General features: G+C 42.9%; 3 protein-coding genes across 6 annotated transcripts; 1 reads left to right on the top strand and 2 right to left on the bottom strand.

Annotated features, from left to right (window-relative positions):
• Nucleotides 1–29,589: 29,589 nt before the first annotated feature.
• Nucleotides 29,590–49,999, bottom strand: FAS (Fas cell surface death receptor). The gene is made up of 9 exons (XM_054983320.1): nt 49,855–49,999; nt 47,368–47,542; nt 46,449–46,583; nt 39,109–39,220; nt 36,309–36,373; nt 34,390–34,464; nt 33,054–33,112; nt 32,229–32,253; nt 29,590–30,896 (listed from the first exon to the last, which is right to left on the bottom strand). Exons 1-9 carry the CDS (start codon nt 49,897–49,899, stop codon nt 30,559–30,561), a joined length of 1,029 nt encoding a protein of 342 aa, XP_054839295.1. The 5' UTR covers nt 49,900–49,999; the 3' UTR covers nt 29,590–30,558.
• Nucleotides 50,000–61,753: 11,754 nt separating this feature from the next.
• ACTA2 (actin alpha 2, smooth muscle) lies at nt 61,754–76,689 on the top strand. Its single transcript, XM_054983450.1, has 9 exons — nt 61,754–61,815; nt 66,584–66,754; nt 67,913–68,041; nt 69,028–69,138; nt 70,658–70,742; nt 70,831–70,992; nt 73,114–73,305; nt 75,240–75,421; nt 76,318–76,689. The coding sequence occupies exons 2-9, from the start codon at nt 66,626–66,628 to the stop codon at nt 76,459–76,461; spliced, it is 1,134 nt and encodes a 377-aa protein (XP_054839425.1). The 5' UTR covers nt 61,754–61,815; nt 66,584–66,625; the 3' UTR covers nt 76,462–76,689.
• Nucleotides 76,690–77,917: 1,228 nt separating this feature from the next.
• Nucleotides 77,918–120,861, bottom strand: STAMBPL1 (STAM binding protein like 1). 4 transcript variants are annotated; one of them, XM_054983447.1, is made up of 12 exons: nt 120,605–120,861; nt 97,986–98,144; nt 95,500–95,580; nt 94,036–94,253; nt 92,358–92,433; nt 90,418–90,513; nt 86,042–86,384; nt 85,615–85,739; nt 84,392–84,529; nt 82,083–82,195; nt 79,830–79,929; nt 77,918–78,872 (listed from the first exon to the last, which is right to left on the bottom strand). In XM_054983447.1, exons 3-12 carry the CDS (start codon nt 95,527–95,529, stop codon nt 78,816–78,818), a joined length of 1,296 nt encoding a protein of 431 aa, XP_054839422.1. In that variant the 5' UTR covers nt 95,530–95,580; nt 97,986–98,144; nt 120,605–120,861; the 3' UTR covers nt 77,918–78,815. The 4 variants fall into 4 exon arrangements, with proteins under 4 accessions (XP_054839422.1, XP_054839423.1, XP_054839421.1 ...); XM_054983448.1 differs by lacking the exon at nt 97,986–98,144 and having other exon boundaries at nt 85,657–85,739; XM_054983446.1 differs by lacking the exon at nt 97,986–98,144.
• Between the last annotated feature and the right edge of the window lie 1,035 nt (nt 120,862–121,896).

A 121,896-nucleotide genomic window follows, 5' to 3' on the forward strand; every position in this document is an offset into this window, starting at 1 on the left:
ACCTTGCCTCCCAGATGCCCATAACCCAGCCTGGAATGGGCACCTATCCCCCAAGCATGACATAGACTCTGCCCCCCTTTATCTGGCTGGTGTGTGTGTGGGGGAAAGGCATGGGGAATGGGCAGGGCCGGTGCCAGGGTTTCTGGCGCCTGAGGCAAGATAACTACTTGCGCCCCCCCCACTAACCAATTATAAAAAACAGAAGAAATGTAGGAAAAATGAAAATTGCAAAACTTAAAACTTTTTACATTTTTAATTTAATTTTTTCTTAATTTAAATTTAAATTTTTAAATAAGTGTGAGAATAAATAACAATAAATCTTTTGTTTTTCTTTCTGAAACAGGAAACAGATAACAAATCACAAATAACTTTGAATGAACCTGTGAACTGTGATGTCAAAATTATGTCTCTTGCATGTTTTCATTTCAGGCACGTCAAAATCTTACTTTGCGTGCCTTTTCTCTTGCAAGGTTTTCACAGGGCATGCAAGGTTCTCTCTTCCTCATTTTACATTTTTATCCTCCCAACAACAACCCTGTGAGGAAGGTGAGGCCAAGTGAGAAAGGTTGAATATGAACTGACAGTAGTCTGTCCAAACTTTGATCTCCTGGACAGTGGCAGGAGTTTGCAGAAGCATAAATGGCACAAGGAACAGAATGGTTTGGCAGAGACAGCACTAATTTATACTCTGCTACTGCCTCCTGGCTGTTGGCAACCAAAGCTTTAGGAAAGTCCAGGTTTTAAAAGGTCTGCCTGTCTCTCCTTTGAGCAAACTGGGGGAGCAGCATCTTGTCACCTACCATGTCTTAAACACCATAAATAAAGAAGGTTGTCCAAACACAACACAGACATGGAAACCCTGTATTAAACATGCACACCCCTTCCAATTGCATGCCTTTTTTTCCTGGCGGATGAAAATGGGGATGTCAGGAGATTAGGAGGAGGAGGATGTCAGCAACCTGTGTGTGCATTCTCATAAAACTATTTTTGGAAATTTACTTTGCCTGGATTCTTCTTTTGCTGTGAATTACCAAGAGAGCTTCTATCCAGGTTGACATTAAGGTGTCATTCTAAGGTGAAATTTTGTTTTTTAGCACATTCATCCTTTTGTACAGCAGGAATGCAAGGGAAAATATGAAGGATGGAAATCCCATACATCTTGCATTGTTCCACCTGTACACTGAATGTGAATGGGAGTTTCCAGAAATGCTTTACAAGCTGTTCATTACATCAGGAGCAGAATCATTCTGCTAGTTCAACCCTGGGCTGCAACACAGACAGATAATAAACTTTCCAAATATGTGCACACTGTGCTGTGCCTGATCCCCTGCCAGGCCCCACAATGCAGGCAGGTCCCGTCTCTTGCAGAAATTGCAGACTTTCCCTGCCCAACCTCTGTGCTTCGTGCTGCTAATCAGCCCAAGAGGCCAGCACGCGCTTCTGCTTGGAGGGGGGGCAGGGCTGCGCCTGCGCCCCAGAGCTTCTGCCAGCCTGTGCGCGCACCAGGACGCACACAATGAGAGCGGGGCAGGGCGGAGCGGGGCTCCGGTGTGTACACAAACACCACATGGAGAGCCAGGGAGGGGATTGGCTGCCAGCCGGGGAGAACTGAGAGGCACAAGCAAACGGCATGAAGCGTCGCTGGCTGCTGCTCTAGTGCTGGGTCAGGCTGAGGTGTTGTTGGAGGCGGGGCTGGGGCCAGGCAACGGCGCCTCCTTCGGAAAGAAGCGCTCGCGGCCATCGCCTACCCCGCCTCTATTATAACGCCGGCAGTGGGAATGGGTCAGGGAGGTAAAATACCTCCTGGGCAAGCCCACAGTGGGCACACTACCGGCGGAATGTGACAATGTTACTTTCAGGAGTGATGTCATTGTGCTGGTCATGGAAATGCTCCCATGCTTCACTTGGGGTCCATTTGGGCCCCAAATAGGATCCAAACAGCCCCACACAAAGCACAGGAGCATTCCCACTGCCAGCATGATGACATCACTCTCAGAACTGATGTCATTGCATTGGTGTCAGAAGTGCACATGCATGAACTTTTTCAAAACAGTGAGTACCAGGTGCCCCCCTCCCGACGACCTGGTGACCCTACTCAAGATGCTGGTGTGAGGGAAGAGGGGAAGACCTTTATTTATTGGCTTCATTTATACCCAACCTTTCTCCCCACTGGGGACCCAAAACAACTTACATCATTTCCTCTCCTCCATTTTATCCTCCCAACAAATTTGGAGGTGGATTAGGCTAAGAGATTGTGAATGGCCCAAAGCCAGACAGTAAATTTCCATGGCAAAGCAAGAATTCAAACTTGGGTCTCCCAGATCCTAGCCTGACACTCTAATCATCATCATTCTAAGACATAAAAGGCAAACTGTGTTCCCAATATATTGTCGAGGGCTTTCACGGCTAGAGAGCGATGGTTGTTGTGGGTTTTCCGGGCTGTATAGCCGTGGTCTTGGCATTGTAGTTCCTGACGTTTCGCCAGCAGCTGTGGCTGGCATCTTCAGAGGTGTAGCACCAAAAGACAGAGATCTCTCGGTGTCACAGTGTGTTCCCAATAACTCACTTCTTCTCCCCGTGCATATGCAGTACGTGAGGATAAGAAGAGAGTTGGGGCAAAATGGATTGCCTCCCCGCCTCCTCCTCGTGGCTTCTAGAGGACCAGGAAGCCCCAGCCCAGCAACAGGAAGCCCTGGCACTGTGCTGCTGGGCCTACCTGCTGCCTCGGGACTTCTGGAGGCCTGGGAAGGATCAGTGCAGCAGCAGGAAGACATCATGCCGCAGCCCTGGGCTGTCCCGCTGCCTCAGGGCGCAGGGTGGCAGTGCGGCCCAGCCCAGTGGCCTGCTGCGGCATGGGGCAGCCCAGCCCAGCAACTCTCTGTAGCGCGGGGCTGCCCAGGCCACTGCAGCGCAGGGCTGCTCAGCCTGTTGGAGCATGGGGCTGACCAGTCTAGCAGTCCACTGTGGCGTGGGGCTGCCTGGCTTGCTGTGATGCCAGGCTGCCTGGCCTAGCAGGTTGCTGCAGCGTGGGGCTACCCAGGCTGCTGCAGTGTGGCCCTGCTTGGGCCGCTGCAGCATAGGGCTGTCTGGCTTGCTGTGGCACAGGGCTGCCTGGCCCATTGTGGTCTGCTGCAGAGCAGGGCAGCTTGGCCCGGCACCCACTGCTAGAGCCCGTTACATTATCTCACAATGGGCTCTGGTGCTAGTACACAATAATGGCTCTAAGGCTACGTAGTTTTCTTTCCCCACCCCCACCAGGGGAGTTCTGGTTAAAGACAAGGATTTTGAGCCTCTACAAGAATTCCCAACTGATAATCTGTAAATTATGTTTTAGCCTTCTTTTAGAAGGGATTGTATTGGGTAATGCCATTTCCATAAGGTCTCGTCCACTTCCTGCCTTACATAAGCAGTGATTCATCATTCAGCTGGGCTTTGTTTCTTTTCCCTCAGGAGTAAGAGAGTTAGTGCTGCTGTACTACATTGATTTTGTGTTAGAATTGTTTAAGGAGAACTAGAGAATGTTTATTATTTGCAAAGACAGCTGAGTGGGTTCCTTTTCACGAGAAATTCACAGTAATGGGTGGTACATAACAGTAAAATGCAAAGCTTAACTTTTGCATGGGAACAGAGCTTCTGATTATGGAAAGAAAATGCATAAACATTTGCCTTCATAAAAGGAGTTCATGAATATGTGTTAGTAAAGATTTTGGGTAGAAGGAAAAGAAAGAACAACAAAAAAAAGAAGTTACTTATCTATTACATTGCACCATTCACTCTAATACATGTCTTAGTATTCTGCTAATCAGCTCTCTATTTGTAAATTTTTCCATTTATCTTCTATAATGTCCATAAAGGACCACATCTTGGTTGAAAATTAAATTTCTCCAAACTTATCTTGCATGCATTTGTAAAAAGGCTCCCAAATGTCGTTATAGGTTGTAATGTCCGATTCTTTCAATAAACTTGACAATTTGTCCATTTCAGCCATCTCAAGTATTTTTTTCGACCAGGTTTTCTTGTGTTGGGATAGTTGTCATCTTCCAAAGTCTCGCATATGCAATCCTAGCTGTTGTAATTATATTCAACATCAAATGCTTTTGCTCTTTTTTGACCGGGACCGATATGTGGTTTAATTAAAAAAGTTCTGGTTTCAAAGGTAGTGGAGTCATGAGTATCTGTTGTAACATTGTATGCACCATCTTCCAGAACTCCACTGCTTTTTTGCATGTCCACCACATATGGTATTCATGGCACAATTTCTGACATCACCCTATCATGATGATTCCATTTTCGTGGCGCAATGATGTCAGAAATCACACCATGAAGACTCCCTCATTCGGTGAGTTTTGCATGATGTTAAGGAATGTGAAAACAGCTAGTGGCAGATGGATAATTTTTATTTTTCCTGCCTCTAAGTGATGTAATCCAAAGAGTTTCCAATTAAAACCTGTAGGATACAAGAAATGAGCACTAAAAACTCCTTAGGATCAAGTTGGTGTTGAAGCCTGTGAAATGTCCTTAACTTGTTCAATTTGCTACTTTGATTGGAGAAAATATTTTTTTCCCTACGTCAGTGTCTATTCGTCCCATGAGCATTTCAGATAAAGGACTATCATTTGTGGTTTTATTTTGTTTGGACTACTTGCTGTTTTCTGCTTGCTTCTCTAAGTCAGTATACTTATTCTGAACTTTTTTATTCCAATTTTATTCCAACTCTGTCCCTTGAGATGTTGAGGGAATGTTAATAAACACTTAAAAGCACCACAAAAACACAGGATAAAAATACCTCAATTTAAAAATAAATGCATTTACTTCACTCTTGCTTAACATCAATATCTAGAAGCCAGCCCATTTAAGAAAGTTAAACAGTGCTTTCAAGAACTCAGCTCAGATTATAGAATACTTCAAGTTTTGTATAGTTGTGAAGTAGCCATATCAGGACTTTTTAAAAAAAATGTAGTTCAATATTAGAATATTGATGGCACAGGGGAGAGATGGTTGGTTTTGGTTTTTTTTAATTCAAGGTTACTCAATGGATCAATTTATATGTCTGTATTCTTCACGGTTTGTTGGAAATTGTGGTTTGTAGATGGTGGAAGGCATTGCTTTGCCTAGGCAACTATACAATGCATTGTGGCACATCATGTCATGATGCCTGAATAGCTGCTCACCTGGGCTAATATTATTTATCATTTACTTGCCAAAAGCATAGACTTCCTAATGGAGGAGTAGGAGTCAGAGGCAGCAGTTCCAGCATGGTGCCAGTGTCACCCATGTTGTGAGATGATTGGAAGTTACCAACAGAGAAAAAGGTATCTGTCATTGTGCCTCTTGCTTGGATTTCCTCCTAGTCCTCCTTCCTAAGAGGAAGAGCAGAGCCCAGTTTTAGCCAGTGGCTTTCCAGCAAGAATAGAGCCACAGAGAAGGGGTAGACTAGAGCAAAAGCCATCCCAATCAGTTGTTGTGCTTCAGGAAGGAATCCCATTCAGACAGTTTCCTGTAACAGCACCAATCACGGCTCCAGACTGGTGGCTTAGTGTGACGTTACGGAGATGCAAAAGCAACATATGAACTGAAAATACATCCTATTTTAAGTCGCAAATAGCTAAATATTTTCATTGTGTGAGTGATCAGCTTGGAAAATAAATGAACATCACAAGCAAGAACGAACCTCACAAGCAAGAGCAACTCACATCAGGAGCGCTTGAGTCTCGTGCCATCAGTATGATTTACGGTTTTGGCAGACCATACCAGAATCTTGAATTGTGCCGGGAAAATAAGGGGAAGCCTGCAAAGATTCTGGAACACTGTTGTAATGTGTTTTTGGAGAATCAAACCAATAAGACATACAACTACATTCTGCACCAATTGAACCTTTCAGCTATCATCAAGGCACTGCTTATTAGAATGCATTGGTTTTCATAAGCATATTAATTATAGTTGTCAGGTCTTGATTATGTCACAGTCTCCTTTAATAGGAATGTGTAATTCTAGTCCCCCCCCCACCCCGTCATGTCCTTATCAGGGGAGTCTGAATACATTACTTGGTATGGTTCCCCCAATTCCACACTACCATCCCCAGAGTCATAAACTATGGCTAATTATGCATCTATTCTGCTTTCCATGTCAGTGCAGTCTGTTTATCAGAAAGCAGGAGTGGGCAGAATGGATAGGAGTTACATTTGGCAGTTTCATGTACAAATAATCACTCAACCAAGAAACTCATTGTGTGGTCTGAGGCAAATGACGCTATCAACTGAATCTACATTGCAGGGTTGTTGTGAGAATAAGGTGGTGGTGCATAGTTGTCTGCATGCTACCCTCAGTCGGTTGAGAAAAGAGTGAGATAAATATGTGATGTGATTTTTCACTCATTGATTTTAACCCTTGTTTTAACTGACTAGACTTAAAGTTATATAGACTAAAGAATAGACTGAAATAATTATCATCATTTACAGTATTGGATTCTTTCTAATTTGCACATACCGTTGTTCATTCTTTGTATGTTTATCACCACTTATGAATTTGATGCTTCCCAGCAGTCTTACACACATTCTCCAAAATGTTCTAGATAACCAGAATGTGATCGATTCTTTAGAAGTGTTTGTTATTCCTCATCTGGTAATAATTTGGGAAAATTCTTTAAAGCACCATCTCAAAGTACAGTTCTGTCCTTGATAAAGAAAGTCTGTAGCAAGGCAAGTACAGTTTTGTTATATTACTGTTGACAACATTTATACACAGTGTGGGTACACGTGCCCCAGTCTAGCTGACTTATCTGGAATGCGACAGATACAGCCATTTTTCTATCTGAACCACTGATAACTAGAAACGTTAGCAGACTGTTACCCTACTGGCTGGATGTTGAAGACTCTTAACCATTTATTTCAAACCGCTCCAGAATCACTGCTCCAGAGGTGCCTGGTAGAAAGTGCGACTTTTTAGGATGAAGAAGTCTGTTTCCTCTTGCTTAGGAGATCATGCATGGGATGAGCCATGTCTTTGTGAGTAAAATTGCCTCAGCGCATAAATGTAATGCTTTTGCTAAGTGCTGATTCTTACCTGAACAATTTGGGACCAAGGTACCTGATGGATCATCTCCTCTTGTACTGATCAGTTTGTCTCCCCTCACAAACCCTGCTTTCTGTGTCCAGCCTGCAGATGTGAGGCATGTGGCAACTAGAGATAGGGCATTTTTTGTGGTGGTACCTTACCTTTGGAACCCCTTGAGGCTCGCCTAGCACATACTTGTCACCTTTTAGGCCAAACATTTCTTTTTACCCCAGCTTTTATCTTCCCACCCGTTTTATGATCTGCATCTATTCAGAGATTTGGTTTATAGATAGTTTTATGCCATTTTTATGTCCTTGGGCTTGTTTTAATGTATTTATTTATTAATGTATTTATATACATTAAACACTTGGTGTTTATATACATTAAAACACTTTGTGTTTATATTGATAATTTGTAATTTTAATAGTAAACCGCCTGGAGAGGCAGCATAAAAATCTCCTAATAAATGTATAATAAACAATTTCAGTGGTCAGTATATAAATTCAGAAACCAGTCGTCAAACCTAGGAGTTACCCAAATACTTTGTTCATGCAGCATCTAGCTTTTCCATGTCTCCTACAGACTCTTGTGCATGGACAAACATTTCACTCTGGCTTAACATTATTTATTCATTTACTTTATCACTTCATTTATACCCTATTTTTCTCTCCCAGTGGGAAGGAACCCAAAATGGCCTCTAACATTCTCCCCTCCTCACATTTTATCCTCTTGTATGATATTGGCCCAAGGTATCCTAACAAGCTTCTGTGCAGGATTCATACCAAGGTCCCCCAGATCTTAATCCAACAGTAACCACTATGCTACCCTGGCTACACACCACTATACACACATGCTGACCTCTTTTTATCATTTTTTCTACAAGTGACTGAGAGAGAGCTGCAACAAGCAAATTGGTCATTCATGGCTGTGGAGTTTTGCTTCCTTTATGTGACCTGTATATTTCTTCCTCACTGATTTCCTTAGTGTTCCCCAAAGGTTTTCACTGTCACCAAAGACTTTCATCTTTGTTCTTTGTCAGTTTGACTTATTGTGTAGGAATTCTAGCTACAGACAGTAGTAGTTCACTTGTCACACAGGCTGATTTCATTCACAGAGTAAAACACACAGACGACTTCTCTCAGCACTTGACTCACAGAATAACTCTAATCTACGCAGCCTAGACAGAGCCTTCTGCACAGACTCACTGACTGATTGACTGAACTCTTTCTCTCTCTGATCCACTCCTTAAACTTCAGTTCACTTCGTCCCCCACGGTACAGCTACTATTCAATCAAAGCATGTTAAACTCACCCATCCAGCCTCCCTCCTTTTTTTAGAGACCAGCAGAAACAAAAAATACAAACTATTTACATGGCAAAATCTTACAACGGCCATCAAGTCTTTGTTCTTCTTTGAAATTCTCACCAAGTTCAGTCTGCATTTCTTATGAAGTATCAACTAAAGTCATGCCAAATGGAAAATATGAAATAAAATCTTCTGGCTCATCTCTAGACAAGCCAAAGAGAAGGTGTCTGACTTCATCTCCACTGTAACAGCAATGCACATATTTCTATTAGAAGTTTATAAGTTCTGCTGAGGAATCATATTTGGAAATCCAGGGTATATCAAGGGGTCAGCTTGTTTTTTCACTCCTACTCTTATTTGGAGACTCAAAGAACAAAACGTACAATGGAAGAGAGTAGAAAAGAGCTATTGCAGCAGAGTGAAAAAGATTGTGCCATGAGTTAATAAAGCTTTCATATGCAGAGGAGGACAACCCTCCCTTGACTTCTGAAAGCAGAGAACTGACTAATTCTCTAAACACCTGGACTAAGTTTATTTATTTATTCTGTGTTTTCACCAACTCCTGGAGTATCATCCTGCCTGGTATTATTTCCTGCATTTTCTTTTTTGTCTAGCCATAAACATTTTCCCAGAGGTATTAATACATCATTTTGTTTTGTCTGCCACATTTTCCCTCCACCCTTCCTCCAGTGAGTTCAGGTCAAGAGACAAAAACTGGGCCAGTGTGTTCCTCAGCGAGCTTCATGGAAGCTTTGGGGCTTGAACCCAAATCTCCCAGACCCTAGCCTGTCACGCTAAACCACTATTCCACACTGAGGCTGTCTCCATATAGGGAACATCCAGATGACGTGATCAGGTCCATCGTGGGCACAACTCCTGGGTTCTGTTTTTTTCCCATTTACCTGCAAAAGGAAAACTTAGGGAAGATTGTCCATCTGGATGCTGGATGCGGGCCACCACTACGCTTCACCTTCAAAGTGAGAAAACTAAAATTTACATTCCCTAATCTTTTCAATTATTTAAAGTTTTTTTTAAAAAACTGAGCTGCAATACAAGGAAAAATTAGAAAGTTCTTCAAAGGGCTTTAAGAGGGGCAAAGTGTACAAGAGTGGCAGGAGGACTGGGGAGACAGCGACAGAGCAAGCAATGCAAGAACAGGGTGCACGGACCCCGTTCCTGCTTGTTCCTTCCCTACCGTGACAGACACACGTTTTCGCCTCTCTGTCAGGAAGCAGCTTGGTTCTAGATAGAGTGCTTGATTATTGTTCAAGATAAAACAGTTTTAAGCCATGTTAATTAAACCACCTCAGAGGCTCAATTCAAGTTAAGGACTGCTATATCCCCCACACCACGTTGTCCTGTTCCTATTTCCGTAATGTTGAAAATCTGGGTCAATGTCCATCTGATATAAATTTGTTACTTAATGTCTATCTCCCTGACAATAGTGATTTTTCAGATCATAACTATTATTCCATTACCACATTCATCTTCATTGTTGCAAGTCTTCCCAGTCAAGGTTTTAGATTTTGGTAACATTCTAAACCTCTTGTTATTTTTACCCCTTGGGTCCCTTCAGGGATCTTTGTGGTTCTTCCACCTGTTCGCCAGGGAAACCTTCACCAGTTTAAAGTTGCTTTTTTTCAGAGCATTTTCCTGTATGGGATCTATTTCCTGGAATGAGTAGTGAATCCAGGATGAGTGGATAAGATGAAATCCCAACCAGATGGCCTCTGGGAAGATCATCACATCTCTCCATCCTCCTTTTACAAATTAAGCCAGGGTGCTCAAACCTTCTTGAACCTGCAGGCAGAATAGTTTTGGCATTTGGAGAACAGGTAGTGGGTGCTACAACAAAACGGCCGCTGAGGGGCCAATCATAAGACGTTTGAAGATTCTGCAAAATGTGAGGGGGTCCCAAGCAAAGCATCTTCCTATGTGGAAGGCAGTTGTTTCTGAATGGGTACTCCTGACACACACCAAGGTGATGCCTCCTGGGATCTTCTGAAGCATCTCTTACTCCAGGGAAGTCAAGAAAAGCCATGGCTGGCTCTTTGCTTTGGGGGAGAAGTGGGTGCCAGGAAACACATCATCATATGCCATGGTACCCACAGGCACCATGTTGGAGACTGTTGAAGTAAGCACTGATGTGAAACCCAAATACCATTTAGACTTGGCTTCTTCAGGAAGCTGATGTGCTGCTACACCATCGTAGCTAATAGATGGCTCAGTCTGAAGCTGTCCAAAACTCGACAGACAGCCTTAGGCAAGCCACTCTTGCAATATAGGGGTAATACTGACCTACTTTACAGAGGGGCTCTAAGCACTGTAGCAAGATAACATATGAAGAGCCCTGCTGGGTCAGAATACAGGCCCATCTAGTGTGACATTCTGTTTCACACAGTGGTTCGCCCAAGGCATCCAGAAATCCAGAGGCAGGGCAAAGGCTTTGCTATATACTGAAGCTGTGTGAAGGGGATGTGAAATGCCAGAAGGAAAACTTTAGCCCATTATAACCTCCTCAAGTCCAAGCCCAGCTCTGGAAGGCAGCTCCAGCCCATTTCCATTCCTGGCTGCCCTCTGGTTGCAATCCCACACAATTTTAGACTGGAGAGGTGAACTTGAGGAGAGGTGAAGATGAAGCTAACAAACCTTCTGAGGAATGATCTCCACTGGCTCTTTCTTTTAAAACTATCCTTCCTGGTACAGGGAAGAAAATTCATTTTTGATATAGACTTACCGGAGGGGGGGGGGGAGGCTGCCAATGGAAGATGTGATTGTCATGAAGAGCTCCTGCACTTCAGAATTTTTCCCTGCATCACTGTTGTGACAGGCTGGCATACCTCATCCCCAGTCCATCTATTCATAAGTAATTGCCATGCAGATCTTTGCACCTTTGCTAGACATGCAAGAACAGTGCAGAAACAGAGTAGGGCAAGTAAGTCAAATGAGAAGAATTGGTGCCTCCTTGAGAAAACCCAGCTAGTCCAAATAAAACCCAAGATTTCCTGGGGGAAAAAATCTTTTCATCCCATTACCATGAAAACATTATATGGTAAATTAAGTAAAATCACGCAATGAAACAATTGCTGACATTTCTATCTTCTGGCTTTTTTTTAATTTCTAAATTCCAGTTACGTCGGGAAAGACCATGATTCATTCTTGACTTTAGCCAATACGTCTCCAAAGCTTGCCAGCTAGTCTGTGCATATTCACGCATGGGAACAGTCCCTTTTTGAAAGAAAAAAAAACCAAATTTCTTTGTTGCCTGGTAAAACAGGCAATTCTTATCTCCTAAACTTTTCTATGTTTTGTTGAGTCTCTGGACAACCAGTAAAATCTTTCTCAAACATCCTATGGTATTGAATGATGATACTGAATATCCCAAGGGAATGGATTCCATCCCAGAAACATGTTTTTCTGGAAAGGTATTTTGTTATCAGTGCGGATATGTACAGTAAAGCAGTTTCTTTTTGTGGCCTTACAGTAAGTCTGAGGCATTCAGAACTTTGTTCACAGCGATGCTGTTTCCTGACCTTTAACCAAATGTCCTAGCACCATTGTTTATGTGTAGTGCAATAAAGGGAATTGCAGTGATTATTTCCCCCCATAGTTCTTCAACAGTGACACTAATAGGAAATTTCTACCAGGAACAATGGTGTACCCTTGATTGCATTAAACTGATACAGGTAAAAGCCCTTTCAAATAAATTGAATTGATAATCACACATCTGTTCCACTAATATTTTTTATTGTTTTTATTTATCTGAGATTTCGATTATCAAGATTAAGATAACAAACGTTTTTACAAATATATTAAATACAATAAATGACTATTTCTGAATGCTTAAATCAGGGTAGACTAACTTAACACAGCCCATCTAAGGTAAGCTATATTTCTATAACAAAGCCATTGAAACTCTACTGTGCATTTATTAGTACATTTAAATTGTTCCATCTAGATATTATCTTAAAATATTTTCTAGCTTCTGTATTTTTCCAGTCTATAAAAGCAGATAATTATATTAAGAGGGTTGCTTTCAAGATCAAAATAAGACAAAAAAGCTTTGCTGCATGAAAAACCAATTTCTAAAAGCTCGTTATCAGTATATCTTATGTTGATTTTTAATAATAATATCGATACATTATAAACCATTTGGGTTGTTGCCATAAATTGCATAAAAGTAAAGCTGAAGCGACTTCCCTCCCTTAACCATACCCCCTCCTAACTCCCCCTCCCACTCCTACAACCAGTCCCCAACAACAAACACAACAAAACCTCTAATACCTCCTTACTGAGAGTCTCTCTACACAAGACATCTGGCACGTGTTCCTCAAGTGTTGGGCGATACAATGTTTCCTGGGAACTGTAGTTTTAAGAGAGTCACTTGGGATTGCTGTGGAGATGAAGGTTGATAATACTAGCAAAATTAGAAGCATTTTTCTTGTGTAGTTTATGGGCACAAACCTTTAGATCCCCCCCCTCTGGGTGGAATCTGCCAGGTCTTAAAATAAAAGTTTTCAAAGACAGAACAGGGCAAGATAGCTGTGGGGGGAGAGGAACTTTGCAATTCCACCCAGAGTGCAGGGTAGTGGTGGGGAGAACCAGAAATATTAGAAAGTAAAATGAAAAGCTGCACTCAAAGCAATTGGGAGAAACAAAACTGTAAATGGATTAGCAATATAACTATTTCAAGCTACAGAAACTGGGTCCATCAAAATCTTGACAAGATTCTGTCAGCAAAAATGGAAACCAAAAAATGGCCCACAGGCTGGAAATGCTCAGTTTACATTCCAATTCCAAGAAAAGGGCATGCCAAAGAGTGCAGCAACCATCAGACTATTGAGTTAATTTCCTATGCAAGCAAAGTGATGCTAAACATTCTACAGCAAAGACTCTTACCAAATATGGAATGAGAAATGCCAGATGTTCAAGCTGGATTCGTAAAAGAAAGAGGCATTAGAGATCATATTGCAAATTTATGATGGCTAATGGAATTTCAGAAGAAAATCAGCCTGTGTTTTATAAATTACAACAAAGCTTTTGACAGTGTGGCTCAAAAAAGCTATGGATAGTGTTAAAAAAATTGGGAGTGCCACAACATCTGATTGTTCTGATGCTCAACCTGTACTCTGGACAAGAGGCTACTGTCAGGAGAGAATATGAGGAAATAGAATGGTTTCCAATTGACAAGGGTATCAGACAAGTCTGCATATTATCTCCCTACCTGTTGAACTTCCATGCAAAGCATATCATAAGGAAAACTGGATTAGATTTACAAGAAGTTGGAGTGAAAACAATTGCTGCAATCGCTTGAGAACATGAGAAGAGCCCTTGTGATTGGACCACATATGGTCCATTTAATCCAGCTTCTCTCATGCTTTCCACAGTTTCTAATCAGATGCCCTTGGAAATTCCACAAAAAGTAAGAGCAATTCTAGAATAATTTATTCAGAGGGTGGAGAAATAGATATTCAGGGAACACAGATTGGACTGCAGGTGCTAATCCATGGCTATGCGGCTTGGGTTGTGTGTGTGTGTTGTGGTTCAGGTATCTGGCATGTTGGCTAGAAACTATAGATCTAGAAGTCTTGGGCTCAGATCTTGCCTCTACCATGAACCCTCTCGTTGACGTTAGGCAGGTGACTCTTGCTCAGCTGTTAAATTGGTTTCCTTCTCTTCTGACAATCAAATCTCCTCCCCTCCACCTTTTAAAGGTGATAGGTTGTAGCTGGGGAAGCAAACTCTTCCTCTGTCCATCATGGTCAGTCCTAATCATTAGACTGGGTGTTTAGTAAAAAAAAAATGCAGGGGAACAAAGGAGCAACATCTCAAAGCATGGAAGCAAAGCTTCAAGCCTTCAGTTATAGTCTTAAAATGGCATACAGGATATGATATAAACTGGATTGGAACTAGACTTTTCAAAATGCTGAAAGAATTGATGGTCATTTTTCAATTTTAATAATCTTCTTTGGGCAGTTTCTTTACACTCTGCCAATTAGTTGAGCAAGCTGTGAAGAACTGGTATGTGGTCAACTTAAACTGGAACACAGCCTGGAATTGTGTTCGAGGCTTTTAAAAAACAACAACAACAACATTTTGCTCTTGCATCATCCCTCATCATCTAACAAAGCAGGCTTTACTCCATGAAAGCTTATGCTAAAATAAAATTTTGCTTGTCTTTACTCTTTAGTGTGTTACAAGATTCTTGTTTATTTTTGCTACAATGGACTAAAATGGCTACTCCTCTGGATTAACTGATTGATTGGAAGCTCAGTAGGAAATCCAAGGTGCTGGTTCATGTGTATAGAGTTAGCACCCACATAGAAAATCCATACATTTCCCACTTCCCACATTTCCACACTGCCTTAAAATAGCGGCAGGCTCCTGGAACACTGGCGGCTTCTTCGTGTGATATGAGCTGAAAAAACACCCGGCATCCGTTTTAAAGAAAACATCGTGCGAAGAAGCCACCAGCGTTTCAGGAGCCTGCCGCTTTTTAAAGGTAGTATGGAAACGGTCAATATGGTGGTCATGTATGGCCAGTGCATTGCACGGTCTAAGTGCTCCCTATATGCATTCCCACTTTGTGGGAATATTATATCTGCATAGTCCTTGCATTATGAAAATAATCCATGACTTAATATGGAATTGTTTTTAAAAGCTGTTACAGTTCTCAACAGGAGAGTTTGTCAGGGTCCCTGAAGGAAGAAAAGTCAAACCAAATTTGTGTTTTATGCTGGAAGGTAAGGCCCCTAGCAATCAACAAAGGACTCATTGTCCGGTAATTGGCCACTAACCCAGGGGATAAACACCCAGCAGGAGACCACAGTCAACCATGCAGATCACAAAAAAGGGAACTTGTTGAATGAATAATCCCTGCCAGACATCAATGGTAGACATTCAAGAATGAAGCAACATAGTTGAGCTAGACAGGGGAGAGGAAGGAAACAGCTGACATGGGGGAAAGCAAGGATCACCATTGTATTTTTATTTACTTCTTTCTCCTCCTTTGGAGATCCAAATCAGCGCACATCATTCTATTGTATATATTATCCTCACAACAACCCTGTAAGGTAGGTTAGGCTGAAAGAGAGACTGATGGCCCAAAGTGACCCAGAAAACTTCTGTGGTAGAGTGGGGATTCAAACTCAGATCCTAGTCCAACACTCTAACCACTACCTCACAATACAAGACCAGTGAAGTTGGAGCAATTCAGGGGAGAACTTACAATCAGTGACAATTTAACAGTTTACTTTACTGTGCAATCAAGATAAGGGTAAAAGAGAACAAGCCATTATTCTCTGTTTTGTGGAGGGCTCTACTGTCATTGCAGTTTTAAAAACAACACCTGAAGTGCCGTGCCAAGCAGAATCACACCCTTCTGAGTCAATTGAGGTAACTGGGCTTCGAAGGGTACAATGGCTTAGGATGGCGCATCTGGTTTCCATGCTGCAGCGGCCAATGGATTATTTAAATGAGCTCATTAAAAAAATGTAGTTAGTAGGCTGAAGTGATACTTTAGGAGCGCTCCAGCGAGGCTTGCAGAGCAAAGTATGACCTCATCAAAAAGAGTCCAGTAGCACCTTTAAGACTAACCAATTTTATTGTAGCATAAGCTTTCGAGAATCAAGTTCTCTTCGTCAGATGCCTGATACAGAGACTGGTCAAATACAGAAGAGGAGGAGAGAGAAGAGGCAATTAGGGGGAGGAAGGGGGAGGGAGCAATCAAAACATTCCTTTGCTATTATATGTAAACATCTCCTTTTAGTGTGTGTATCAGTTGGCTTCAAAGGAGTTTGCCCTGTTAGTTTGTAGCAGCCAAACAGCTAGACCATCCAATTCCAGTACAGTATGGGCCTTCGATAACCACAGCTTTCCCTACCAGATGCATCTGACAAAGAGATCTGTGGTTCCCGAAAGCCCACGCCAGGTGCCACTGAGCTCTCCCAGGCCCCACCTCTGTAAAGGAAATCTGTTACCTGTGGTAATGTGATAACCATTCATATACTAGCAAAGGAATGTTTTGATTGCACCCTCCCCCTTCCTCCCCCTAATTGCCTCTTCTCTCTCCTCCTCTTCTGTATTTGGCCAGTCTCTGTATCAGGCATCTGAGGAAGAGAACTTGATTCTCGAAAGCTCATGCTATAATAAAATTGGTTAGTCTTAAAGGTGCTACTGGACTCTTTTTGATTTTGCTACCACAGACTAACACGGCTAACTCCTCTGCAAGTATGACCTCATGTAATTGCAGCTAAGCATATGGACGTTCTGGAAGGATGGCTAGAAAGAATACTGCCCCTCCCCAGTCCATTACTTCACTATGATTTAATTTGGTGTGAATGGGGAGGGGCACGATGACCACCAGACTGCCAAGACTTACACCACCAAGTCTCCTCTGAAGACTAATAGGGAGGTCGACGGGATAAATGTTGCTGCTCTCGCTGCTAGAAGCAACACAAGGCAAATCCCTACACGGAGTTGTTATCTTCACACCAACTAACTAAGGCATAGTAAGGCAAAAATAATGGATAAATGCTGTTGGTGCTAATTTTTTTTAAAAAAAAGATGAACTGAGGAAAGCAGAATTATGAGACTGAACACATGCAAATACCCACCTACAGAGAAATAATGAGTCAAGACACAAATGGTATGGTATAACAATAAGACCAAAACTTTATTACATTTAAATAGCCTGCAATGTGTGGGGGACTTTTTGATTAACCAGATGAACTCTGCCACCCACAGTGTAGTATAATCAATGTATGAGAGTAATAGTTCCCAAACTGTTTGGAAAATTTCCAGACTCAGGGATCTTATTAAAATCTCTTCATTGCCAGCACTGAATGGTAGCACAGCAGGGATGCATATCTTGGAAGTACCACGCACTGGTGTGTTATCATGGCATTGTCAAAGACATGGCAGCCTGACATTGGCCATGGTGGTTGCCTACTAAGAAATCTTCCCAGAGAGAAATGTGAAAATGATTTTCTGAAGGTAGAAGCTTTGAAAACCATTGGACTGTGAGATTCCTCGGGTATTGTATTCAAGTCGAGGAGCAAATCCCATCAAAATGCACAAAATACTGAAGAATGTTGAAGAAAGGTAAGGGGTGGTGAAACAACAGACATGTATTTTAAGTAAATGTTACTCAGTCATGTAGAATATTGGAAGGCAGCCAGATGACTGGGTTTAATCATAAACAATTTGATGCCAGTGTGACAGTATTATTTATGAGCCCAGCAACCACTTCCCACAAGTGCCTTCAAGATGTTGTGCCTTCAAGATGTTCTTCTGTCTGACAACAAAATAGAAACTTGAGAACTGCACGTATCCTGTGGTCAAGGAGAACAGCTTAATCCAATTTAAGAAGAACTATTGGCACCTTATGTTTTCTATTTGTGGCCTCCCCAGTCCCCACTACCACACTGAATATGACCACCACACCACTAAAACCTCACATCTATATAAATTAAAATGGCTACTTAAGGGCAATGCAGTTTGCAAACAGTGGATATTAAGTAAGAAACTTCTAAATAGCATGTTATTATTATTATAACATCTATCTGTTTGTTCATCCCTCCATCCATCAATCCCCCCTCCTTCATCGCAGTTGCAATAGAACTTATGAAGCAATCCTAAACAGGTCTACTCAGAATTCTACTCATGTCTGTTCAACAGGGCTTGTGCTCAGGAAAGTGTTCTTATAATTTCACTGAGAAAACTTAATAAAACCAAACAGAAACACGCTGGAGAGAAAAGTCAGCATTTGTCTTTCTAATCCAATGTCTAATGCTGAACCTGGGCCCCGTGTGGATTGATAGTTCTAGAGAAGGGGGCCTGGAACAGAGGGAAGACAAATCCAGGGGACCCCCCGCCCCAGTTTGCATAAAAATCACAAACACATTTTTAAAGGGGGGGCTTGTTACCCCCCCCCCCCGAACTGGAGATGCACTGGCTTGTATACATTCAATGAGAAATAATAAGCATTTGTCTTTCTAATCCAATGTCTAATGCTGAACCTGGGCCCCGTGTGGATTGATAGTTCTAGAGAAGGGGGCCTGGAACAGAGGGAAGACAAATCCAGGGGACCCCCCGCCCCAGTTTGCATAAAAATCACAAACACATTTTTAAGGGGGGGGCTTGTTACCCCCCCCCCGAACTGGAGATGCACTGGCTTGTATACATTCAATGAGAAATAATAAGAACCTCAGTGCATATAATCTTGTGAGTTTAGGTAGCCTGATGCATGATTGTAGGATATTTGAAGACTAGATGCAATGCCCATTGTGTAAAAAAAATTACAACGGGCTCTAGAAAACTGATTTGGTGAACTCCCTCCTGGCAGTAAGTGGAAGTGGGTACTTTGCAGTGGCCTGGAGGCCAGAGCAGGAGGGCACTGGAGGGAGGTGAGGGGAGGAGTGCTTAGGCTGTCGATTCAGTGGGTCCCCTCCCAGTGGCAAGCGGGCGCTTCACAGTGGCCACAAGGGCAGAGTCATTGGCAATGCACCTGTGTGAGTATAAAAAAGTGAGTTGTCACCAATATGGCTTGCCTTTTATATAATAGGATGTGTTATAATAAGGTAATATTATTTAAGCACATCCGGCAATGCAGCAGAATGAGGTGGCAGAATTCCAAAGTTGCAGGATGGACTGTATCACTTCAAGTGGGGAGAATCACATTTTTACTAAACTAAAAAAACAGCTCTCCAGGGAGAAATTTGAGCCCATCATATGCTGTCCTGGTTACCCTTTGTCAAGATATTATTCATGTGGGAGAACTGTGAAATTGATACAGTCTTTTCTTCCATTGAGAGTCACCAGTAGACATGGGCACGAATGGGAAAAAAATTCCAAACACCTTTTCGTTGTTTGTTGCCATCCACAAACAATGAACAACGAACAGAACAGAACATGTCCCCTTAACGAACATGTTCGGCGTTCGTGTTCATGGCCCTTTAAAGGTCCCTTTAAACGATCAGCTGGCAGGTGGCAGGGGGGAATTCCCCCTTGCTGCCTGCCAGCTGATTGTTTAAAGGTCCCTTTCCTGCCATGTGCAAGGGGCAGGGCCCTTTAAACACCCCACAACCCCCAGCCCCCCCAGCGCCGCTGGGCTGCTGCTTCTGGGGGCGAGAGGGATGGAGAGATTCTCTTCATCCCTCTGACAGCGGGCAGAGTTGGTGCTGCCATGGGGGAGCTTCTTCCTGCTGTCAGAGGGACAAGGAGAGACTCCCCTGGTCCTTCTGACAGTGGGCAGAGCCAGCGCCACCGCAGGGCTGCTTCTGCCCGCTGTCAGAGGGACGAGGAGAGACTCCCCTGGTCCCTTTGACAGCGGGCAGAGCCACCACCGCTGTGGGGCCACTTCTGCCTGCTGTCAGAGGGACGAGGAGAGACTCCCCTGGTCCCTCTGACAGTGGGCAGAGCCGCTGCTGCTGTGGGGCTGCTTCTGCCCGCTGTCAGAGGGACGAGGAGAGACTCCCCTGGTCCCCCTGACAGCGGGCAGAGCCGGTGCTGCTGCGGGGCCACTTCTGCCCACTGTAAGAGAGACAAAGAGAATCTCCTCATCCCTCTGACAGCAGACAGAGCTGGCACTGCGGGGCTGCTCCTTCCTGGTGCCAGTGCTCTTGCACCAGGAGAGCCAGCGCTGCCCCCTTTGCTGTAATTTTCTCTTCACAGTGGCAAAAACTGTACTGCCTGTTGGAAGCTACTTTGAGGGGTTACAAAACTGACCTTCCCAGTGTCCAATACCCACCAAATTTGCAGGGGACATAGTCCTCACTGTCCTCTGAAGACCCCCCCCCCAGTTTCAGAGAGACTGCAGCCCGGGAAAGGTATGATCCATGGGTCCCCCCCTTTGCTGTTTATTTCTCTTCTGAGTGGCAAAAACTGGACTGTCTGCTGGAAGCTGAAGGGTTAAAGCCAGAAGGAAAGCCAGGAGTTCAGACAGAGTTCAGTCCTTGCCATTGCCAGGGGAATTGATTGAAGGCACCTGAGTGTCTAGCTTCCCGAACAGGGGCAACGGAGGAGGATTGCGACGACCACCTGTTCATTTGGAATGGGGACTCATGAACGGCCCATTCGCGAACACAGAAACAGGCTGTTCATGGGGGTTTTTTGTTCGTATTGCTGTTCGTGCCCATGTCTAGTCACAGGCTGTGAAACTGGCACGAGTTGCAGGGCAAGCACAAGGGGGGCACTTGTCTGATCTGTGACATCATATGTAAAGTTACCCTAGAGAGAGAGAGCTGTAAGTTGATTCTGAGGAGATACTGGAAGAGTAATCAGCACCAGTGTTTGATATTACCTTCCCTTTCTCCCCATTTTAATTAGCAGACTTCTACATGTACATAACCTTATGTTCTTAATATATTGGGCAGCCACCATTTTACAAGGGGCGTTGAAACTGGCTGGCAGATATCAAGATGGGCTTAACCTATTTGGTAGGGAGCTGCTTGCTGAAAGTTACTTTTGTGGCTTGGTTAAAACAGATGGTGTTTATTTTAACAATGCTTTGTTTATGAACCCAGGATTTGTTTAGTAGATGATTACTCAAATGGTTTACCAGGAGAAATGCCTATTTCATTGCCTTTGCTCTGTGGCTGGGGAGAGCAGTGCCAAGTGACAAGCCAGGATGTTTGCAGAGAGGAGATGTTAGTTTTTCAATGCTGGGTTCTAAATGCAAAAATCCTTAGCAGGGTAACTGTATGAAATTGATTTTTTTTAAAGTTATGCACCATGAGAGGTATTAATCACAGAGCTAGCCAGCTAAAAGCCAAAGTATGCAATTTGAGTTTAATTTTCTTTGTTTTTTCCTATCCATCAAGAACAGGCCCACTTCTTTTCAGTTTTTCTCCAAGTCTTCTATGCCTTCCTCCCAACAAATTTCTGAAAAACATTCAGCTTCATTTTTGCAATATTTTGAAAAGGTTCTTTGATGTAAAGTTTCTACTTCCTTTTCTTCATGTTATGTTTTGGTTTCATTTCCTTACTCCTTCCTTTTCTAGTTTTTAAAGAATCCCAAAACCTAGGGATCCCCTTACCCTCCCAGTGGGATGGGGGGACCTGACACTTAGCTTTTTGCTGCCACCATGAAAATCCTCACATGTGTGCCCTCATGCTGGCATGATGATGTCACTCTCTGGAAGTGATGTCAATGCACAGGCATGAGGGTGCTCCCAGGCTTTGCAGTGGGCCAATTTGGGCCCCAAATGAGCCCAATTGAGCCTGTTTGAGGCCCAAATTGGCCCACTGCAAAGTGCAGGAGTGCTCTTGGAGCAGCACGATTACATCACTCTTGGGAAAAGATGTTGTTGTGCTACCCTGGAAGCATGCCTGGGAGATCCATTCCTGCACCTCCTCCCTACTGGCCAGGTAAGTGGTGGCAGAGGGTAAAAGCGGAGGATCCCCTGCCCTCACCAATGGGATCCCTACTGAAACCTTATATTGACCTCATTTTCTGTATTAATCTGAACCTGAATATGAAATGGCTGTTGACTTGGGGGCTATTAGACCTGGTCTAAAAACCAGTGTTTCCCAACCTATGGGTCAGAACCAAGAAATGGGTCAAAAAGCCTCTGAAAGTGGGTCACAGCGGCCAGCCCTCCTTATGGCCACCTCTGTTCTTTGCACTGCTCTCTTTCTCTCCTCTTCCTCCTTGCCATACTTTTCACATTTTTCACCTCACCCTCCCTTTGCAACAATAATGTGGCAGGTAGGGGGAGCCATCCAGCATCTAATAACTTTACAGTTATTTTCCTATAGAGAATAATATTTCTGTGGGAAAATCATTGTGTGAAGTGGCTCCTATAAAAACCAACTTTGGTGCTTAATTTGAGGCAAGACTTTGGCCTGCATTTTGGAAACTAAAACCTGATCCTGGAAACAATATCTTCCATGTCACACATTAGTTGGTATTTTTTTCTTCACTACATATGCATGTTGATTAATAAAGAATCAAGTAAAATGTCTCCTGATGGTTACTTATGTTTCTTAGAATCTTAAAGGGGATTAGAGGGAGTAATGGAGAAGAAGAGGGTGGTCAAAAACTGGAGTGTAGCCCTTGTATGCTAAGGCTGTATACTTTGAAATGCCACTTGCCTGGAGTTCATAGTAGGATGTGATGTTGTTGGTTTCTCAGAAATATATGATTGGCTACCATAGATAAGGGAATGCTGGACTAAATGGGTGCCACGGTCATACTTTGCCTAGGGTGCCAGAAAACTATGAGCTAAGCCCAGATGGGTCACTGTACCAAATACATTTGGACATGTGGGTCACCATATCCAAAATGCTGAGAATCTGTGGTTTAAACTATGCTCTTACCATTGGGAGATCTCTGTTTTCTCATGACATATTTGTTTGTAAGAGCTGCTATGTGCATTTGGCTTGTTTTTAATGTGCCCCCTTGAAAATCCACCTCAAGAATTACATGCCAATTTCATATGGTCTTTTTAGCCCATGGCAATTAAACTGTTAACATTGTGTTCTTAGGAATTAAGGTTTTTAGTGTCTGCTGCCCATAGAGTTCTGATTCTACACCATCTGAAAGAATGGTGACTATCCAGCTGTCTTGTGTTCCTATGGTTTTTCTTTGAAGTACTGTCTCTGAATATACAACTTCCTTTAGGAAACCAGTATAGGCTTATGGGATCTGAAAGCTTGGGGGGAAACATCACAATGGCAATTAAAAAATACATTATACAATGTATATTATCACTTGAAACAATCAACATTTTTGTTGTGGTGTTGTGGTTAGTGTTGTACTAGGATCTGGGAGACCCAGGCTTGAATCCCCACTCTGCCACGGAAGCTTGCTGGGTGACCTTGGGCCAGACTCTCAGCCTAACCTACCTCATAGGGTTGTAGGGAGGATAAAATTGCATCACCAAGTTAAGTTGTATCGTCAAGCTTTATTGAATTCTGTGTTCCAGTGCTCATCCTGAGAATTCAATGGATTTCTGGCCACTTGCTCTATCTTTGGAGGAAATTCTAAGTGCATACAGAACTTCTCCTGATAGTGTCCTACCCATGTTCTTTAAATGTAGGCCCATGTAGTCTTTTTTTTTAAAAAAATGGTTTTCATCTGTATCTTCTCAGCACTGCAAATACATGCAGTATGTTAGCTTAGTGGGAAATGGAGGTTATTTACAGTGAATAGCTGCAAAAAAACAGCTTAGAAAAGCCTCCTGATGGGATTTAAAGTGAGCATCAAGTAGCCTTTGGTCGTAAGAGTTGACTGTGGTGAAGATTTATGGGTTGGACCCCATGGATTTGTTCCACTAATAGTAGCATCTTCCTCTGGCACCAGATGCCTTCCCCCAATGCAAAAGGTTCTTTTAAAGCAGAGTCTCTTGCTTTGCATGCACCGTGTGCAGAAGCAAGATGCTACTGTTAGTGAACAAAGCCATAGGATCCTACATCTTTGCTCTTTGATGCCCATCTTATGGTGTATTTTACCATTATGCCAGCTGTCTTGAGTCAATTCCTAGATTTCAGGCCTGATTTAAACATGACATGTCAGGAACTAAAACTTTAGAATATATTTTGTAGACAGTCATTATTACCGTGCAAATAATGTACGCCTCTGAGCTAGATATTAAGTTAAGTAGTATTGGCCACTTCAAATCTTTTAACTTTCACAAAGAGAGATTTCCTTATGGGAAAAAGCAGGGGAAGTGCATGTGAATTATCACAATTCTTATCACATGCTATGGGGAAATTGTGGCTTCCTAGTATACACATGTAAAAAACAGGGATATGTGCAATCATGGCAAGTGGCTTTCATGCGGTTTTCATGCCCCCCCCCCTCCACAAATGTATTTTCTGTGCAGGAAATGCATAACATGTAAAGTAAGGGATACATCAGAGCGGCACATTTCTTTCAGGGAAAGAATGACTCATTTCTGAAACTTTTTTTTTTTAAAAAGATGTTCTTAATAGCAGTGTTTGTTTGGGAAATTCCATTCTGTCTAAAGATAACTCCACAAAAGTCTTCCTTTCAAATCCATTTCATTTCAAACTGAGGATAGAATCTGATAAAACTCCGAGATCAAGTGCAGAGGAAAACCTAATTTCTACACACCTTTGTGTGTGCACAGATTTGTGTAAAAGGAAGCAATATATGCCTGTATCCACACAACTTCCTTCTTTGTGAGCAGTGGAAAAGTCGGCTTCCCTCAAGTTTTGATGGGAAATGTAGGCATCCTGGTCTTGCAGCTGTAATGGAGAGCCAAGCTGTAAAACCAGGACACCTACATTTCCCATCAAAACTTGAGGGAAGCCGACAAGTGTCCAACCTGGGTAAGACGTCACTTGTAGTTTGGCTCTTAGTTTCTTAAATCATTTGAATCTTGCTCTTTTCTCCCTTTTCTTTTGTTGAATCCAACAAATCCAAATTTCATTCTCTGGAAATTGTAGGAAATAAGAGTAATGCTGAGAACTCTTTAATTTACAGATCTTCACACACAGCAGCAGAAATCTACAAAACAAGCTGCAGAAGAATTTCCACGCTGTCTCCTGTGGACCACATAATCAATGTTAGGTGAGGAGTCACACAGAGGGTTGGTGGAGTGCCAAATACAGCAACAGCCACACAGTACTGTTTAAAGAACTTACCTCACAGTTTATTTACGAACTACATACTTGATAGTAAAGAGGTGAGTTTTTCTGAGGAGAAGCAGGCTATTGTCTAAGAATACTAGTCTGGAGACAGGACAAGGAAATGACCCCGAAAAGAAAGAGAGGTGCCACCTCACACTGCTATCTGAGTCATCCTTGCTGCCCCCTTTTGGGTCTTCTTCTTCTCTTGCACACCAGGAACAGTCTATCTTAAACAAAAATTGAAATGTAGTTGGGGTAAGGGATCTAAAGAGTTAATTCATTGCTTCCTGCCACCTGCCCGGTCTCTGAGCATTAAGAAGTTCTCTCCTCAGGCTCCTTTTTATGATGTTAGATAAAGGCTTTCTCTGGGGGACGAGAACCAGGCATACGGGGGAAATAAAATAGAAATCCCTTAATTCAGAAGGAAAAAAAAACCTTAACTCACAACACCCAGCACAGCCTTAAGTAGCTCCAGTGCAGGGAGGTTACAACAGCTTAGATCACTTCCTTCTGCTTACCAGGTGCTGCTCCCAAAACTAGCAACACATGGTAATCTACACCTGGCACTCTGATAGCTCCGTTAACTCTTCCTTATGCGATCACAATGAGGAGATAATTCTGCACCTACTTATGGCTAGGAGTATTTAGTGCTGGTATCTTTGAAGCCAGAATTGGACCACCTGACAGCACCATTCTCTAATCCTCCTCGGAGGTTCTTCCGCAATCACTACACCCACCTCCAAAAAACCATACTCATAACACTTCATGAATATTTTCTGCCGTGACACAAATATCTCCTCTTCCCAGTGGCTGTTCCTCATTCATTGCACAGATGTCCACTTGCTTGTTTTAACTGACCCCAATTGCCTCAGTGACACAATTACAGAGAGAAATATGATTGAACATGAAGTATGATGTTGTCCTGTTCATCATACAGGACGTGATTGGAATTAGTTCCTTTGTGATTAATTCAGGAAGGATGACAAGGGAGCAACTAGAAGAAAAAATGACACCCAAAAAAATCTGCTCAAGGAAAAAATGGTGCCAAACAGAATTGGGGGGGGGGGGGAGTGACTATTCACAGAGAGTACTCCCTCTCCCCCCTTGTTTATACTTTGTTTGGGAAAGAGGGGAGGGGGCCGCCATCTTGGATTTTGATTGTGTGTGTGTGTGTTAGTTTCATGAAGAGCATACAAGAGACGTATGTTGGTTTTTTGTAATTAGTTCTTTGCAAATTGACAGGTTGAGCGGATAATAAACAAGCATGCAGGCAGTACTAACCCTCAAATCACTTCAAGAGCAGTTCCCCAAGACGTGAGAATTGGAGTTGCCAATTCTGACTTGGGAAATTCCTGGAGATCTGCAGTGGAGCCTGGGGAGGGTGGGGTTTGGAGAGGGACTCCATCTTTTGGAGTACACTGAGAGAATAGATTAAAATTGCAATGTTTCTTAGTTGTGGGTCAAAATAAGAGCATGGGAGTTTTATTCCTCATGTTCTGTTGACTTTATGACTTTGTACCTGCCAACTGCTACTATTCTTCCTACTGAAACTTCATCAAACATCTTCACTGTTGAGACTGACTCTTATCTTGGCTTCCATTTTTAGTGCTGAAGTATGGCATATAGAACAGTAGCACATGCTGCGGTAACAGTGTCATGCAGTCAAAGCATAACATCATAACATCTAATTTTGAACATGTTTTTATGTATATTTAGCAGAAATTTTCACTTTAGCTTTTTTGGTGGCCCTGAAAGCTAGACAAATCCACACCAGGGTACCTGGAGAGGGAGTTATAGAACTGTTGTACATTACCATTTAACCCAAGTCCTATATATGACCTGTTTCTCGGGCAAATTCACTGGTTAACGCCATAAATGACTATCATTAAATACAATTAAAAGGCCCTATATGCTACTTACTGATAGCAAATTTGCTCACATAAGAGATGATTGTATGATAGACCTACTGGTTTTATAACTACAGCAACCTTATTTTTATAAAACATTTTAGTAGGTATAAGAAGTAGCTACAATAAACACCCTACAATGGAGATCAAAGGATCTTTTTAATGTCATTTCTAGTTCACATTTCATGGTAGCCTAGGTTTGCTACTCCAAGGAACCTGATTGGGTAGCATGAGCTAGAAAGAGGAGGGTCTGCTTTCAGTCCTAGCTGAGAGAGATCGAGTGTGAACAGTTGGGAGACGGAGTCCTAACATGAAGCAGTTTAACACTGACAGGAGAACTGGGGAAAAGTTGGCAAGGAAGTTCGGGAAGTAGGTGCAGACTCCCATTTGGGCCAAAGAAAGGGGATATATCTTCTAAGGAGAGGAGACTTTCCCTACCCAGTTAAACAGAGGCAGCTCTGGAGAGTGAAGAGATCCCTGTTCAGGTTTGATCAGAAAGTGGCTGTGGAGACCTTAAGATTCAGTCAAAAACTGAAGGAAAGCAGTGGTGTTTGAAGAGAAGGGGTTTGGGGTACTAGAAAGTGGGTACCAGCATTCTTTAATCCACATGAGACAGAGAATGCTAAAAGAAAGTATACTAGAATGTTTGGGGGAAACAGAGGAACAAAAGCCACTAAACAAAAGAATTTAAGTATTTGTAAAGAGCATAAGAAAGAAACACTGTGCATGTACTGATTTTACCTCAGAGATACCTATGTTGAATTGCCTCAGAAATTTGCAAGCCCTGATTTCACCAGACCTTTCCCCTCTAAAATAAATATTTTTACATTTTAAAAACACATATGATGCCATTTCTGCTGTTTAAAGACAAAGAGGGAACATCATAGCTGCCTTCTAAAAAAACAGCATGTGGGTGAAAAATCTAAGATCTGGGGCTCTATCCTCAGTGCAAGATGAGTAGTATAAAACAACTCTCCTCTGCTGGTTGTTAAAAGTCATTGCAAATTGGGAGGAGCTGCCTAAAAACCCAAATGCCCTCCGATTTGCTCCCAAGAGATCTGAATGCCTCCAAGAGTCCTGGAGAAAATCTGTCTTTTAATAGAGGCTTGGGATGTGGAAATGATCGGCTGAAGCTTTTCATGGCATGGATGTAAATAATATCATTTCCAAAATAACATTCCATTAACCTTCTGTCAAAGGGACAGGACATTTTTACTCCAGGCAATTGGCAACACTTGGGGATAATTGGTCCCCATGAAGAATCTCTCCCTTAGAAGCTGTTTCTGGGAACCAGGAATCTTTTAGCAACTTTTCCACCAACCTCCAACTTTCTCTCTTCTGTGTGTGTTTCTTGACTCTCTGCCCAGGCAAGTAGGGGATGACATCAGCAGATTAGTTTCCATTGTCCATCTTTTCATTTCAGAGTATTAAAAAGATGAAAGATGGTTCCTTTTGCATAATCAAAATAAAATGTATGCAATCACATTTCGGCCCCTACCTGGCCGGCAGCCAAGGGCTTGAGGCCGGGGGCCACATTTGCCGCCACGGAGGGTAAGCGGCAGCATTCCCCCGGCCTCTTAGGGTCACATGGTTAGGGGGCGGGGCTAAGTGCCTTAATAGGTCAGCCCTGCCCCCTCATAATGATAGTTGCCGCCTCGTGCTCGGCCCACCCGCCTGCCCAGTGGCAGTGCAGGTTTAGACCGGTTGCCTTTCGGGGCCAGATAGGATTTTTCTTTTCCCTGATTGGACCTGGGAGGACGTTTTTTTTTGCCTACCTTGTACTGCTTGCTGGAGCTGTGGCTATTGGCTATGGTGGTGCTGTATAGGACATCACTAGCAGGACTTAGTTGGGGGGATGTTAGCGGGACGGCGAGTACCCTTGGCACGTCCCCATTGGTGGGGATATTAGGGGGCCTGTCAGGATCGGCTGGCATGCTTTGCGGCAGCCAGTTGAGAGGGTAGGCTGCCTGATGGGATCCTCTGGACAAGTCCTTCCCTCATGCTCCACAACGGGGGTGCTTGGAGCTTTAACGAGGAAACCATCCACCAGGCTGGCCAGATCCCAGCCATGCATTGGATGGCTTGCATCCAGGGCAGCGGGTCTCGCCCAGACAGGTCAAGACGGGGTCCAGGGGAGTGACCCCAGGGCTTGACCTGTACTGGTTAGGCCCTTGCCAGGGTTTTAGTTGTTGCAGTTCATGATGTTGTCAAAATAAAAAGTGGCCCTTTATTACCCAAGCCTTGTGTCTGCCTCTTTATTCCGAATTGGGGGGGGGGGCAAATTTTGTTTCTATAATACTTTTTATACACAGATTATTCGTATCAACTTTATGAATTAGGTCATTAATATTCCAGTTTTACAACTGTAGAACTAAGGCTAAAAAAAGTGACCAGGATCCATGGCACAATAATACAGGAATCTAAACCCCAGTCCGTTTTTCTGGCCACTGGACCACAACAGGGGGTTGTTGTTATACTACTTGTCCGGCAATTCACAGGATTAAAAAAAGAGAAACCTATATCCTTGAATAGTAGCTGTGCTGAACAGTCTCCAGTTCTAATTTAAGTATTTGATTTATCTCCTGCTTTATCCTATGGGCTCAGAGTGGTTTCCAGTAGTTTCCCTGAAAATAAATATTTCATTCCCTGAAGGATTCACAATGTTCTAAATATTTATATGGTTTGAAGCATAAAAAAGGTCTGACATTTAAAAAAAACTGACAGCAAAGAAGTACAAATTCTATTTTTTTTTTTTTTAAAACTCCCAACAAAAGGACAGGACTTTTTGCAATCAGCCATCTGCTAAATGGCTATATGTTGAAAAGGTGTGGTAGAATGGAATCTCTTTGCTGGGAAGCAAAGCTACCCAGACTTGGTAGAGGTAGTGATGGTGTCTCGTTCTACCAAAGAAGTGGGTGGAACTTCACTCCCAAAGGCTGCCTGGAGGGCCCCTCCTCTATGGCAGCAGAACCAACTGTCAACAAAGCCTATCAGAAAATAAGCTGTAGAATAGTATGGGCTGGGTAAAGAGCAGAGCTAAATCCTAGGTGTCATGGTGACGGTGTCTCTGGAGCTCTGCCTACATGCTCCCACATGCTGGAATGCTCCAAATCCAAACATCAGCAGACTCCATCAGAAAATATAATGTAGAATGAGGACTGGGTGAGGAGCAGACTTTAGTCCTGTGATGTGAAAGTTTCAGGTGGATAGCCATGTTGGTCTGCAGTAGAAGAGCAAGTTTCAGGTACAGTAGCACTAGGTCGGAGGCCTCCATATGTCAGCGGCGACTTGACGGCACATGAGACACACACAGCACTTTAAAGACCAACGAGATTTCCAGGGTATGAGCTTTCCAGAGTCAGAGCTCCCAAAGGATTTTATACTCTTCTTTTGATACTTAGGTTGAAAATAATACTTATAGTTGGAAAGCAGTGAGGGGAATGTAATTGATTTTCTGCTGAGCTGAAAATACTAGTTGAAACAGAGAAGTTTCAGATTTAAAAGTTACCCTCTGTATGATGTTGAGCAGCTGACCTTGCATATGCCGTGCCCTTCTCAGACCAAATTGCAGATGTGTTCATGAAGCACTTCTAGCAGAAATAACTCAAGTTACTAGTGGCATAAAATCACACATATACAAAGAAAAATGCTGGTTGCTGGAAACACATGTTAACAATGCAACTTTAAAAGTTGAATTTCAATTGTTGGTAATTCCTTCTTGCAAAATCATGTTTTGATGAGCACTTGCATTGTTCAGAACATGAGAGTCCATCTTTTTTTGAATCTTATCAGCGAGGGTATGCTGCTTCAGGTCTTTCAGGGTTCTGATTAAGATTCCGTACGCACTTTTTATCCCATTCTCTTGGTACCAGGTCTCAAGTAGCCTTATTTTCTTCTCAGAAGCATCATTGGCATTATCTGCATTGATCTTATCTATGGTAGGGTTTGTCAGCCCCCGTTTCCGAACAAACTTCATAACTTGTTCTAAGGTCATATCCTCTGCAATGTCACTGATGTGAGGAGCCAAGTCAATATCTACAAGGAATAAAGGTGGGTGGGAAGTGGGGACAAAGAGGTAACAAGAAGTCTATATTATTACTTTTGTTTTGCATTGGGATAATATAAATGAATAGAAATATATATTTCAATGGCTTGGATGAAGGATTAAAATTTGAACCCTCTTCTTGCTGCAGGCCTCTGTGCTCAATGAAAAGTCTCTCCTGGGGACCTTTGGTGACAGCACAGGATGGAATAGGGGGGCTGCAGTGAGAAGGCAGAATTGGGACAACCATCTCACAAGGGTTGTTTGGATCCAGCCCAGAACGCTCTTCCGTTTTACCATTCCTTACACCAGCCCTATGCAAGATAAGCAAAGTGGCTTCCAGAACAAGTCTGTTCTCTAAGGTAATAACTTGCACAGAGTGAGCTTCCTAAGCTAAGCAAGCAACTAAATTTGTCAAATACTGAGCTGAATGTTGTAAGAGGACTGACGTCTAACTGACAGTACACTCCTATGCAGTTACTCCAATGACTTGGTGCTCGCACAGGGGACTACCTTTACCTTTTTTAGACTAAAGTAATTCTGCATAGGATTGCACTGTGAAAATTTGAATTGGTCCCTCATCTAAAAACAAAGAGTTTAGCTTCTATGTTCATTCATTAGCCTTTCATGCTTTCACCTGAGCACTAGGAGAACCAGCCAGTATGGAAGAAGTTTTCTGGGAAAAGACAGGAACAAATCTGAATGGGAAAATAGCCAGAGGGGAAAGAGTTTACAGTCATTTCCCCATTGCAATACACATTGTTCTGTGCAAGACTGCAACCTTTCCTGCTAGCTTTTGCATTAAAATAAATGTTGGGGGACCATGGTCTGCATCTGCTGTGAGTTAGGTAGCCAAGAAGTTGAATAACACCAAACCAAGAATTAAAATAGCCATGTATAAATGCCAAAAGAGGATAATGGCAAACATCATGATATCTAACAAGTCACGTTCAATTAGCCGGAACAAACTCCATATTTTTGCCTATACAGCCTTCTCAGTGCTTGTGTAATAATCCTGTGTAATAAATAATTGCTATTTATTACACAGGATGAAATAATAGACCTAACCAGGCACAGAATACGTTAAAAAAATTGTTATGAGAAGTCATGGAATGGTTTAATACACAATCCAATCTTCCATATATAACAAATCTCCTTTCCAACAGGTTCATTTACGTTGTACAGAAAAGGATGTTGTTATACCTAATATCCCATGTACCTTTCCATGCCTGATCAGGACAAACCATCTGCTGTGAAACATGTAGTTTGGCCTTAACAGACAGAAAGACATACACATACTTGCACACTGAATTTTTTCCCCATACCTTCATAAGTTAGAAGCTTCATTTCCTAAGAAAGATTAAATGAAAAAAATTATCAATAAAAACATTCAACCCAGTCCTGTTTCTCACTTTTAATTTCTTTCTATGGCACTGTGAACCTAGGCAACATTAAGCTGCCACCAAATGTGGCATCTTTGTGTTGTGTTTCACCCTCTTCTTCCTCAGTGAAGAAGATCATGTTCCTTCTCTCCTGACTCCCATCCAGGAATGAAATAAATATTTACAAACTTGGATAAATTCATTTGAGCAGGAAACTGGCCCCAAGTACACAGCTGACTGAAAGGGTATGTGATCCAGCGCCACAAGGAAGTGCTTGCCAATCACGCTGAACTTGAGTAAGAATTAAACGAAAAACACCCTTGATGTGTTACAGCTGGCCAAATCCTTAAGTGGTTCATTAGGCTGTTTTTGGTTAGAACAGGTTTTAGTGTGTAATGGGGACTGCATCTAAACAGTTGTTTGCAGTTGACAAATCAGGTGGATAGCTGGGATGTGTTCTGAATGTACAGTGTACTCAAGGGTCAGAACTTGGTAATGAGCAATGACTCCAAAAGCTCAGATTGGTAACAGCGCTGATGGTCTTTGAGCTGCCACTGGACTTTTCTTTTACTTTGCCATGCTAGGCCAATATGGCTACCCCTTTGCAATCCAAAAAGGTAAACTGACCATGGCTATCCCTACATTATTGTCCAAACACAAGCAAAATTATGAAGTCTTATCAAAGTCTGATATTGAAAATTCGTTTATTTTCTTTTTGGCTTCCTTGATTACTTTGTAAATTGCATTCGTGTCAGAAGTGATACATACCATTTTTTGCCCATGGTCATCTTCAATGTGTTTCTTTTTCGTCCTGCGTTTTTTGCTCACTGCAAGAGGAAAGATCACATGGTGTAACACCCATGATAATTCACTTTTCCCTATCTGCCAGATTGAGTGGCTTGCTTATGGCCATGAGCCCTTATAAATTGACCATGGAGTACACCAGAAAGTAGAAAATATGTATTGTATCATCACTGCCGAAGCTGCCTTTTCTTTCTAGATACACCTTTGAGGCTATACATCATGATAAGTATTGAAACATATGATGCAGAATCCATCCTTCTCCATTAAATTTTTAAAATAGACAATGTATAGTCTCCAGCTCAGAAGCCTTTTACTAGATTATATATATATATTGAAGTATTTTTACTTTATGATCAACACTAGACTTGGCATGTTTGTGTTCAGTAGTTAGAGTTACCAACACAGTTTTGCTTGTAGCAAGCTGGCCAGTATCCATGCTGAAGAGCCGCCCACAGTGGCCAACAACTGAAGAGGATGGAGGAGCCCAATCTGGAAGGGCCAGGGTCACTGATGATGCCTCCCTGGCCCTTCCAGCAGTCCCTCCCCCCAGTCCCTGATTCTCAGCTTGGGGATCCTGCACAGCTCTGCTTCCTAGCTGACCCTGCAGCAACCCTTGTGGCTTAGACTGGAGTAACTCTTCTTAGGATTGCACTGAAAGAGGGTGAGGGCTGGCCCACCAGGCCTTTAAAGCCCTTTTACTCCTGCCTCTTGATGCTGACCACCTCCATGCACCAGCATCAGGACTGACATCTCATTATCCATAGGGCTGCCTGCAAAGCCCTCCCCCTCTTCCACCTGGCTGTAAGGTGGGAGGGAGCAGCATTTGCCCATAAGCATTATTATGGGTATTATATGTATAATTATGGGGAGGGGGGAAGGAAGAGTTCTATTTTTTTTACTTTAGAGTTTATAATATAAGATATATTGTCGAAGGCTTTCACAGCTGGAGAATGATGGTTGTTGTGGATTTTCCGGGCTGTATAGCCATGGTCTTGGCATTGTAGTTCCTGACGTTTCGCCAGCAGCTGTGGCTGGCATCTTCAGAGGTGTAGCACCAAAAGACAGAGATCTCTCAGTGTCACAGTGTGGAAAAGATGTTGGCAGGTCATTTATATCTATTCAGGAGGGGGGGGGGGTTGGGCTGAGTCATCCTGTAAGAGTTTGCCAGGGTGTGGAATGCTAATGGAGGGAGGCTTCACTGTATCCTGAGGAGGTTCTTTTGCATATGGATTGGAGCTTGATATGCTAATCTTATAATATAAGGTTTTAGAAAGGTTTAAGAAATGGGACATCAGCTTACAGTATTTCCATGTTATGATTGTTCCAATGATGAGTGGAAATAGAATGACAATTCCAATGATCCATAGCAAATTCCCTGTAAAGAGGAAAAATTATATAATTTAACCAGAGAAATATTATTCATCAATATTCCAAACTTAAGTGGGTCATACTACAGGTTTGTATCATAGTATGCTGTTCTTGTATAAATACATTTTAATAATAATAATAATAATAATAATAATAATAATAATAATAATAATAATAGCATTTGATTTATATACCACCCTTCAGGACAACTTAATGTCCAGTCAGAGCAGTTTACAAAGTATGTCATTATTGTATTGTCGAAGGCTTTCACGGCCGGAGAACGATGGTTGTTGTGGGTTTTCCGGGCTGTATTGCCGTGGTCTTGGCCTTGTAGATCCTGACGTGACACTGAGAGATCTCTGTCTTTTGGTGCTACACCTCTGAAGATGCCAGCCACAGCTGCTGGCGAAACGTCAGGAACTACAATGCCAAGACCACGGCAATACAGCCCGGAAAACCCACAACAACCATATGTCATTATTATCCCCACATCAAACATCCTGTGAGGTGGGTGGGGCTGAGAGAGCTCCAGGGAGCTGCGACTAGCCTAAGGTCACCCAGCTGGCTTCAAGTGGAGGAGTGGGGAATCAAACCCGGTTCTCCAGATTAGACTCTCGCATTCTTAACCACTATACCAAACTGGCTCTCATTTTAAGAACACAGTTACTGGATCCACAAACCAAAACCACTGCTTGAAGTGAAAACTTTCCCTTGAATGGAATAGAGAAAATGTAACATATATCTACAGAGTAATCCTAAACAGAGTTACACCCTTCTGAGTCCATTCAAGTCAATGGACACAGAAGAGTATAACTCTGCTTAGGATGTCACTGCTAGGAAACAGTTTGAAACAGACTGCTAGGAAACAGTTTGCAGTATTTATAGCATTTAGATTCACAGCATCACATTTTCATCCTGCCATTCTTCCAAGTAGCTCAGGATGGCAGAAATGGTCCCCTCTTTTTCATCCTGTGAAAGGTTAGGCTGAGAGGCTTAAGTTCATCCAACAAACTCTAAAGCAAAAAAGTAGAGATTTGTTTGTTCCATCTGCTCTAGTCCAGCATTCTAACTAATGCAGCATACCACATGCAAAGTTAATATGCATTGGGGGAAGAGTTTGAAGCATTTTTCTTGGAATTTTTTTTTTATTGTTTTAGTTTAGGAAACTGATGTCTAAGAAGAAACAGAGGTTTATGAATGCAATGGAAAGAACAAATAGAGATTTTCTCTCTCTCAGACTAACAGATCTCAGATCCTCCGAAAGATAGCACTAAATTCTAACTCAAACAAATGCCTATTTTCAAGCCCACTGTTTTGCTGAGTAGCACATGTTGTGAGTGACAGCAGACTATTGCTTCATATCCTGAATGTGAGCTTCTCAGAAGTATCTGACTGTGGGGGAACAGGAAACTGAATGAGATGGGCCCTAGATATGAATAAACAGGGTTCTTTTTGTGTTCTTAAGACAGAAGTATTTCTTGTGCAGTGCATAATTCCTAGAATTTACTGCTATTCACAGACGGCCATTCCTAGAGACACAGAGTGCTGCATTCTATTAACTGAGCAAGTACATTCTTGTGTTCCTAAATGGGAACACAATTCTGACAGCCAACTGAAATCACAGCCTTTGGAATGTCTGTGATTGGCTAACAAAAGATATTTTAATCACTTCATTGTTCACATGACCAAAGTAAACTGTGGTAGCAGGCTAAAAGTTTGGAAGCGCTGTCTGAAAACTGGTGCTTTTATGGGTTGAAACAATTACATAAATTTAGCTTTTTTCCAGATTTGAATGCAGTTCTTCCCCTGTAAACATACTCTGAAGTGTATTTGAGAGGTTTTGACACGTACGTTTACTTCCGCATATTCTGTCTTTAGTTGAGGTGCATTCTTCTACAATTATGCCATTTTCGCATCTGGAAGGAAAAAAAATGAAAAGTCATTATTGGATACAACAGCCTTTAAAAAGAACAAGTCAAGAATATCCATCTGTTTACTTACTGAGTTACTAATTTATATTTTGATTCTTCGGTTTACCTGGGTTGACTGCACTTTATATTGCCATGACAGAGTCAGGGCCAACTGGGTTTTTGGGAAGGTGTATTTAGCTTAGGCATCTTCCTACATGACACTTCCCTGTTTTTAAGATCAGCCAACAAGTCCTTGCTCAGGGATCAACTACACATTCTGTTTCTACCCCATGTTTACTTTAAATACATTTTTTTATTTAGTAAATGCAGCTTCTTCAAGGAGAAAATGAGGAGAGAATAATTTTCATGCTTTCCTCCTCTGTTGTTTTCTCACTGGAAAAATTCAAACCCGAAGTGCTTTTTTACTTGTCCAGAGATCTGGAAGTTTTCATCAGTAGGAGCAAAAGGAATTTGCAGCAATTTTTTTTCCACCAGACGAGCAAAGAGTTAGTCTCTTTCTCTCTACATGCCAGTCCTATTCTTGAATAGAAAAATTAGAATGTTGGTTAAAATAAACCTGGAAATTGTAATGTGTGTTTGAACCCCTGGAATGCCCTCTCAGGTGGCTGCAAAATTGGCAGTCAGCAGGAGAAGGGCCTTCTCAGTAGCTTCCCTGGAGGCTCTCCTTTCTTCATCATTTGCCTGTAGTCAAAGACATTTTGTCATGTATGCCAGCATACCTGACATTATTGTGTTGTGCAGGTTGTGCTGATCATAACTGTTTGCCAAAGTTATACTCTGTATATTGTATAGGTCATCTGAGAGTGTCTTACCTGCTAACATCAAATGCAGGAGAGCCAGTGGGGCCTCTCCGTTATCCGTTGAAAATATGTACTTTCACTTTTCAAGCAAGTGTCCCTGAAGGCAAGCTGCTAGCAGCGAAGATTGTATCTTTTCCCAGAGACTGGGATATTTTCACTTTGTATTTCATTTAGTCTAAACTAATCAGTTCCCATATAACTTCTTTGGGGTTTCGCGCCAGAATGTCAACGGACCCAAAGGGTAGGAAGTTTCCCTATAATTAGTAATGCCTTTGTTTAAATTGTCACTTCTGCCAATTGCTACCTTTGTGTGAACACCCTGAACTGTATAGAGCTCTAATAAAGTTGCTTCAACTGGAACACCTGTGTGTTAACTGTGGAGAACTTGAAGGGCCCTAACTGCCAGGGACTGACACATTTTCTTACTGTTCTGAGGTTTTTACACTAGAAAGTCTCTATTCTTCTTCTAATGACTATGACTGCTTCTTAGACAACAATTCTGAATTTTGAACTTTTCATGGGTGTTCTTATGGTCTTGGTGGTTGTTGTGTTTGTGAACTCTTTGTGAGCAGTTATTTATAAGGCCACATAAACAGATTGCAAACAAATGCATAAAGAGCCAAGCTACAGCTCGGAATCAAGCTCAGAATCTCTGTAGCAGGAGACAGGCGATATTTATAGCTGCAAGGAAAGCATGCCACCTGGTGTTTGGAAATGACTGCACATTTTCAATCTCAAATCACTCTTCCCTACAGTCACTCTATGGAGCCAAGTCATGCTCTGTACAGACACACATCACCTCGGGGTTTGGCTTCTATTAACCCCCCCCCCCCCCAAACAGCATGCTGCCACTAGGGGAGGGAAAGCTCCTGCCTTTCTCCCAAGCCCCCCCCCCCCCCCGCCCAACATGTAAAAACACTGAGGAGAGGAAATATTTTCCTATTTCTGCTGCTCCACATGAAGGTACTATGTGCATGTATGGCAGCAGACAGGGGAAAACTCTCCTTCCCTGCACTGTTTTTGCAAAGGGAAAAAAGCTTAGGAGAAAGGCAGTAGTTTCCCCTCCCTCAGTGGCAGCTTTCTGAGCCCATTTGCATGCTGTTTTTTTTTTTTAAATATAGAAGCCAATCCCCAAGGTGATGTGTGTCTGTGCAGGGCACAGGTCGGCTCTGTGGAGAACGCATAAAACAAGTAACATGTTCGGTGAACATCTTCTATTGTACATATTGCTTTATTCCCCCTCCTGCATTTTTTTCAGCTGATGATATTCCCACAAAGAATAAACTTTGGACTGGATTCCATGGAAAACTGTTGCTAATGAAAGCCGAAGGGGGGCCTCTCACAAATTCTCTCCTCCTGTTGCAGGCCTCCAACACCCCCACCCCCATCATTCTGTTCCTGGAGGTCCCTTAATCAGTAAGGCCACATCGCTGATGTGTAACAGCTGCTCGCAGGAGTCAGCCCTCTGGCCCATCCTTAGGAGGTTGCCTGGTCCAATGAGGCCACTATTGAATATGTAGATCTGGCAAAGATAGATGCCTCTGAGCTTGTCACCATGGAAATGAAGCTCCTGTGAGATCTACATCCAGAGGACTCCCCAGGAATGGGGAGGGGGATGCAGAGGCTGTCAGGAACTACTTAAGCTTCCACAGGCAGAGGCTGAGGAAGAAAACTTCAGTCTCACTCCTCTCCCAGGGTGAGATTCTGAAATAGACAGCAAGGGGGAATGGGGAGCAGTCTGAAAAGAGGAGAAGAACCTAGGTAGGAAAAAAAGAGAGCAACCCCCCCTCCCCTCGTTAGCTGAGGCTTCTTATGGGGAGTCAATGGGGCAGTGGTGCCCTGAGAGGATGGCTGCAGTAAGCCCTTCTTTCCTGCCTCTTCTATAATCCTTCATCTTTAGGAACTGATCAGGCAACTTACTCTGTACATGGGTTGCAGTGAAGGCATGGCTCCAAGGAACTGCAAAAAAAGCCATGCTGACACCTGCATTTTATGTTCTGGGATATGTTACAGGGTTTTTCATCTTCCAGACCTAAAATAAATTGAAATGTGTTTTGTTAGATTATTCTTTTTAAAACGGTTTGGCCTTTTCTATTGGGCAGGTTCTGAAGTATCAAAAGCATTTGACATTATCCCATGGAAGTCAAATAGTCTCAAGCCTCAATGAAACCCAAAAGACTAGGACACCCGCTTAAGTGCCTTAAATTTCACTGATGGAAAAGGCATGGAAGCATGCTTAACTTTCTCTAGATTACACGCACGTGTGTATGGGTGTGTGTGTATAAATGGACATAAATCTGACATTAGAAATCACAACACTCAAAAACCAGTGGGAGAACATTTGAACCTTCCAGGACATTCCATTTCTGACCTAAAAGTGGCTGCCCTCAAACAAAGAAACTTCAAAGGAAGATTACAAAGCAAGATTTCTGAAACTGAGTTCATTCACCAATTCAGAGCAATTGACTTTTCAGGACTGATTCAGGATGTAGCATTCCTCTCACACTAAGAAGGTAATTTTCTGCACTTCCTCTCCTGCTCTAAGCAGACAATTACATTTCACATAACACCTCCACATCCTATCTTACTTCTTTGCAACACCCCTCCCACCATCCTGACTGGGATATAAAGACCCAGATCTCCTTTCCTACTCGTATCTGACAAAGAGAGCTTGACTCTTGAAATCTTATGCCCTGGAAACTCTTGTTGGTCTTTAAGCTGCTATTGGACTTGAACTCTGCTCAGCCACTGGAGAGTAACACAGCCACTCACCTGAAACAATTGTCTTTATTTCCCATAAATAGTAAGATGCCCCAAATAGAATAAAAACACTGAAATGATAGCAGCTACAATAAAATAAATGGGTTTCTTCATAATATCTTTGGCATCAAATAGCTGTGGAGAGGAGAGGATTTCATGTTATAGTTCTTTACTGCACCATGGGTTTGCATACACCTGTTGAATTATGCTGTAACCAGGTGAGTAATAAAATTAACTCTGGAATTGGAGCATGTGCAGTTTGTCACAACACCAGTCCTGTCCTTTGTAGCTTTCCCCCTCCTTCTACATTATGAATGTACATGTATGGATTTTATTTATTTATCTCATTTATACCCTGCCTAATAACTAAAAATAATCCCTTTCTAGAAGCCATTCTGAACATATGGGACCAATATAAACACAAACTCTTGCCAAATACATCAAGATTTTCATCATTCCTTGGTCAAAAATGGTTTCCACCTGGACAATCGAAAGCATTTATGAACATGTGGCAACAGAATAAGACAATACGTATAATGGATATATCATCAAGAACAAATATTTTGAGCAAAATAGAACTGGAACAAAAACTAAAACAAAGAATCCAGTGGTTCATGTATCATCAACTTGCACATATGATGAACCAAATCAATATAAAAAACAGCCTTAGTATACCCATGGCAGAATTTGAACACCTCTTAAACCATATGCATTTATTGCACAAGGGCCTAATATCTAAACTATACAATTTACTCATAAATACATATAAACATAAAATACAGAAGTACCAACACGACTGGCAACAGGATTGTAAATCAGAAATTACAACAAACCAATGGGAAAAAATCTGGTCCTCAAATATATTCAACACTAGTACTATCACAACTAAAATCCAATCATACAAAATACTCCATAGATGCTATATAACACCTAAGAAGCTTTCATTAATATCACCCCCAAACCCACCACTATGTTGGAAAGGCTGTGGTTCTGTTGGTTCATTCGCACATTGTTGGTGGGAATGCCCTCAACTAAAAAATTTTTGGACAGAAATCCTAAAACAAATAAAAGTGATCACAGGCTATACCATTTCATTCAACCCTAAATTGATTTTTTTAGATCAATGGGATCCCATTATGGTTCCCACTATTAGAAAAGACTTAATTCGAACCTTATTGTCAGCAGCTAAATCATTAATAGCTTCCAACTGGAAATCCCCCCCAAATCCCCACAATTGAAAACTGGATGCTGAAAGTCTGGGATCACTATATTCAAGAGAAAATCTATGACAGCTTGTATCAATCACAACACTATCCTTTTTTTGAATACTTAACATGCAATGATATTCATCCTCCCAGGCACCTTTCCTTTGTATCTTTAAACTAAAAGAATCTGTAGCACTGTAATCACTAATGTTTCATCTGCTGTTAGATAATATAATCACGTTACACTATCTCTTATCTTGTAGACTATAATAGTGTTAATGTATGCTGATTCACAATATTGTATTTTACAGCAGACTTGTATTTGTAATGTAATGTTTATAAAATAAAAATTATATATTAAAAAAAAATTATATCCTGCCTTTCTCCCTTTCTGCTCTCCTCCACTTTTATCCTCATAATCTTGTGAGGTAGGTTAGGCTGAGTGTGTGTGAACGGTCCAAGATAACCCAGCAAGCGTCATGGAAGAGCGGGGTTTGAACCCAGATCCCAGTCCAACTATGCAGCATAACAGTCACATTGCAACTCAAACCACTATGCAGCACAGCAGTCACATCAATAGTGCTCTAAAAAGGTAACTTTGCAACAGCTGTACAAATGATTGCATTAAGATTTCTTTTGTGTATTGTTTTACTCATATGCACATGTGCTCTTCAAGGTTCGTAAAACACCAAACATGCACATCAATAAAACATACGGTGTTATGGGAGTCTTGATGTAATCATTTGTATGAAAAGATACAAATGAGTTGCAGGAATGGAAAGCAGAAGTAATCTAGGCATCCTCAGTGCTCTGAACAAAAACTGGAAACAAGAAATAGAACCATGGAGAATTCCTGAAGTATTAACACCATTTTGGAAAAAAGACCATATTGTTTAGCACTCTAGAATCCAGGGTGAAATTGGATGAGGTTAATTCTATCATTATTTAACTGCTAAAAGTTTCTTTTGTGTACCAAAATTTGGGAGGAAGGTTACTTTATTAAGCATGATTTAAATTTCTTTCTTTATATATATATAAATATGTATGTATGTATGTATGTATGTATGTATCTTTGTTTTCGTTCCATCTTGCTCTGATAGCAAAGTTGATCAAAAGTCTTACATTCTTTGGATACATATTATATATCATACATTTCATTTCATCTCTACAAGTTCCATCATAATTATATTATTTTCCACTAAGCTATTATCACTATAAGTCTGCTTTCTTTAATTCTAGTACTTCTCTACTCTCCTCATTCATTTGATTGTGTTTTGCTAACATATAGTTGTGCCTCTATTTTATACTTCCGTTTAACCCATTATAAAACGGGGTCCATTTTTGTTTCCCATATTGTCTGTTTTTCTCTTTTATTAATTCTGTCAGTGTGTCCATTTCTGCCGTCTCTAAGATTTTCTCTATCAATTCTTCTTTTGTTGGTATATCTGTGTTTTTCCAGTATCTGGCATATACTATTCTTGCTGCTGTTATTATATGGATTATCAAATATCTCTTTTTCCTATTTAACTCCTCTGGTATTATATTTAGTAGAAACATTTCTGGTTTAAAGGGTATATTTGTTTCTAGCATCTCTTGCAACAATTCATGTATCCAGGGCTTTTTTTCTAGGAAAAGAGGTGGTGGAACTCAGTGGGTTGCCCTCAGAGAAAATGGTCACATGGCTGGTGGCCCCGCCCCCTGATCTCCAGACAGAGGGGAGTTGAGATTGCCCTCCGCGCCATGTGGCGCGGAGGGCAATCTCAACCCCCCTCTGTCTGGAGACCAGGGGGTGGGGCCACCAGCCATGTGACCATTTTCAAGAGGTTCCGGAACTCCGTTCCACTGCGTTCCAGCTGAAAAAAAGCCCTGCATGTATCCCTTTCCAATATTTCTTCACTTTTTTACATAGCCACCATATATGAAAAAGGTGTCCATTTTCTCTTTATACTTCCAGCACTTATTGGACACTTCGGGATACATCTTTGCTCATTTTTCTGGTGTCACATACCACCTATAAAACATTTTATATAGGTTTTCTTTAAAGGTGGTTGATTTTGTTATTTTGATGTTTACTCTCCATGTCTGTAGCCATTGCTCCAGATCTATGCCGTGCCCCAGATTTTGTTCCCACTTTACCATATGGACTTTTAAAGCCTCCTCTTCTGTCTTCAATTGTTTCATGAAGGCATGTAATTTTCTTATTAGTTTTCCGTCTGTTTCTAACAGCAACTTATCGAAAGGGCATCGTTCCATGTAGAATCCCTGTGCTTTATCTTTAGTAAATCTGGATTCTATTTGCGCTCTTAGCCACCATCCTGTCTCTATGTTCTGTTCTTTTAGTTCTTCTGTTGACTTTAGCTTACCATTCTCCCCCAGTAGCTGTTCATAGGTGTAGATATTCTCCCACCTTAGTAAATTTGGTTGGGTGAATGCTTCCACAGGTGATATCCATCTTGGTGTTTTGGTATATATTTGGGGTTTTATTTTCTACCAGACATTCATCAGGGATTTTCTTATTATGTGATCCTTAAAATATTTATGTGCATCTTTTTTTTTGGTACCAGAGGTAGGCATGCCATCCCATTTTAAGGTCACGCCCTTCTAATTTTAAAAGCCTTGGATTGCACAATAAGATCCATTCCTTTATCCATACCAATGTACAAGCCTTGTAGTATAACTCCCAGTCAGGTAGGTCACATTTTGCTTTCTCTTTGGAGTTCTGTAGGACTTTGAATCTTATTCTTGGTCTTTTACCTTGCCATAAGAATTTTGAAGTTATTTTATTTAATTCTTGAAAATATGATTCCTTTCTTATAATTGGAATAGTCTGAAATAGGAACATGAGTTTTGGTAGTATGTTCATTTTAATTGTAGCTATTTGGCCCAAGAGAGATATATGCATGTCTTTCCATTTATTTAGATCTTCCTTGACTTCTTTTAGTAATTTCTGATAGTTGTCTTCCATTAAGGCGGTAACTCTATTAGTTATGTGGATTCCTAAGTATTTCACTTTTTTCCCATTGAAAACTGGATTTCTCCATTAGCTTCTGTATTTTTGTCATATTCTTGGTAGTTATTTTTGGTTTTGGGTAGTTAAGTTTCATTCCTGCCATTTCGCCAAAGGCATGATTTAAATTTCTGACCTTTTACAGAGGCTCACACAGTTTAAGAAACAATAGCACGACTTAATTCTAGAGGGAGAACCATGGTTGTCTGTCACAGCAAAAATGAACAGGAGTCTTTTGGCACCCTAAATACAAAGATGATTTCTGTTTATTTTAGCATGGCACATTATCTCTCCATTTCCTTAATATTTAGGGCTGATTCATAAATGGATTTATTTTTCTGTTGTGGGAATATCTAATTTTCTTCCATGAATCATGTTCATATGTGCAGCATTTGCCTCCAGCAAAATGGGCACAGCAAAATAGGCACAGCACACCGTTAAGGTTCCTACAATCTGTGTATCTACAATGTGAGAAACAGAACTTATTTAGTCATGCACCACTTGCTATGCACACGTGTTCTGGAACACTTCCGCATCACACCAGGAATGACATTATCACTGGTGCGACGCAGAAACATTCCAAAGTGCACAGGAGAATGCTCCAGTTGGGGAGGGGGTCTTGATCTACAGACAGCCCCCCAACCTTAAACGACTTCTCACTCACAATCATGAATCGGCCAGCAGAGTCACCAGCACAGGTACCAGGCCCTGCAACAGACCCAGATGCCAGCTCTGCCCCTATATCTACCCAGGGAATACAATTACAGGACCCAATGGCATCAACTACACTGTCTCTGGCTCTTACAGCTGCTCATCCTCCAATCTGATATATGCCCTCATGTACCAACAATGTCCTTCTGCTCTGTACATTGGACAAACCAGCCAACCTCTACGCAAAAGAATAAATGGACACAAATCTGACATTAGAAATGGAAACATCCAGAAACCAGTGGGAGAACACTTCAATCTACCAGGACATTCCATCAAAGACTTAAAGGTCGCTGTAGTGCAACAGAAACCTTTCAAAAACAAAATCCAAGGAGGCTGCTGAATTGGAATTCATATGCAAATTTGACTCTGTCAAGCTGGGACTGAATAGGGACTATAAATGGTTATCACATTATCACAGGTAACAGATTTCCTTTACAGAGGCGGGGTCTGGGGGAGCCCAGTGGCACCTGGCGTGGGCTTCCGGGGACCACAGTTCTCTTTGTCAGATGCATCTGACGGGGAGAGCTGTGGTTATCGAAGGCTTATACTACATTGGAATTGGATGGTCAGGTTGTTTTGCTGCTACAAACCAACACGGCAAACTCCTTTGAAGCCTCACACAAGCCAATTAATCTCCACACCAAAAGGAGATGTTTACATTTACTAGCAAAGGAATGTTTTGGTTGCATCCTCCCTCTCCCCCCCTAATTGCATCTTCTCTCTCCTCCCCTCCTCTCCCCTCCTCTTCTATATTTGACCAGTTTCTGTAACATGCATCTGACGAAGAGAACTTGATTCTCGAAAGCTTATGCTACAATAAAATTGGTTAGTCTTAAAGGTGCTACCGGACTCTTTTTGATTGATCTATTTCTGCTCCCTTTTTCTCTGCCAGCCAGGTGAGAGGTCGGGGTGGGGGAAGAGGCTTCAAGTGGGGAATCCCCCACCAGGGGAATGAGAACCCTATGTAAGTATGATCCTACTGGGTATTTTCTACATTAATATGTTAGGCTTAGAATTGCTTATGCTCTGTTTCAGCATTTCTTCAACTCTATTAGATTTCTGCTGCTTTTAAAGCTTTGCAAATTTGCATTTATATACCCTATTACATTGTTTATTGAAATGTCTTTAACTGTTCTGGCTCACACTGTGTAATCTGCCTTGAGTCTCAGTAAGAAAGGCAGACTATAAATAAATAATTAAAATGAATAAGGAAATGAATAAGGAACACAATGTTTTTGAAACAGCTGAGCAGAGATAGTTAGTCGAGTGCATAGTATAGTACATATGTAGCTTTCCTTTTCTTGAGGGATGGTTTTGCCTTTATTGTACTGGGAACACACACCAGCTCAATGCCACAGAGAAAAGCAGAAGTGCAGGCCTCACTCTATGCTACAGCAGCTCTCAGGGACTCTCCGACCCATGCCCAGGGAGATCACAGACTTCTGTTCCCTGTATAATTTATGGCACCCTGTCTCTGACTGACCATCCATGCCTTAAGCTTTCTGCAATGAAATGCATTTAAAATGTTTTCCCCTGTACATCATGTTGTAATAAAAAATGATCTCTTTCAAACATACCATGTGCTCTGTCACAAATGCTGCACCTTTTGCATTTGAGGAGGGAATTGTAATCGTCCATGTACTCTTCTCCTTCCTCGCATATTTTACAAATGGTTTTACTGGATGTTGTACAATCTGTAACTTTAACATAACCTGCAAATAAAGTTAAAGAACAAGTCTGGGGTCAGTAATATATGATTCCATTGGACATCTTAGATTTCCTGAAATTTCCAGATTTCCAAAATACTGGTGGGGCTGAATAGGTATCTATTTATAGAGAGTGAGGGAGACAAAGAAACATAAACTGAGTTTGATAATACATTGAATCTGATAGAATAAAACTCTAGAGCCTTCTTTTTCAGTGATGAACAGATCCAGAACCAATAGGATTAATCAGTGCCAGCTGAGAGAAATGAATGCTTATAGCACATTTTGGCAAAGTCTACATTCATAGCAATGAAAAACAGGTGATGGCATTGCTGCGTTCAAAGCGTCTCTATATAATCACAGCTGTTTTTTAAAAAATCCTCTCTCCCATCCTTTTCCATGGTATGGGTAAAGCACTGTCAAAATTCCATTCTAAAAGACTGTCAGAAGGACACAAATTTGAGACAAAGTACTTGAAGGGTTATCTTTTACAGAAATTATCAGTAGCAGTTTAATTCTTTGAGCATTACAGTGTTTCTTTTGTCTAACACATAGCACAACACAGTTCACGCGTTTTCATTTCTAAAACCAATAGCACCAAATGAATGGTGTCAAAATTAGGGAATTCCCTTCCCATCAGTCCCACTATACCATGGTCTTCTGCCAATGTTCCCACATGAACCATTTTGCATGCTTTTACAAAAGAGGGTGAAAGATCACCGCTTTGCAGAGATTAAATATATTCCTCAAGTACACATGTCAGTTTCAGCTGACTTACAATAATACCTACCAGGCTTGCAAAGGTCACAGCAGATGTCTCCTGAATCTGATCGGTACTTTCCTCGTTGACAGTCAACATTCCGTTTAGAAATATTTTTCACTGCAGCAGATTTATTATATATTCTGTGTCTCATAAGATCAGAATCATTGTCAGGAAACGGTCCTGCAGTAATCAAGTCAAGTGCCTGCAAAAGTGGGGAGAGAAAAAGTGTACCATATTGAATGTTAATGTGTGTTGCTTATTCATCTTGAGTCACTAGAATATTGCCAGAGTCTATAGTTACTGACATATCTCTTCCTGAGGAGAACCCACAGGGGAAGCAATTGTGAACTGGCTTAGCACTAGGTTATTACACAGATGGCATGGTGCGGAAATGAGTTGTAAAGGCAAGCTGAGGCACAGAAGCATAACCAGGTACCAGAATGGAATGGAGGGGTAAGAAGGTTTGGGGAACCAGAGCTTCATGACAAAAAAATGGATGGTAAGCATTTATCACCTTGCAGGACTTGGTTTTTGTCATATGGAACGGGAGGTCAGTGGGCTGGACAGTGGTGAGATTATCTCATTTTGACAACTCCAGGAAAAGCTTTGGCTCCTAAGAGTGGCCCTGAGCTTTCTTCTTTGCATGGAGGAGGAGGAGTTGGATGAGTGATATAAAATCTTAGTAGTGATTCATCATAAGTTTTGGGCCTGCTGCTTACTTTTTATACCGATGGTGTTTTTATCATTGTTTTTAGCATGTTAACATTTGTGGTTCAGTGTTTAAGAGTGGTGCTGTAGGATCTGTGTTGCAGTTGCAATGGAGCATCCATATAAGTTTGCTTCTCACTTTCCTTGCCTTAGCCCTCCACAGCCATCATCCCCCCCACATCACTGGAGAGGGGTTTTTTTTACTTTTTTTAAAAATGGCAATTGATTTATCTCTACAGCATTATAACAATATGTCTAATAGGTAGGCTGAATTCCAAGCTTTCATCTGAAAAAGTAAATCTTTAGCCCCTTTTGTTCCACAGATGTAAGGAGACAGGCTTATCTTGACAATGAAAAGAACTAGAGACTTTTAGTAAAAAATTGAAAGTTGGGAATTCAGAGGACTTAATTAACAGACTATTATAATATTATAATGCTACAGCAATCGGTTAATTGCCAATTTTAAAAAAAAGTGGCAGGGAGAGATGGTGACTATGAAAGGAAATTCAGGAAGCCGAATGGTGCTGAGCCAGGTGGGGCCTGTAAAAATGTGCATCTTCCTGTCCACATGGCATACAAACATGCTTTGATTGCAATCTTTCAAAAAGAGCGCACCAAGCCTAGTTTGGGAATGATCACCACAAAGCAGCAGGAAACACGGAAAGTGAACTATTAGGGGATGCTGTGTGGATGCCCCCCCCCAAATCCTCTGTTTCAATTTGGATGCCAAACCAGAATAAAACCTCCATGTGGAAGCAGAATTACATTGCCAACACTGACATCTAATTGCATGTTTAACAATTAGCAATTTGCAATTTCCATGCTGGAAAAGAGCCAGCAATGTGTAGTGGTTAGAGTGTGAGACTGGGATCTGGGAGACCCAGGTTTGAATCTCCACTCTGCCATGGAGGCTTGCTGGCTGAACTTCAGCCAGTCATTCAGTCTGACCTACCTCACAGGGTTGTGAGGATAAAATGGAGGAGAGGAAAACAACATAAACTGCTTTGAGTCCCCATTGGAGAGAAAGGCAGGGTATAAATGTATGTATGTACATACAGGCAGGGTAGGGTATAAACAGAAAGGCAGGGTATAAATGCTCATGTATGTAAAGAACTAGCATACTGGAAAGACTTTCTCCCTTGTGTGCTAGCTTATTTCCATGCATAAAGTTTTCACATTAAAAACTTCTTCTCTTTGAAGATTCAGATTCTAGCTAACTAAATGTGAATACTTTCAACATAAAATTAGCCACAGGTACTTTCCTCCCCTTCTCATTTCAATAGCACTGACTACTTCTTGGGATTTCCCTGAGCTGAATTTTTAAAGTCATTTTTTTCCACCAAAAAAAAGAGTCAAATTAGCAGCTAAATTTCCATTCTAAAAAAGAAACTTCAGCTTGCATCGTGTCTATATTAACTACTAAGAGTTCAGCTTTCACCCCCTAGTCATGGGTGTGTGTGTGGGGTGTGTGTGTGTGTGTTGCTGTTGCTGCTCTCGCAGGCACCACCAGACTTGAGAAATTTATTGCAGAGGCAGTAAATTGAACATGAATTAGTTTTTCAAAGCCAAGAGGCTTTCCAGATGACAGGATTCTGACTATCCCCTCTTCCTGGATCTGGCCTGTTTTCAGAACTCTGTCGTTTCACATTCTGTTACAAGCACCGTAAGAAAACAAGGTAACAGCCCCGTCTGCCGTTGGTCGCCCTCCACCTCTCAACAGCCTTGGAAACAGAAGCGCTGTGGAGAGGACTGTTCCCAAGCACGTGGGGGACGGCGGGAAGGGGCTGTGGAAATAAATGTACTTACTGGAAGCAAGCAGAGGAAACGGACGAGAAGGTGCCGCTGCCTCATGTTGCGCCAAGAAGGCTCCTCTGCAGAAGCCGAACGGAAGCGAAAGGTTAGCGCTCCGGAGAAGCGAAGTGAAAGGTCAGCGCCTCCCCACTTGGGATTACAGTCAACAACAACAAATGCCGCGCGCGGTCGAAAAGGTGGCCAGCCGCGCTCCTCCAAGAAAGGAGAAGTCTCCGTCGCCACAACTTATGATTGGACAGCTCTTCCGTCAGTTCAGTGAGTCGTTCTTGCAGTGAGCAAGGAATGCCCACGGGGAGTAAGTTATCGTAAAGACAGTATTTTAAAAAAAATAATTTTTATTGTTTCATAATTTAACACAACAGCAAAAATCAACAAGCAAATAAAACAAATCACAAGGAAAAGATAAAGAGGGGGGAAGGGAACTTCCATCCAAGATGGCTATAATTTAACATACATTCATTTAATCCATTTCTAGATGATAATATCCTCTAATATAACTCTTCAGTACCTTAGACAAATTTCAGATAAGGGTCTCCGTCCAATTAAAGAACATTTTTTAAACTTTTGAACATTGGAAATTCCGTTAAATCAATTATGAAACTATTCCAGTACAGACAAGTATAAATCTTACTCTCTCTCTCACTTTTCTTCCCTAGCGTCCCACAGTGTCCAAGCCTGCTTCTTTCATATCCTCCTTGTCCCAGTTAACGTTATGTTTTGTCATTTTAAATTCCAGGTACACAGTTCTTTTGGAAGTTCTCTAGTGTGAATCCCTCTTTCTCGCGTGAGTCCCATGGAAAGGAATGGAGGATATTCAAGAGAATGTGTGTGCTCTTGCATTATTCCTTCCTTATGGAACAGGTTGGATCCAAAATCTATAATTCCTTCCAGGAGTTTATACTTAGGATGTGCAAAGGCTTTATAACAGAGATGTGGAGGATGGGGTAAAAGCTGGAACAGGCCGGAATGGGCCGGAACGGGCATTAAACAAACAGCGGAACGACAAAAAACAGTGGGATATATTAAAGACACTCCAGAGCAATATTTCAGAAATGAAGACTCTGAACTGGCATGTGTTTATTAGCCCTTTTCCCTGCCAAAATGCTCCTGGAACACCACGGAACAGGCCGGAACTGCTTCCCCAAAGACCAATTCACTTCACTATTTTCACTTCTAAAATCTTGTTCTGCAGTGTCTGCAATGTTTTGTACTGTTTTTTGTTGTACTGGATTTTCTTTAGGGAAAGGGATAATAAAAATGTATCAGTTCAGTGTTTTCACTTCTAAAATCTTGCTCTCCAGTTCTGTAATGCCTCCCACTGTTTTCTGTGGTACTGTAATTTCTTTAGTTTCCGTTCCGGCCTGTTCTGTGGTGTTCCGTGAGCATTTTGGCAGGGAAAGGGCTAATAAACACGTGCCAGTTCAGAGTCTTCATTTCTGAAATATCGCTCTGGAGTGTCTTTAACATATCCCACTGTTTTTTGTCGTTCTGCTATTTGTTTAATGCCCGTTCCAGCCAATTCCGGCCTGTTCCGGCTTTTATCCCGTTCCGAGATGGGGTGTTTCACTGACATGGAAGTTGGAAGATTGTAAAATAGTTTCTACCATTACATGTTCTTGACACTAGATGTCCTCGTACCTCCCCCCCACAATGCACCCAAGAGCACAGGAAGTGTCATGGGTTTGAAAAACTGATTGGTTTAGTAGGCGTCAATCTGTTTCATCTCAAGTGGTGTATAAATAAATAATACAAAATGTACACAGGATTATTTTTGCTGTATTTTTTTGACATGGGCGCTGGTAAATCATCATACAAAAAGAAATCTTAATACATACATTCATGTAAAGGTAATTTTTTTTTGCACACATTAATAGGAGCACGTCTTTGTAAAACATTGCAGATACAAGAATGTCAATACAATCAGACATAGGAACACTCCAAGACTGCCTTTTTTTTTTTTTTGCTGTTCTTCTTTTATCAACAAACTGAAAGAAGTGAAAGCTGCAGAAACTAAGCATGGATAATGCTCTGTACAAAATACAGAATTAAAAAACAGGCATTTCCTATTTCATCAGTTCCACTTCAGTAACAAGTCAGGACAACTGAAATGGCAAAACTGAGGAATGAAATCATGTGAAAAGTACCCTGAAAATGATAAAATCAGTAAAATTGCTTACAGTAGAACCAGCTTCTTTCCCATATATCCTGAGCCTTCCCTTGGGCTGGAAAATCAGTTTGGCTTGATGCCTGAGAACGCTCCCAGCCAATCGCTGCAATGTTAACCATAAATGTAAATGTATTTCTATCTCTAAATGGACTACCCAGATTTTTTATTTTTGCCATGAGACTTCCCTGCTCTCTCAGCATTGCACTGTGTTCTCCTAGGCATTGTGAAGTGAGTTCTGTTCAAAACCTCTGAAATAATTCTGCTCTGAAGTAACTTTAGGGTTGCCAACTGGCACAGAGAAAAATGTCCTGTCACTTTAACAGAGGCTTAATGTGTGGGATTGGAAAGTTGAAGTTTTTCATGGCATGGAGTCAGGTCCGGCACCAGGGTTTCTGGTGCCTGAGGCTGGGGGGGGGTGAGCAGCTTCAGGACTGCTCCTGGCCCCACGCACGCAAACCACGCATGCGCACCCGGACTGGGGGCGATGGGCGGGAGGGCTGGGAGGCTGCTGGCCCAGTCAGGCACAGCGGGTGGCTGAGGAGGTGCGTGTGCATCCTCCCAGCCATCCTGCTCCGTTGCTCCACATGCGGTCCCGACACCTGCCGCGCCTGGCCCACAGCTGCTGCTCCCGGCCGGGGGTGTGTGTTGGCGGTGGCAGCAGCGCGGGAGAGCTGGGAGGCTGCAGTAGCTGTGGGCCAGGCGTAGCAGGCGGCCAGGGCGGTGCGTGGACAGCTTCCCATCCCTCCTGGTCAGCTGCCCACCCGCTGCTACTGCTAGCTTCACGGTGCACGCTGCTGCCCCTGGCCCCGGCGCCCCCTCCTGCACCTCAGAACTGGAGGCGGTCACTGGGCTCGCCTCATGGGAGGCGCCAGCCCTGCATGGAGTTAAATAAAATCATTTGGCAAATTATATCCCATTGAGTCTCTATTCAAGGGGCAGGACATTTCTCCAGTCTGTTGGCAACCCTAAATAGCTTTAAATCTACAGTTGCCAGGTCTCCCCCAGCAATTGATGGTGGGAGGTGGTGGTGGCTTTATGCACACTCACTGACAACATAATAACATCATTTCCAGAAGTGAGATCATCACATTGCTGCCCTGCTGGAACCACTCTGGTTTGGGGTAGTGACAGGATGACATCACTTCATGGTGCACAGGAAGTGATGCCAGCATTGCCAGCAAGCTTGGAACCTGCCAGGGTGTACTGATTTCCTCCTTTAATTTCTCCCTGCTGGCAGGAAACCTGGCTCTTAACTTCCTTCTTGCTTTCTTTATTCTTTACTCGTGCACCTGCTATACAACAGGTGCAATTACTTGTGCACCTGCCTCAAACAGGCCCAATTCGGCCCATTTGGAACCCAAATCCGCCAATGGTGAAGCACAGGAGTGCTTCTGGGGCTGTGCGATGACGTTACTTACATTGTCGCACTGTTCCGGGAGTGTGCCTGGGAGGCTTGTTCCCGTGTCTTCCTCCCCTGCTGGCCAGGTAAGTGGAGGTGGGGGGGGTGGAGAGTGAAAGCGGGGGATTCCCTGCCCCCACCGGAGGAATGGGATCCCTATGAAAGGGGATTGGCAAGCCTATATAAATCAGAAATATAATGAATTGCTGAAGGTCACTATAAATTTGAATGTTACTTTTTGAGTCAGTATAATACATGCTATTTGTTATTTGTATAAAGTTGTCACAGAGCTGGCAGCCAGCCTCCGTGTTTCCAGCTGGCAGACACATCACAGCTTGTACGCATCCTTCAAACTCTCGCTGCAGTTCTCCATGGGATCTAAGGAAGTGTTTCGAAATCTTGATCTTGCAAGAAAAAGATATTTCTAAAAATCATCAAAGAGTGTGGTGTGCATGAGGAAAATAGAGTAACTGTACAATCCTTTGTAGAATTAATCCAGGCTAAGCTCATAGGCTTTAAATGACTTAAACAGGAGTAACTATGCACAGGATTTCACTATAAATCTATGTTTCCAAGCAGGCTTTTCCAATTATTCAGGGTGACCAAGAAGCTGTTGTATGTGCCACATACATGGCATTAGCAAAAAAGCTATTAGTTATCCTGATTCCTAACCAATCTTTTCCTCACACTTATCACTGGTTACTAAAAGACAAACATGGAAAAAGTAAGCTCCAAATATGAATAATCTAAAAGTAACATGCCATTCCTTCCTGTGATTCAGACCACGTATATTTTTGCTCAGGAGCATCTATATATCTGGATCTGGATATATTTGGTAAAAATCTGAACCTGCAACAAAAAAAATGCCCTTAAAAATAAGGTTTTATAATGTTATCTAGAGCCAAGGCAGCCATTTTTAGCAGTCCCTGCTCCTGTGCTTTTAATAGCTGCTTGATCTGCAGTCACTAGCAAGTAGGAGTGGGCATGGACTGGGAAAACACCACAGACTGCCGGTCTGTGGTCTGTCGATTTTCACGGACTGCCCACGGGCCGCCCTCAGTTTGCAACCAGTCCGTCGGTCCATCACTTCCAGCAGCCCTGGCCCCGCCCCCAAAGCATTCACAGGCACCAACCTCACAGCGAGTCTTTGGCAGGCTGTCCTCCAGCCACTCTCCAAGTTTGCCCAAGATGGCACCTCACATATCCGACTTAAAGACTCCCAAAGCAGCCACCCCCAGGAAACTTCTGGTACACAGAATAGGAGCCGCAAGAGTGTTTATAAACTGATACTGTTCCAAATGTTTATTATGTAACTATTAAGATTGTAACTGTACGATTTTGTAATGACTGTACAATTTTGTGCTGTACAGTAACAGGAATGGACTTTGTAAATGGAAAGGTTTGAAAAGAGTGAATATATATTTTTTCCTAAACAAAAAAATATTAATGGTGGTCTTGTTAAATTCGATTCTCGAAACAAAAAAAAATCCTTCGCTGGCCCACCACCCCAGAAGAAGTGAGAATGGAAAAGGGAAAAATGTTTAAAGAGAGGGAGAGCAAGCCTTTAGCTTGCCTTGCACCCAGGGAGACTGACTTCAGCGGAGAGACTGGAATGGAACATAGCCCCAGGTAGCCCACCGCCCCAGAAGCAAATGAGAATGGAAAGAAAAAATGGTTAAACAGAAAAAGGGTGAGCTGGCATCTGAGGAAGCTTGCCTTGCACCCAGAGACTGGAATGCAGTGCAATCCCAGGCTAGCGCTCCATCCCAGAAGCAAATGAGAATGGAGGGGGGAAAAAAGCGAAACAAGAATGAGCTGTCAGGTGAGAAACCCCAATAAGCTTGCTTCCGCCCAGAGCCTTGTTGCAACACAAGCCCCTATCCTCCCTCCCTCTGGCACAGTACGAAAAAAATGCCTGGCTGGGAAGTGAAAGGGCGGCTTCATGGCTCTGTCTTATATACTAGACACCGACATAGAGAATAATGGGGGCTCTCAGGTTGGCAGCCAGAGCTGCCTATCAAGGGTTTTGGGGCAACGAATAGTGTGTTTTGAGGGTGGCTGAAGGTCTGCGGGCGGCTCCTGTGTTGCCTAGGGAATACATTGCTTGACACCGGGATGTCTGGTTTGATAGACTGACAGACCAGCCAAAGTTAGTCGTGTCTGTGAAAAACGGCGCGGCCCACAGACCGTCAGTTCACAAGCGCCGACCTGGTCCAGACCGTGCATATTTTTGGTTCGTTATCTGGTCTGTGCCCACCTCTACTAGCAAGCTATTGATTTCCATGCTTTAAAAAGTCAAACCTGCTGATGGATTTCTGCAGACCAAACTGCTTTTTAGAGCTACAAGAACAAGCCACATAACTAGTTAGCGAGCATACTGCAAGGCCTTTGAACTTTGTTGTGAACTGGCCATACCTTGAGAGCATGGAAGGTGTTGGGAACTGAAATGCAGTTCCCTTTTCTACTACAGAACTACAGAACTTAAAAAGCTGCACCTGGCCCCACACACTTTCTAAAAACGTTTTGCATCACATTGGAGATGCTAGGGTTAAGGAGTGATAGTCTGTTTCCTGATTCCTGCAGGTTTTATTAAAAATGCCTTGAAGCTTCACCTGAAATTTTTGTCAGGGAAAATCTCTGAAAAAATCCTTGTGCTGTTCACATCTATTTCTACTGCTGCCTAGTCACTATTTTTTCCTTGCAATTGCTGATATTTTAAGACCATCTTGTCACTTCTTATCCCTCAAGAGATCTCAATATGCAGTAAAAGTCACGATGCGGCTGAAGGCAGTCAAAGTGAGTTAGAGTGAGAGCAGTGCTTCCTGGACTGGTCACATGGGAAGTCTTAGCCAACCAGGAACACATTGCTTCTCCTTTAATCAAGCAAATGAAACTGTATAATGAGAGATTGTTCCATGGATGGAGCTCCCTCTCTATTCACTAGCCTGTTCATACATCACATTTTTGTGAGCTAGGAGCCCACCAACCATGTGTATCAGAAGTGTGTGTATCCCAGTACACACTTGATGCTTGCAGTCACTGTCTTGTGTGATGCATGGATTTCCACATCATGTACACTCACCATTTTCTATGAATTCGGCAATGTATGAATATTCTGTAAAAAGCTGTATGTATATAGAAATTCATGCATTGCCCAATCCGCGTAGGATGGGTGACTGGGAAGACTGGGTGCATCATGGGGACCGTGTGGTCCTGATATGCATAGCTGACAGGCTCCCAGTTTGTGTGGATGTGGCATCTTAAGAGGGCTACACTCTCTTGTGGTGAACTCCTTCGCACCCTTGTATTAAAGAGGGGTAAAGATAGCACTGTGGAAACAACCCCATCACTGCTGTCCTTGCTTCCCTTCTATTTACGACACACCATGAAAAAGTTACTGAACTGCGTGTTGAAATCATCAAAAAGAAATGGTATTTTTTCATAAAGGGAGAAAGTTCATGAAGTGCTGACATCACTCTGATGACCTCAAAGTGGAGACACATTTCCGTTCATTTCCACTTCCTGTTTTCTCTAAGTTGTCTAGCCCGGGCTTTCTTCCTTGCACCTGTATCGGCTTATTGTGAGTCTGGTGCACCGGGTAATAACACACCACCCACTGTACTTGGATCCCAGCAGGTACGACTCATCCCAGTGGATCCAGTCCAGTGCCCCAAAACAGCAAAGTTGTGACAGGCATTCCCAGCCATGCTGGCACTGAGGGAGGGAAGGAGGGAGACTGTCCACCAGCTTCTCCTCCAAGGGAATAGTGGCAAGGACCACAAGGATTGTTGGCACAAAGCCCAGCCCAGCTCTGCCCCCACTCCTCCCCTCTCCTTCTTGTCCAATGCATGCAACATCCTTTGGGACAAAAGCAGCTGGCCCTTTGCCCCAGCCTTGCCATCCAACTCTGCAATGCAGCCCTGCATGTGAGTTAGTGAGCCTCCTTACTGCCAAAGCAGCTGTATAACTCTTTACACAACATTTGCGCTTCGAAGGCATTCTAGGTGGTTTAGCAGCAGCAATAAATCAAGTTATGCCACCAACTGTTTTATTTTTCTTAAAACAATTTAAATCTCTTGGTGATTTATAGTGAGAATTATGAGTTTGGAAACGCTACTGCTGCTTGCAAAATTTAAAGTAATTCCTAATCAAATGGGAGACAGACATTTTTAGCAAGATCAGCTAATTCAGCAAGAATTCAGTCAACTTTTGTGCCTTATAAGCAGAGACATGTTTTCATTCAGAAGCAAATACAAGACTGCTATTTTAAAAAAATGAATGTATTGAATGAAGATAATTCATTTTTGTACTTATCATGCAAGGCTCCATATACACAAACTCTTATTTATGTATATACTTATATGCAGAAATAAGTTTCTATGCTTTATCCTATGCATGTTTAGTGAGACATCAGTCACTTTTCTTACTCCCAAATAACTGTGGGTAGCATTGCAGCCTAAGTATTCCTAGCACAAGAAACATTTACTGAATGGTTGTAATTTACACAGAAAATGTGGCAATAGAATTATAGGGACCTGGGCATGAACTGAGCTGCGAAGGGGTAACTCTTTATCAAGGGATTTCTTTATTTACATTCCACATTTCTATTTCTATTTACATTCCATTCTTCTTAGCAAGAACCCAAAGCAATTTACAATATTCTTCTAAACTCCTCATTTTATTCTTACTGCAACAACACTGTGAGGCAGATTAGGCTGAGAGACTGTGATTGGCCCAAGGTTACCCAGTAAGCTTCCATGGTAGAGTGGGAATTTGAACCCAGGTTTCCCAGATCCTAGTACAACATTCTAACCACTATATTACACTGACTGATTTATGGTGATGAAGTATTTATCATGTAGGACAGCAGAAGACAAAACATGCTGCTCATATAGTTTTGTGAATGAATACAAACTGAAGGGCTGTGGCTCAGTGGCAGAACATCAGCTTGGCATACGGAAGTCCCCAGGCTCAATCCCTGATATCTCCAGTTTAAAAGTTTGGACAGTAGGTGGCATGAAAGATCCTGGGGAGCTGCTGCCATTCATAGTGGGCAATACTGACCTTGATAAACCAAGGGTCCGACTCAGTATAATAAAGATTCATTTGGGCATACCCCCTTGCACAAATTATATGCACAATTAGCTTTGTGAATCCAGGTTGGACACAGCTGAATTACCATTGTGGGAAGAAAACAATTGGTTTTTAAACGTCTGATTTCTCACATACAAAGATGATCTTTGGATCCAGAACTGTTTCAGATACCTCCGCAAAACCTATCAGGCAGACTTTGCAGAGGTTGCAGCCTAAATTTAATGTAGAGAACAAAGAAAACGTGTTTGGAAAAGCCATTTATCTAGAGAAAGTGTAAATTTGACACAATACGAATATTTGCTTTGGAGAAAATCAGAAACCTTTTAGTTTAGATAGTTTGTTTTTCCTTTATTGTTGTTTTTTCTGTATTATATATGTTTTGTTATTCTTGTTTGTTGATTTAGTTGTTTTTGTTTATTAGTGTTTTTTGGGTTTTTTTTCTAATGATATAACCCTCTAAATAAAAAAGCCATTTATCAAGCATGCTAGAGAGCCAGTATGGTGTAGTGGTCAGAGTGCTGGACCAGCAATGGGGAGACACTGTTTCAAATCCCCCCACCAATTGCCTCTCAGCTGAATCAACTTCACAGGGTTGGTGTGAGAGTAAGATGGAGGAAAGGAGAATGATGTAAGCCACTCTGAGCTCCTTGAAGGATGGCGGCATAAACATGAATAGACAGAATGAAGAACAGGTAATAGTGAGAGAAACCTCTCCTCAGCCTGCTAAGCTTACATGTCTGCAGTTTTCACACAGGACTAGGGTACACAAGAGGAATACCATCTCCGGGTTGGGAAATTCCTGGAGATTTGGGGGATGAAGCCTGAGGACTTTGGTGAATGAAAGGACCTCAGTGGGGTATAATGCCATAGACTCCACCCCCCACAGCAGCCCTTTTCTCCAGGGGAACTGATCTCGGTAGTCCAGAGATCAGTTGTGATTCTAGATCTACAGGCCCCTCCTGGAGGTTGGCAAGCTTCGTACACAGGTTCCTATGCAATTGTGAGCGCTTGTAAGGAAACCTCAGAGATGGCTCCGGGTTTTGAATGCTGTCAGGAAGATGCTGTCAGGTGGACTTCTAGCCTCTTGCCTGACCTTCCTTAGCCTTCAGTGGCCCCTTTGTGGATTTTAAAAAAAAATCCTGGTGGGGTCACCCATTGCTAATAGATACATGATGCCTGCTGAGAGAAAAACAGCTGGGGATGTGATTGCTTTATAGGGATCAGCACATACTAATTTTGTTTCGAGCGATGGGGTTGGAAAACGTGTGATTTAAGGCTTTTAAACTCAACGGGGCAGATGGCAATATGGTTGGACAGCCATGGCAAAGCATTATAGTAAATCAAAACATGTAGAGCTGCTGGATGGCTGTCATTGACAAATATTTAAAAATATTCTAGCCATTGGCACTTGAACCTACATTTTATTTATTTATTTGGAAATGTTTGCTCTGTTTTTCTCTACTGAGTACGGACTCAAAGCAGCTTACAATATGAAAAGCAACACACCACAATACAACGAATCTGTTGGGCAACAACAAACTAATCTACAGGGGAGGGAAAGGGACCACCCTGATCTGAGAGTGTCTTCTCCCCAGATGTTACATTGCTCCTGCAAGTCAGTCACTCATGTGAACCACCCATCTGCCATGTCATCGGTTTTGTGCGGGGACAGTCGTGCCCTACCTAAGCTCTGACAGCAAAAAGACTTAGGGCCAGCCTTTTGCTTACCACACTGATGGGTTCAAGTCTATGAACCGAGGAGCAAACCCAGGTTCCATCTCCATCCCTCTGTCAAACAGAACCATGTAGGGCCTTCTGCACAAAACACTTTGATCTGAGTGGGCAAAACGGCCCTGGGTCTCTTCCACTTTTGCAGTCACTTTTTCCTTTTTCTGTCTTTCTTTGCTGTAAAGTTGCAGCTATTTTACAGTGATTCCATAGGCTTTTCAAGGCAAGATGTGTTTACAAGTGGTGGTTCACCATTGCCTGTCTCTCTGTAGCAACCTTCCGTTTTCTTCGTGGTCTCCCAATCCATGTACTAACCAGGGCTGACCCTTCTTAGCTTCTGAGATATAACAAGATGAAGTGAGCCTGAGCCATCCAAGTCAGGGCTTCTTATTTCCTTAGAGTTACACTAATAATACGGTGACATGGAATAATAGGCTTAGCCTGCAGCATGAGAACACTCCAGTACCATACCGTCTGGATTTGCCAAACAGAAGTGTTATTTGAATAGTATATCATAACATTTTTACAGCTTGCAGAAATGAAGAGCGCAGCAACCAGCTAGAATGCATATGAGAACAGGAGAATTCAAGCGGGTGCATGATTATATCCAAGTCTGAGCTTTTCCAATCCTCCTTTCTTTTGTACACTGCCTTTTGTTTGTGCAAGTGCTTGTCTGTTAAAGGTTGCTATTTTGGGCCTTTGAAATTAGGATACGGAACATTTTTTCCTACTATTTATTCAGTACATTTTAATCACATCCTTCCTCCAAGGAAGCTTCTCTGGCCCTCCATTTTATCTTTGCAACAATCCTATAAAGGAAATTATAGAGAGAAGAAGGAGAGAGAGAGGAGGAGAGAGAGAAGTTGGCCCAAAGGAATTCATCTGGCATGGGGGGATTTGAACCCGGTCCTAGTCCAGCACTTTAAGCATTATGCCAAACTGACCATCACACATATGCATGACTGCAGGCCTAAAAGAAAACAGAAACGCCTTAGAGGCGCTTATTTCATGTTACTATTGTATATAAAAAAGGTGGACCTTTAAGACAGCATTTTAAAGGAAGTAGCATTTGCCTTTCTTCCCCAGAGCGCATGCATCCTTCATGGGCTGCTGCCTGTCAAGGCGAGAGCGCCTCCTCCTTTGCTGACTGCCATACCTCTAACAAGCACAATAGTATATGCACAGCATGGGGCATGTTGCTGGCTCATGTGCTCCAGAATCTGCCTGTCACTCGTGCTCTGCCCCAGCAGTCTTTCAGCAGCTATCCAGAGACGTAACTTGTGTTTATATTAAATGCAGCTAAAGCCTCCTCCTGCATTGCAAACAGCAGAATGGAATGTAAAAGTGGAACAGACCCAGGGCCTTTTTGGCCACCCAGATCAGAGGGTTTTGTGCAGAAGGCCCTATATGGTTCTGTTTGACAGAGGGATGGAGACGGAGCCTGGGTTTGCTCCTTGTTTGGGAAGCTGATGGGAGGGGAACAAGCTAAGGAACTATATAGACGGGGAACTTTCAGTTTCCCAGTGCACCATCCCAGAGCAGCTCTCCCCAGCTAAGCATTGACAGGGTAAGTGGGCAGTGAATCAAAAAAAGGGGGGGAGTGGGGGTTGGCTGAGCTCTCTCGGGATTTGCCTTGTGGGTTCAGAACAGAAATCCTTTCCTTATTGTACTGATCAAGCCTGTCACTGCCTACGAAGCCTCATGCCACAAGAAATGACTGTGAGTACAATCCTAGGTGGAATTACTCCAGTCTAAGCCCACTGACTTCATGTACTGGCAATTCAATCTTGAGTAGAGTTACTCCAGTCTAAGCCCATCCATTTGAATGAGTTTAGACTGGAGTAACTCTGCATAGGATTGCACTGTAAATCCAGTAACTCTGCCTAGGAGGAATGCACTGTAAATGTTGTTTACCATTTGTCATGTACGTCAGTGGGGTGTGGAATGTAGTTGTAGGATGCAGTACTACAGCCAGATATCCAGGACGACGACTCAGAATTCTATTCAGATCTGTTCTGTGGGGCTTACACCTAGGAAAGCATACTTACAATTGTACTGTAAATCTCACCTATCTCAGTGGGATTTATACCCAAGCGAGGGTGCACAGAATCGCAGGCTTTTTTTGCTGAGGTGCTCAGTTCTTTTAAAAGTCTCATTGATTTTCATGGGATACATAAAGCATTGACGACTATGGGGCTTAACTTTGGCTTGGTTGTTCCTTCTGTCTTTCCCCCTCACTTTTGTACTTAATTTGCAAAATACATGTGGTTATGAATGATGTTTACAGGCAATGAGTTAGAGCTGAGATTTTGAACTAGCCTGTTTCTGTTCATGTATTTTGGCCATGGCACGCTGCCATTAAACTACCATTCAATGCAATACTTCCTGGTTCCTTTTCTCCTGGCTTTGGCTCAAATTTGTCCTCTGTGGTTCTCTTTTACTTTAGATACAATGGATTTGTTCTTGCATAAATTCGCTTCTGCATTGCATACCTAAGTGATTTTTTCCCCTTAAGGATTTTGACAGCTTCTCTTCAGGTCCACCTTAGTCTAAACTAGACTGCCATGCACTTGGAATTTAAGTTCCCGGCTTGCACTATTTACGAGTAGGAGCTGTATTTATTTCTGGCTTCAGAAGAAAAAAAAAAGAACTACATAAACTTTGTAGAGCATAAGTTTGCCTTGTTTTGGGGTAGTATGTAAAGTGCACTGATGTACAAGTATAGGGGAAATTCATTAGAAGTATGCAGTACAGATGATTTCCAATGCAATATAAATACAGCTGCCCAGAGTAAAATGAACTTGCCTCTGTGGGTTTTCTGCAAATACATGACAGAAGTAATCTAGAATTTCATGTATGGCATATGACCATTTAGGATTATCCTTTTCCTTAAAGAAGCACAAGATGGTAGCCTTCCTTCCCCATCTTCACATCACCCCTGCAAGGTGGGTTTGGCTGAGACTCAGTGACTGGTCTAAGATCACCAGGCCAGACTTTATGGTTAAACAAGGTCCTAGACGTTCCACACTCTGATCTCATCCTTGGGATGAGTTGCAGATGACCCCTTTCCCAGCAGCAGTTGCCAGCATGATTCAAAGAATACCCCCTCCTCTGTTGCTAATTTTGCTTTGTGTGGCAACATGCATGCAAACTGACTCCCCCTGATCCACTGAGGATGAGTGATACAGGCGAGCTTCTGCATCAAATAGACAGTTAAACTGGCTTGAGTGAGGTTTCTCTGAGCACCACAATATTCACTGCTGCGCTTCAATGTTATACAAATGATACTGATTCTCCAGCATATGATTTTGTACTTGCTCAGTTAGTTGAAGTATAGTTAGGTAAGGTAGGTTTGGAGGTTCTAGCAGGGGAGCGCAGCTATTGTATACCTTTGACCGAAGAATGGTACACTCCTATCTGGGATGGTCGTCCTCTTCCACCGAGCGTGCAGCTTCGGGAGGGATGCACATGGAGCAGTGAGGGAGGAAGGGGACACATGCCTAGCCAGCCAGATCAGCCGAATCAACCCTGGCGATCAATGGGGTGACAGATGTCGCAGCCAGATCGTTGCACTTTTTATTATCAGCAGTTTTAAAACTCTCTTGTGAACTATTTTGTGAAAATATCATTCATTGACAGAGCTTCCTGATTTGCTTGTCCTTTTGGTATAATTGAAAGTTGAACATACGAAGCTGCCTTAAACAGAATGTTGGCCTATCAAGATCAATATTTTTTACCCTGATTGGTAGTGGTCTTTCACGTCACTCACTGGTCCCTTTTCACCGGAGACACTGAGGATTGAACCCAAGGCCTTTGGCATGCAAAGCATGTGCCCTACTACTGAGCAATAGAAAAGATCAAGAGCTCAGTAGCACCTATAAGAGTAACAACATTTGTGGTTGGGTATGAGCTTTCAGGAGTCACAGTTAACTTGTTCAGATACAGAGCAATGACTGCTCAATTCTTCCGATACTGAGCAATGATTGACTGTTTGACTAATCCTTCAGCTTGGCTGTAAGTCCCCCTTCACTGCTGGCCCAGAGCCTCCTCTGTAATGACCTGGTCCCTGTTGTATTCCCCTTGGAGGGAGGTTGGTCTGACTAGCTCATTTCAGATTTTTAAGAAAAGAACCAAGACTCTTCCCCTTCCTCATAATCGACTCTAGCACCTGCTACCAGTCAATCTCATTTTTCTCCCGCCCTTTCTCCAAGGAGCTCAGCGCAGTGAATATGGCTCAGAATGACCCTGTAAGATATGTTAGTCTGAGAGAAGGTAATTAGCCCAAGGTTACTGAGTGAGTAGCAGAACGGAAATTTGAAATCAGTCTTCCATGTCCTTGTTTGACACTGTAACAGCTATAAGCTGCAAGAATTTTGATATTAACGGAGTGATACTATGCATGGGTTTTCCCCCCCAGGACTAAGTCCCACTGATTTTAATGCAGTTTACTCCGGAGGAAGTGTACGTAGGCTTGCAGACTAAATCTGGTGATTTTTGGTCTTGTTGTTATACTTTTCTTCCTTTATATGGTGCTTTAAATTTTTTTTACATTGTGGATTTGAAGGTTTTTTTTAAAAAAATCACATTATTTTGATATTAAAAGCTGCACAGGGAGCCTGCTATCCTCCTGACAGCTTGGGTAAAAATATCATAAATCGCAAGTCCATGAGGATTTGCTGGCAATGTATTTCTAAGGAGCCCTGCCTCAGCAACAGTGTGCTGGGGAACTTGATGTGCTGAGATCAGTTTTAGAACCTCCTGGGAACAAGAGATGATTAGCAGTTAGTTGTGCCCCTTAATCACCCAGGAGAGATGTGCATTACAGGTTGGTTGAATCAGCTACTGTACATTTTCCTCCCTGGTTTCTGTAGCCTATGAAGCTTTAAATCATAGCTTGGCTGGCACTGGGGAAAGCTCTGATTTCCTCAGATTTCTGAGCTTTGTTACTAAATATGGCTTTCCTGTAGAGTTCGTGGTGCTCTGACAGAAATGCTGCATTTCCCCTCCCCTTCTTGCTCCAAGGATTTTTGGCTCAGTTGACTGAGTTTGAGCAAAGCCCCTTGACCTCTCCAGTTCCATTCCAAAAACAGACTTTTGACAGACTTTGTTTCCTAATTAGGAAATGGTTTGTTCCAAACAGGCTTGAGGCGTTCATGGTAGGTAAAGGTCCTGTGTCTTAGAGCAAATGCTTAATAAAAATAGTACTATCCTTGAGAAACATATGGTTTCAAACATTTCTTTTCCAGTAAAAAGCTGTTATTCTTTTAATTGAAATTTATATCTCACATTTCTCTGCCCAAAGAACTTCAGGTGAGCCACAACGTATTCTCATTTTATTTTGTTTTCCCACAAATCCTGGGGAGGGGAGGGGAGAGACTTTGCCACAGCTACGTGCTGAGGACCTTCTGGCCATCATATTAGGCATGCACCTAAAAATGTCATGTGTGAGTGTGACAGACTTTACAAATGAGAGCTTCCTTATCAGGGAGGCAGGATTAGCTGCCTTTGTTGAGCACACACTTGCCGGAGACAACTCTTGGTTTGCCAGCTGGATCACAAAGAAAATCCCCTGAACACTTCCTTAAAAGTTATCTTTCTGGGTAGTGTGAACACAGTGACATCAATGGACGAGCATGGGAAGGGGGTCACCTAAGGTTGCAATCCCATGTTCATTTATTTGGGAGTAAATTGAACTCCATGGATTCTACTTCTGAATAAAAGTGGAAAGAATTGCGAAGTTCCCCCCCTCTTTCAGAATCTATTCACTTTGTCTTCAGATGAGATGAGGTGCTGCCATTTTAGGCTCAATACAGCTTTTGTATGGCTTTCTGTGTGGGAACATCTTTAAAGGAGGAACTTGCGCTATCAGTTCCTAGTACATGGTCCATTAAGTCCTTTGAACTGAAGTGTAGGTCTGGAATTAAGGAAGCGAATAATAGTATTAGGTTAAATAACATTAATAGTGATACTTAAATTAACAGGGTAGTGTGTACTTCATGAAAATAAAAAATAAGAAGAGGAATCCTTGAAAAGTGTAAAAATCCGACGAATTTATCTTTTTAACTATTTACTCTGGTTTTGCTAATTATGAGGTGGCGCACAACACAGGACAATGAAACTCTACCCCCACCATTACCACAGAAAAAACTTATTTAGTGCCCTCCCCCCAACTTCTAGGGTTTTAGCAGGCATTATGTGCAAGCATATATTTGTAGTCACAAGAACTAGAAACTAGCATTTTTTAAAAAAGCAGCTGAGGTTCTGAAGAAGTTAAAGCTTGTGTTGCCTACTGTTTTAGCTTTTAGAAATGTTTTGCACTGGTCTTCTCTTTATAGGATTGTAACTGAGTGGAGGGTTTGAGAAAGTTGCTATAGAAGATGTGTGAAGAAGAGGATAGCACCGCACTGGTTTGTGACAATGGCTCAGGACTTTGTAAGGCGGGCTTTGCTGGGGATGACGCTCCAAGAGCTGTTTTTCCTTCCATTGTGGGACGCCCCAGGCACCAGGTGAGTGATTGGCTCATCTGTTTAATTACTGCTTCATGGACTAAACAGAATAGATCCATTATGATCAGTTGGAAGACATATTTTTTTTCACCTTCATCAGACCATTCAGTTCTATTACTGCTTTGGTAGAGTAAGCGGAACAGATTCATGGTAGCTGATGGTTAACGTCACCATGCTCAGGCCATTCATTCTAGGCTCATCCCGTTAAGGGCTGCTCTATGTAGGATACAATTGTCTCATTTACAGCTTGACTATGAGCAGCCATCTTGGAAGTCAGCCATCTTTCATTGAAATGTTTCCCTTCCACCTGGGTTAAACTAATTTACACACAGCAAATTTCCCAGCATGTTTTGCAGAGTGGGGTGGGTGACTCTGATCAGTTTACTTAGTGATGTTACAAATTGGTGAGAACAAAACTAGAGCAGTCTGTGAACTCTGTCCGAAGAAGCACTGTAGAGGTGGATTTGAATCCAATAAGTGCTTTTAATGTCTTATTAAAAACAGTGAAATTAAATGCAAACTTCACAGCCCAAGAAGGCTTCAAAACTGCAGAGAGATCCAGAAAGCACAGCAAAGTGGCCGTGTTTGTGTGTGCTAAGTGCTCTGCTCAGTTTGATCCCTTGTCAAAACTAACTGCGGCCAGCGCTTCGTCTTTCCTAGGGTTGAAACAGGAGTCCAGTTTTGTTAAGAACCAAACAAATTCTAGCATAAGGTTTTGCAAGTCTAAGCTCACTTCATCAGGTTGCATTAAGGTGACTCGTGACTCTGCTACAAATTAACATTAGTAAATAACAACAACTCATTTAAGGCTTAGATTGTAAACTTTGGTATAAAAATTAATTTAAAGATCAGACTGTAAATGAGTAGAAAAGAAGTGACTTCTTCAGTGTTTGCCACTAGATGGCTCTTTCCTCATGTTTATCTCTGAATTTGTCTTCCCAAGAAAAGACAAATTGGTATTATGGCTGAAATGTTTATTAATAATCCATATTTAATACAGCATTTTGTCTAGCATTGCATTATGCTTGATATATTTAGGCAGTTTTTCAGCTTCCTTACTCGTCAAGATGAAAATAAAATAATTGAATTATATAGCATCTTATTTGATGTTGACATTACTTCAAAGCCAGTGGGATCTTTGTTTCTCTCATTTATTAGGGTGTGATGGTAGGAATGGGACAGAAAGACAGCTATGTAGGCGACGAGGCTCAAAGCAAAAGAGGGATCCTGACACTGAAATATCCCATAGAGCATGGAATCATCACCAACTGGGACGACATGGAGAAGGTATTTAAATCGTACATTTGAAGTTATGCAGAAGAAAAGGATCCCAGTCAAAATGTAGTGAAATCAGTGTTTAATTTCCTTTGCACAATAAATGTGTCTTCCTCATTTGTTGTATAGTCTGCAAGCTCTTAAGTGCATGTCTTCTTCAGGTGTATGATGTGTCACACTTAGTTGGTAGATAAACACATGGGCATAAACACAAGGAGGGTGAGGGACAGAAATGATCATGAAGTGATAGAGCTGCCAGCTCCATGTGCGGAAATTCCTGAAGACTTTGTGCTGGAGCTTGGGGACAGCAGGGTTTGGTGAGGGGGTGGAACTCAGCAGTGCATAATGATATGGAGTTCACCCTCTAAAGCAGCCATTTTCTCCAGGAGAACTGATCCCTGTACTCTGGGAATCAGTTGTAATCCTGGGAGATTTTCTGGGAGAAAGAGGATAGAGAGCACACCATTCCTATCTGCCATTCCTTACTCACCAGTCAGATTGCACCTGAGGAAAAACAGCATATGGCTTGCCTATACTTTTGGTGTGCTCACAGAGTACAGCTCTATTTCAGATTCATATTTTGGGACTGAAGGGGTCATGCTGTGGAATTTTTCAATCATGTGAAAATGGTGGAAGCAGAATGGGCCTAGATGAGCTACAGCAGACTCATGTCCTATTTAGGGACTGGGATTGGGAGGGAGAGTTAGAAGCTACAGTAGTATTTTAGAATCTTGTAAAGCATTTTGAGGAGCCGATAGTTAAAAAATGGAGAATATTATAAAAGTATAAATCTTTTGATGTTATTTAGGCTCAAATTACCCCCAGTGAGCAAGATGCTCAGCTGAATATAAAATGTTGGCAGTTTTTACTATATCTTGGTATTCCAGGGCGGCTATAGATTCAGAAATGTTTTCAAGGGGTGGTGGTTGTAGTGTCAATTATCACAAGGTTTATAAGTAATGGTTTGATAATAATAATCCTCCTGCCTTTTACTACAGATTTGGCATCACTCTTTTTACAACGAGCTGCGAGTTGCCCCTGAAGAGCATCCAACTCTGCTTACAGAAGCCCCATTGAACCCCAAAGCTAACCGAGAGAAAATGACACAAGTAAATGGCATCTTTCCAATTTTAGTTTTTAGAGGGGGTGATGCTCTGGTTTTAGTAGTTTCTACCTTTGTGTGGGGGAAGATCGTAGCTTATCATGCTTTAATTCTTTACTCTTTGAGGTGAGACATGAAGAGTACAGGTTGTTCCAACATTCATTCATTCATTCATTCAAAACATTTTTATGTCACCTTTCCACCCAAATGGGATCCCTAAGCCAGGGAACATTTGAACATTAAAGCAACACTTAAAACAATTCCATAAAAATATACAAACACATAAACACACAACACTAGAACCACTGAAGGGCCAATAATGGTTCTTGTTGCTTGCCTATTTAGAATACAAATGGTTATGAAATTCTCATTGTCTGAATTTTCTTTGGGTCTGTTTTTTTAAAAAAAATACTTTATCTTGTTTGTAGAGCAGCGCCAGTGCATGAGCCATTCTTCCCTTTTTTATTTCTGGACTTCAATGTGCACGCAATTTTCTGTTCATCCCACTCTCCCCTGTAAGTAACCAATGCACACATACACATATGTGCATTGGGTATAAAAGTAACTCAATTGCTACCTCAAGATTACATTAACATGTAGCAACGTTCCTAAGTGTTCATGCACACCATTAACTTGGGACAGGAAAAGGATGCAATCTGAAGACTGCAATAAGCTATGGATGCATCACTTCTGAAGTTCATTGTATCAATTCTCTGTGTTCAACTGGGAAAGCTGGCAAAACAGAATGCAGGGCAGAGCAAGCCCACAGAACAGTAACAAAATGGAATGGGGTTCCTCTGCTCATCCTTAAAGAAGAGTTACGAAATACAACCGGTACTAACAAGCATTTTTTCCCCAAATCCAAAGTACTACTTAACTAAGCTATGTAGGAGGGCGTCAGCCTCCTTTCGTGAAGTCAGTTTCTGCTACTCTTGAAAGTATTGATAGAACCTGCTTCCACTCTTGTCCTACAACATGCCAGTTATCTGCTTGTTTACAGACTCTCTACATTCAGATGCCATAATCTGGGGTAAGCGTCATAAAGAACAGTCATGTGGCTTATTGGTCACTGAGCTCCACTACTGCTTTTCTTTCCTTCCTTTTTAAGATGATCTGCTTAAATGGGGTGATGCAAATTCAGCTCTTCCAAAGAATGCAGGGAACTGTAGTTTGATGTGTGTGACTATTAAACCAGTCTGAGTTTGTAGTGCTCAGAGTGGTGGGCGGTGTTCATATCCCTCAGGAAAGATCTTGTCATGTTGTCTGCGAATTTCAGCAACTGCTGAGACTTCCTTGTTAGTCATGATTTGTACTGATTCATGCAGTGGATTCATCCCGCATTACCATTTCTCTCTCTCTCTGGTCATTTAGGGTTTATAGGACAAGAGAAATCACTTAAACTATTCTGCTAAAAAATACCGGAACAGCTCCTGTTATTCTGTCAGCGGCTTGGATAGCATTTAATACAACAAAGACCAAACAATAAACAGTACTTCTCTACTTTCCTTTGTTTCATTATTTTTCAGATTATGTTTGAGACTTTCAATGTACCAGCTATGTATGTTGCTATTCAGGCTGTCCTGTCCCTCTATGCTTCTGGCCGTACAACAGGTAAGTGTTGTTGGCTTAAGGACCTTTAAAAATAAAGAATAGTAAATGGATAGGGCCTCCAATGCTGTTGGTTTTGTGTCCTCCAAAGGGATTGTCCTTGACTCTGGAGATGGTGTCACTCATAATGTGCCAATCTATGAAGGCTATGCACTGCCTCATGCCATCATGCGCCTGGACTTGGCTGGCCGTGATCTGACTGACTACCTCATGAAAATTCTGACAGAACGTGGCTACTCATTTGTTACTACTGGTAAGGGAAATACTGAACAAGTTTTGCTCAGTGTATCATATTTCTAGAGCTTCTCGGGCTTTTTTAAAACGGCATTCTAGTCTGCACATTAGAACGGTCATTTTTTTTTCATTCACCCTTTTCTGTTGAGGAATCCTTGTCTATTACAGGCTCTCAGCTGTGGTCTTGGGTATACCATCAATTCATGTGAGCGTTGGGCAGTAAAACACAGCCAGAAATGCTCTAATACTACTGCAAGGGAAGATGTCTGAGTTGTCTCACCTACCTGCCACCACTGATTTTCTTACTGAGAAATTCTCTATAGGCTTTTAAGAAACCCCTCTGTTTCCTGAAACACAGTCTAATCACAACTGCATTGGACTGAGCAAAAATTGGCCCTGATACTGAAATAGTCAAATACAAGTTGGTGCATACAGGAGGTAATAAACACACGCTTTCTACTAACATTCATATTAACATTGGATGAAAAAGTACATTCCCATCACACTGTCCACTGATGATCTTTGATGGGCAACCTCCCCCTGATCAATCCAAAACTTTTCAGCTTGAAAGCCATTTTGGAGTATTGGATATGATGCTTGCAAAATAGAGCTGCCCCCTCCCTGGAACACTGGAGTGGCAAATTACTCTTCCCAGTCTCCCCCACTATGTCTTCATGTTAGGGCTGATGGGAATTGGAGTTTGCATGGGCCCCTGAACAGAAATGGAAAATGGAGCAAACTACAGTTCCAATCTACCCCAGCAATCCAGTAAGTTCTGAGTGTGCACTAGCAGCCACAATAGTCAGCTGTCTTGGTGATAATGAGTGTTGCCCATTGTGCAGATGCAAGTACTCTCGAAACATAGTTCATTTTAAACTGTGACCAAAGCAGGACCATGGGTGCTTGGCTAAAGACAAAGAAGGCATTTGAAACAAGGTAGGTTCCCTTTTTGAGCAAATTAAGGATCACAACATCTGTGCAGTTAGGAGTACCAGATTGACTAATCATACCCCCTGACCCCATCTGCTGGCCGTTACGTATACTATTTCTGATTCAGCCTCATCAGTGCGTTGACCATTGAAGTTGCGGAATTCAGGCACTCTGCCAGGAGGTGCATCTGCAGTTCTCTTTTGCGCATGTGGCTTCTGGCCACTTCTGGAGCTGAATAAGGAATTCTGATTTTCCATGTGCGCAAAAGGAAATTTTTGAATGGAATGGAATGTTTTTTCTTTCCAAGTTTAGAATTTTTTTTAAAAAAAACACCTTCGTCGCAGAGAATTTTTGGAGATAGGATTCTTACACATTTTAGTTTTATACTTATTTCGGTTGCTGAAAAATATCTGTTATTGGTTTGTAAAATATCAAACTGTCATGCTAAGGATTGCCGAGCAGGCCTTCAGGTATCAAGTTGGCTGGTAATTTATCTTTCTAATCAAGCCCTGGGAAAGCAGATCTCTTCTCAGGAAGAAAGGTGTAATAAATGCTGGCTGGGCAGTACACTATTTGCTCAAACTGACACCTCTCCTTATTATAGCTGACATCCTGGGATGGCTAAAAGTCTGCTGTTCTGGCCTTTTGGGTGCCACCATAAAGAAAGCTTCATGGTGGATATAAGTTGCATAAGGGCAACTTAGTCATGGAGGACTGGTTTTAACTCTCTAGGATGGAGGTAAATTCCCACCTCCCTTAGGAGGCAAGAGGGTTTAAAGAGGGCTGCTCCTTTTGGAGTAGGTGGTTCATCAGGGATGAAGAAAGGAGAGAGGATTTGCCTATACTGCAGGGATGTCCGGGTACTTTTTGTAACTCACAAGCAGGGCTTTTTTTCAGCAGGAACGCGGTGGAACGGAGTTCTGGCACTTCTTGAAAATGGTCACATGGCTGGTGGCCCCGCCCCCTGATCTCCAGACAGAGGGGAGTTTAGATTGCCCTCCGTGCCGCTCATGGGGTGGGGCCACCAGCCATGTGACCATTTTCTCTGAGGGCAACCCACTGAGTTCCACCACCTCTTTTCCCAGAAAAAAAGCCCTGCTCACAAGGAATACTTAGATATTATACCTTTTCCTTTATAATTGAGGAAAAAATTAGAAGGTACAAATGTACCTTCTCATGTACAAATTTTTATTTTGAATCCAATCTACAGCTGAGCGAGAAATTGTCCGTGATATCAAAGAGAAGCTCTGCTATGTTGCTCTGGACTTTGAAAATGAGATGGCTACAGCTGCTTCTTCATCCTCCCTTGAAAAAAGCTATGAGCTACCTGATGGTCAGGTGATCACAATAGGGAATGAGCGTTTCCGATGCCCAGAGACTCTCTTCCAACCCTCTTTCATTGGTAAGATCACGTATATTTTCTCTTAGTCAATTACCTTAATGTTCCAAAATTTAGCCTCTCTGTCCTTTCTAAATAGTGCCCCAAATGCCTTTCTTCACCTTTTACTTAGTTCTTATTCTAGACCTACAATACATAAAATTCCTGAGCAATCGTCTCGTGATTCAGCTGCTGAATCACATGGGTACATGATTTACATTGTTGAACAGATAAGAGCCATTTCTCAGTTTATTGATTTTGCCATGATATATACATTTGACAAGGAGCCACAGCTATTCCTGTTAATGGGTGTACCTGTTTTGACATTGATTAATAAACTAAAGGATGGATTAGAAGTGCACATGCTATGTTAAGAAAAAATTATTTTTCTGAAATTCTCATCCAATATGTCACCCTGGATTTAGAAGTTTTCAAATCACACAGTCTTATTTCCCAAGTCATAGATCCAGAGGAGTTAGCCGTGTTAGTCTGTAGTAGCAAAATCAAAAAGAGTCCAGTAGCACCTTTAAGACTAACCAATTTTATTTTATTGTAGCATAAGCTTTCGAGAATCAAGTTCTCTTCATCAGATGCCTGATCCGAACTGGTCAAATACTGGTCTGTATTTGACCAGTTCGGATCAGGCATCTGATGAAGAGAACTTGATTCTCGAAAGCTTATGCTACAATAAAATAAAATTGGTTAGTCTTAAAGGTGCTACTGGACTCTTTTTGATTTTATTTCCCAAGTGGATCTTATGTAGTTATGCTCTATTCATGTGCATTTGACTGCAGCTTCCCATTACTTCAGTTCATTCGGATCCCTCACAATGTCAGTATGCACATGCACATTTGTAAAGCACTGCAAAAAAATGTAATCCTGATTCTACCCACAGTTGCAACTTCTTCTTACGTGCTATTTTACCGATTCATAATAGTGCACGTGTATCAAAAATATACAACTCTACATTCAATCTAGATTGCTTTTTTGCAATGTGTTATCATTGTACATGTGTCTGCCTCTTAAATGGGAGCAGGGATTGAGATGAAAGATATGAATAAACAAAGCAACTGGAAACTGAGCTGAAATATTCAAGAACAGAATGAAGAATGTGCACTCATCTCTAGAGAAAATTAAAACACATCGTAGAAAATCTGGGGGTTTTGGTTTGTTTTGGTTTTAGTATGGATTGTTTAAATGAATATCAGGATCTTTTACAAGGAATTATATCCTTATAATATATCTGGGGAAGTCTTTCTCAAATTGGATTAATACATTTTCAAATATAAATTATTTCAAGCTGATGAAGTTTATAAAGATACCCTTATTCTTTCTTCAGCACAGTTAAATCTTTTACAAGTCAGATTACATTCTTGGGTAGAGGCGAACTGAGGGAAGAGATGCATTTACTGATCATTTGTGGTGCTTTTTTGAGGGCTCCCCCCATGTACACAACTCTCTACAAAAGGTATTCTTCTCTCAGTACCATTTTTTGTAGCAGCAATCTCATCCTATCCAAAGGTGGCATCTTTTCACTGCCCTGATTGGCCACTGTATGGCAAAACTTTTCATTTTTCATGGAAACAGCAACGTTGTCATGTAGCTGATAAGATTTGACTACCTAATGACATCATTGATTGCAAATGATACCAACTCACTTTGTTGTGAACGCTAGTGAACCAATGCAAAAGAGGCAGACATTTGGGAAGTTTTGGGGAAATATTTTGGTGCTTTTCACACCAAAAATGTTTGCTGTGGACCATGCTACTGTACTCCAAATAACCTCTTCTTAACTTTAACTTGCTGCAAGAGATTTCATTGCCCCAGCTTAAAACACACACACCAGAAACAAATATTTTTAATACACTGAGCTTAGAATAGAAATTCATCTTCACTTTAATTAATCAAAGGTTATTTCACTAGCCCTCCTTGTAACATATTTGCTGAAATGATTATAGGCATGGAATCTGCTGGCATTCATGAAACCACTTATAACAGCATCATGAAGTGCGACATTGATATCAGAAAGGACCTTTATGCAAACAACGTCCTCTCTGGTGGCACCACTATGTATCCTGGCATTGCAGATCGAATGCAGAAGGAGATCACTGCCCTTGCACCCAGCACTATGAAAATCAAGGTACCACCACTTCATTATTATAATACCACCAAGTTCAGTTCAGAAAAAAGGTACTAAAGCTCTGTGCATAACACTGTAAAACAAACAGCTCATCTTGTTCGCAGAAAGACAGGAACTGGGAAGCTCGAATCTATTGGGATATCCAGTTGGACAGCAACAATGGTTTTTAGGATGAGTTGTCATAATTCTGTTTTAAATTAAAATGTATTAGTTATTTTACTTTATCATAGTTTATCTTATATAAACAGCCTGGTCAGACTTTCCCCAGGTTTTGAAGTTTTCTTTAAAATTAAACCAAAAATATAGTAAATGATAAATCTGACCACATGAATGCACTTTTGTAAGAAAATTGAAATGCAGCAGGTCAAACGAACCATGGCTGAGATCCACCAGAGCGTTTCCACAGATGGAAGGATTTCCACCTACGAAGTGCAACTTTCTTGGCTCTCCCTTCCCACTACAAACCAAATGACTCCCAAAGTGTTGCTCACTGAGGATGGCAACCCCGTCCCCCCCCCCGGGAGTTGCATTTGGGAGGCACTTTTGGCTGCAGCAAAAGGGGGGTAGAGAGAAAGTCACAGGGCACATTTGGAAATCCATATGTTCACATCACAGAAGCATTCTGGTGAATTCAAGCAAACGTGGTGACTTCCTTTTGGTTAAGCTCATCTCAAACATGTTCAGATTCCAGAAATTCTCTTCACCTGTGTTAAATGCACAAGTATGTATAGATACAAATCTTTCTGACATTACACATTTTCTCATAGGGGTGGCTTGCATACTTCTCACAAATGAACATTTTTATGTAACAGTCCAGAAATACAGTCCAGAATAACCTGTTGCACAACATTTTAACACGAATTCTTACATTTCTTTCTCCCCCCCTCCACTGCCAGATTATAGCTCCTCCTGAACGCAAGTATTCTGTTTGGATTGGAGGTTCGATCCTTGCTTCCCTTTCCACCTTCCAGCAGATGTGGATCAGCAAACAGGAATACGATGAAGCTGGGCCATCTATCGTTCACCGCAAATGTTTCTAAAGTTGCATCCTCTCCTTCCTCTCTCTCTCTTTCTATTTGTGAGCACATTACTGTGAATGTATTCAGGAATAATAACATTCTTATATATCTTCATTCCAAATACCTTCATGACAATGTCTCTTTCCATTTAGAGTCATGTGTCATTTTGGGGGCAGAGGGAAAAAAACTTAAAATATTATCAGCGAGTAATTTTTATTTTTCACAAATAAAAATTCCATCTGCCTTCTCTTTCTTGCAAATCCTTTCCTTGTAGAACAAAAAGAGCCAGGCACAGCAGATATGGACAGGGCTAGCCAATAGTCATTGCAAAGTCAAGGAGGTTATGTGGAACCTTCATGTTCAAAGGGAGTGAAATTCTGAATATCATATTCTACAATGCAAACAATGGAGATTTGTGCTCTGAGAAGGGTCTAGGCAGCCGCTGCTGTAAACAGGATGCTGTAGCCTTAGTCTGATCCAGGGCTCTTTTTAGATTTTTTTGTAACAACTGCAGAGGACGTTTACGACCAGAAAAAAATCGTAATGAATGCTTCCTGTGATATAAAAGTACATGCGTGGATCCTCCAAAAAGATAGGTACATGATGTAGAGGAAAGTTCTCCTGTAGCTTCAGCTTCATTAGTGCTCTCTCTGACAACTAATACAGTTCATGCTAGGATTGAAACAAGTATTTCAGTTTTGAGGTTGAAACTAGAGGGGTTTGATAGGATTGAAACTGTCTTAGAACATTTAAAAATATTTATTATGAGATGGAATGGCAAGGATGGCTCAACTGAGTCTTGAAGATGGGTAACTTCATCAATTTGCAGCTACAAAAAAGGCAGCCCTGCAGCAGATAGAATTGCTGTGTAGACTGACCCTTGACATTTCAATCTGAAACACAGACTGAATTATAAAGTATTTTTATTTGCAGTCTTCTTTCTGATTTTTGGTATTTTGGCTACTGTTCATTTTGAACACTTGGTTACTGCACTTAAGATAGTTTGCACCAATGTTTTTATTAGTTTCATGGACCACCAGTGTTCCAGCTCTGCTCTTCCAACTGTTGTCTCCTCCCTGCTTCATAGGAAGCATTACTCAACTGAGAAGCATATGCCAGTGAGGCAATAGGAGTAGTCTGTTTTACTTGGATGTTTCCCTGTCTCCATAAACACTCCTCTCTCTTGCCACTTCAAGCAAGCTTTCTCTAGGACCAAGGTCTTTGGCACCTGAGAAAGGCGGGCTATAAATGGCATAAATAAAATCAAAGTAAATACAATAAATTTCACCCTTTTTTAAAAAAAGGGAAGAGGTGGTATTCAGGAGCCTTAAGAAAGTCCATAGTGCCTACCCTAATCCTACTATATAAAAGAGTGTGTTCCAGACAAATCACTTCCTACCCTGGTGTGCCACCAGAGGGTGCTGCCGCAGAGGTAAGCCCACGCCAGGATCAGGAGGGGAGCAGGTAGCAATGCCTGCCCCCCAACTTCACCTAGCTGGGATCAGGCACGAAGCAGGGGACAATGCCCGCTCCCCTTCACCCAGCTGGGATCAGGTACAGGGCAGGCGGCAATGCCCGCCGCCCTTCACCCAGCTGAGATCAGGCACAGAGCAGGCAGCAATGCCCGCTTCCCCTTCACTTGGCCGGAATCCGGCATGGAGCAGGAGGCAATGCCCGCTCCCCCTTCACTTGGCTGGAATCCGGCATGGAGCAGGAGGCAATGCCTGCCCCCTTCACCCAGCTGGGATCAGGAGCAGAGCAGGCAGCAATGCCCACCCCCCTCACCCAGCTGGAATCCAGTGTGGAGCAGGAGGCAATGCCCGCCCCCTTCACCCAGCTGGGATCAGGAGCAAAGCAGGTGGCAATGTCCACCCGACACCTTCACCCTGCAGGCATGGAGCAGGAAGCATTTCCCGCCCCCCCCCCTTCACCCGGCCGGGATCAGTCATGGAAGAGGAGGGCCCTCCCCTTGCTAGAGCCCATTGTATTTTTACCCACAATGGGCTTTGTTGCTAGTCCAACATATATGAAAAAGTGTACCTTAAAAAAATGCAGTTAAGAAAAATCATGAAGGCAGAAAGATCAGAAGCAGTACAAAAATCCCAGTGTTGTCACTGTTCCAAGTTCACTTTATTGTCATATCACAGTATTTCAGAATAAACAAAAGATCCTGATTGAATGCCACTGTGAACTCTGTCTCGACAGAACAACAAAATAATTTCAACATGGGAAAGGGTAATAAATATCAAATTATTAAATTTAAAATGTACAAATATAAAACGTCAGTAACTTTTGAAAAACACTAGTAAAATCTGGCAGCCACTGTTCTCCTTTGGGCATCTGTTTTAAGAAAGGCCTTTCGTCTCTCATCCACATCATCTCAGATCCAAAACAGTTATTTTTACATCTTTCCCAATGACATGTTTACAAGTCTGTAAACAAAATAATCAAATCAGTCAAAGGCATCTATTAGTGGGCAATCAGTTGCAGGATGATAAAACTCTGAATTCAATCCAGAACTGAACATTTAAGAGAAAGTACACAATACTGGCTTGCTTCTTTGAAAAAATGGTATTTATCCAATGGTTAGTGCTGCCTCGTCAATGGGATCCAATAATACCAATAGGTAGTAGGGAGAGTGTTTTCCTGGTGCTCAAATCAGCATTTTTTTTTTCTGGCTCACCCCTTCCCTTTCTTGAAAGTCTGCTGTCATATAAAGGCAGATGTAGGAAGCAGTAATTACCAAGTTTTTGTGACATCAATGCACTATAACAATCTTGTCCACATGGGAAAATGGCAAACCACCTCTGTTAGTCTCTTGCCATGAAAACCCCACCAGGGGTGGCCATAAGTCAACTATGACTTGAGGGCAGGATTTCATTTTCATATCTTTGGTCAACGTCAAGCTTAGTCACATTGTTTTTTGTGTAACCCAATGAAAAGGAGTGATCAGTGCCTGGAATATTAGGGAGGTAGGAGTTGTTGGGTATGTTTAACTCTCTTTACATGGAAGGAGGAAGGGCAAATTTTAATCCTAGCTCAAGTCAACTGGGAGCTGGCAGAAAACACACAGCAGAAAAGTGATAGGATTCGTGCTTATTTCTGCTCCTCTTTCACCAGTAGACTACAGCTAACTCCAGGGAGAAGAGAGGCAAAGAAATGGAGTTCATGTATCCTATCCTTTTCTAGAGGCAAACTGGTAGAATAACCCTGGCAGAATGTAAACAACAATCTCCAAAGTGTATGTTTTGAGATATTATTAACGAATCATTTCTTTCAGTAGTGCTGCCACTTGTAATGATCTTAAAAAACCCTACTCTCTAACAATATGTTTATGTTTTAATGTATATCCTTAACCAAAGTGGTAGTAAGTAAGATGTTATTCTTACATTAAATAGCCTAGGGTCCTTGGTATGAGGATGGAAGGCCTTCTTTTTACAAGCAGAAACTTCCAACATCCCAGCATTAGTAAGTCTGAAGACTCCGGTGCTGGAAAGGAAAAGAACAAGAGCAACATGTAAAAAATGGCGCTCCTTTGCATTCTGAAAATCTATCCACAGGTTAGCTAGAATCATAATCAAAGGCGCACATCTTCATAGTTCACTATGGTCAAATCCACATTACTCATTCTAAGTCGCATGTTCCCCGCATTCCCCACGCAATCCCGAGTGCCGGTCACATTACCTCATTAAACAGACGCATTTCATTCGCATTTCTCCCGAATATGTGGTCACAGGTTTTCAACGGGAGTTTCACGGTGGCCGTGAACGGGCCAATGCGCAATTTACGTGGTTTTTTAAAAAAACCACCCCCCTTCCTGTCTCTCCGGCAGTTATGAGAGTTCCTATTGGCTGATTCAACTTGCAAGTGCTCCGTAGTCTGCAAAAGACTGTTTTTGACTTCATAGCATTGGATTTATTGATTATGCTGTTTCTGAATCAAATCTAGTAGTTTGAAAAATCATTTTGGGGTGAATCCACCCTCAGAACGGACTCGCGAAACTTCCTTTTTAACTGTTTTTTATTTTTTTTATTTTATATTACTGTAATATCGAAATTATGAAATATCAAAATAATGACACTCCAAGGAAGTGAAACTTCAGTAAAATTCAGGCACTGAACTGTCCTGCATAGGAAATGCCCACAAAAGCTTCCCAAATGCTTCCAAATTTCCAAAAAAGAAACGGGAGACAGCCATCAGTGCTGTCAGTGGGGGAAAGAGAGGCAACATTATCTTCAATGATGTTTCTTTATAAGGAAAGATCGAAATAACGGAAAAGTGCGCTCAAAAATTTTTTAAAAAATGGGCGGGAAAAAAAGGTCCCGCCCAAAAAAGCGGTTTTCGAGCGGCCGTGTGACCGGAGGGACGCGCGAGAAAGACGGATTGGAAGCAGGAATGTGAACAAAGAGGAAAAAATCGTGGATTGGAGGCAAACGGAAGATATCCGATAAACATGCGGGTAATGGGTGAATGTGGATTCGACCTATGTGTGAATAGTCAGAGGTGGGCCTGAAAATGCATAAAGAACAGACAAACTTAAAACTTTATTATTTTAAATCAAACTCATCCCTGAATACTGACATGAGTAGCCCAATCCCATGGAACTGGGGAGAAAGGTGGGGTGTAAATACATAAATAAATAAAAATGATAGATTAATAATAACATTTGATTTATATACTGCCCTTCAGGATGACTTAACACCCACTCAGAGCAGTTTACAAAGTATGTCATTATTATCCCCACAACAAAACACCCTGTGAGGTGGGTGGAGCTGAGAGAGCACCGAGAAGCTGTGACTGACCCAAGGTCACCCAGCTGACTTCAAGCAGAGGAGTGGGGAATCAAACCTGGTTCTCCAGATTAGAGTCCCATGCTCTTACCATTACACCAAATTGGCTCTCTATTCTAAGGTTCATTGTTAGAAGGACTGGCAAACCTCAGTATTTTATTTTTAATTATCACATTAATATACTAGAACCAAAAGAGCATTACCAAAAAACCCCCACCTTATTATGCCCTTAATTTACAGCCCTTCCACTTAAACTAAACAGAGCTTTCCACACTAAAGGCAAATCCCTGTATTTAAGCAACAGGCAGTCAAGAAACAGGGAGAGGGTGACAAAGGAAGTCCACAGACACCTTTTGTTCCCAGCAGTGACTCAATGCACTGAAGTGCATTAGAGGAGTGAAGAGGGGGAAAACGGGCATCAAACGGGCATCAAACGGGCCTATCAATGATAATTCTTCCTCATGTAGAGATAGTACTCTGGATACTCCCTCCCCAAAGGATTTCTATTGGGACAAAAAATGAAATTATGAAACTCCAAGTCTGAGAATTAACCACAAAAACCTGTTCGCTAACTTCACACATTGTAATACAATTAAAGTTTGCAAATAATAGGAAGAATATGGAAATAATTGGAAGAAAATTAAGGAATATATTATAGAAGATCGAGACTGCAAAATAAAACTGACTGCCAATGAATTATCTCTAAGAACAAGAAATTGTTCAGTCTTTTTCTCTCTTCACCTTGACATTTAAAAAAACGATTTTGTAGGTGACTTGACTATAGAAAAAGTACTTATTTGAACATTACTGAAAGCTTAGAAAGAAAAGGAGAGGGAGAGAGAAAAAACTCACTCATTGTGTTTTGGTGAACAAACAATTGCAATAGCTTCCGGTAACATTAGCTGATAAGAGCAATGTGTATGAAGATCAACACTAGATAAGAATGCAGTCTGCGTTGGATGCGTCTACAAAGAAAAAAAGGGAAAGCTCTACACAGTGGACCAATCAAGGCTAAAATACCATCAAGGAGAAATTGTTAGTTTATAGGTATGTATTTTACACTTCTGTCAAAGGAAACCACTTATGTCATTACCCGCACCTAAAGGGATAAGACAGAAATGGACACCTTATCAAATCATAGATGATAAATAACGCTTTTTGAAAGTGTAAAGTGGAATAAGGCAAGAAAAAATTCTGAAACAAACCGAAAACAAGGGCTTTTGCCAATGCAACTCTTTCTAGAAAACTGGAAAAGTACAGTCAACTAAATTTCAACTTGAATTTGGTTGGTTTAATTAGTTTCTTGGAGTGTACCCAGAATAACGTAATTTGAACGGTGAGCTCACGGAAGAAAGATACTAATTCTTGATTTAGTTAAATATACAATCTTTCTCTTAAGCGTTAAGATCACTGGAAACTTTTTCTTCCTTCACAGCATTGCTTGTGGCCCTAGTAACATTCACAAGGCCATTTTCACCCTTCCTAGAGAAGTTTTAAACAAATTTAAATAGAAAATTGCCAAACAAATCTTTAACTGAAAAAACTTGCAAGGCACTTATAATGCAGGCAGCCTAACAAACACATGAGGGAAGATGCACAAAGGATATTGGTACTGTATTTTGCCTCAAGTATGTGTGTTATTTAAGGAGCAAACCAAAACTGCCTCGGTGGCCCTGATCAGGACAGAAAGGCGGGGTATAAATTTTGTAAATAAAACAAACAAATAAAAATAACTTGTGTAGCAAGAGGAGGGGAAAAACACCCATTCATGATTGTATGACTGACTGTAAGCACTCTTAATTGTGTTACTGGCCTCAGTATATTTTATATAATGTTATATAATGTTAAAACGTTTGCTTTATTTAAAAAAAAAAGACTATGAAGACTTGCAGACGGGGTTTGATCTAGTCAGGGCTTTTTTTCTGGGAAGAGGTGGTGGAACTCAGGACCGCACAAAGACATCACTTTAGGTCAGCTGGAACAAGGGGGGAGTTTTTTAAAGTTTAAATCGCCCTCGGCAAAAATGGTCACATGGCCGGTGGCCCCGCCCCCTGATCTCCTGACAGAGGGGAGTTTAGATTGCCCTCCGCACCACACAATCTAAACTCCCCTCTGTCTGGAGATCAAGGGGCGGGGCCACCGGCCATGTGACCATTTCCAAGAGGTGCCGGAACTCCATTCCACCGCGTTCCAGATGAAAAAAAGCCCTGGATCTAGTGATCTGCTTGCACAAGGACTGTCACCTTCTCTACTCCCCCCTCCCCTATGCAGTACTTTCCAACCCTGGGAAAATTGACTTCCAACATTGCAGGACCTGCATGGTTGATGAGCCCACTCTCTGCAGTTTTCCATCAGCAAAGCTCCAATCACAGAAGAAACAGTTGAACTGATAGCAGAAAAAAAGTGGGTGATTTCACCTTTCCCTCACTGCAGCCTACATTGCTATTATACCCTGCTGGACCACATGATCCTGAAACCCCAAGGAATCAATTTTCCCAAAGTTGGAAGTGGCTGCGGGGAGGGGGGGATCCATAACCATGTGGGCCTTCCACTGACAGATCAGTGGATCCGACCCATTATCTCCAACGGAACTAAACATATAAATGTGACCTAAGGCCACTGTCAGAGAAAGTGAATCACACAAACACTGTATGTGAGAGTATTTGTACATTGTAGAAAAAAAATGTATTAGTGTTTTGGCATGTCCAGTTTGCCAATTCAGCTGCAGTACTGATCCAAACACCTCTTGAGATGTAAGGTTGTATTTGAGTTAAGCTGTGAATTATGAACACACCAAAACAATTTCATCTACATGTTTTCAGTTCTGCACTGATCAGCTTGCCCAGGATGTAACACAATAATATGAATTTGACATTTGCCCTGCCATTTTGCCAGCAACAATGATAATCCATCACCTATACCATGTACATCTACCCCTATGGAGGCAGGGGGGAAAACCAACTATATCATGAACTTTATGCTTGATTAGCTCATTTCTTATTTCTTTCCACCTTTTTCAGGTGGCGAGACTAGGAAAAGTTACACCTGTATTTGAGGGCTGTCATTTTCCCCCCTGTAATGCTGATACAACTGTATGTTCTTTTTTAAAAATCTACATTCTTGCCCTCCCAGCCCCAGCACTTCACTGCCTGTATACTTACATGAATCCAGCCTAGAGTGAGGAGATCATGTTGGTCTTGAACACTGAATAGCTCTTCCACATTCTCCATGTCACAGTAGTCTGGCCCTGCAGATTGTTTTGGTACTACCACATGAGTGATAATGAATTCATTATGGGTCTGTAAAACACAAAGGTGGAAAGATATCTTTTTCAACCAGCAACTTTAATCTTCAGAACCTAACACTGGAATATGCTGGCATAGTCCTTACTACTGCTTTAAGTGAAGCTGTGCTAATTTATACCAGCTGAAGCTTCATCCCCCTGACATCAGTGGAATTTACTTCTTAGGGCCAAGCTACAAGTGACGAATGACACTTGAACGGCAAGTGAACAGACTCACATGTATTCCTCCCTGTTCACTTGTACTCCACTTTGCGCTCCACAGTGGAGTGCAAAGTGGAATGCAAGTGAACAGGGAGGAATACATGTGAGGGCCAAGCTACAAGTGACGAATGACACTTGAACAGCAAGTGGATCGAGTGGAGAGCAAGTGGAGGGCAAGTTAACAGGGAGGAATACACTTGCCGTTCAAGTGTCATTTGTCACTTGTAGTTTGGCCCTGAGTCTGTTCACTTGCCGTTCAAGTGTCATTCGTCACTTGTAGCTTGGCCCATAGTAAACATATACAGAATTGGCCTGCAGACTGCATGCTTTTAATCTTCTTATTAAACATAATGGTCATATTCAGCATCTGTGTATACCTCATGTGCCAGGGTGAATAGTTTTTATATCATCCATGTCTCAGACACAATTAAGTATTTTGGAAGAGAGCATCAGACACTAGCATACATTACTGCGATGTAAAACCCAAGCATATTTTTTAAAAAGCAAAATAAGAGGATAAAACACATCATTAAATTCCGCTATCCTTAATGTCAGTTTTCTGGCAATAAAACTGCATTTCATGGAAGTTAGAAAAAATCATGACAAATCTTTTAATGGTGCCTAACTGCACCACAAGTGGATAGCAGCAAGTTAATTAAATTCCATACCTCCCGCATAATTAACTATTCATGCAGAAAGGCAAACTTCAGACTTTAATTCAGTAAGAGTTTCTGAACAGACCCATACAAGCTATTTTACAGAAAGCCAGCTATATAGCACACTTTAAAATCTGCTTTTGATCTGATACCACTTCATTATAGGAAAATACATTACTATTACAAGTGCCTTCCCCATACAAATGTGAAGATTCGACTGTACCAGTTTTCCACAGAGAATTCCACATGTCTCTATTCCTCTTACTGTATTTGCTTCTGCAAGCAGCAGAAACTTGTGACAAAGATCCTTGGGCAAAACTACACTTCGCAGCCCTTCAGTCACACTGCCTGGCAAGGAAAGGGAGGCAGAGAGGGGAAGGGGGGTCATTCACAGAGAAATCTTACAGTAAAATGCTTCCCTAAAACACAGTGCTGAACTGGAGCCTAACACTTTTGATTGTCTGACATGTAAACATTTGTATTTCTGTAGGTATTTAAGTTTGATCTTTTAATATATCTGAAATGTGATGGTAACCCTGACCTGAACATTCATGCTAAAATGGTCCATATATGAGTATTCTAAAATGGGAGGTATTTTAAAAATAAAAACGGGGGGCAATGGCCCTTTAGGAAGAAAGATGTTTGCTTACTCTGGACAGCACTCAGTGTAGCAGCTGGTTTTATTGCCCGACTACTTGGAGGTGATCCACCAGCAGAGGCTTCACTCTTGCTTGTTAATGTAGTGGACAAAGTATTGTTCAGATGTGGTGGAAGGCATGAGGACAGCACGCTCCCATCTGTCTGCTCAGATGAAATAGAATTATCTTTAATTTTCTGATCACGGGCTAGTTCTTGCTTCTTCAGTTGATCTTCAAAGTACTGAAACTGTTCTTTTTCCAGCTGCTGTTGACGGATTTGTGCAATTCGCTTTTTCTCTGCTTCAATCAAATTCTGCTGCTCTAGTTTCTTCAGTAATTCAGCTTTGCATTTGTTCTGGAAAAATATGTTAAGTGAAGAGATGAAACCAACAATCAAAGACAAGGGAGGGAACCTCACTAAAGAAGGCCAAATCCCTTAGTTTTACACTCTGGCTTCTTTCAGTGGTGCTGGCCTGTTTTGATTGTGCTTTGAAGGTCTTTGGAGAAGTAGAATATACATTTTCTAATTAAATAAACAGAACCATTGGGGCCAACACCACATGTGATAATGCAGACCATATCTTTAGATATGGCTCTGCCTCAGTCATTTGTGTAACTGCTTATCCTCTACATTATTATTATTTATTTTATTTTTATTTTATTTATTTCAAATTTGTATTCCACCCACCCTGTGAGCGGGCTCACGGTGGATAACAACATATTAAAAATACATTTAAAAATTCATGTTCATTAAAAACAACACATTTAAAACAAGATGGTGGACAGCCTTCACAGGGAGGGTTAAGATTTATACACCCCTTTTTTTCCAGGCCGGCGGAGGCCCAGCCTCAGCCATATGCCTGGCAGAACAACTCTGTCTTGCAGGCCTGGCGAAAAGATAGTAGGTCCTGCTGGGTCCTGATTTCAGCAGACAGAGCGTTCCACCAGGTGGGAGCCAGGACCGAAAAGGCTCTGGCTCTAGTCGAGGCTAGGCGGGCCTCCTTGGGGCCAGGGACCACCAACAGCTGTTTGTCCCCTGATCGGAGTATCCTCTGGGGAATATATGGGGAGAGATGGTCTCATAGATACGCTGGTCCCAGTCCACACACGGCCTTATAGGTCAATACCAGAACCTTGAATCTGATCTGGTACTCCACTGGCAACCAATGCAGCTCGCGTAATTACAGTGTTATATGCATCTTATTTGGCACTCTCGTAATAACATGCACCACTGTATTTTGTACCAGCTGTAACCTCCGGGTCTGGCTCAAGGGCAGCCCTGCGTACAGCGAGTTACAGTAATCTAGCCTAGAGATGACCGTTGCTTGGATCACTGTAGTTAGTCACAGGTTGACAGGTAAGGGACAAGTTGCCTGGTCTGCTGCAGATGGAAAAAAGAGGACCTGACAACCACTGTGACCTGTGCCTCCATTTTCAGGGAGGCATCCAAGATCACCCCCAGGCTCTTAACCCTCGGAAATGGCACTAACAGTGCCCCATTGAGGGCCAGGAGCCGGAGTCCCAAACCTAATCCCCCGTGGCTCAAGTACAGGACCTCCGTTGGGTTCCGTTTCAGCCGACTCTGCTTCAACCAACCAGTCACGGCTGCAAAAGCATGTTCCAGGACATCTGGGGCTGAGCCGGGCCAGCCGTCCATCATCAGATACAACTGGGTGTCATCTGCATATTGATGACACCCAAGTCCGAAACTTCGCACCAACTGGGCAAGGGGGCGCATACAGATGTTAAACAATAATGGGGAGAGTATTGCTCCCTGTGGGACTCCACACACCAAAGGGTGGCAGGATGACAATTTTTCCTCAAGCGCCACCCTCTGTTCCCGACCATGGAGAAAAGAGACAAGCCACTGTAAGGCAGTCCCTCGTATCCCCACATTGGCGAGGCGGTGAGTCAGAAGATAGTAATTGACTGTATTGAACGCTGCCGACAGATCCAATAATATCAGCAGCGTCGAGCTGCCTCAATCCAGATGTCTATGAAGATCGTCTGTGAGGGTGACCAGCAACGTCTCTGTCCCATGTCCCGGATGGAACCCAGACTGGAAGGGGTCTAGGGCTGAGACATCCTTCAGGGGCACCGAATTATACAGGCACAGTGACAAGGAGAATTAAAATCCCACTTAGTTAAATAACAGTGCAATCCTGAACAGAATTACACTGTTCTTAGTCTACTGAAGTGAATGAGTGTGTAGCTCAAAAGACAAGAATAACTGTTTAGGTTGTATTGTAAATCTATCAAGCCTTCCTGTGTATTTATATTCATTTATTACTTCTGTATGCTGCCTTTCTTCTCAGAAACTCTAAGCAGTATACATGGAGTTGATAGATGTCCTATCAAGCACCAATCAGACCCAGATCTGCTTACCTTTAGCAAGATCCCTGTCTCATATGGGCCTAGAAAATGTGTGAAGATTTTAGAGCTGACTCTCACATTACATTTTGTAAGAAGAAGTTAATATTCATATATAGTAATGTAGAAAGGGCCACATTATTGTATATTTTGGTCTTTGGACTGGGAGGAGTAGCAAACACCTTTCAAGACAGGGATAGAATTCAATGAGATCTGAACTCACTGGAAAAGTGGGCACATTTGAATTGGATGCAATTTAACATGGATAAGCACCAGGTTCTTCATCTAAGTAACAAAAATGCAAAGTATGCATACTGGATGAGGGATACACTTCTAGGGAGTGGTGTATGTGAACATGATCTTGGGATATAGGTGGATAGGAAGCTAAATATGAGCAGTCAGTGTAATGCAGCAGCACAAAAGGCAAATGCAGTCTTGGGGTGTATTAACAAAGGCATAACATCCAAATCACAGCATGCCATTATCTCACTATCACACTGGTAGGCCCCACCTGGAGTATTGTGTGCAGTTGTGGAGGCCTCATTTCAAAAACAATGTGGACAAATTGGAATGGGTACAGAGGAGAGCAACCAGGATGATCAGGAGCCTGGAGATCAAGCTCTACGAGGAAAGACTGAGGACCTGGGAATGTTCAGTTTGGAGATGAGGAGGTTGAGGGGAGACATGATTACTCAGAAGAGAGTATTTAAAAGGCTGTCATTTAGAGGATGGAAGGGAGCTGTTCCTATTGGCAGCAGAGAATAGGACTGGAAACAATGGTTTTAAACTACAGAAGGGAAGGTACTGTCTGGATATTAGGAAAAATGTCTTTACATTGGATGATTCTAAACATGTTGGATAATGCACTTCCAATCCTCTTTGTAGATCATTTGGAATGGATTTTTTTGTGTGCGGAACAAAAAATCCACCTCGAACAATTGATAAAGTGCATTGAAAGTGCATTATCCAACGTGTGCGGAATCAGCCATTAAGAGTAATCCAGCAATGGAATCAGCTGCCTAGGGATGTGGTGGGTCCCCCCTCATTGGCCATCTTCAAGGAGTGGCTGGACGAATACTTTTTGAGGATACTTTAGGCCGTTCCTGCATTGGGCAGGAGGTTGGATTAGATGTAAGACCCTTTCCAACTCTATGATTCTATTCTTAGTGCATGTTTTGGCCCTTTAAATGTTTTCATGATTACGTTAACTTACTGAGAGTAACTTACAAATACTTAGGCATGGGATAGGGAGACAAAGCCAACCCAGCCCATAGAATGAAGAACTATGGAAGACATTTTTCCATTCCTAGCTGGACCAACTGCAAAACCCCCTGGCCAGGATGATAATTCTCTGTGGCTTGACTAGATGCCCTGTAAGAAGGTAGGAGGGATGAGGTTGTGACATTCAGAGGGTTTTCACAGATTATGCCCCAAGGCCATGAAGCTTGGCTTTTAAGTAGAAAGCAGTACGTTTCCTGCCAACTGCCAGTCACTCAGGTAATCTTTTGATCTTAATATCATCCTTATTATCAAATTATTGCATTATTGGGGTTATAAAGAGAAGCAAATTATTTATTTATTTAGAGAATGTGTATGCTGCCTCTTCAGAACCTGCTCAAGGTTCATCCCATTCAAAGATAATTACGGATGTCTTTCTCTTTAAGAGAAACCCCCAAACAATTCAGTCCCGTTTATTATTTCATGAAGGGGAAGACAAATGTAACATTAGCATCATTCTATCAAATATAAATTAAATTTCACATGCTTATTTAGATATTTATACTCTACTTTCCTCCCAAACCTAAACCTAAAGCAACTTGCAATACCATTTCCCTCTCCTCTGTTTTACCTAACAACCTTGCAAAGTAGGTTAGACCGAGTGCGAATGACCAGCCCAAGATCACCCAGCAAGCTTCCATGGCAGAGTGGGGATTTCAACCTGGATCTCCCAGATCCTAATCTGACACTGTAACCACTGCATTGTGCTCTATTAAATATATTTGTCTGGTAACATTTACCTTGTCTTGCATATAGTCGTGATATTCTGCACTGTATTTCTTTAGCAAGTCCCTCTTCAGCTCATCAGTCCTTGGAAATGCAATGTCCTTCAGTTTCTTTTTTTTTTTTTTTGGTGGTGGAGTGGAATAAAAACAAAATAAATCAGTATATGCATGTCAGTGCTTCAGCGTCTCCATTTTGAACCATTAGCTGAACACCATATCCAACAGGTATTGTTTATTGTAAACAAAAAGCATGCTCATTGGTATGTATCATCTGTAGTTACTAGAAGTGCCAATACAACATGACCACAGTGCAATTTTAATGAACCCTCCCCCAAATATGGCACAAGAGGTGCAAGTGCTCTTGTTTGATACCGGCAATGATAGCTCCTGCACTGGGAACAGTAGGTAAGATCGTACCTACTTTAGCAGAGAAGCTCACAGAATCAGGTCACAGAAAATCAGTAAATTCAGTCCTCAAGACAGAAACACAAAACAAACATGGGTTCCTGACCCTGAATTCTTGCATTGTTATGCTAATGGAGGGAGGCATATGCAGGGGAGAACTGGCAGACAATGATATTTAAACTCAATTTTTATTCCAGCCAAGTCTGGAAATAAACCAGACTGGGGAAGCAAACAGTTGCAAGTTAAGTGGAGGTGGTATTTACATTAGTGATGCTTGTTCAGTGCTTTCAGTTACATTTTCAGGCAGTAAAAATGCTTAAATAACTCCAGCAATAATGGAAGTCCAAAAAAGATTGAAAACTATGGCTTAATTAGAAGCCAGGAAATCTGTACTCTAGAAAGTCACAGAGAAAAAAAAATACGGTGGTTTCAAATATCTCTCTTTAACCAAAATAAATGTATGGTTTAAATTATCTACTATCACATATGAAACTATGTATGCATTGTATGTTAGCTATAAACCTAACTAGATAAAGGTAATTGTATCTTGCTAATGTGTTTCTATTGTGGTTGTTGGGGGTTTTCCGGGCTGTCTTGCCGTGGTCTTGGCATTGTAGTTCCTGACGTTTCGCCAGCAGCTGTGGCTGGCATCTTCAGAGGTGTAGCACCAAAAGACAGAGATCTCTCAGTGTGTGAGATCTCTGTCTTTTGGTGCTACACCTCTGAAGATGCCAGCCACAGCTGCTGGCGAAACGTCAGGAACTACAATGCCAAGACCACGGCAAGACAGCCCGGAAAACCCCCAACAACCATCGTTCTCCGGCCGTGAAAGCCTTCGACAATACATGTTTCTATTGTGTTTGCTTTTATTTTAGAACAGTAGAAAATAGAGAGTCTGCCGAAGACAGAATCCTAGTCTGACAGAGACCTGACAGAGACCTAAATCAGTTGGCTAGTACAAATTTAAGTAGGAGTGGTGCATCAGTTATGTATTCAGCAATGGTGTGACATTTTCTACCTCGTTTGCCTGTATGAAGGTTAGAGTTATAATTTAGGTGGCAGTCCTATGTCAAGTTTAGTAAGATTTATGGGTAATCCTGCCTAGGGCTGCACTACTGTGAGCACTACTAGTAAAACTCTTCCCTGAATGGGCTTAAACAATGCTCATATATTAGGGCTGCTTGCTGGGGAACCTGGAGTTCTTTGAAAGCTTATCAGGGAACAGGAGACAGCTTTTTTGAAAGACACTACCTAACGTGCCGCTACAAGAGACAGTTAGGTGTGTTCCAAGTTGTACTCTCAGTTTCTTTGGGGATAATACTGAAACTGAACAGGCCTGAACAGTGCCCTGCAGCACTGATTGTTTATCCTGGAGCATACCTTTGCAATGTGCTGGCAGATGTGCATGGGTTCATTATCAGACACACTGATGCCCAATGGTTCCCTGAAGCAGCAAATTTGAAAGCTGCCATTCTAGAGCAGTAAAAGGTTAACAATTCCTAGAAAGAACACTCCCCCCTCCAAAATGCCAGTGAAAAAAGCAACACTACCTTCATAATATCCTGTTTTTCTGGAACTGCACACTGCTGGTAGTCTCGATGACCAGGCAGCTTTTCTACAAACAAGCTAGAAAATGAAACACACTTTTTGTCCCTGATGAATACACACAGTATCATCATTATTTTTTTGTCCCAAGACAAAAGCAGATTGCAGAAATCGTATGGGGCCAGACACATTGTGCTTTTATTCATTCTCACCTTTCTATATCTTTACAAGTTTAAATTATGACACTGCAATTCTACAGTAGGTCCTCACAGAACCTAAATGCACAATAGCTTTAATTTTTATACTATTTACTATGGTGCAATGCCACTAATTCTAATGGAACTATTCTGGAACAGGTGGCTTGTCAATTCCTGCAACAGAAACTGAACTCTAAGGAAATCTGAATCCCCTGTAATGAATGAATGGGGTGGATTTCACACTGGGAGTATTCTGCGCTGTTTATGAGCAGTTTTCGCGACCGTGTCTGCTTCGAATTGGCACCAGCGAGTTTCACACCTAATCAGAAGCCCCAAATTTGCATTGCACAGCCTGGATTCTGTGTTCTACCTCATCCTTTCACAACTGTCTCCTTAGCCCAGGGTTAGTCGCACTCTTTCGTGCTTTTTTTTTTCTGCGCAAGTGCATTACTATTGTGATGCTGGCATCCCAAAGGGGGGCAGGTTGCAACCTCAGAGAACTTTAACCCCTTTTTCTCGCATATCACTTCCGAACACCCCATTTATCTGAGTCATGCAGATGCTATTACGTTCTCGGGACTCTATTGTCTTGGGGTTTAGCAAGCCAAAAATTTTTATTTGCTTGGATAGTGCTTCTTAACCATTGCTTCTTGCACACTTTGGAACTAATCAGTCCCCTTGTTCAACGATGCCAATCCCCCGGTGTGATGTGTTAAATAAACCCTACTGCATGTACTTTGCGGCACTTCTGTCAATTAAAGAAATCTTTAAATAAATTTATGCAGGAAGGGCACGACCACAACTGCATAGAGCACTTGATTTTAGGGCGATGGCACAGGGCACAAATGGAAAAACATGCTGAATACAGTTCTTGCACGCCAACACACATACATGACGCAGGGGGAAAGTGTTGGGAGGAAGTGTGCATAATGAACGAGGGAGAAACTAGCTCAAAAGTGGAAAAAATGCTCAAACGCTCCAATGTTATTGTCCATCGCTAAAAAAAAAAAAAAAAAAGACGGAAATTTTTTTTGGGGAACTGAGGAGAGTGGGTATGGTCACACAACCAACTGACCAATCACATCACGCAGAAAGACTGGAGGGGGCGGAGGGAAGCAAAAACAGGACAAATGCTTTTACACTGGCATAAAGTGGGCTGGGCGCTGGTTGGCGGCGGCATCTGTGAAAATTCGTGATAAGTTTACAGGGGGAAAAATCAGGGAAACCACAGAGAAACCGCGGGGCAGCCTCCCATGATGAGATCTGGAGTGTGAAACCCGTGCAAACATGGAAAGCAAAACAGGTGCCGACACGCTGTTGATACCGACTGCGAAAAGTACCTGAGAAGTACACATTTAATGAGCATTAAAGTGGTCAGCTGGAAAGACTCATCCTTTCTATCAGTCTGTGAAACGGTATCCATTGGCAGCCCTAAAAACTAAATGAAGTATATATCAAATAAAATCCCAAAGCAGAAAATTCTTACGTTATAAACTTATTATAGAGCACAAAGGCATTTTCAAGGTTTCCTTCTTCAAGATACACAGATGCCATACGCTCCATCTCCACTCCAAACCTGAAGTAACGTCGTGGAGTAATGTCTTCATTTATGGTGATATTACAACCAAGCTTGCTTAAGGCACGTACACGTTCTTCGGGGGTCAGCGAAACATCTGTGTGGTCAGGCAGAGCAGCTAGCCTTTTCTGTTAGAGCAAAGATCACAAGTTACATTTCACTTTGATTGTTGACCTTATTCACATACTTTCTTATTCAAGAAACTCAGGAAAAAGCTGCAATTAGCTGCACTTTTTGGTTTCAACAACATTCAAGGAACTTTAATTTTGCTTCTTCCAGGCCATTACAAAATAATGGCAGAAAATTACACTAAAAGCAAGATAATCCCCAGCTGCATGTGCACACCCCAACACACAAAACCACAGCTTCCCAAAAGCTCTTTGCTCTTGCAAGTTTTTTTAAAAAATGCCTATTATGTTACACTTCACTGTAGTTTTTATTTTAAATTGCACTTATGCAGGTGGGTTGCAGTTAATACTTTCAAACCAGTATTAACTACTCCAATATTTTAATTTTACAGAGAAGGATCATGAACGAGGTTTGAAATGTGGTTCGCGCCAAGTCATGACATGGGATAACTGGCTGTTGTTTTCACACTGCCTTCTCCTCCCTGCCCGCCCCAGAACATCTAATAATCTAAATTGGATAACAAGATGTCAACATCCTGATACTTCCCCACTCACCTACACAAGCTGCAGCCAATGTAATGAAGCGGGAATACTATCATGACCAAACTACATATGACATTTAATTAGCTGCAAAAAGCAGCCATTGGATAGCCTAATATGGGTCTGGGATTGCAATGCTGTAGAGATTTTTTAATTTACTGTGCCATTCACCCAACTGAAAATGACCTCTCCTCAGTAGGAAAATAATTTTATTTTGCCTGACTACGGGGAGGGATGTGACATGGGGAGGAAGGGACGTGACATGGGAGGTGATATTCCCTTAGAGATGTGGCCCCCAACCCATGACATTTCCTTGCTGCTGCATTCTCTAATTATGGCTCCCCAGTTTCACCTTTAATGTCCTAACCAGATGTAAACCACTCTAAGACCAATGACTTCAATGGATTTACCAGGGGCTAAGTCTTCCCAGAATCTCACTTTTAGAGTAATTCATCAATATTTTTAAATTGAGAAACAGCATACTAAATGAATTTTAAAAAATAAATGAGTCAGTTTAAAAATAAATAAAGATGGAGAGTCATCTTTCTGCAACTACTTTTCAAAATGATGCAATGTGTTCCAGGGTATATTTTGAGCCTAAAGGGAATGCTTGCTTCTCTCCAGCAAATGCCCACAACATCTAAGCAGACGTTATCATGATTAGCAGTTTCCTATGAATTATGATGCATCGATCCTCAGTACTTACCAAAGAACTCATAGTGAATGGTTGGTCCATATTAGTTTCTCCCTTCCAACCAATTTTACTGTTTTTTCACAGTTCTTCCATCTAGCCACATAAAGAGAATAAGAAAAAAATTCACAGTGATCAACTACAACAATGATCTGATATCTTATACCAAGATTATTTGTCAATAAGGCAGAATGAAAGAAATATTTCTATTCTATTTTCAACTGTATTTAAAACATTTGTTTCTGGGGAAAAATGGCATAAACAGATATGCTGGTTATACCCCAGGGTATTTGGTGCTCCAGAGAGAGAAATTCCAAGTGGTATCCCTCAGCTGTGCAGCACAACTGATTTCCCCCAAACCTGTTGTTTACACAAAACCATACATTTATCTTACTTTGATAACACAGTATTAAAACATTATGTTTACCCTGCACTTCAACACACCAAATATCAATTAACTAAACAACAGTTATATTTTACAGGGCAGGGTTTTGAGAATGTATGCAAAAGCTCACTTTTTACATTCAGTTGTTAACATTAACTCAATTTGCTGACAATTTGCCACCCTTCAATAGAGCCTCAAATCTGATGCTTAAGATGGACACCTCATTCTCATGGGAGTGTCTGACCATTAATATCTTGAGTAGAAGCACTGCTATGTGTACCTTGACTTTTGAAGAAGTGGATTGTCACTACAGGATGGTGTCTCCTCTCTGGAAATTCCCTCCCTGAAAATATCTGCTTGACCTCAAACCTGTTAACTTACCAGCCACGTAGGAATAATTGGTGCGCTTCATTTAGTGGAAAATATGGGGCATGTATCCACACCTGAGTGACTATTTTCAGGAAAGTGTCTGAAGAACTGAGTTAAATTGAGGTGGTGAGAGATGAAGTTCCAAGATTACTGTGTAAACCAAAAACTAGTAAGTCTTGACATACAGATGGCATAAACCCAAGTGCTCTTAAGGAACTCAAATGTGAAATTATTGATTTGTTAACCAGTAAATTGTTGCTAAAATTGCACCGGATGACTGGAAAGTAGTAAATACTACACCATTTTTTTAAGAGGGGGGGGGAGGTTCCAGAGAATTACAGTCCAGTTAGCCTAACATCTATTCCAGGTAAAGTATTAGAAACCATTATTAAAAACAGAAATATTAAGCACTGGGGGAATCAGCATGGCTTCTGTAAGTGGCAGTCCTACGTCACAAATCTTTTAGAGCTTTTGCAGCAGGTTAACCAACATGTGGATAACACTGATGCAGCAGACTTCCAAAAGGCTTTTGACAAGATACCTCACCAAAGACCCCTAACTACGCCAGGAAGTCATAAGATAAAACAACAGGACCTTTTTATGGATTAAAAATTGGTTAAATGATAGGAAGCAAAGACTAGGAATAAGTGGACAGTTCTCACAACATAGGGAAATGAACAATGGAGTCCATCAAGGACTGGTATTGGGTATGGTGCAATTTAATTTGTTCATAAATGGAATTTATGAACCTTCAATTTGGAACTGAAGATGAACAGTGTTGTAATCATATTTGCGGATGACACACAATGATTCAGGATGGTAAAAGCCAAGGCAGATTGTGAAGAGCTACAGGAGGATCTCTCTAACTTGGGTTGGTGGGCTACAATGTGGCAAATCAAGTTTAATGTTGGGAGTGCAATTGGAACAAAAAAAATCCTAACTTTAATTATATGCTGATGGGTTTTGAATTGGCTGAGACTAAGATTAGAAAGTGACTGAGAATAAATAGCCAATATTGTAATTAGAGACAGGCACAAACCGAAATATGAACCAAAATTCGTGATGAACCAGGCTGGTTCATGGTTCGTGAATCATCGGTTCGTCAGATCCCATTTCTGACAAACCGCCACAAACTTTAGGCTGGTTTGTTTGGTTCGTTTTTCAGTTCATCACTGCAGACAGCCTGGCACCAATCAATCAGTTTCCTAGGCAAGAGGGGATGGATTACCTGCAGGCCTTTTGCTAACCCGGAAGTGGTGATTTGCTGGCCTATAAGTGACATTTTCACAAACCAAAACGAACCAATTCATAAACAGGGCAGGTTCGTGAAAGTTCGTGAAACATGATGAACCACGAACCACATGGTTCTTTTTTTTCTGGTTCGTGCCCATCTCTAATTGTAATGCCCCAGATCTATGTTGTGCCTCATTCTGCACACGGTGGTTGCCGTATCTCAAAAAGGATACCACAGAGCTGAAAAAGTACAGAACAGGGCAACCAAAATAGTCAGGTGGTCAGAGCAATTTTCCTGTGAGGAAAGTCTGAAGTGGTGGAGACTTTCCAGCCTAGAAGAAAGATGGCTAAGCACATGGTAGAAGTTTATAAAATCATGCATGGGGAGGAGAAAGGGGACAAAAAGCATTTTTTTCTCCCTCTCCCACAATCCTAGAATTTGGGGACACCCAATGAAGTTGATTTGCAAAAGCTTTTGGTTGTGGAAAGTGCCGCCAAGTTGAAGCCAACTTACAGTGACCCTGTAGGGGTTTCAAGGCAAGAGAAGTTCTGAGGGGGTTTGCCATTGTCTGACTCTGCATAACGACCCTGGACTTCCTTGGTGGTCTCCCATCGAATTACTAACCAAGGCTGACCCTGCTTAGTTTTCAAGATCTGACGAGACTGGGCCAGCCTGCAATAGGGTTAAACAGACAAAAGGAAATACTTCTTTACTCAACAAGTAATTAAATTGTGGATTTCACTGTCAGCGGACATAATGATAGCCTCTCACACAGATGGTTTTAAGGAAGAATTAGAAAGATTCATAGAGGATAGGTCCATCAATGACTAGTAGCCCTGGTGAGTAAAAGAAGCCTCCATATACAGAAGCAGCAACCCTCTGAATACCAGTACTATGAGGCAGTATCAGGGGAAGGCCTTGGCTTCTATGCTGTTTGTTGGCTGTTCAGGTCAACTCATTGGTTGTTGTGTGAAATAGTATGCTGGATAGATGAACCACCAGTCTAATCAAGCAGTGCTGTTCTTAGGATGTTTATTTTGTTTGGTTTTGCTGATGGTTCATTTTGTCTTCTGCTGTTCTACAAAATTGTTTCATGGCTGCTTTTTAAAGTAGAAAAGTCACTTAGTGACCTTTTACTGATGCTTTAATTATGCTGGTTCTGTTTTATTGACTGATCGTTTACTAATCGAAACAGATTTTTGTTTGCTACTTGAAGCAACTGCAACTGCAAGGACTTAGCTAAGTGTTATTATCCAACAAAAATTCTACAAATAAATGAATAATATCTTAATGGTGGAATCTTCCTTGCCATTATGACACTATATGAAGAGCCAAATTTCAGCTTACTGCGTAGCATAGATATGTAAAATATAACCTAGATATGAAGTTACGTATTTTTGAGGAAGCTACAAATTTATCAAGCGTCAGCAAATGATTTTATTATTAACAAAGCAGAATATCACTTAAATTTTATAGTTTGCATGCTACAAGTTTTCTTCAAGTACTATTTCCCCCCTTAACTATCCATCCATTTGAATCCATTTCAATCTCAAATTTAAAATTCTCTTTCATTGTACAAAGAATTGCTGGGTTACTACCCCAGCAGGTTGAATTCACCGCTCCTATTCTTAAAAGGAAAACCCATGACTGACCTACATTATCCACGTTCATCAAAGATTTGTGGCTGAAACATCTTTGGGTTCCTTCTTCCTTTCGGCTTCTGAGCTGTAACCTCAGAATGTGATAATGTCTGCTGAATTTCAATTCAGTAAACAGATACTAAGAGCTAGGCTTTCTTCCCATCAGCTCTAACACTACTGAAAGCAAACAAATCTGTGCTATTACCAACATCTGAAAGAGAAGCTATGTTATTAGTAATTATAGTACAAGATAAGATTTCAAGCCTAATTTATTTCATTACCTGCACAATTGACATGTTTAGAAAATAGTTTCAGGTAGGTAGTCATGTTAGTCTGCAACTCAGCTGAAACAGGTCAGAAAAGCCAGAATGATACCAAGGGATAACCTGCTAAAAGATATGCCTATACGAAAGAACAGAATGCCACTGTTTGTTGCGTTGTCGTCACATACAACTCTCAGCTCAAACCAGTTCAACGCATCATTAATGACTTGCAACCTATGCTGGACAAGGATATTTTTCTCTTAGAAGCATCAGGAGGCAAACTTTTTCTCACCCACATACAGGCTCCTAATCTTAAACAATCTCACTCACAATAATGTACTTCTTAACACTGACTCTGGGATCACAGCCCACAACAAACCAGTATGTCAGCTCTGTCCCCATATTCACTCTGACAACACAATCACTGGACTTAACACCGGTTACCCCGTTGCAGGTTCATTCACTTACTCGTCTTCCAATGTTATACATGCTATCAAGAGTCAGCAATGCCCTTCCACTCTCTACACTGGACAAACATCAGTTCTTATGCAAAAGAATACATGGACACAGGGCTTTTTTTCTGGGAAAAGAGGTGGTGGAACTCAGTGGGTTGCCCTCAGAGAAAATGGTCACATGGCTGGTGGCGCTGAGCAGCGCGGAGGTCAATCTCAACTCCCCTCTGTCTGGAGATCAGGGAGAAGGGCCACCAGCCATGTGACCATTTTCAAGAGGTTCCGGAACTCCGTTCCCCCGCGTTCCCCCTGAAAAAAAGCCCTGCATGGACATAAATCTGACATTAAAAATTACAACACTTAAAAACCAGTGGGAGAACATTTTAATCTTCCCGGACATTCCATTGCTGACCTAAAAGTGGCTGTCCTCAAATGAAGAAACTTCAAGGGCATATTACAATGTGAGATTGCAGGACTCGAGTTGAACAAGTTCTGAACAAGTGAATCCCAGGGCTGAACAAGGATCTAATCTCACTAAATATGCTAATTTCTGCTCTTATCAAGTTGCATTGTACATATACTTCATGAATCCTTTTGCTTCACCCACCTCCTGACTGGGTTATAAAGGCTCAGGGATCTCCATTTTGAAAGCGTTGACTCTCAAAAGCTTATATCCTGAAAATTTTGTTGGTCTCTAACGTTCCACTGGACTCAAATCCTGCATGTTTAGAAAAATGACTAAAAACTGAATTCAAAGCAGAAATTGTAAACTACAGAAAAATGTTGTCTGTAGGTTTCTTAGCCACTAAAGATATGAAAATGTGGTTAAGTGTAAATTTGGGTTCTTATAATGCGGACTTGGACTTTCTGGGAAATAAAGTCAAGATACTGAAGGACGTTCCATTTCTAGTTCGGAAGAGAAGATTTAAGTACAAAAAGCTCGCAGCTCTCCTGAGGGAACGAGGGATAAAGTATAAATGGCTATTTCCGGAAGGAATTTGGTTTAATTATAAAGATCAAGCCTACAAGATAAACTCAGAGGATCAGCTAAGGGATTTTGTGGACAAAAATCAAGAATTCGAGCAAGATACCATGCAAAATGAAGAAGACTCGAAGCCTGGAGGGAGGGGGGAGGCAGTGAGCGCAGTGGCTGTAGCTGCTCAGAGAGAACTGCGTCCGAGGCCCGGGGGGGGGGGGGAAGAAAAATCTAATATGGGTTGTATTTTGTATTTTGCAAGGTCAACCACTCCATCATTACTTTATGAAGGCTTAAATTTTTAACCATGGCAGTATGAAGGGAAAACATTGTAGTGTAGTGTTTATTGTTTGTATGTAACCCCCCTTTTTTCCAGCCCTCCTTCCCTTTTTCTTTCTTCTTTCCCTTTTCCCCTTTCCTAGTACTTTTGTAGATTTCTGTTTTAGATATTAAAAATAAAAAAAAATTCAAAAAAAAAAGTGTAAATTTGGGTTCTGACAAGAAAACAACTGAACGTTGTTTTGAGTAAGAGTCAAAGCCACCCCAACCTTTTTGTGCCTGTGAGCATCTTGGGAATTTTGAGAGGGGCGATGCCGCCCCAAAATGGCCGACACAAGAGCTGGAGCCAAACCCCAAATGGCTGCTACAGGAGACAGAGGCAAATAGAATACATCCCTCCTCATACATCCTGGGAAGAAGGAAATTCTCAAAGAGGAATGGAACCACACACTAAGGAAAGCACAGATGCTTATCAGACCTCCTTATCTTCCAGTGGGATACCCTTTCATTTAACTGAGAGCAGCCAATAACAAGCCCTGACTTACAACGGGTTTGACCACTTTCTGAAAAGCTTGATGTATGCCAAGGGAAGTACAGGTGGGCACCACATTGCGGAACCCTGTTCTAAGATCTCAGTAGGAGCTACATGTGTAATTAATATTCACTAGTATTTGACTGTCCCAAGGTGAGTTTAAGTGTTGTTGATTCCAATTAAGCAATAAATATTCGCTTCCAGTATCTGCATAGATTTTTGGAGGTGGGTTTTAAAATGCTAGTGCTGTGTTTTACATAGCATCATCAGGTCTTGCCAGCACTCATTCTGCTGTGCTGGTCTAATGCTTTAGTCAGCTTGTGATGCTACCTCAGTGGCATAGTTCTGATTTTGTGAAGTCACAGAAATCTTGGCACATAAATTTCTATTCTTATAGAACAGCAGATAGCTTCAGGTAATTAAGGAAGCCCAGAAAAGACTAAATACAGTGTTTTAAGAAATATATTTAATTGACAAACATCTTCCATTAGCTCTCAATAGAAGTTGATTACTTTATTTACTCCTACATTGAGGCTTATTCATTTCAATGAAAGTGGAATTGACTGCTTAGCTACTGTGGAACATTAAGTCAAAGGAGAAACTATTTATAGGATTATGGACAATAATCCCAGTAGAATCACTCTTTTCTAAGCAGAAGATGCCTGTGTCTATAAATCAACACATTATCATCAAAAGCAACCAATAACTTAGAGTTAGTCTATGGTCACAAAGCTGGCATTATCCGTTATCTCACTGTGCACTCTCTTCCTCCAATACAGTACAAATATGGAACCCTAGGCCCACACATATCTGATAGAGCCAAAAGAGCTTGAGTGGGTGAGGATCTCTATGAAGATTTCTCATTGCACATTCACCACACATTTTGTCTTTAAAGCTAAGGAAAAACAGTTCTCCCGTACCCTGAAGGAAACCAGGTATTTTTTTCTACTAGGAGAATTATATTACTCATGGGAATACAGAACTACACTTGACATTTAACTGGTTAAAATATCAGTCACATAATAAAACATTAAATAAAAATTATTAACAAAGAGCAGTGGGAATTTCGCTGCTTACCAAAACACTGCCTTTTATAAGACCCCTAAGCCTGTTATCCTCTGGAATATTCACAGAGACACTTCCTTCTAACAACAAATGCAATTGACTTACTGGAAGTTCTGACTACTGACCATTTGAAACATTTACCACTGTGAGGACTGCTTCAGAATGTTTGCTTCAAGATGAATATTGTGGTTCTATTTCTACTTAGAGATGTTTTCAATTATAGCACATTTCTCACATAAGGAGGTCAGGAGTTCGGCTTAAATGAGAGGGGAGACAACAGACATTCTCTGAAGAGAGTTCCAGAGCAGCGGAAGGCTTTTCTTAAACGTATGTGCTTATGGAAGCAATCCAAAGCAGGTCTGCTCAGAAATAACTCCCAGAAGAGAGTGACGAGAATGATCAGGGGTCTGGAGACTGAGCCCTACAAGGAAAGGCTGAGGGCCTTGGGAATGTTTCGTTTGGAGAAGAGGAGATTGAGGGGGGACAGGATTGCTCTCTTTAAATATTTGAAAGGCTGTCATTTGGAGGAGGGCAAGGAGCTGTTCCAGTTGGCAGCAGAGGATAGGACCCGAAGCAAAGGGCATAAATTGCATGCAGAAAGGTACCAGCTGGATATTAGGAAAAACTTTTTCACAGTCAGAGTAGTTCAAAGGTGGAATCAGCTGCCTAGGGATGTGGTGAGCTCCCTTTCATGGGTAGTTTTCAGGAAGAGGCTGGATGAATATTTGTCAGGGATGCTTTAGGCTATCCTGCATTGGGCAGGGGTTTGGACTAGAAGGTCTGTATGGCCCCTTCCAACTCTGTGATTCTGTGAACCAAGACCTAAACAGAATACACAAATTAGCTCATGGGATATTTCCAATCTAAGTCTTGGTGATGGCCAAAGGTGTGTGTCATTCAATACACAATCTTCTTCTCAGGTGATTTCGTCAAAACTACATCTACATTCTTTGTACCATCTCTGTTTCCTTCTGTAGTATTTATTGGCTTTACTTAATTGCAAATTCTGGTTGCAATGACATTCATTATTGAAATGTAAAGACTGGTATTTACATCTCTCCATTCTGTCTGCTTTATGCAGAGCTAATCATCCAGTTTCTAGACACATGGAACAAGCATTATATATACGCTGGATATTATTTGTTTATAAAATTAATTTATTCGTTGCCTCTAAACAATAATGATTGAAAAAAATTGCTTCTATTTTACAAAATCAAATCAAATGTGCAAACAATTATTTGCTTTGTTCTGCAAGTTACTTATATAGGTATGAGTGAATTTATTAGCAAGGGTTAGGGTTAATAAAGCCAAATTTATTAGTAATTTAACCAAAGCCAAAACAACATAAAGCAAACAAACACATGCTAACATTTACACAAGACATATATCTACACACACAAAAATAATACAGAATGTATAATGATGGCAGCAAACAATATTTGAATGAACAAAGTTTGTTCCAATTTTAGCTCTTAGGAAAACATAAGCTCTCATGTTGTGGGAGACAATAAATATACTTGAATATGACTTCTTTTTTTTAAAAAAACAATCAGACTTCTTTTCCAGCAAAGTACTTTTAAACAAATTGATTGGTTGCCTAAAGCTTTAAGAATTGCTCTCAGCCCAGAGTTTTGTTGCTGCATTAAATATGAAACACTGGAGCAGTGTGCCTGAAATCCACCTGTTACATTTTGAATTACCTTTAAATCAAACTGTCAGAATTCTAAGTGTATATGCTCCATCATTTCCTATATCTGCTCTTTTAAAAGCAGTTTATTTAGTCAGGGTTTCCTTTCAGTCATCACCACCACAAGTATCTACACACAAGATATTAACATTATTTTTATTTTTTCAAGTGTCCCTTTCTGTCTTCATTATGGCAGTGACACTGAATGTAAGAACGTCAGTACAGCCTGCTGGATCAGACCAGAGGTCCATTTATTGTTTCACACAGCAGTCAACCAGTTGCCCCGGAGAGCCAAACATACAGAGGATAAAGGCCAGGACTTTCCCCTGAAGCTGCATCCTAACCTAGGTATTCAGAGATTTGCTGCATCTATATATGAGATTCATTTCAGTCACCATGGCCAGTAGCCACCTCTGATCCATGAATCTGTCTAATCCTATTTGAAAGCTGATAAAATGGCAGTGCTCTAGAAAACCTTATCTCAAGCATCACAAGTTTATTTCTTTTAAAAATGAAACAAGCAGTAAAACAACTGTCCGGGTGCAGCATCTGTTTTTTACAATGTTCACCTTCATCTAACAATAAAAATAATGAAAAATACTGAAAGCACCACCACCACCACCTCTGTGCAAGCACCAAGTCATTACTGACCCACTGGGGGACGTTGCATCACGACGTTTTCTTGGCAGACTTTTGTTACTTTTCTTGGCAGACTTTTTGTTTGCCATTGTCTTCCCCAGTCATCTACATTTTACCCCCAGGAAACTGGGTACTCATTTTACCGACCTCAGAAGGATGGAAGGCTGAGTCAACCTTGAGCCAGCTACCTGAACCTGGCTTCCACCAGGATCGAACTCAGGTCGTGAGCAGAGCTCAGGCTGCAGTACTGCAGCTTACCACTCTGTGCCATGGGGCTCTTTCTTGGAACACTAATTTTTCTATATTAAGGTTACTCATGGTGGACAACTCTTTTAGCTGAAAGGGTTTATCCATATTAATTTTGACCTATAACATGAAGCCACCTGTGCACTCAGTGGCAAGCTTCCAGCTCACACTGGTTAATAGGCACAAGAAGTCTGGACAATGTCCTCTTTCAACTGAGTGTCAACCCTGGAACCTGCCGCAATATGAAGGGGTTAAAGTGTGAACACACAGGGATTTTTTAGTGCACAAGCTGAAGCAAAGGGAGATCCCCACTTCTGCTGCAAATCAACACTTGCCTTCTACTGGTCCATTGTTGTATGTGTGTGTTATGGTGCTTGAGGAAAAATTCAATGGCTCAATGGTTTAGACTAGGGATGTGCGTTTCGGCTTTCCGAATGCCGAAAGAAAGCCGAAACAAAAGTGTTTCGGCTTCTTTCGGATAAGCCGAAACGTTTTGGAGGAAGCCGAAACGTTTCGGCTTAGCCGAAAGAAAAAAAGCCGAAACGTTTCGGCTTCTTTCGGCTTTCTTTCGGCATTCGAGAATCGCCATTTTGTTTTTGCTAGCCGTTTGCCTTAGCAAGCGGCTAGCAAAATCCTGCTGGAAGCAAAGGCTTCCTGCAGGCTCTTAGAAGAGGGGAGGGGGGGAGAAGGAGTGAATCACTCACTCCTTCTGTCACCCCCCACCCATCTTGCAAAGGAGGATAGGGAATCCTGCTTTGCCTTGCAAATGCAAGGTGCAAGCATTGCATTGCACTTTGCATTTGCAAAGCAGCAGAGATTCCCGCCAAAACTAACAGGTAGGGGAGGGGGAGCAGGAGGAGGGTGACTCTTGGAGTGTGGGTGGGGAAAGGCAGGGGAGGGGGGACTTTAGGAGTCACCAATCCCTCTGCTGTATTTTCATGCCAGCCAATAGATTTAAATCTTTGGCTGAGGCTGCAGCAGGGGGTTTAAATTTGGAGCTAGACTGTCTGGAGCACCTCTGTTGCTGCTGCTGCTGACCGAGAGAGAAGAAGAAGAGAGACTGCACTGCACCTGGAGCCTGGAGGACATCTGCCTGGAGGATCAACTGTGCTGCTGGACATCCTGAGAGGACACCTGGTAGGCTTTTTTAAAATTTTTGAAAATTTTTTTGATGCTGGGCAATGTGCTGCTGTGGCCTGCCTCTGCAAAAAGGTGTTGCAGTTTATTCTTGGCATGGCCTGGGGGACAGGTTGGGCAGACAATGTTTGATGGTGGGGGGGGGGTTCAGCATTGGTTGTTGTGCTTGCCTTCTTTAAGCTTGATCTACTGTTTTAAGATTAAAACAAGAGTGTGCCAGCTTTGGGCCTACACAGGCCAGAAGCTCTGCTGGGTGTATTTGGTGCCTTTCTTCTGGCTGGCTCTCACAGTTATGCTTCACAATCTGGAATGGTGTGGCTTGTTTTTCTGTGTCTGGTCCCCTGCTTGCAAGGATTCCCAACAGGCTCCGTCCTGATCAACTGTGCCAGCCTGTGGCCCACACACAGGTATGCTGCTTTGGCTAAGGTAACCCTTTTTGGTTGCTGGCCTGGCACTCACAGTTTTGCTTCACAAAATGGAATGGTGTGGGCTTTTTTCCTGTGTCTGGCCCCCTGCTTGCAAGGATTCCCAACAGGCTCCATCCTGAACAACTGTGCCAGCCTGTGGCCCACACACAGGTCTGTTGCTCTGGCTTTGGTAACCCTTTTTGGTTGCTGGCCTGGCACTCACAGTTTTGCTTCACAAACTGGAATGGTGTGGGCTTTTTTCCTGTGTCTGGTTCCCTGCTTCCAAGGCTTCCCAACAGGCTCCGTCCTGAACAACTGTGCCAGCCTGTGGCCCACACACAGGTCTGTTGCTCTGGCTTTGGTAACCCTTTTTGGTTGCTGGCCTGGCACTCACAGTTGTGCTTCACAAACTGGAATGGTGTGGGCTTTTTTCCTGTGTCTGGCCCCCTGCTTGCAAGGCTTCCCAACAGGCTCCTGAACAACTGTGCCAGCCTGTGGCCCACACACAGGTCTGCTGCTCCGGCTTTGGTAACCCTTTTTGGTTGCTGGCCTGGCACTCACAGTTTTGCTTCACAAACTGGAATGGTGTGGGCTTTTTTCCTGTGTCTGGTCCCCTGCTTGCAAGGCTTCCCAACAGGCTCCATCCTGAACAACTGTGCCAGCCTGTGGCCCACACACAGGTCTGCTGCTCCGGCTTTGGTAACCCTTTTTGGTTGCTGGCCTGGCACTCACAGTTGTGCTTCACAAACTGGAATGGTGTGGGCTTTTTTTCCTGTGTCTGGCCCCCTGCTTCCAAGGCTTTCCAACAGGCTCCGTCCTGAACAACTGTGCCAGCCTGCGGCCCACTTACAGGCCTGCTGCTCCGGCTTTGGTAACCCTTCCCGTTTGCTGGCCTGGCACTCACTGTTTTGCTTCACAATCAGGTTGTTTATCGTTGGTGGACCTCTTCTGGACTGGACTGCACTTGGTGGACATCGGCCTGCAGATCTCTGCGTGGAGGATCAACATTGCTGGACATCTGTAGTGGTGGACTGGTAGGGTTGTTGTAAAATTTGTTTTTTGAGCTTATGTCTGCTGCTGTGCCTACCTGCGAGCATATGCTTTGGCTCGGTCTTTATGGCTTGGGCTAGGGGGGGCATTTTCTGGTTGGGCAAGAGGACATTGTTTGGGGGTTAGGGGGGGGGCAGCATTGATTGCAGTGCCTGCTTTCTTTCATGTTTCATTTGTCAAGTTTGAGTGTGGGGTGGGCTTGAACTACTGTTTCACAGGACTTAAAAATGAGTGTGCCAGCTTTTGGCCTGCACAGGCCAGAAGCTCTGCTGGGTGGATGTGTTTTGTTTTGCTGCTGGTTGGCCCTAGCCTTTCAGGGGGGGGGGGGCTGACTTGGCTTGTGCAACGGGGCCTTGAATTTTGGGGGTTGCGTGTGTGGCGTGTGGTGTTGACTCTGTTAACATTTCCAATTTTCTTGACAGCATCGCGGAGGAGAGGAGGACCAGCTGCAAGACCGCCTGAACATCGCTGGACTGCAGGACTGGTGTTAGTGAGCGAGTCCGGGTTCATATTTGGGTGGGCTTGGGGGTGGGTTCTTGCTAGCTTGGGAGGGGGGAGGCTCATCTTCAAAACACCACATCCACACCCCACACCGACATACCACAGATACATTGGTCCCGCTAAATAGTGTCTCTTAGGTAGGTAGGCCAGTTGGTAGGTGATCAGTGGATAATTGCCCTCAACATAATTATTAGGGAAACCAAGCCTAGTTTTTTTAAAAAAACTAAATAGGGACTCAGCAGGGAAAGCATTAGTGAGTGAGTGTTAGGTTTGAATTATATATATATATATATATATATATATATATATATATATATATATATATATATATATATATATATATATATATATATATATATATATATATATATATAAAAATTTGTAATAGCTGTCAATAGGCTTCCCATTAGTGCCCCCATAACTAGGTTTCCACTGCCCATCTCTGGCACCCATGGTGGTGCCAGGCCGGCCCGGGCATACTAGTGTGTGAGTGTTTAAGGCTTAGTCACCTCTGTTATTGGGGTTTAGGGCCAGCTCAATTCCAGAGGAATTCAGCTGATTGGCAGGCTCAGGTTCCCTGACATAAATAGGGTTGCTTAAAAAGGCACTTGATTGTTCATCTCCAAGTCACAGAGCCACTAGAAGCACAGATTTAGAGCAGGTTAGTTAGGTCTTGAAAACAAAGTTGACCTTTGTTTTCCAAATCTTTTCTGATTAGTTAGGGTAGATTTCGGGAGGGGAAAGTATGTCAGAGAGGAAAGCAGAGAGGGGCCCCGGGGGAAAGGCTAGGGAGAAATCTAGAGGGGAGGAGGGGAGGGGGAGGGGGACTGCTGCGGCAGCCCCCCCATCTGAGCGGAGGAGGCCCTCCCCTGCGCTGCTGCCGTTCACCAGCCTGGCTTCTGGTGACAGGAAGAGGGTTCGCAAGACTCTCTTTCCTGAGGCAGCTGCTGGAGGGCCACCCCCAACCCAGAGGCGTGAGGCAGGTGCTGGCACTGGGCGGGGGCCTGCTGCTGAGGCTCCTCCTCCTCCAGTGGTTGTGAGCCAGCTGCTGGAGGAGGGGCAGCATGCGGTGTCTCCTGGGATGGGCGCGGAGCACATGACTTTCCCTGCGCTCCCGCTCACCCCAGGAACCCAGAGGATGTTGGAGGAACTGCCCGTGAGACCCCCCCTGGGGCGGTCCACCCCAGTTTCCTCTGAGGCCAGCAGCAGACCTCTCACGGCTGTGCAGGAGGAGAGGATGCGGGAGGAAGAGGCAGAGACTGTGGTGGAAGAGCCCACATCTCTGCCCCTTCAGCCTCGTCCATCCCCACCTGCCCGGCCGAGAGTGGGACACGGTGTGTCCGGCCAGAGCACCTCACAGGAGGTGCCTCAGGGTGATCCAGAAAGCGCTTCTCCTTGGAAGCGTGGGATGCCCTTTTCCTCCGAAATCTGGAAGCACTTCCAGACAGCGGAGGATCCCCGAGCAGCCCTGTGCCTGTATTGTAGGCAGCGCGTCAGCCGTGGCAAAGATGTGCGGCATCTCTCCACGTCTGGGATGAGGTACCATATGAAGAGGCACCACCAGGCGGTGCTTCTTCGGGAGGAGGGTTCGAGTGGCGCCGCACGGCCGCCAGCTAGCCAGAAGGAGGCAGGCTCCTCTGGTGCTCTCCCCCTAAGGGTACCTGCAGGAAAGGGACGCCAAGCCTCTCTCCCGGAGATGCTTGGTATGCAGGGCGCTAGTGTGCCCAGAGAGGGGATCCGGAGGGCGAGCAGGCGCATCACGCGCCACATCGTCAATATGATAGCAGTGGATGGACAACCGTATTCCGTAGTTGAAGACTTCGGCTTCTCAGGGCTGCTCCGAGATTGCTTTCCCTGGTACGCCGTCGCTGCTCGCACGTCGTTGAGCAGATCGGTGGTGCCCTCGTTTTACAGGGCTGCCAGGGATCATGTGAAGGCACAGCTGTCCCGGGTTGCCGGGAGAACTGTGCACTTCACATCGGACATCTGGATCTGCCCAAGTGTGCAGCAAGCGTACCTCTCGCTTACTGCTCACTGGTGGGAACCCGAGTCGGTTCTGGGTGGGGGCCGGGGGGAGGTGCCTAGCACAGCTAGACAGGGAAGGATGGGAGACCGCCAGGCCGGCTACTGCAAGGCCTTGCTTCACGCCGAGGTGCTCGACGTGTCCCACACGGCGGAGAACATCGCTGCCACCTTGCGAAGACAGTTGGACGAGTGGATAGGCCAGGGACCCGCCACCGTGGGATGCATGGTGACGGACGGTGGCAAGAACATGAGGGCAGCGGCGCATCTAGTGAGCCGAGAGAGCGTCTACTGTGCCGCTCACAAGCTTCACCTAGTGGTGAGAGATGCGCTGGGGTTGGGCTCCTCGAAGGAACCCGTGGATACCCGGACCCGTGAACTCCAATTACTTATCCAGAAATGTCGGAGGCTCACGGGTCACTTCTCGCGCAGCGTGAAGGCCACGCACGAACTGCGCCGGACACAGGTCAGGACAGGTGTGCCAGAGCACGCTCTGATCACTGACGTTAGCACTCGCTGGAACTCCACCTGCGCCATGCTTGAGCGCTTGGTGGAGCAGCAGGTCGCACTCCACGCGTGGCTCTCCGAGAACCGCGGTGCGAGTCAGGTGGGTGAGTTCAGCCGGGAGGATTGGCTCACCGTCACCCAGACAGTGGAGGTCCTGAAGCCCTTCAAGGACTTCACTGTGGCGGTCTCGTCAGACACGGCGACCCTCGGTCTGGTCATTCCCCTGGTGCACACGCTCCAGAGGAATCTGGCCACCTTTGCAGACCGGGTCGCGCCCCGTGCTGACCTTGTTCCAGCGGTGCGCGCATTAGTGAGAAGGCTGCAGCAGGGCATAGCTGCCAGGCTAACTCCTCTCACTAAGGAAGAGTCATACATGTTGGCGACCGTGTGTGACCCGCGCATAAAGGGCACTTTCGCCGAGCGGGACGGGAACCTCACCCAAGCCAGAGACGGGCTCTGCTCTTGGGTGAGACGCAGGCAGGCCAAGAGGGGACGCCTGTCGGCAGGGGGGACGCAAGAGGGGCCCTGCCGTGCGGGTCCCTCTGACGCCCCCTCTGCGCAGGCCCCCCCTGCGGCCACCACCGGAGTGCCGATGGAGATGGAGATGCTCCGGTGGGCCCTCGTCCCCTCTGGGGTCGTGAGGACCGTGAGAGAGGATCCGGCGGAGGCGATGGTCAGGGACTACCTCGCGGAGCCCTGCGAGTCGCTCTCCACCGATCCGCTCAGCTATTGGGCCAGGAAGGAGTCGGTCTGGCCGGACCTCTCCCTCGAGGCGCAGCGGCTGCTCTCATGCCCTCCGACGAGCGTGGAGAGCGAGCGCGTCTTTTCACATGCGGGCGACATTGTCGGCCCACTTCGCACTCGCCTTCTCCCATGGAGAGTCGAGCAGTTGACCTTCCTGAAGGTCAACTCTCGCCTCTTCGATTTCTCAGGACTGGACTTCCAGAGTGACTGAGGTGAGCCCAACTTGTGGCCTGCATCCTCTGTGAGTCCAATCCTTTGGAATCGCGCTCTCCCCTGTATAAAACCCTGTATATAGAGTTAAAACCGGCCAGTAGAGGGAGGGTGGTTAGGAACCAGTGGCAAAGGGAAAACACCCAGCAATTTGAAAGCCCCCCCCCCAGGGTATTCAAAACATCTCCCATCACTGAGACAGACCCTGTGGGACCAAATTTATTATGAAAAATAATGCCCCAGAAACATGGATTGCTACTGGAGGGAGAAACAGGTTAGATAGGGATTGCTTAGGTGTTTTTATCAGCTGAAATCTTTGTAAAAAAAAAATGAAGAAGAATTGTTGTACTGTTTTTTAAAAGTTGATGTACTGTTCATGTAAAAAAAAGAAAAAACCCAAAAAAAACGTTGTGATTATGTTTTTTAAAAGTTGATGGAATGTTCATGTTTAAAAAAAAAACCAAAAAAAATGTTATTCTGTGTTTTCTGAGTTGATGGACTGTTCACGTTTAAAAAAAAAAAAACCAAAAAAAAATTGTTGATGTTAATGTTGGGTTTGCACGGTTGGGGGATGCGGGAAGAGTGGTGGATGGGCACCGGCCAATGATGATCTCTCGCAGATGTTCCCAGGTAAATTCTGAGGCTGGTGTGGGGGTGGGGGGAGACCTCTGCAGAACTGCTCCAGAAATACCATTGTCCAGTGCCTTGGAAGTGCCCAGTTCAGCTTTTTGTGTCTGAACTGAAAGCACAGCCACAGGAAATGACATAGGTTCTGCTGGACCCTGTTGCAGTGGTTGACCCCCATTAAGTTGTTTTATGGAGGGAGAGTTGTATTAGGCTGGTAGTTATGATCATCTTGTCTAGTGTGGGCTTCTGTTTCCATGCCCTGTTGTGCCCGCTCACTATGTAACCTGTGGAAATGTTCAAAACTTTACAGTTTGTCCATTTCAAAAGAAAAATTGTTTTTAAGATTCTCTGATGTGTAGTTAATTGTGTTGTGTTGTGCTGTGAGGGACAATAAGTGTAATATGTTGTGTGATTTGTTGACCACTTGTAATTTGAAAATGATAAAATAAAGTTTTTTTTAAACTTAATGATTGTGTGTCTGTGTTCCCTTCTTTGATGGGAGGTTGGTTCCCAGCATAGGGAACAATGGGGCAGGCTGGCCAGCCTGTTCCTGGGGTACTGGGTGTGGGGCAGCTGAGGGTGGTTTTGGTTCTGAGAGGGGCTGAGTGGAGGATTTGGGTCTGTGTGTGGCAGCTGGGGTGGGGGAACTGGTTTTGTGTGGGGCTGTAAGGAGTGGACTATGGGGGATGAGAGCACTGGTCGTCCTTTGTGCCCAAGTAGGCCCCTGCTACTGTCCTGGTGTGGGCTTCCATGCCTCTATCAGTTGCTGGCCCTCCTTTGCCATCTTTTTCTGAAATTTTCCTAGGGCTGCCAAACTCCTGGTTGGGCTTGGAGTTCAGGTTAGAGAGAGTAGTTCCCTAGAGAAACTGGCTGCTTCCAAGGGCAATCTCTTTAGAGGGCAAATGTGGACCATGGATTCTGGGGGAGATCCCTACTCAGATTTCCCTTTCCACAAGTCCCACCCCCAAATTGCCAGTAACTTCCAAGGCCAGAGTTTGCCACCCCAGAGAGATCCCGTTCCCACCCTCTTAGCCTTGGAATGAAAGTTGTAGCCCCCATGGAACACTTCCAGGTTCCTGATTCCAAGCTCAATGACACCAATGTAAGACAATCCAGACCTCCATCAAAAATGGATTTTAAGTAGCAGTGGGATTGGGCTGCATTTCAGTCATTCACATATCTGGTTGTGTACCCAAACATTTAGCTTATGTTTTTTAAATCAGCGTATGGCACTTAAAGACACTTTTAAATGGTTTTAAAAACATATTTTTATTATGAAGTATTTAATGTGGCATTGCTCAAGGGCAGGCCTTTTGGCCAAATGAGCAGTATCAGTACAGTAAAATTTAGACAAAGCTCATAGGAAGAAAACGCATTCATACTGTTAAGTGGGAAGAAAGTTTCAATTTACATGTACCATGGACTCCGAAAAAGACATGTAAGTGGCATCCAGACCAAATCAGGCCTGCTTTCTCCCTTGAAGATATCAATTGATGATAGTGCTTATGTCACATCATGAGAAGACAAGGTTCACTAGAAAAGACAATAATGCTAGGAAAAATTGAAGGCAGTAGGGAAAAGAAGAATACCCTAGATGTGGTAGATTGACTTCGGTTTGCAATACATGGACAAGGTTTTTCGGATATTTTGGAGCTCAATAATTCTAAAGTACACCATAAGTGATTTGAATGCATAAAACATACAGACACATACACATAAAATGTATATACCCCCTCCCCACCAAATTAAAGGTTTATCTTATGCCCCGGTTTTCTCCGCCATGGGAACCTATAGTGGTTTACACATTGCTGTTCTCCCTTGATTTGTTTCACCCTCATCACAACCAGGCTAACAATAGACAGCTGCTCCATGCCTCACATTGGGAGTGACTACATCCACCGATGGCCTTCTTAGTTGTTGGAGGGGGTGGAGGGGGGGGGGGAGGAAGGAAACAACGCACTCCAGCCCACTCTATCTGGGGCCTAGGTGACCAAATTGCTTGGCCTTGGCAAGGAGCCAGTGGTGGGGCGGCACTGGTTCTGGGGCCCCGTCCAGAACATTTGTCCAGGGCCCCAAAATCACCTAGACTGCCTCTGGAAAACACAACACAATTGTTTACTTAGGCTGAGCCAAGAACATCCATCAAGCCTACAAGGCACAGAATCAGAGTCTGCCAGATTCTAGACCAACACTCTAGCCATTGCACTACAGTGGATATCTAAAAATTGTTCATACCCCCACCAGCAACTTGAACATTTTTCTCCAAAAGGCACACAACTTAGCTGGGTCTCAAAAAGGACTATGATGCATGGGCCTGTCAATGCATACTGTTACTAAGGCTCTGGCCGGGGGGAGGGGGGCATTGTGCCAATGCCACCCTGGCTTTGGAAGGGGACAGTAAAATAGAAGAAATAATCTAGGTTCAGTGCCTCCCCCCCTTCTCTGTCTCTCTCTCTCTAATGTGTGTGAAAACATTACTGACAGACTATACCATCACTGAAGCCTACAGGATACTTAGGGACTGTTCACACACGCATGATCATTTCATGGCAATGCTCTGGCATGATGATGTCTGTTCTAGGAAGTGATGTGATCATCACACAAGGCTGGGGAGCACGCACAATTCACAGCAGGCAGATTTGGGCCACAAGTGATCCTGCTTTGGCCTATAGGGCCCAAATCAGCCCACTGCAAAGCACAGGAATACTCTCAGGGCAGCCAGATGACATCAGTGACATCACGGCAGCAGCCCCAGGAGCGTACCTTGAAGGCTCATTCCCTGACTTTCCCCCCTCCAGCCAGGTAAGCAGTGACAGGGGGTGATAGATGAGAGTGGGGGATCCCCCACCAAGGGGAAACGGATCCCTAATTGTGTCTGAGGTTGTGGAAATCAAATGGGTCATCATTACCTCCATATTGCTTCTGTCTTTGAGGGACTTACATGCACATTATATTTAACTCCAGATTTCTTGATTGTCAAGGAATGCATGTGGTGGGGGGTGGTAGGAAGGGTGGGAGAAGGGCCCCTGAGGGTAAGGGTGGCATTTGGCATGCAAAATGCCACCCCTGGCAAGACAAGCCTCCCCCAGCTGTCAGTGGTAGAGATGAGAGCAGAGCACCTACTTGGGGAGGCCATGAAATGCCCCCCCCCCAAGTGGGAGCAGGCTGAGCCTTGGTGGGGGGTGGGAGGAAGGGTGGGAGAAGGGCCCCAGAGGGTTGGGGGGGGATTTTGTTGCAGTGGTTCCCCCCCATTAAGTCGTTTTATGGAGGGAGAGTTGTATTAGGCTGGTAGTTATTATGATCATCTTGTCTAGTGTGGGCTTCTGTTTCCATGCCCTGTTGTGCCCGCTTACTATGTAACCTGTGGAAATGTTCAAAACTTTACAGATTGTCCATTTCAAAAGAAAAATTGTTTTTAAGATTCTCTGATGTGTAGTTAATTGTGTTGTGTTGTGCTGTGAGGGACAATAAGTGTAATATGTTGTGATTTGTTGACCACTTGTAATTTGAAAATTATAAAATAAAGGTTTTTTAAACTTAATCATTGTGTGTGTGTTCCCTTCTTTGATGGGAGGTTGGTTCCCAGCATAGGGAACAATGGGGCAGGCTGGCCAGCCTTCTCTGCAGGTGGTGGGGGGGTCAGGGGGTGGTTGTCTGTGTGCCAGGGCAGGTGCTCTTTCCCAGGGACGATTTGGCACTGCCACCATTGTGGCACCCCTGGTCTGTGCGGAATTGCGCTGGGAAAGAGAGTTTAGGGGTTCCCAAAAGGGGAGGGCAGGCCAGCCTGTTCCTGGGGTTATGGTGGGTGTGGGGCAGGTGGGGGTTGATTTGGGTCTGTGAGGGGCTACTGGGGGGATTTGGGTCTGTGTGTGGCAGCTGGGGGGGAATTGGGTTTGTGTGGGGCTGTGAGGGGTGGACTTTGGGGGCTGAGGGGACCTACTTGGGGAGGCCATGAAATGCCCCCCCCAAGTGGGAGCAGGCTGAGCCTTGGTGGGGGGTGGGAGGAGGGGTGGGAGAAGGGCCCCTGAGGGTAAGGGGGCATTTTGCATGCAAAATGCCACCCCTGGCAAAGGAAGCCTGCCTCTTCATTTTTCCCCATAGGAAATAATGAAGAAAGATTAGCAGCAGCATGCTAACAATATGCTGCTCCTTCGCTTTCTTATGGGAGGATGGGGGGACCTGCTTTGGGGGGCCATAACATGGCCCCCCAAAGTCCAATCTGTCTGAAACTTGGGTGGTTGTTAGAGAAGGGTTAGAGGAAGGTCCCCACCAATTTTGGGCTTATTCGGTGGGAAAATGCCTCCTCCAGGCGTCCTGGAAGACGGAGGCATTTTCCCATAGAAAAAGCCGAAAGAAAGCCGAACGAAAGCCGAAAGAAAGCCGAAAGAGATTCTTGTTTCGGCTTTCGGCTTTAATGATAGAGATTCTTGTTTCGGCTAATGCCGAAACAAGAAAGCCGAAAGTTTTTTCCTTGCACACCCCTAGTTTAGACTAGGAGGGGGAGTAATGGTTGATAGAGTTTTTGGTTGTGCAAAAATAGCTGTCCCAGATCCTCATATCCCCCCCCCCCTCCAAAAACCAGCATGCTACACATGTGGCCAATGTGCATGCAACAGATCAAAACTCATGAAAACAAACAAACGGACAAGTTTCAAGTCAACACCAACCCACCTGGAACAAACTAGTAATGGAACAGTATTATTCTGGAATCCCCAGAACTGGAACTGAAATTTTCTTAGTGCACATCCTAACTATGGGTTCCATGATTCCAAAGCAGCATTTTTGCTGGCACTTTATTACTTTTTTGTGAAATTAGCCCTAAATTATCCTGTCACTGTTGCAAGATCCCCATAAACTCAAGAGCCCCCCTTTAATCCCAATCTAGCAGTAAAACTAGTGTTAGAAATGGGCTGCTGTTTATAATAAAGCTATTCTCAATGCCACCAGAAAAATGCACACACTAAGTGGTAGATGAAATACACCTTTCATCTTTAAATGCACAATAGTCACAAATAAGGGGCAAAGCAATTTAGCAGGGGTCCCCCAGGGCCTCTTTGGAATTCTGAGAAGGGGTGCCACCTCAAAATGATTTCATAAGGAGGGAGAGCCAAATACAATACCTCCTTCTTTGCTTTGCAAAAGAATCACCAAAGAGGAATAAAAAGCAACGAATGAAAGCCTGGAAGTGGGAGAAAGAAAAGAGGGAATAAAAAGAAAGCTGAAGGGGAAATGGAACCACAATCGCAGGTATTTATATCAGTCCTCCTGATTCTCCAGTGGCAGTGGCTGCTATTACAGCAGTGGAAAACCCTTTCATTTCCATGAAGGCTGCCAGGAATAAGCACTGCCTTGCAACAGCCCTATCAAGTTTCTGAAAACATTGGCAGGCACTAGGATGGGTACTACTGGGCACCATGCATCCATGGGTGCCATGCTGGGGAACCCTGCAATATAGTTAAATCATGCAGAACTGAAAATACAGACTCTGCAGGAAGGAAGCAGTTACCTCATGTTAATATGAATAGCTTGCTCACCTGTTTAAGAGGTGCCAAGTCCAAGCTTATCTTCTCCACAATTTATAAGGGTCAAACTACACTTTACGTTGGCAGTTTACACTTCAAAGCAGCTGTGCAGAAATGGTGGTTTAGATTAGGGCTGTAGCAATGGGAAATTAATTCCCACCCACCCTATGCAGTTTCCTCAGTTGAAACCCACACTACTCAAGCTCCAGTATGGGGAGAGGACAAGCAGGTACAGGCTATACATACAGTCTTGAGTGCTAAATGCTGAGATCCACGGCTGGGGACTATGCACATACAATACTTTGTGTGCATTGCTTTATTCCTACAGGAGATGCATGCATCTAGCCCAAGTTAAACGGATGGGATAAGTTAGCTGTGGTATGTGAAACTGGCTTGCTTCTCCACATACATCATTCTGAAAAAAATGTGCTGTTGATTATGAATTAATCAAAGAATTAATCTGTTACTCTGATGGGTGGTGATTTTCTGTCACCATGAAAAACTGGTCATGTCCACAGAAAGACATGACCAGTATCTGAAGAAGTGACCTGTGGCTCACCACAAATTTTGTTAGTCTTAGAGGTGCTATTGGACTCTTGCTCTTTTCTACTGCTATAGGCAGACTAACATGGCTACCTATCTTGATCTATCACAGGAAGACCGTTGCACAAGTTCCAGTGAAATAAATGGGGTAAGTTAGCTGACAGAGGGAGGGGAAAGATATTATATGACTGTTTCTAGTATGCACATCTGTTCCAGCTGCCCAACGTACATGCTAGCTGAGTTTAGTATATATTAGAATGGCCCCACACTTAGTGAGTCACATCAAACAGCCCTCAATCACATTTCAAATTACGACAATATGCCAATATTCACTAAACTGATGTTCTCAATAGACTGCTGAATTAGGACTTATTCTGAATTAAACACACCTAAGACTGGAATACTAAATTTCTTATAATCCTAAAATGTTTCCAGGGCTGGCCACTGAAAGATACACATTAGCATGATTATGGGAAAATAAATAAATATAGGTCCAATATTTATTTTATAAAGAACATCCATTTGAAATGGAATACATTGTTTCAATCTTAACACTGAGCTTTACTCATCTAATTAATCCATGTAAGGCAAAAAAATCCCAGTATAAAAAATAATGAGTGCTTTAATCACTGGAACTCAAGCTTCACAATTTCCATAACAGTAGCTACTGTTTCACAATATCCTCTGCAACCTATGATTTAATGACTTTTTTCACCCTGGGCTACTGACTTTCTCCAGATGATGATGAGTTTCCTCAGGGGCTGCTTCTGTCCTAGAATCATATCACTGATTTCAATCCCTAATCATATGAATTCTTTTGAGGGATTTAAAGCAGAATGGTCACCATTTATTTTATGTGATTTTTATAGTAAATCACCTTTGAATGTAATTCTCCTATAAACACATTATTCTAAGTTAGTTTGGGTTCACTTTTCTATATCAAAGGACAACCTGTGATTTTAGATTTTAGTGACTGCCATTGCTTTCTTCAGCATTTTTGTACACTGGCCATGTTAGCCATGTTTTATGACAGATGTTGGCAACATGGACCCTCTAGGAAAAAAAACAGCACCTCAAGCAAACATCTTCACAGTGCCGCCTGACCTTACTTATTTACTTGATTGCTTTGGCCTCCAGAAAAGCAGTGAAAGCCCTCATGATGCATTCAAGGCCCTAACGATAGAAATGACAAGCCCTGCTGAGATCAATAACATAGCTATGAAACTGCTGAGAGCAGGCAAAGAGAAAGCTGCAGCCCAGGGAGAAGAATGAGCTAGAACGGAGATGCAGTAAAATCCTTAGAGCAGGCACAACCTGCCACTGAAAGAGGAAAGCCTATTTAGGGGTGGGTGGGGGGTGGACGACATATCTCAAGCGGCTGGGAGATGACGGGATGTGCCCAGCGGCTATTACAACCAAACGAGTTGTGCCTATTCTACACAGCTGCACTACTGTGAAAAGTGGCAGTTGCGGAGGGGAAATGAATTCTCTTCTGTGGATCTGTTATGAGCTGGAATTAGTAGCCCCTTCCAACGACACTTTAAAAACTGCAACAGGGTTTCAGGTCTATCACATCTCAAGAGCCATCTTTTTGCTTGCCCTTCGCTTCCAGATCAGCAGCTTCGGAGGTTTTCATCTCAGCTGGCCGAAAACTAGCACTGCTTTAGGAAACAGACTGAGCAGGGGAAATCCTCACGCCAGATCCCGCAGCCCTTCCCGCTCCCCTAAACTCCGGCTTCTTTGTAACCGCGATCCCCAGTCCTTGTCTTAAGGAAGAACAGCGTCTGTGGCTGCCTCCATCAAGACCTAGAAACGGCAAGATTCTGTGTTCTAGAAAGATAGGAAGGCTCATTATTGGTTCAGACTGGCCTTCTGCCTCCATCGCCAGCTAGCCACACGCCCCGAGAGCCTTGCGCCAAGCTTGGCGGGCCGCGAGAGAAACCGCCCAAGCCCCACCCCGCACGTTTGCCCCCAGCGCCAGCCCCTCCCCGTCCTTCGAGGCAAGTGCCTCTGCCGCAAAGGCAGCCGAGGCGCCTTCCTCTTTCAGCTCAAGAACGGACAGGCCGACGGCAGGCTTGCTTACCACAAAGCCATTTTGCTGGGCTCGCGTAGGCGCGGGAGGCTGCCTGGCCTGCGCTAGAACGACCCGTCGCTGCTGCCGTTGCTGCAGCAGCTGCCGCCACTTATGCAGCGGCCACAATAGCAAACAACGCGAGCGGCAAAGCCCGGCCCAGCGGCAGCCACTCGCCGCCTCTTGCCTCCGCCTTTCCCTAATCAGCGACAAGCCGCTGGGAGCCAGGCGCGCGCTAGCTTCTCCTCACGCGCCGCTTCGGGGGCAAAACGCCGCTTCCAGCCCGAGCCTCGTCTCGCCGGGAGAGTCTCGGTTTCTCCCCTCAGCGAGGAGGCTGGTTGGAGGGGAGGTGCTTGGTGCCACTCGCGCGCACCCCAAGACCACGGCACCCGCGATAGGGTGGGGCCTCCTGTGCCGCCCCCGAGAGAAATGAGAAGCACGACCGGGGATGTGGAGGGTCGCAGTAAGAAGCATAAGCCCGCCTTGGGTGCTTTCTCCTCCCCCCGAGCTTCTCCGGACGTCGCCTCTAAGCTCAGATTTAGCCCCGCCAGGCTTTTGAGAGCCTTCTCAGCAGCGGGCACAACAGACGAACCCAATTCGAGAGTTTGGTTTAGAATGAGGCAGCAGAGTTCTGAAGTGGTAGAATGGGCTTGCCTCACTTCACACTGTAGGGGAGGGTTTTTCAAAGACCCCCTCAGTAATTTCCAGTAAATGGAAAACGAGACTAGTGTATCATGAGCTAGCCAGAACCTTCCTTCCTGACACACATTTGCAGGGAGGAAGTAGGGTGTGTTTATAACTGGAACATTAAAAAAATGTGACCTGCAATCTCAAGTAGTACAACCCACTTTGCCCTCCCATAGTGCAGGCCATGCTGAAGAGGCAGATCTCCCCCCATATCTTTTGCAGCTTAAGCTGGTAGGATGAAAACTGTAGGCAGGGAGCCAAGCCTAATGATGCCCATCATGGCACTGTTGGACATTGTGGTGCCCAATGTGTTTCTTGTCATCTTTCTACTTGAGGAAGAAAATATCAACTGGATCTTGGAGTGAAGAAACCGAGCTTTGGGTTGTTGCCTACCTGCTAAACTAACAAAGCATTGGAATTAAAGCCAAGCAGTAACTATCCCCCAAAGAACCAAGTCTAGCTTTCCTCTGCCTCCACAGTGCCAAAGGTCCTTTAGAAGAGATTGGGAGGCATTACTCCTTTGATTCTGCAGAGAGTGACCATCCTCTAGCAGCTGCCTTTGACATATGAAGATGCTTGGCCTCAAGTTTTTTGATGTGTAGCCATTTTGTGATGGT

The sequence above is a fragment of the Eublepharis macularius genome, chromosome 6 (genome assembly GCF_028583425.1).
Source record: "Eublepharis macularius isolate TG4126 chromosome 6, MPM_Emac_v1.0, whole genome shotgun sequence".
NCBI classification, from domain to species: domain Eukaryota; kingdom Metazoa; phylum Chordata; class Lepidosauria; order Squamata; family Eublepharidae; genus Eublepharis; species Eublepharis macularius.

Coding starts and splice junctions, on each gene's coding strand:
- FAS (XM_054983320.1), bottom strand. CDS start 49,899: ATGAGGCAGCGGCACCTTCTCGTCCGTTTCCTCTGCTTGCTTCCA. Junction 47,543..49,854: donor GTTTCCTCTGCTTGCTTCCA/GTAAGTACATTT, acceptor CCACTTTTGCAG/GCACTTGACTTGATTACTGC. Junction 33,113..34,389: donor AATCATAACATGGAAATACT/GTAAGCTGATGT, acceptor TTCCTCTTGCAG/TGAGCAAAAAACGCAGGACG.
- ACTA2 (XM_054983450.1), top strand. CDS start 66,626: ATGTGTGAAGAAGAGGATAGCACCGCACTGGTTTGTGACAATGGCTCA. Junction 70,993..73,113: donor CTACTCATTTGTTACTACTG/GTAAGGGAAATA, acceptor TCCAATCTACAG/CTGAGCGAGAAATTGTCCGT. Junction 73,306..75,239: donor CTTCCAACCCTCTTTCATTG/GTAAGATCACGT, acceptor AAATGATTATAG/GCATGGAATCTGCTGGCATT.
- STAMBPL1 (XM_054983446.1), bottom strand. CDS start 95,529: ATGGACCAACCATTCACTATGAGTTCTTTG. Junction 94,254..95,499: donor CATTCACTATGAGTTCTTTG/GTAAGTACTGAG, acceptor TTGCTCTAACAG/AAAAGGCTAGCTGCTCTGCC. Junction 84,530..85,614: donor GAATTCTCTGTGGAAAACTG/GTACAGTCGAAT, acceptor TGTGTTTTACAG/ACCCATAATGAATTCATTAT.